This window comes from Leptodactylus fuscus, chromosome 5, assembly GCF_031893055.1.
Source record: "Leptodactylus fuscus isolate aLepFus1 chromosome 5, aLepFus1.hap2, whole genome shotgun sequence".
In the NCBI taxonomy this organism is placed as follows: Eukaryota; Metazoa; Chordata; class Amphibia; order Anura; family Leptodactylidae; genus Leptodactylus; species Leptodactylus fuscus.
In genome coordinates, this window is record NC_134269.1 from 188287315 (window position 1) to 188393682 (window position 106368).

The following is a 106368-nucleotide window of genomic DNA, read 5'->3' on the forward strand; positions in this document are numbered from 1 at the left end:
AAAATAAAGTGTTTTGTGCATTTATTCCAAAGTCATTATTTACCGTAGTTTGGGTGGTTTTAGGTAGGAGTGAGGGACATCCCATATCCAAAGTCATGTACAGCCTATTACAACACTGCAATAGTTTCTCCCCCTTACAGTTTTATTCAACATGCAATAAACCGAAAAATAGGAGTTTTTTTGGAAACAACTTTCAGTTCTTGACAGAAGCTTTAAGGTTGGTGCTTACATTTATTGGAGGAAGCTTTAAGCTTGATGCTTACATTTCTTAGTAGAGGCTTTAAGCTTGGTGCTTACATTTCTTAGTAGAGGCTTAAGCTTGGTGCTTACATTTCTTAGTAGAGGCTTTAAGCTTGGTGGTTACATTTCTTAGTAGAGGCTTTAAGCTTGGTGGTTACATTTCTTGGAGGAAGCTTTATGCTTGATGCTTACATTTGTTAGTAGAGGGTTTAAGCTTGGTGGTTACAAGCACTCATTCCCAATAATCATCCAGCATAGTAGTTTCTTAATGGTCATGGTTGCCTTCCCAATTGTTTTATATCTATATCCTAAGGGTATGATTACAATAAAAAGTGGACATTGTGACCTACAGCAGGTGTCCTGGGGCCCACACCTAGTGATGCTATTGCACTCAATTACTATAAAATTTTCTTGCACAAATTTTTAAAACATAATTTTGATCAAATGTATTCTTCGGCAAAAAAGGGAAAAAAATTGTGCAAACAATATTTGGGACACGATAGATAAGTCTTGTTTAAGCAGCTGTAAAGCTGGAGAATTGAGCCGTACCATTGAATATCTCATATTTCATATCTCTGACTCTGTCCTTTTCTCCTTGGCACCGGCTTATACAGTAATTGTCATTATATCACCTGCTGTTTGGTTTCTCCTCGCTTTCTCTGTAGATGCCACTAGGAATATAACCTAATCCATGTTCTCCCAAAATACAATTGTTTTCTGCATTTGCTTCATGCTGTTTGAGTGAGTGCAGATGAAGTCACCTTGTGACCTGTTACACCCCGCTCCTGATCTGCTATTATTCAGTGCCAAAGTACGGCCATACTGTAACCTCTTCACTACTGGTCGCTAAAACAACAATATTATGTGTAGCAAAGAGTAGATTGTATACCATATATTGTGCGGTTGTGTTTGCCCATTGTAGTTGTATCAAATGTTTTTAGCAATTTTATCAAAATTGTATTTAAAAAAAAAAATGTGGCAAAAACACACATTATATCACAATATGTGTGCAAAGTTTATTACTTTAAAGAGGTATTTCAACTGTTTCATTCCATTTCTGGCAGTCCCATAGAGATTGACTGAAACTATACTACCCCCCCCCCAACCTGTGAGTAAAGGGTAATTTATACTGGTTATTATAATAACCAATATAACTCATTTAAGCCCTGTTATAGCTGATATGTGTAACTACCAAACTGAGTATTGCTGCGAATATGTGTAACCTCCAAGCCTAGCTCTTCTGCCAAGAATTTTAACCACCAAGCTTAAAGGGGTTGTCCCATCACAAGGATCCTATCTATACTGCTTGTTAATGTGGATTTAAGACTTTTCCTAAATACACTGCTTCATCAAAACTGCTTTGTTTGTCCATTATCTTACTTTATTCAATTCATTGTTGACACAGCCCTGACTTAGCTGCTCAAAAGTCAAGTGATGTATCTGCTGCTCTCAGGAAGGGAGGAGGGAGGAGGGGCTAAATGCAGGGAGCGAGCCTGTGTATCTAGCTATTCCTGTGTCTACACCACATGACCTAGCTTCTGTTTTCTCAGTTATCAGGCTAGCTAATTCAATTGTGTTCATTATGGCAGAGACAGTCAGTCTCTGTATGTAACACAGAATGGAGTTGCTCCTGCCTGTACTTCATAGTCCAATATTGTGCATATAGTGTTGTTTGAGGACCTTTGATGACATCACAGGCCCTTCAGCCGCCCCATAGGCAGAGCTACACGCTAATTTGGGGGCAGAGCTAAACGGCAGGTTGCATGTGAAATCCCGCCCACTGCTGATGCAAGAAACCAGGAAGAAAGAAGATTTTACAGCAGTGAAGACTGGTGAGTATGCGATGTGGGAATACCCCTTTAAAGACTCTTGGAAAAAGTGTAACCACCAAGCTTAGTATCTCTGCCAAGAACTGTAGCCACCTGTCATGACCTGGTTGTTTGTGTATTTTGTTTCGGTTGGGGATTTGATCTGGGCTCCTATTTTCTGCTGGTGGTTGCTTTGCCACTGGACCATCTGGTTTGGTATTGGGGTCAGTCCTCTTAGCATACTTGAGGTTCCAGGAATCAAACCTCAGGTGTTTAATATTGCCATCATCCTATGGGAGGATTCTGGGGCCTTTTTAAGGAAGAGGGCTGGCCCCACATGTTGCTGGTTTTTGTGGTTTACACCTTAGGATTCGTGGAGGAGGATTGTTTTTGGTGAAAGTTCCAACTGATTAGGAAGTGGTGTGAGAGTTGCCTGTTGTGTGTATCTGGTTTGTTCCCTCACACTTCATCTCCACCCTGTCCTTCTGCTCTGTTTGCCTGGCACTTTCTTGTGGTTTGGTTTGAGAGGTTTTGGGTTCCTGTGTTTTCCCCAGTCCTGTGTTTACCCTTTCCTCACCTCTCCACTGTCCCTCTCCTCATTTTCTTGTTTTGTTTTTTGTTGTGCTGCGGGTCCGTTGTCCAGCACCTCCCAGCCCGTTTGTCTGTCTGCAGCTGCACCTGGATTTCTGTAGGGGTCACCACTTTAGAAACCCCAGTTTGGCCCTAAATTTATCACACCGTTCAAGGGCCAATAATCCTAAAATAAAACACCAAAATGCTTAGGGTGACAGCGCCGATCAGATGAGTTATGTCATTGGGCTTTTCAGATTTGGTCGCAGGTCCTCTCTTAGTGTTCCCATGTTCCCAGTATTTGTATAATCCAGGATATTCTACAGACAGATTGGGCCCAGATTTGGAAGGAGGCCCAAACACAGTGTTTTCCCTTAACAGTCTACACCCCAAATGGTAAGGTGCCACCAGTGGCGTAACTACCGCCATAGCAGCAGAGGCAGCTGCCACAGGCCCCGGGACATTAGGGGCCCGGTGACAGCCGCTACCGCTGCTATCATTATACTCGGGGGTCTTTTCGGACCCCCGAGTATAATGATTGGCAGACCAGGAGAAGAAGAAACATAAAAAACACTGTTACTTACCTCTCCACGATCCTGCCAGGCCTCCTTCCTAGTTGACTGGCGTCTCTGACGTCACATGAACCCGGCCTGCGTCCCGAGTCATGTGACGTTCGACGTCATTGAAGAAGGACGCCAGCGGAGAAGACAGCATAGGAGCCGGGGACAGGTAAGAAACAGTAGTTTTTTATGTTTTTATTCCCCCGGGTCTCCGATTATTATATTGTGTGCAGGGGCCACTGTTGGGGATAATACTGTGTGCAGAGGCCACTGTTGGGGATAATACTGTGTGCAGGGGCCACTATTGGGGATAATACTGTGTGCAGGGGCCACTATGGGGGATAATACTGTGTGCAGGGGCCACTATGGGGGATAATACTGTGTGAAGGGGCCACTATGGGGTATAATACTGTGTGTAGGGGTCACTAAGGTACATAATACTGTGTGCAGGGGCCACTATGGGTTATAATACTGTATGCAGGGGCTACTATGGGCTATCATACTTTGTGCAGGGGCCACTATGGGGCATAATACTGTGTGCAGGAGCCACTATGGGGGATAATACTGTGTGCAGGGGCCACTATGGGTTATAATACTGTGTGCAGGGGCCACTATGGGTTATAATACTGTGTGCAGGGGCCACTATGGGTTATAATACTGTATGCAGGGGCTACTATGGGCTATAATACTTTGTGCAGGGGCCACTATGGGGGATAATACTGTGTGCAGGGTCCACTATGGGGGATAATACTGTGTCCAGGGGCCACTGTGGGGGATAATACTGTGTGCAGCAGCCACTATGGGGGATAATAGAATGCGCAGGAATGCATAGGAGGGGATCGGTTGAGGTCTTCAGTGTTGGTTGGGGGGGGGGGGGGGGGATTTCAAAAGTTCATGCTAGAAAGTGTAAGACACCATGCCAACCTTATATGAAACCAGGTAAAATAGTGTGGAAGGTTACTCTATACATAACATAGAGAAATATAAGGCAACATATATAATGCACAAGAGGAACAAATAGTGGAGTTGAGTCAAACAACAGATCCAAGACTCTGAGGCAGGAGCTGTTAAGGAGGGCGCACATACATCTCAAGGTGTTTCCGTGTACATGTATTCTGGCATATAAAGTGCTGGCGGAGTATGTATATAATGAGGACTGAGTATTGATCAATTAAATAGTCTATTTCTATGGCTGCAGATGTTAGGACAGCTGGTGTATATGCCACAGGGTCAATTGGTTCATGTAAATAATTTCTATATTTCACATTTTATGTAAATATTAAGGGGATAAATAACCGGTTCTCATTATCACACCTTGGGGCTTCCAAACAGAACAGAAGGAAAGAATATTCCAGGTGTAAATCTTGTCTGTACATTTATCCTTTCGGAATATTTACATCGGGGTAAATTGTGAGAGTCTACAGATAGTGAAGGAAAATCAATCCAAATAATCGGCAACTGAGGGCAAGGTTAGAGGATGACCAAATGATGGACTCATTCAATGAAGATTTTTCTGCAATAATTTTCCTCCCCACAATACTATATGGAAACCGTTCCTCTATAGGTAGACCACCCCAACACTTTTTGAGTATTTTTTTTTAGTGGTAATGCCTTTGAAAAGACCACATTTTGGACTCATGTGTTCTGCCAGACAAGTTTGTTCTCCATCACTTCACTACTGGAGTGAAGAGGAGCAGAAGACTCTAGAAAAGACATCACAAACATGACAACCTGTCAGAACTGGGTTATGTCATTGGACACAAATTACCAGCCTCACCAGTGTCATAGGAAGAGATGGAGGGGCTGTTAGGAAATGGAGGAGGGTGCTGCCATGATCATGCTGAACAGCCACTGGGGCATATATGGCAAAAGATCTGTGAAATGGGTCTAAAAAGGGGCATGTTTTATGTAACCCTAACCCCAAAATGTGCATTCCAGGGGACAGGGATTAGAGGCGCATGTCCTAGTTTGTCCAATACAATGTCATTAACTATTATCATGGAAGGGTAAAAGAAGTGTGGAGCCATGTTCAGGTCTTGGAAAGAATGGGGGACCTATGTTTAGGACAATGAATGAAAGGGGAATCCATGCCGAGGACCAAGATTTAGTGGGGTGCCATGCTGGAGACCAAGAATGATGGGGCTAACTTGACCTAGTTAATAGCTGGTTCACTATGGGGATTATTAAAGTAAGGGGGCCACCTATGTTCAGTATTTTGGGCTCTTTCATAATTTTTTGTGTTTGCAGTACATGCTGACTCTATTAGATACTTTAACCTGAATTCTGTATGCTTTTTCTTTAAAACTAAAGCCGCTGGCCAAAGAATTTGGACTTGCAGGACTTTTTAGCTAGGTGATTTTGGACACACACTGCAATGGAAACTCCAACGCAGATGTGAACGTAGCCTGAAAGGGGTTTTCGAGCCCCTGGTTAGTTTTTTATACTGATGACCTATCTGACACCCAGACCCCACACCAATCAGCTAGTGCAGCTGTCTCCCAGTGTCAGAAGCTTCTGCACTTTTCTTTGCTCCTTTCTTAACTAATAGACACATAGCTGCAGTATCCGGTAAACTGCAGCCCCGGCTCCACCAGTATACACCAGTGTCTGTGCCTATGACTTGAATAGGAGCAGAGCTGCTTCTGGCCGTGTCTAGTGCAGTAACTCCTGACACCAGATCAGCTGATCAATGTGGGGTCCTAGTGTTAGACCCCAACGATCAGATACTGATGATTTATTCTCTGAATCTAAAAAACTTTAACACAATATGCAATGAGTTTCCTCTAGTGGTGACTTCAGGCAGCCAGAATGTAATGTTTTAATCTATTTCTAACCAACAGTTTAGAACTCAAAAAAATCAAACTGTAGCAATGTAATAAAAATGTACTAGGATTGTCTCATTGCCAAGACCTCATCAGCATAGGTAGATGTAGAAGCCATGTATGCTCTCCTATAAATTCTGGGAAAGGCTATTTGTTTTCCTAGTTGGTAAACTATGCCTCTTGCGCCACCAATTGAAAGGTAGCTCCCTATAAATCAAAGCATGCCATCCAAAGAAGCCTTGTGATATGACTTGGGATCTAAGTCAAACCAGAAAATCTCTTCCAAAAGGAAAAGACGCCCTTCTGAGGACAGCTGTTTTGGGGTATTTGCCCCTCATCAGTGCAGAGCAGGGTACTGGTTACCTAGGAGAAGGGGCTTTTGATGTGGGTCAGGATGGGTACTTTGTCATAAGTACAGGCACTCTCCCAAATATCCAATATAGTAAAGCGATGGATATGCAATGATCATGAATCAAACTGCTGAAAAGCAAATTAAAAAAAAGTTGAGAGCAAACATCTTTTTGGGCGTCCGATGTGTTCTAGTCCCTATGCCGCGCACACTGTGATCTTATACGTCTCCACACTTTCTATATTGTTGCTGATTTATAGCCTGACAGCTCATTGTTCCGCCAGTCTAACCTTGAGCTTTGCAAACTCCATACAGTGTAATGTACTAACTGTACCAATGTGAACGATGCTCTGCCGCGAGGACTGCTAACATAAACTTGTCTCTCCGGTGGCAGGTGGTAAGGACAAACTAATCCCTCTACCCCAATACCACCCCCACCAAATCTCCTACAGCCCCTCCGATATACTAAGCATGGAGCTGAGCCAAGTAAATACAAGAAAGAATTAACTATGTCACAACATGCTGAGCTCAGGAATAGGAAAAAAACATCTCTGTCTTAAGCCAAAAAAAGCTACATTTTTCCATATGTGTTATTAGACGAAAGGGCCGAATCTACAATAATAGATCAATGGATATAGCTGTCTATCAGGATATATAGGAATCAATCTCTGACTGGAATGTATATTAAAAAGTCAAGGCCGACCCATCTACTCTGCTGGGATCTCATAGAGGGGCCCTTCTGTGCCTTTGTTCAGAGTAGCTTGGCCCAGAGACGAAACTTGAAGCTACTGGGCTCCAATGCAGAATCTCTAATGGGGCACCTACCTTTTACCATTACAATAGTGGTATATTTTACATGGCAGAGGGATATTTGGAGCTCCCTCACGGTCCAGAGCTTGGTCCTATAAATACGCCTCTATTTTTGCCCATAATAAATAGTTACCTCCTATTCACAGGACAGGCAGTGATCGCCCTCTAGTGGCAGGTGTAGGCAAACATAACTTTGATTAAGGGTGCATGCACACTACGTAACGCCGGGCGTGTATGAGAGCCGTACACGCCGGCGTTACAGCAGGGCTGCCGAACACTTCCCATTCACTTCAATGGGAGCGCTCGTAACAGCGGCGTTTACGAGCGCTCCCATTGAAGTGAATGGGAAGTGTTCGGCATCCCTGCTGTAACGCCGGCGTGTACGGCTCTCATACACGCCCGGCGTTACGTAGTGTGCATGCACCCTAAAGGAGTTTTCCGGCTCCATATTGACTTTTAATACTGATGACCTATCCACAGGATAAGACATTGGTATGTGATCTGTGGGGTCCTACACCTGGACCACACACAGATCAGCTGTTGCAGCAGGTTCCGGATGCCAGGAATTGATAGTGGATGGGTGGCGTGTGCAATTCAAGTTATAGGAGTAGTACTGAAGAAGAGCAGTACTGCGTGTTCTCCTGCACGTCTCCACCTGTTTAACAGCTGATTTGTGCAGGGTCTGGGTGTCGGACCCCAGCAGATCACATATTGATGACCTAACCTGTGGATACAATACAGGATAGGGCATCAGTAGGTGATCTTAGGTTACAAGAAACATTGTCAAAATGGGTATATACCAGAATGGGGAGTCTTTCCTGTGCACTAAAACACCCCCTGGGACTGTGAACTAAATTTTCTTCAGTCATCCACTGCCATGGGAAATTTGGACAGGCCTCTCTTTCCATTGATTCTCCCTTAGACAAATAATGCCAGAGACATTTGGCAGGCGCCCATCTCCGTGCACTGTATTGTAGCAACATGTATGTTTATAAGAGCCAAATACGTCTCGATGGGGAAGTTAGGGCAGATTACTGTCAACCCGGTGACGGCTACCCCCCACAGTGATCCCGTGTCTATGGCTGTCTGAGGTTGTAATATCCTTGCATTGGTTTATTTCTGATTTCTGCAGTTCTATGCCTGTGATCGCCGTATAATTACTATACAGTCCTATTTACAGATTCCTGGCCTATTAGATGTATATACTACCACGACTGGCATCATGAGAGACGTATATTGTAACCGTATATAAGACGCCAGTATTATAACTGGAGCTCTGTTACTGTAGGCGACATGAATGGGACTGAGCTGCAGCACTAGGATAGCTGTCCCTATGGACAAGCCAATGTATTTCAAAGTAATGAATAGGGCACAGATTTTCTGCAGTACTGAAGGTCCTTCATTCTGCTTATCATGAAGGGTCCCAGAGGTAAAACCATTCAAACCCCCAATGATCAAAATTGATGGCCTATCTATCATAAGGAAAGGCCTTAATGGTCGGGTCAGGAAACCCTCTTTAAAGGGTTCCAAAACTCTTGTTCTCCCACTCAGTATTGTGCAAGTACATACCTCCCAACCGTCCCGATTCCTGCGGGACAGTCACGATTTTGGTGACGTGTCCTGCGGTCCCGGTTGGAGTGAGCTATGTCCCTATTTCAACTCAGATCTGCGTCTGGAGGACGTTGAATACATATGCGACTAAAGCAAGGAGCTGTCACAGCTCAGCTCTTGCTTTGCCGCTGCACTCCAGTTAGTGTCTGTGTAGGCGCGATATGATGACGTCACATCGCACCTACAACTGTGTGCGAGAGAGAGAGAGAGAGAGAGTGGCGGGGGAGCGAGGAGAAGGTGATTTTAAGTGGTTTTTGTGTGTAGACATTGAGGTGGAACATGAATCTGGGGGCAGATGAAGGAGTGGACGGCATGACACTGGGGGCAGAGATGGGGGGACATGAATCTGGGGGCAGAGATGGAGGGAACATGAATCTGGGGGCAGATGAAGGGTGTATATGAAACTGGAGGAGAGATAGAGGGGGGGCATATAATTTACGGGTGACTGTAGGAGGATTATACAGTGTGGGGGCACATGAAAAATGAATGAGAATGGGCGGAGTCAACATAAAAGTGGGTGGAGCTAAATTTGCTGCGACGCACATTTTGTCACTATTTCAGTTCTTCAAAAGTTGGGAGGTATGCAAGTACCCATTTAATTAGAATTACACCATACTTGCTAACCCTCCCGAAATGTCTGTGTGACCTTCCAGTGTTCCCGAAAAAATCTGCTCTCAGGTTTAAGCTCTATGCTAAACCTATTACAACCTAGTGCGTTCACAACCCCTCTGGTGAGCTGTCACACTTTTTATACCTTGATGGTCCATTATGTTGCAGTGTCCGGAAAAAATCAGAAATGTTGGAAAATATATCGGTTCATATGGGGCTCCATAATAGATGTTGCATTTGGGCCAAGGAGGTTTAAAGGGAATCTGTCATCAGAACCCAACAAATCAACCCAGCACCACAGATAGGTAGGTTAAGGTCACCTGAATGGCATTTCCCCTTATAAACCGATGTCTCCATTGCTGATATCGCTGTTTATGTCAATATGCACATGAGCTCTTTGGAGTAATAAGAGGATTTGCCATTTACCGTTTTGGAGCCATTCCATCATTGCTGCAAAGACCTCTTTTGCGTATTGACATAAACAGCGATATCTCGGCAATGGAGGCAGTGATTCACAAGGGGAAAACATTGTATGATTCAGATGACCCTAACCTATCTATCTGCGGGGCTGGGCTGATATGCTGGTTCTGTCATCATTATGAGTTAGCCATTAAAAAAGGTATCACCTACTGAAGACTTGCAAAGTTTTTTTTGTTTTTTATATGCTGGTTCTGGTAACACTAACCTATCTATCTGCGGGACTGGGCTGATATGCTGGTTTTGGTGACAGACTCCTTTTAAAGTAGACTTCTGTGTTGCAAAATTAATGCAGTAAATTCCTAGCTTATCGTTTTAAAAAGAATAATAAAAATGTTTTTTAAATATCTGGGTGGTAGGCACATGGTGTGGAGTTGTCCAATTATACAAAGCTTCTGGAGGGGGTGGTGGACCTCTTGGCGGACGTCCTGGATCGTCCTGTCCCATTTTGTCCCGAAGTCTGCCTGTTTGGCGTACTGGAGGAGGAGGTGTGGCAGCATCATACCCGAATTTTTCTCTGGGAATGTTTATTGCCCTACAGTCTCCATCGGTATCTCAATAGCAGAAGCTGGTTAATTCGATCCTACCATTTAACCAAATTATATATAAAGGGAGGAGTTATCCCCAGAAATTCACTAAGGTATGGGGAGCGTGGTGTGATTCCCCCACAACCCAATACTCTACCCCCTCAATGTGTTCAGCGCTGGACACCTTTACGCCTTGAGAAGGGATGTCTGCCGGGTAGATCCATGGCGCCCTGTACTAATATGACATGTGATTGCTGACGCCGTGACCAGTGGCATAACTAGGAACGGCGAACTTTTGACATGGGCCCCCCCCCGACCGACACCGACGCCAAAGACCTTGACTGACCCCCCTCCTATGCATTCCTGCGCGTTCTATTATGCCACATAGTGGCCCCTGCACGCAGTATTATCCCCCATAGTGGCCCCTGCACATAGTATTATCCCCCATAGTGGCCCCTGCACACAGTATTATGCCCCAATAGTGTCCCCTGCACACAGTATTGTACCCCAATAGTGGCCCCTGCACACAGTATTGTACACCAATAGTGGCCCCTGCACACAGTATTTATGCCCCATAGTGGCCCCTGCACACAGTATTATATCCCATATCGGAGACCCAGGGAAATAAAAACATAAAAAAACCACTGTTACTTACCTGTCCCCTGGCTCCTACGCTGTCATCTCTGCTGCCGTCCTTCTGCTATGACATCGGACGTCACACGACCCGGGACGCAGGCCGGGTTCATGTGACGTCAGAGACGTCAGAAAGGACGTCAGGAAGGAGGCCTGGCAGGATCGTGGAGAGCTAAGTAACATGTTTTTTATGTTTCTTACCTCTCCCGGTCCTCCGATCATTATACTTGGGGGTCCGAAAAGACCCCCAAGTATAATGATAGCAGTGGTAGCAGCTGTCACCGGGCCCCTAATGTCCCGGGCCCTGTGGCAGCTGCCTCCGCTGCTATGGTGGTAGTTACGCCACTGGCCGTGACACTTTGTCCACCTTTGCACTTTTCTGATGGAGGGTGGGTTTCGGCCAAGATGAGATGGCGATGTGGCATTTCTGTTTGTTTGCGATTTCTCCTGTATTTTTCTTTGTGCTCTTTGGCGCTTGTACTTTTCCTGATTGCATTATTTGCTTTATGTAATTTTCAATAAAACGAGTTTAAAAAAAAAAATATGTGGGTGGTACATGAAAGCCAAAAGCAACGTTATATGTGGCATCTGTGTCATGATTCGTTAGATAGAGAATATATATCCCTAGCCGATATACAGAAAATATCATGTGATATTATAAAATCTTCTGCTGGATTTGATAATCGCCTTGCAAAATAATTTTTATGCAAAATATCAGAGATCTTGTATATGCCCATAAGCAGCAGATTCATGACAATGACCACTCCAAGTCATCCCTGCCTCAGGCGTGCGTCCTATATTCGCAGCCACGTGGGGGTGACTTACAGATCAGTATACACGGCCCTGTGTCCGCAGAGGTGTATTTTTAGTCTCTGCACGCTACCGAAGAGAAGATTATGTTAGAGATTCTGTAGCTCCCTCTCCTGTACTCTTGCTTACAGCACAAATCCCATTGAAGACAAGGCCTTGGCATCCAGAGCAGCAACAAAGCCCCGAAGACTACATTATTGTAATCCAGTAATCTGGCAGATCAGAGCGACTGCCGCGGAATACTCTGTACATCGGACAGGGATCTGGAAGAGTCAGAAACTGGCATTAATTGTCAGCAGCGGGTATTGTCTGCGCAATGCCGGGCATCATTACAAGGCAACTTCCCCGACTAGGATCTGCCTTAACACCTTTATCCGAGATGCGGCATAATACTTGGCTCTGACCTTTTGTCCACGCTGGAGCAATAAATAGATCGTAAAATTGTCCATTTTACATTAGTGGATGATACAGAGAGAGTAAACCAACCATAAAAGAACAACTCTATCCAAAATCTAATGTCTACTTTTAAATTCGCATAATGCAAATCTGTTAAAACACTAATACGTATTTAAAGGGAACCTGTGCCCAAATTTTCCTGTTGTAAAGCCATACGTGCCCGCACTAAAAATCAAAGAGCTGTATACTCACCTGCCGCTGTACCAGGCATCACATAATTCTACAGTGTGCTGAATTCAGAACACTGCCAGCTTTCCCGGTATGCACCCCAATGCTGGACCTCCTTGCACTGTCTAGCGCTCTCTCTTGGTCTCCTTGGTGACATCATACACCCGGGGTCACCAATGAGACCTGTGATTGGAGCTCAGCAGTGACATGGCCACGCTGAACATCATGATGTCATGACAATAGACGTGCCTATGTAACAGCCTCAACGTGCCAATCACAGGCCTCAATGGTGACCAAGAGCATATGACGTCACCAAGAGACTGCCAATCCTGGACAATGCCTAGAGATGGGCGAACCTCTCAACATTAGTTTTGTTCAGGTTTGGGTACCCTGGCTGCATCCAGTGCTCCTGAGGGGTCCTCTTCCAGCCTCCAGGGTGACTGTTGAGGCCTATGATTGTCTCGGGGATAACATGGAACGTGCTTAGTCATGAGGCTTTAATGTGACTGTCATGACATCAGCGTGCCCCATGTGACTGCTGAGGCCCATGTGTCACATCGCCCAGGAATCCATAAGAGGACTCCAAAGAAGTACCCGAGGCTGCCAGGACGTCCTGGAGAAGTGAGGGAAGTCTAGGTATTTATGTTTGTGTACCTCCCATATGCCTACACTTTTTATACTCTGGGGTCTGACCCCACAGTAAAATAGGGGTTCGTGATTGACAAATTCAAAAGTTTTGGGCTCAGGTCACGTCTGAAACTTTCGGAATATTTTGGTTAAATCTGGTTTGATCCAAACCAGGTTATTTCTAGTAATGACCTAGAAAGTTGGCCAACTAAGGGAATTTTCTGGAAGGGGGCACCTACCACTTTACTCTAGGTTCATAACTGTACACTTGGGGACCCAAAACACAGAAACCCAAAAAGTGGTTACCCGCGGACCCCATGAACTATAATTGGATCCACCGGATCCTTGCATGACTTTTCTCTTCACATTTTTCAAGCAGATTCCCCCAAAAGAAACCAGGCACTGGTGTGAACCCAATCTTACAGATATACAGAGCCATCCGTTGCCCATAGACTTTACTTATTTACATTTTAGGGCAGGTTCACACCTGCGCCCGGTCTCCGCCTTGTGGGTTACCGTATTCTGCTCGAGAAACTGGACAGGAGACAATAACCCGGCAGTCAGTGTCCACCCGTGAGCGTCTTCTGGTCTCCGTGGCAAAACCGTTTTTTTTTTAACTGGACACAAAATCCTGCATGTCCGACTTTGTGTCCAGTTAAAAAAAGTGGTTTCACCGCAGAGAGGCAGAAGACGCTCACGGGCGGTCACTTTGCAAACCCATTCAAGTGAGTGGGTTTGAAAACTGACTGCCAGTTTCCGTCTCCTGTCCAGTTTCTTGGGCAGAAGATGGAAACCTGCAAAGTGGAGACTGGGCGCAGGTGTGAACTCGCCCTTACTTTTTTTTGCTGGATGCCTCTATAGAATATTGCAATATGTGCATTACCCCATAATGGCAGAAAACCTGTCATACCAACATATACCAGACCCAAAGGTCTTCGGGCTCCGCCATGTGAATGTGGGCCTTACGATACATTTGATGTACTGTACACACTTTCAGCTGTTCCGTGATCTAGAGACATCTTTCTGTAAAGAACACATGAAAAAAAGTTAATGTACTAAAACTTTCCCACCAGCTACCGGGCCTCAAGCTGACACGGGGAGGCACTAGTCAACAAGCGTCTGACTAATATTGTGAGTGAATGATTAATTACATGCTTGCTCATATCTAGAACATTCCGTCGCCATCGCAAGACTTTAATTTATGCCGTTGAGAAAATGTCATTGTAACGTTCTACTTCAATTATCTGTATCAATGTCTTTCAAGTAGTAGAAGTGCTGAATCCGGAGTCCTGGATGTGCGCGCTGCCCCCGTACATACTAATTACTACTTGTGTATTAAGAGACACGCCACAGGAACCGAGGAGAAAAGAGTGCCCCCCTCCTCCGCAGTACCGATACACGACTGTCATTCCATCCCTCACCTCGTATAAGCCGTCAGCATCGCGGACACAGATTGTTACTGATCATTCTGACATGGGGCCCATTATTCATGATGGTGTCCTGCTGTACATAAGCTTGCCAGCACGAGAGCTGCACGTGGATGTGCTTTGCCACCAGTGAAGACCACAGAGAGAACGAAAATTTCACCATGATGCATATCCAATATGGACGGCCAATAGGAAGTTACTGAACAGAAATCATTGACATAGTGAAAAAGCTCCTTTAAAGGAGAGGTTGGGCCCTGAAAACTTGTCTGATCATTTATGGTTGGCTTTGAAATAAAACCACCACTGGTATGGCCATACAATTTAGATAGCTGTCACTTAGATAACAGCTATTCCTCCCACTACCTTTATATGCACACATGCTCAGATCAGCTAAGGGTGCAGGTGTTATTACTAGGGCAAAAGGATTAACTGTCAGACACCTATTAAGCCGCATTCACATCTGCGTTAGGTTGTCCGTTTTTCTGATCCATTCCAGGACCAGAATTATGGAAAATGGTCTGTCCAATGATGGACACAAATGGATCCGAAGGGTACCATTGACTATAATGGGGTCTGCCAGGTATCCATTGTGTTTACTGGAAATCACCGGACATAAAAATCTGGCTCACAAAAATTGTTGGTCTGGGATTCCTGTCCGATATGTGCCAGATGGAGGGGGCAGTATAGATGTGAATGTACCCTAACTTCACCTGAGAATAATGGGATGAGACATGTTCAAAATCTGTCATCAGGGAGAAGCCCCCAAACACATTTACTCAGATTTATGGAGGTGCAACCCCTCACAGTTCAGTTGTTCTACTAGCAATACAGGGGATGAAGCCCGAAGCAGAAGGCTCTGTCCACTGTACACAGGTCATGCCAGAGAACTCAGCTCTTCTCATTCTGTACTGCTATACAGTGTACAGAGTCTTCTGCTTCTGGCTACATTCCCAGGTATGGGTATAGGAGGCAGCCAAAGCTGCTGAGCAGTGCGGAGTCCTGGTCTGGGACCCCCAGTCTGACACTAGGTGAATGGATGGCAAAGGGAACGGAGACCGATCTGAAGACCTATTCTGAGAATCAAAAGGACCACCTGCGGTTATCTTCAATTTGTATTAGGATCAACCAAATGGTATCTACATACTCCATACTAGTCAACAGGCAAAATAGCACATTAATTATGTAGTAATGACACCTGATGGCCACAGGTGGTATTGCAGTCATACTGTAATGGTTCATTAGTCTGTAAGGCGTTGGCTATAAGACAATGCATCAATAAGAATACGCACATGGGGGGTAGAGAAATTAAGGCTGGCATATCTGATGCCATCTTCATCTCGTCTGTGCTGGAGTGATGCATCTAATTTATTAAGAGGCACATGTGACTTCTGGCTGTTTCTGGCATAAAAGGGTTAATTAAAGGGTTTGTCTGGAACTATGATATTAGAGCTTCAGTTCTTCTTCTCAGGCCAGTGACATCACATCCACTGGTCACATCCCCAGGCTGCAGTTCAGTCCCATTCAAATGAATGGGGCTGAACTGCAATACCAATCACAACCATTATACAATGTATGGTGCTGTGTTTGGTAACTAGTAATGCAATGCATTTACTTCTATGCAATGACTACCCATTAAGCTTAGTTAGTCTTCTGCTTATATAGCAGCAAAAAGAAAGAAGCAGTGCTGCAGTGTAAAGCATGTGTGAGGTATGCAGTAGGAGAATGAGCCACTGATGAGATCTGGGGGAAGATTTCAACCATACAAGGCCTCATACACACCACAGAGCAGTAAGTAATATAAAGCAGATGTGAAAACTAGCCATGTGCCCAGCATAAAAGCATCAGCCTTAAAGGGAATATGAAAAATCTTTATCCTCTATCCATATCCAATTGCTGATTGGTGGGGATCTGACCGCAGAGACCCCCGCCGATCCTGAGAACACCCACAGCAAACTTAGCGGCAGTGGATGCAGACACATAGCCGTGTGCTGTACTTGGACTCTGGCACTACTATTGGAATGACTAAAGCGGGGATGCGCCTGTGGTTACATTCACAGGATCTCAGGATTGATAGGGATCTCAGTGGTCAGACCGCCACTGATCAGCAGTTTATACAAACTATTCCATATTGACTCTAGACCATTATATCCCACTACCAAATTCTTTAATATGAAAACAATATTTAATTTTAACATATGAATTTTCAGGGGTGTGTAAATTCGACCCCCTCCCCAGTCCATAGCACTCCATGGAGCGGCGGCTTCACAAGCTGTGGGTGATGGTGCGGTTTTTCAACTGCTGCACATAGTCCTTGGCCTGCTGGAATCCGTCAATAGGTTTTTCTTTTGGTGGTGGTGGTCCTTCAACCAACTTGACAAAATAATGGCAGTGTACCTTATCCATGATACCAAATCTGCCCCGGCCGTGATAACGGATCCGCTTCAGGTACGTGCCTTTATTGGAAAAGGAGTCGGCTGCAGGTGAACAGAAAGAGGCTTGTGTGAACAATGTTATTTTCAACTATTACATATGTTTACAGAACCTGATACCCAAGTTGGAAACACGACCATATGGAAATATTTCTATCACCTTACCATGTAATGCCGCTGCCTTTATAGGAGTGGCCCTACCAGCACAACAGCTGTCCAAAAACGAATAAAGACGGAAGCAGGAAGTTACATATGGCAACCAACAATAGGCTTCTTGTATGTAGCCTCCAGGTAAAAGAGGGTGTACTACAGGCACATTGTTTACACCTGCTATGACCCGTGGGAAAGCACCGTTCTTGCCACGACCCCTGGGAAAGGGGCAATCCTGCCAGGACCCCTGGGAAAGGGGCAATCCTGCCACGGCCCCTGGGAAAGGGGCAATCCTGCCCCGGCCCCTGGGAAAGGGGCAATCCTGCCCCGGCCCCTGGGAAAGGGGCAATCCTGCCACGGCCCCTGGGAAAGGGGCAATCCTGCCACGGCCCCTGGGAAAGGGGCAATCCTGCCACGGCCCCTGGGAAAGGGGCAATCCTGCCACGGCCCCTGGGAAAGGGGCAATCCTGCCACGGCCCCTGGGAAAGGAGCAATCCTGCCACAACCCCTGGGAAAGGGGCAATCCTGCCACGACCCCTGGGAAAGGGGAAATTCTGCCACGACCACTGGGAAGAGGGCAATCCTGCAATGACCAATGGAAAGGGGGAAATCCTGCTACGACTACTGTCTCCTATATCTGGCATAGATTTGTCCTGGTTACTGCCAAAATTCAATTTGGTGGGCGTCATATTCTTAACACTGTGACTGCTTTTTTCCTAGGATCTTTGGTGGCATTGTAGATTGGACTGCCACCAATGATAAAACGATTGGATATCCTATTACCTTAGAAGATAATGTGATGCTGCTGTATACATATTTACTGCTAACAGTCCAATTCTGCAATACTGTGTAAAGGGTATTATATTAGGCACAGACCAGACCCTTAGGTTACATTGCTTATTGCTGCCATGAAGCCAGGTAATTCCGGAGCTCCTTAAATGTTACGGTTCTTAATGGCTGAGCCCCTTCCTGTACTTGAAGGTTATATATTAAGTCTCTATAGACCACACATCACTCCTGTGAAGTCCTTACCTACGTGAAGGTTAGATTTATATTCCACATGGTGATTTCTCACTGCCATTTCCTGAGCTTCTAACAAGACCTAAAACATAACATGTGAAATAAATTGTCAAACATTGTCATTCAAAAGGTAAAAAAGAATATGGCACAAGTCATACCAGGAACATGTGCTTCTATGTTTGCCGCTTATTAGAAAGAACCTGTAGCAAAGAGAGGTTTCCCAGCTCCCTCTAGTGGCAGACTATACTTTTTGCAAGCGTGCACTTGATATGAGACAGATGAACTGTATATATGACAGAGGAGAGAAGCTGAGCTCTGTGATATATAGGGTTATATGATAGAGGGAGAGAAGCTGAGCTCTGTGATATATAGGGTTATATGATGGAGGAGAGAAGCTGAGCTCTGTGATATATAGGGTTATATGATAGAGGGAGAGAAGCTAAGCGCTGTGATATATAGGGTTATATGATAGAGGGAGAGAAGCTGAGCTCTGTGATATATAGGGTTATATGATAGATGAGAGAAGCTGAGCTCTGTGATATATAGGGTTATATGATAGAGGAGAGAAGCTGAGCTCCGTGATATATAGGATTATATGATAGAGGAGAGAAGCTGAGCTCTGTGATATATAGGGTTATATAACAGAGGAGAGAAGCTGAGCTCTGTGATATATAGGGTTATATGGTAGAGGAGAGAAGCTGAGCTCTGTGATATATAGGGTTATATGATAGAGGAGAGAAGCTGAGCTCTGTGATATATAGGGTTATATGATAGAGGAGAGAAGCTGAGCTCTGTGATATATAGGGTTATATGATAGAGGAGAGAAGCTGAGCTCTGTGATATATAGGATTATATGATAGAGGAGAGAAGCTGAGCTCTGTGATATATAGGGTTATATGATAGAGGAGAGAAGCTGAGCTCTGTGATATATATATAGGGTTATAGGATAGATGAGAGAAGCTGAGCTCTGTGATATATAGGGTTATATAACAGAGGAGAGAAGCTGAGCTCTGTGATATATAGGGATATATGATGGAGGAGAGAAGCTGAGCTCTGTGATATATAGGGTTATATAACAGAGGAGAGAAGCTGAGCTCTGTGATATATAGGGTTATATGGTAGAGGAGAGAAGCTGAGCTCTGTGATATATAGGGTTATATGATAGAGGAGAGAAGCTGAGCTCTGTGATATATAGGGTTATATGATAGAGGAGAGAAGCTGAGCTCTGTGATATATAGGGTTATATGATAGAGGAGAGAAGCTGAGCTCTGTGATATATAGGATTATATGATAGAGGAGAGAAGCTGAGCTCTGTGATATATAGGGTTATATGATAGAGGAGAGAAGCTGAGCTCTGTGATATATATATAGGGTTATAGGATAGATGAGAGAAGCTGAGCTCTGTGATATATAGGGTTATATAACAGAGGAGAGAAGCTGAGCTCTGTGATATATAGGGATATATGATGGAGGAGAGAAGCTGAGCTCTGTGATATATAGGGCTATATCATAGAGGAGAGAGGCTGAGGTCTGTGATAGATAGGGTTATATGATAGAGGAGAGAAGCTGAGCTCTGTGATATATAGGGTTATATGATAGAGGAGAGAAGCTGAGTTCTGTGATATATAGGTATATAAGATAGAGGGAGAGGAGCTGAACTCTGTGATATATAGGGTTATATGATAGAGGGAGAAAAGCTGAGCTCTGTGATATATAGGGTTATATGATAGAGGAGAGAAGCTGAGCTCTGTTATATATAGGGTTATATGATAGAGGAGAGAAGCTGAGCTCTGTGATATATAAGGTTATATGGTAGAGGAGAGTAGCTGAGCTCTGTGATATATAGGGTTATATAACAGAGGAGAGAAGCTGAGCTCTGTGATATATAGGGTTATGATAGAGGTAGAGAAGCTGAACTCTGTGATATGTAGAGTTATATGATAGAGGAGAATCCCCCTCCCCCCCCCCCAAAAAAAAAAAAAAGGACATAAAATATTTTGAGCACATTATTATTTAAAAATAAATACACGCATGTAGTACACTTAAGTAACTCTGGGATATTTCCTTCTCACTTTCTAGCAGCTGTAGTTTCCACTTTTCTATCTGTTGACTAAATTTTTAGTAAATTCTCTAGTCACTAAAAAAGCTTGTCTTTATGAACACACTAATGAACGACACAAAGGAGACAGAGAGAAGAGGGGGATGATGCTGCAGTCTCTCAACAGCTTGCTTTAGGCTGTGAGAGGGAAGGGGGAGCAGCTCCTTGTTCTAAGCACACAACACTGCTCACCAGAAAGAGCCTGCCCACTCAACACAGTTATAGAGAAACACTAGATTAAAGATCCAAGTTATGAAGGGGTTAAGTCTAACTATAAACAGTGTAAGGCTTATGATACAACTTATTATTAATAATACATGCTCTTTATCTGTCTAGTGTTTCCTTGTCTTACCTCTTTAATTATTTTTGCTCCTTTCTTGTCACTGAATTCCATCTGCGCAATCGCCTGGTCTATAGACATCCCCTTGATCTAGAAGAAGAGACAAACGGTTAAACCTTTAGGATCATGTGACTGATGGGTTATTATTCCGCTACTAAGCAGGCCCCTAAGGGCTGTGACGCTCACTGGATGAAAGCCGTTCTATGGAAACTGGGAATCATTTACATATCTCCCTCCACGATCTAGATGAATTAATAAGTCCGCTCATTTTTTACTTTGATGACCAAGAAACTCATTTTCTAAAAGTCTGTTTGTGGTTACAGTCAAAGTTCTGGATTTAGGAAATTAATCACGAGGAACCGGCGGGGATTCAATTTGCGAAATGGGATTTAAAGGCTTCTCAAGCAAGACCGACTGCTAGGGAGCTGTGATCATTTATTTACAGGGTGCTGGTAATGTCACTTACATGCTATCTCCCACCCAGGTCTGTAAAGTTTTGGCTGCATTAGAGCGCCAAGACATTTTTGGACCATCAGTCCCTGCTCCTAGCGGGGCTCATAATCTGAATTTCCTCTTGTCATGCCTACCTTATTACATAGGAATCCATCAAACATGGATTGCAACTGAGAACCCAAGTCCTGCCAGCAGCAGCTGTTTATTTCCCCAACAGCACTCCCGCAGGAAAGATGAAGCATTACACAGCACACCTTCAAACCAATGATCTGTATAGTTGCTCTCCTCACAGGCTAATAAATAGGTCCACAATAGGGTATGAAAATGAGTTTTCTTACCAGGTCCCTTTACTACCCTTGGCTCTCCCAATAGATCTCACAGGGCATATATTGTGTTGTGAAAAGATAAACTATGCCCATTGTGCAGAAATCTGCCATGTGTTTATCAGACATCCACCATTTTGTACCACTATGAGAACTGCTCTCTTAAAATTGTCAAGTTGCTGGCACTCCTTCTCTGTAAGGCTAGATCCTATGGCATGGCTAAGGCGTCTGGGGGAGAAGAGTCCTGTCACTGATCTGTGTTCCTGTCCAGAATAAAGTTAAGTTTACATGCCGCTACCACTAGGTGGGGCTCACTGCATACAGATTTATAGAGAGCAACTCTAGAGGCTTACTATACGTTCCAATTAATGAGGGAGGACCAAAGAAGATATAAGAAGTAAAAAAAGCATATAACCATTCTGCTACAATACACCATTTTTTCTCACCATTCTTTGCTTCCAGGTGGTCGGGGCCCACATTGAGTTTTGCTGTCGGGCCCTGTGATTTCTGTGTCCCTGCATATTGCAGATCAAGAGGTTTGCGAATGATCTCTACTCTTTGCAATCCTTATATTAGTCCTTATCAATTCCCATCTGATAAATTACAGGCTATAAATTCGGCTACTGTACTGTACTCTACACCTATAGTATAGCTACAGGGCTTGTGGGTTTTTTATGGCATATAATTAGGTTAGGCCATTAATATCTGATTGGTGGTGGCCCGGTACTATACACTGTACAGATACAGAGGCAGATGTATAGTGGCCATGGGGTATTACTGCAGCTCTGCCCTCATTGAAGTGACTGGGGCAGCGGTCACACCTGCACACTACAGCACCATTCATAGAGGACTCTTGGACTCCCATTCTTGTGATCACTGGAGTTCCTGGTAGTTAGACTTCCAGTGCTCAGACACTTAACCCATTAAAGTACTGTTCATGTGATAATCCCTTTAAGTAGGTCCTTGTGTCTCTTCATGTAATAATCCCAGACAGACTGGATGATGTTGAGATCAGGGTAGCCATATCATCACCTCCATAGGGTGCTCACACCAAATACATATATCCATATATCTCTATTATGATGCTGCGGATTATAACCACACACCACAGCTAGTAACCTGTACTTACCAGTGTGGCTAAATACCACATCTTGTCTTTGCTGTACTTGATTTCTCTCCGACAATGATGAACTTCCTGTGCAAATAAAGGAAGAAATTACATGAGTGAAGACCTGCTAATATCGTATATGCAATCGCAAATCAGGAATTTGTGGCAGCAAAAACCTTCTACATGTGACTCAGTGTTGGTGAGCCCTACATTATAGGCAGCCTGGTATAACAGCCAGTCCAGAGCCTGCTCTGTGTTAAGACAATAATTAGCTTCCCATCCCGTGGATAGGCCATATAAAAAATTAGGCTCAGACAACCCCTTTCATATTCCCCCCTATTGCCCCCCACACACTGTATATTAGCCCCTACAGTATGGTAGACCAGTGAAGGGGCCACTATATGGGGGGGACCAGCGGAGTGGCCATAAAAAAATTAGGTCTAACCCTGTTAAAAAGGTTGTCCATAAACTGGAGTGACCCCTGTGGTGGCTAGGGAAAAACTGAAAAAAAACAAAACATACTCACCTGTCCCCAGCAGCTCACTGTCCCCCACCATTGCGTGCTTGGTCTGATTGTGGTGCCTCATTTCTAGAAATCCTGTACCTAATTGGTGTCAGCAGTCCCATGAGGTGTAGTGCTCGAAACAAGACAGCATTGGCACGGGACTAATTGGACACTGGTGCCGGACAACGGAGCACAGGGAGCGGGTGAGTATCCTTCTTTGTTTGTTTTTAATTTTACATCACCCCACCCACCAAATAGGTTACTCCAATTCCTGGGGTTTATCCATCTTTCTAATATTGACTGCCTTTCCCTAGGAGAGACCGTCAATATTACATCTGCGGGTTCAACAGCTAGGACCTCTACAAATTTTTGAGGACAATGTGGCTACAAGTAATGGTAACAATTCCAGGAGCTACGCTGCTCACTTGCCATACAGGATGTAGCGGTGGGTTTAGGTACTGCAGTGGTGCACATCGTATGGTGGGAGAGCAGCATGGCTCCTGACCTGAGAAAAACAAAGAGTCTTCTGTACCCCCAAAATACAAGGTCTCGTAAAGCTACATTGAAAAAAAATTTAAAAAGTTATGAACGCAGAGAGGGATAAAATGTTACCGGTTGTGTTAGATCACTAAAGGGTTAAAATGCTAATAAGGCATCAAAGTTATGTGAGAACTACATGAGACATAAATTCAAAATAAAATAAAAATTTTGGGAGGATTTCTGCAATTTTAATGTGACTGTTAGAGGGTTAATCTATGGTCAAGATGTATTACAGTAATACCAAATGTCTATTTTTTTTTTTTTTGCTACGTTTTCAGAATAGGAAAGAAATAGTGTCTGTCACTGTCTCACCTTCACAGAGGGCCACATCAAGATGTGGTTGCCTTCAAATGGCCATGTTTGGTTTCAAAATGCCGATGTATATTGTTGGAAACCATTGGCACTATATGTATATAACCATAGCTCTTACGTGTACATAACCCCAGGTCCTACGTGTATGTGGCCATTGGCACTATGTCTACGTAACTGTCAGCCCTAGGTGTATGTAACCGCTGGGCTCTTTCTACATCAGCAAAGGATGCAAGACATTAAAATAGACTCACTGCGGGTCGCCGTGGCTCATCAGGAAGCTGAGGGGGGTAGACCACTCTGTTCTTCATCTCCCAGTTGTGTCTCTGCAGTGCGGCGGAGGTGTGGAGCCCGCTTTGCAATAAGCCAGCGCTGGTGGCTGTCAGGCTGTAATACAGCAAACATACTGTCATGAGAGCGGTGCACACTACTAGGTCACCTTACCATTAAATTCTACCGATCTACAAACTCTGATAGCCAAAGAATCTCAACAAAGGAGCAGATTTCCCTCAACCTTGTATGCAAGGGTTACATTGAGACTGTGATGCACACTGCAATGTCATGCTGCCTTTACTGCAAGTCGTGACAGCCTTTGTAACTTGCAAATAAGATAAGACAGTTGCAAGAAATCCATCAGGCCTGGATTGCTCATGGCTGCAGTAAATTCAGTCTGATTTATTTCATTACCTGCTACAATGAGATCTTTGGCCATACATTGTGCAGTTACAGGCACTTGGAGGAGTTTACTATTTCATCAATGCCAGAAAGCTGATTCACATTGGTGTAGATTTGAGGCCTGCGCCATGTTGTCATTTTCCCAACTCTTGTCAAAAATGGACAGGCTAGGGCAGGAACACCTAAACCCATCCAATTTACTAAAACTCATGCCAGAAAACTGATGTGAAATATAACTGGAAATCTAAGTCTGCCCCTGACTAGTACAGATTTATTTTCTGGTATATGGGACCTCCGAAGTCTCTAATAATTGTGGTGTCACTATAGATGGAGCACAAAATAAGACTGGCAAATTAGGCACCCATCTTAATAAACTCTACCCCCCTATTGTGTAGCCTTAGCATTAAAGTGGGGATATGGCATCACTTAATAGGCGGGCATTTGAGCTCTATGACCCACCTAGAATGAAGCGGCCACAGAGCTGATTTCGCATTGCCACCTTCTAGGTTTTCTCAGCACCGCCAACTGGCTGTACAAGGAATTACAGCAAGCCCCATTCACTTGGAAAGGGCCGTGTTGCAAGTCCTTGCACAACCATGAAACCCTGCTGATTTATGATGGAGTCCATGAGGTTTCTGTTGTATTAGACTACAAAAGTAGCAGTGCAAGGAAAAAAAGATGTGAACATAGCCAAAGTGACCGATGCTTTATTTCCCAGTGATCTGAAGCGTCTTGCCCTTTGTTGCCAGAGTTTCTGGTGCCTAAATCGCAGTGAGTGGCCACAAAATGATGAGTGTGCCAACCTGTGGCAGAAACAGCGTACCAACTGAGCTCCATGGCAAAAATATCAGAATTCTCTGCCCTGTGAACAGATCCTTACTACACTGTCTACCAATAAGTATTTGGACACCCATGCAAATGAAGATATCTGCGGTGTCATGTCTTCCGCCGTTAAATATTGTGTAGGAAAAGCATTCGTATTAGTCGCATGCAAGATGCCACGAAGTGCAGAGATGTCCAATTTCGAGAAAGGCTAATTGTGGGGTACCACAGAAATGGTCGATCCTTAAGGGACATACAGGTAACAAGCGAACTGAATTACCAAAAATCGACAGTGGCCTATGTGATTACAAAACGGAAGGTGAACGGTGAATGTGAGAATGTGCCCAGAGTCAGCAGACCCCCGAAACTGGGAGATAGAGATCGGCGAGTGCTGGACAGAGAAACTGCACCCAACCGATGGCTCACATACAGCAGGAGTTTCACCAGGCATCCGGGAGTATTGTGTCCATCAATACCATCCATAAGGAAGCATCTGCTGACTCTACCAACTATTGGATAGGAATAAATATTGTTTTTCTATTCTACCGCAGGTGTCCAAATACTTATTGGTAGACGGTGTAGCAGGAGAAAAGGCGGCAGAATAACAGGACAGCTCGGAATTCCCACCCACTACCTGACACATATGTAGGCTCTGTACTCACCCCCGCTGGATCCGGAATAGTGACCCCCATAGAGCTGCAAGAAAAACAGAAGATTCTAACATACCGACAAGAAAATAATAGTCACTGTGGGGGAAAGAATTTTTCTGGACGACTAGATTTATTAGCATCTATTGCCACCTGTTCTGCGTCATCGGGGGGAAAATGAATCAGTCCTAGTGATCATTATAACCAGTCAACACATCCCACCCAGTTATTCTCCGGGATAAGCGGCACTAGAAGGCTCTGATGGCCGCTTATTCTCCCCCACCTAATGGTTACCACTCCTGACATGTCTGTTTTAGTAAATACTTGGATGCCCCATGAAACAACTATGCTGAGGCATCATTTCTTATATCTCTTTGATGCTCCTCTGTTATTCCTCCAGGAAATATATGAATATACTAAAGGAGATGTCCAGGTTTTATAGTTGTTGACCTACCCTTAGATTAGTTAGAATAGTTCATAAATTAAAGGGGTTGTCCAGGCTGAAGCTATTTATGGCCCATCAGTAGGATATGCCATAAATATCTGATCAGTAGGGGGCCCAAGAGCCACCCTGCACCTATCAGCTGTATAGCGCCTCTTTCGCTACCCGTCCTATGCATTATACAGGGCAGGAAGCTCCCGGGCGATGTCACTGCAGCTCATAACTCATTGAAGTATGTTGTGTATGGGATGAGTGCCAGAAGCAGCTCCGAACAGCAAATCTCCCTGCACCCCAATGTGTAAATAGGCCATACACACCTTAAGCCCAGGCAACCCTATTAAAGATTGGGTGGGGTGACACTCAGGCCCCTGGCTGATCAGCTGTTTAAAGGGACTGAAGTGTTCAGGTAAGCCTCTTCTCTACTAACCATGCACAGTGTTGTACATTTGTATAGTAGCTATGCTTGGTTTTGTAGCTCAGCTCTATTCCCTTGAATGAGACTGAGATCCGATCAGGTCATGTGACATCAGATGGCCTGTGGCACTGAAGCAGTACTCAGAGAGCTGATCGACGGGGTGCTGGGTGTCAGATCCTAAGGATAGGTCATCAAATTAAAAATTCCCAGGAAACCCCTATAATAATAACAACTGGGTGTTACCATTGCCCTTGACAGTACGTCCTACAAGTCAGAGATTGTGAGCACTGACTGGGCAGCATCAGAAGGTGCAGGGACACCCTGGACTGGTAACTCTCAGATGTACTGATATATTTCCAGGAGGAATAACAGAGGAATGGAAAGTGCTAAGAGATGATCCAGAATACAAGTATTTAGTGCAAGAGCCATCCCAGGAGGTGACAGCTCCTCTGTACTGCTCGGCCCCTACACACTGCATGTTTAGTGATGTCAGGGCATGCTGGGACTTGTAGTTCCACTGACCCCTGAATACTATTTATTTATTAGCGGGCCAGTTTCTGTATGTCATGGCTACCCTGCAGGGTCCTGTCACCTCCTCCATGCCGCCCTCATGATGGACATGGCGGCCGCTCAGTACTTCTCATATATCGGTATATCTCCACGTTGTCAGCTCCTGCTCCCCCGTCACACACAGCCGCCCTCACACCCCCTCTCCCGGCTCTGACTTCCTCGCCCTCTCCGCTACTCACCCGCAGATATGGACGCAGCCATCTTGGACAGTCTCTCGCTTTACGACACGCTGGCTGTCAGTGCTCACATGGGAACCGGTTCTTTACGACAGTGGGATCGTGAACTGCTGCAGCGTGCTAGGGGGAAGACTGAGCTGGAGCAGGTAAGAGGGAATTACATGATGTGTGAGGGGTATATACTGTATATATCACCTGTATAAAGGATATAGTATCTACATACTGGGTATAACATCTATGCACTGGATATAACACCTACACGCTGTATATAATATCTACACACTGCATATTATATGCACATACTGTATACAACACCTACACACTATATATGATATCAACATACTGTATATAAAACCTACATACTGTATATAACATCTGTACACTGTAGTTAAGATCTACACACTGTATATGTATATCAGCATGCTGCATATAACAGCTACTCATTGTATATTATATGTATACACGGTATATAACATCTATACATTGTATATAAGACTTATATACAGTATATATCAACATAGTGTATATAGTACCTGCACACTGTACATTATAACAGTCACACATTGTATATTATATGTACACGCTGTGTATAACATCTATACACAGTATATAACTTCTACACTGTATATTATATGTACACGCTGTATATAGCATCTGTACACTGTATATTATATCTACATACTGTATATAACAATTGTATATTGTATGTACACATTCTATATAACATCTACATTGTATATACGACCTACACACTGTATGCTATACATACAATCTGTATATAACATCTATACACTTTGTATAACATCTGAACAGTGTATGAGCATACTGTATATAACAATTGTATATGATTTAAATGTACTAGATATGACACCTACACATTGTATATAATATCAGTACATTGTATGTAACACCTGCACACTGTATATAAGACATACATACCATATGTGATATGTACACTCTGTATATAACATCTATAGATTGTATATAATAATTTCACATTGTGTATAACATCTCTATAATAGCTATACACTGTATTTCAACTAGTCAACTTCTATAACATAGCTACACTGTGTATAATAGCTGAATTTAGAAGCTACACACTGTATATAACACCCATGCCCTATGTATAACACCTATACCCTCTGTGTAATACATATACATTACCTTGTATATAATATGTCCATACTGTATATAATACCTTACCACTGGTGTATACGGGGTATAGCTGTTCAGTCAGGTGTATAGATGAGGAGACCATCATGTTATAGCAGTTATTTCGGCAGGCTGGTAAATGTGCCCCTTTGAGTTAAGGGTTCCTGTCTCCTCACAACAGTGCCCAGACTCCTGGTGAGGCCCCTGCCACCCTTTACTTGATGGTTTGGTAGGCGAGGTCATTGCTCACTGATGGTTCCTCTTACTGGCTAATGGGAGATCTAGATACACTGGAGCGCTCACCTTAGTTGACTTATTCCCTAGAAGTCCCCATTACATGTACCTGACACTTATTATATTCTATGTTCTGACTCCATAGGTGACACAAGGATGGGTGACCCAGACCGGATGCTCAGTGCATCCCCTAACTGGTACTGCAGTCGTTCCAGTGATGCAGCGGGGGGGCTTTTTGGCTTTGCTGCTCGTAATTCAGTCTACCTGCTACGTATCAGCCCCCAGGAGCCGGGATTCTACGGTAAGTATCTGTACAGCACAGGGGAGATACTATGAATGTTTAGCTGGGGTGAACCTATGAGAAGATATTGGGGATTTCTTAAAGGGAGTCTGTCACCCACCAGAACTCAATATATGAACCTAGCCCTGCAGATAGATAGGTTAGTGTCATCTGAATCCTGTGATGTTTTCCACTTGTGAATCATTGTCTCTATCTCTGAGATGTCAATATGTACATAAGCTCTTTGGAGCCGTGAAGGCATTGCCGCTTACTCTTTGGAGCAATGGCAATGCTCTTGTTGCGCCAAAGAGCTCATGTGCATATTGACCTCTCAGAGATAGAGACAATGATTTACAAGCGGAAAACATCACAGGTTTAGGTGACCCTAACCTATCTATCTGCAGGGCTGGGTTCATATGCTGTGTTCTGGTGACCCTAACCTATATAGCTGCATATTGTTATACACAGCGATTTTGCAACAACAGGGTAAGTGATTCACAAAGGGAAAACACCATTTGATTCAGGTGTCCCTAACACAGGCCTAACTCTAGGTTTGTGCGGGCCCTTGGGCAAAAGAGCCTCTGTGGGCCTCTTTTGGAGCAACTCATGCGCACTGCAGCAAAAAATAAAACAAACGACTGAACTTGAGTGTTTCTTGCTGAGACAGACCTACTGGAGTGGATTGTAATACAGGCTATTCCATATAAGTAGAACCTGTTCAGATATCGAAAAATAAAGAGGAATTTGAGGCGGATATCTGTCTCAGACACCTCTTTACATTCTTCCCCTGGCTCATGGTGCAGAGCATCTGTATTCTTTTGCGGCTTTCCACTGCTGGTTAGGACCGAATGAATGAGTCTAACCAGTGGGAAGTCTCATGCTGCGGCCTTCGAATTAGCGGCAGAATCTACGGCAAGATCCAGCAGGGCCCTTTTTTTTTCTTCTGTTGTTCAGCAACGTGATATGAGGTACACGGGGCCCCTTGAGGGTTGAAGGGGAAGCGAGGACAGCCATGGGCAGGAGCGGGGATCAGTAAATAAATAGGGTTCGTTACCTGCTGCGATTACTTTAATTTGAAAAAAACAAATCCACAGTCAGCTAATGTCAGCCCTGCCCTGAAATCAATGGGAGCCAGTCAGTCCTTTTTTCCCAGGAGCCGTTTGTTCCGACTCCCGGAAAAAAGAACGGACATACTCATTCCTCAGGCGGAGTCGCCTTCCGAATCCGCCTGAAGACACTCCCGAGTAGGCCCATTCATTTGGGCCTAATCCGGAGCAGAGTATGCGACTAGATGCCGGTGCACTGCATTGGCATCCAGTCGCAGCTACCGTATTTTGGACCAAAAACCCCCATGTGAACCCGGCCTTAACTAGTAATTCCCTAATGTAGTTATTATTCCTTTAAAGGGGATCTCTATATTCTTGATTTTTTATTTATTTTTTTTGCCAAAATCATTGAATGGTATAAAATACTTAGACATTGCCATTCTGGAGCCGACTTATATGATACATATATTGCATATGATGAGTGATACATATATTTAGGTTTTTCTATTTCTCTTCCAGGGGAGCTGGTTGGACATACAGAAAGGGTGTCTGGTTTTGCCTTCTCGCACTGCTCTGGTCAGTCTCACCTCTGTGCCAGCAGCTCTGACGATGGCTCTGTAAAAGTATGGGACACCCAGACGAAGAGTCTAGTCACAGAACACAAGCTTCATCGCGTAAGATCACTAGTCTGTACAAGTGTCTATATAGAGGATGCAGATCAATGATAGAATGAAAGATGAATGTATAAAAATGGCTGATCACAAAACATCACAATGGAAAGAGGGTATCAGATTGGATAAAGTGGGAGGATAGGACACAGAGGAAAGTGGAGGATGGTTGATAGGGGTCCTTTAATAATGGCCAAATATATGTATAAGTGTATATAGAAAGTAATGATCCAGATTGGATGTTTCAAGGGGTTCAAGCATGTAAGAAATAACCATGGGTGTCTCATAACCATGTTAGGACCACACAATGTCCCTGTATTAAGGGGAGATCCCAACCTTGAACATTCATGGCATAGCCACAAGTTCTAGACTGTTTTGAAATCCCATTGAAGCGAATAGAGAGAGCCATGTACAACCCCCTATTCATTCATTCTTCATTTGTGCCATGGATGTTGCAGTGGTCCTTGTAACCATGTAGGTCAGGGATGCCTTTCTCGACAAGGAAAGGGCTCATCTCTGGGAGACAGTTATGGTATATCCTGTAGATATGCTATAAATGTCTAAGATGGAAATGTCCCTTTAAATGAGTAGTTTTAGTATGGGCTAATAGCATTTCGTAGGAGTATGCCATTGTTGCCCATACAAGTCGATCTCATTTCTTCTGATTATACCAGTTTAGAATTGACTGTACCACTACACAGTACCCATACAATAGTCATATAGCTGTGCCATATAAATGTACCCCTAAAAAATTACACACTTCTCTCCTGCATTTTCCTACCCAGCTCTGTACTCCTCCCACTGCAAGTTACATGTGAGTGGCCAATCACAAACCAGGATGTTTCTTACACTAGGTTCACACCTCTGTTCGGGTTTCCATTCGGAGAGTTTACTTGAGGACCTCTTGAACAGAAACCTAATCTGATTTAAAAGGACTCCATAGACTATGACGAGATCCGTCGGATTTCAATCTGAAATTTGCAGAAATTGCAGAGAGAAAAGCTCTGCTTGCAGGACTTTTGTCTCCGCATTTTTAAAGCAGAATGGGTTACGGAATTCCCCAGTGGAGAGCGGGCACAGGTGTGAACGTAGTCTTACTGCGACAGTCTCTGAGGAAAGACTAAGAAGGTGAAATAATGTGTAATGTGTTGCAATATTGCATGGAACTCATGTCCTGGGCATATGCTTGGGTAAGCAAGAAATGAGCATGCGGCTCCTGAGCCATATTTGGCCACCCTGGATATGAAAGGTGATATATTCTCTAAAGATGTTTGTCTATATTCTGTACATCTTTTCCTACAGAACACTATTTCTGCCCTACACTGGTCTCCCCTGGTAAAGGATCTGCTGGTAACTGGAGATGAGAAGGGCATAGTGGTTTGCTTTTGGTGTAACCGAAATGATGGGCAGCAGTTTTTCCCAGAGCCGAGGACCATCCTCTGTCTGTCCTGTGCACCGCACCAAGAAGATCTAGTGGCCATAGGGTAGGTAGCAGGTTTTTAATTAAGAAGAAACCATTAAAGGGGTTTTCTGAGACCCACAAGTAATGGATACTAATGATCATTGGTAACTGATCAATGGGGTTTAGCACCCAGACCCTGCACTGATCAGTTGTTTTGACTGCCAGGAGTTGTATGCAAGGTTTACTGCCAGAAGCAGCTCTTTGCTTATTCAGGTGAATGGAAGCAAAGCTGCAGTTCCTAGCGATCACCACTATAGTGTACGGAGCAGGAAGCTGTATACATTGTACAGGCATACATTGTAGCAATGGTCTGTTCTGAACTGTATAGGACCTTTCCTTCCAGACATACATTTATTTAGGATGTCTGGCAGCCAAATCTGTTGATCTGCGTGGGGTCCAGATGTTAGATATCCACCAATCCGATTACCTATGGATATGTTGTCACTATCCATTTACTTTTGGGTCTCAACCCCTTTAAGATTGCAGTAGACTAGATAATGCCTGGTAGTTAAAGGGGACCTGTCACCAGGCTGGGGGCCCCTATACCAGCAGCATGTTCTTATGCTCCTGAGATTTATAAACCAAAACCTGGTGACCGTATTCTCGTAGATGGTGTTTTAGAGTTTTTAAGCTTTAATGCCAGAGATATGTCTTCGAGTCTTCTCTGGCCATGTGTGGTGCACCTCTGAAACCAAGATGAAGTGAGGTGTACACTCCTCTGCTATAGAGGTGCACTGTCCATGCACCAGGAGCTGACAGAGAGTCCGGGACCTCCAGGCCAGAAGTTATTCTCTTATTCCACTTCATTATCAGACATTTGTCTCCTCTTTCCTAGATACAAGGACGGTATGATTGTCATCATAGATATCAGCCGTAGAGGAGAAGTCACCCACCGTTTGCGGGGACATGATGAGGAGGTCCATTGCTTGGCATGGTGCCCACATCCCCGAGAGGAAGATCTTTATCAGAAGCTGGAAGAAACACAAGGTATATGAATGACCTCCCATACAAAAAGTATTTATACTGCTATATAGAGGGCGCTATGTAAGCACAATGAAGCTTATCAGGGAAGATGAGGTTTACCGCCTCCTCCTATTCAGAACACGTGCATATTTGATCAGACCTAGCATGCATGTGTATGGGGTCAGGAGGAACAGCTGTTCAGCCAACAGCTATTGATGGTGTGTAGGCTCCTTTAATATTCATTATCCAACAGTACAAGTCTCTGCAGAGATTAGGAAAAATTGGGCTGTGCCTAGTATTGCAGCTTAGTTTTATTGTGATGCCTGTTGTTTGTGTGTGTCCTAGGTGTTAGACCTTCATGTATGATCACAGAGTATGTGGTATAAATGTTAATATGAAGTGGGCGCTACTTTCCTGCGATCTATGAAGTCTCCCTTCATGGCCATACATGAATATTTCAAGCTCACAGTCCAGTGATCCTTTTAAATCTGTTAGTCTCTTTGTTATCAATGCTAAAAAAGAATGGATGATATAGCGATGCATTAGTAATCCAGAAAACTGCACGCTCCTCGCCTCCGCCGTCTCCCAGACCTGTGGGCTTGTTTTGATATGGTTTCTTTGTTGCTTTTCATCAGGAGGAGAACTGAACGCAACCAATGGCGATCTCCTGCCGGAGTCTGAGAATAAGGGCTGTTACCTGGCCTCAGGCAGCAAAGATCAAACCATCCGGATCTGGAGTTCCTCCACAGGCAAAGGTAGGAGCCCTCCAGCTTTATCCTGTATTGTGCCCTTATTATGGGGGTGAGTACATGCAGCACTTCACTCTATTAATATTGATGCGTAAAAGTTATTTGCAGTTGCACTTCTTTATATCCGGGTATATTTTAGCCTTCGGTGCTGCTGGAAAGGATATTGGGGAGAATATGATAAATATTGGTTCCTCTTAGCTTGTTTTGCACATCATAGTTAAAGGGCTTTTACTAATGACACTTATCTCCTATTCACAACTGTGGTCGGACCTCAGAGATCACCAGGGGTCCCCAAGTGATAAGAATGGAGCGGTGGTGCACAAGCTCGGCCTCTATCCTGTAGGAAAATGCCTTTAAAGGGGTTTCCTGGGAGATTGATATTAATGGCCTATCCTTAGGATAAGTCGTCAATTTTAGAGCAACGGGGGTCCAATACTCAGCACCCCACCCATCAGTTGTTTGAAAAGCCCACTTCCTCTTCACAGGCCAGTGATGTCACATTCATTGGTCACTTGGCCTGTTTGCAGCTTAGTCCCATTCAAGTGAATTCTCTTGCGGCCTTTTCAAGCAGCTGATCGAGGGGGGGTGTGGCGGTTCCGTTGCCTCTGCTAAACAGGTATTGATGACCTATCCTAAGGCTGCCTTCACAGAAGGATTTGGTCCATGTGAAATGGATCAGATGTCGGCCACATTTCCCAGACTGAACAGGGATTCCTATGATCATAGATGACTATATTGGTAGGTGTTTGTGTCCGGGTTCAGTGTTTGGTTTGGGCAAAATGTCCAACATCCATTCCCTATCTCAGGGAATGAGTCCAGCCTTAGTATCTGTCATTATTATGAAAGTGTTAGACAACCCCCTTTATTTTGTAACTTTTTTTGTTTAGGTATTATGACCCTGAAGTTGCCATATCTGAAGAGGCGGGGAGGAGGAACGGATCCTATGGTAAAGGAGCGCTTATGGTTGACCGTCCATTGGCCGCATGGGCACCCTACCCAGATACTCTCCAGCTGCTTTGGGTTAGTAATTAAAAAAGCCTTCTACATAACCACTGTCAGAACATGATGTTGCACAGTATAGGTGATAAGTATCTGATCATTGCTAGTCTGACCACTGGGACCCTCTGCAGTCACTAGATTACTGTTTCCATGTGCCCTATTTCAGTGGCACAGTAGTCCACATGTGTCCTGCCACTACAGTCAGAGTCTATAGGAGTGCTAGAGATAGTCCAGCACTGTTTTTTGGGATCTCCTTCAGTAAATGGAGGGGATGGTCACATGTTTAATAACGACTCAATTCCCACAAAGGACTCGTGAGTTTGGAGAGCCTTGTGATCATAGATTGATCACTTATCCTGTGCATAGGTGATAAACATTGTTTATGGCAAAATCGCTTTAAACTTAAAGGGTATGTGGAAGAATTAGCAGACCCCCTACTTTTAAGGATCTGGCTTATCTCTTCTAACAGTACAAGCTTTTTGTGAGCCCAATTTGTGGTGACTTCGGCTTGGTCCAGATGACTTATGATCGTATGTAATATATGTACAAGATAACTCCTGCGCTGTTCCAGCTCTGTCGCCTACACAGGCGATATGTCATGCTTATTGGCCTCAGTGCTGGGGCCCCAGCAATGCTCATGTATGACACGTCAGCACATGTAAACAAAACGTATACCTATAACCGAGATGTTTGTAGTGAAGGAACTACAGGGACCGTAATTGATATGAAGATATTTTTTGTGAACCATGTAACACTATCTTATATTGTCTTTGCAGGGGTGAGCTGCTTCTTTGGGAACTAACTCGGAGTGGAAAGCAGAAATGGACCCTTTTGGGCTCCTCAGAGCAGAACCATTCCCGTATTGTGTTTAACCTTTGTTCCCTAGTCACAGAGGAAGGGAAGGAGCTCCTGCTGTCTACATCTATGGATCGGGATGTGAGTACTGTTCTTACGGAGATGAAGGGGTTATTCCCATCTTGTAAATTGATGTATATTTCTAGAATAAGTGGGTGATTCAGAGAATGAATAAATGTAGAGCTGCATGTTGATGTGCACGGATACTGGTGTATACTACATCTATAGCTGGGGTTAGCAAGTAGTATGTCATACGTGTGCTAAGACTGGCACACTAGTCATAACATCCCTGCACAGAAGCTTATGTCCTCTTCCTGTGCCCTATACAAAGTTTAATGCTCCTTAGTGCCCCTATATGCAGTATTATGCCACAGTATGATGCCCTATTTGTAGCTCCCTACCCCCACAGATTATGACGCCTATTAGTGCCCTTCACATACTTTATTGCCCGGTTACCGCTCTGCTCCCATTCTCTCAGCCTTCAGCATCTGTATGTACTGATCTCATCTATAACTTGGCAGAGGTAGAGGTCCATGTGACTGCACTCCCATTCCTCTGTAGTAGCACCCTGCTCTGCAGACTAATGGAGGAGGCTGAGTGACATGTACAGTCACATGGTCTTCCACCATCAGTTAAGGTCCGACTAGATTGGTACAATCAGATGCCGCAGGGTAACAGAATGGAGGAGGAAAGGTAAATGGTAATAAAACAGACGTGGCTTCTGTATGGGGCACGTCACTCACCCTCCTAGAGTAGTAGCACACCTCTACAAACTAGTGGAGGAGGCAAGTGATGTGTACAGTCACATAGTCCTCAAACCATTGCCAATTTATGGATGAGTTCAGTATGTGCAGACGCCGGAGGCTGATATAATAGAGCTGGACCGATCATCGGTAATGCACATGACCAAGAGGTGGAAAATATTGTGTGGGACATTAAACTATGTGGGGGCCACTAATAGGCTTTATACTTTGTGGGGGCACAAATTGGGTATCATACTTTGTGGAGAACTTATTTTGGAGCATTATACTGTGTATAGGGCACAATAAGGAGCATAATACTGTATATAGAAGTCCTGACGTTATAGTTCTCTGTTGAGTTAGAATTTTTTTTTTTTTTTACCTGTGTTGGAAGCGTCTATCCATCTAATGCACATATGAACACAGATTGGGCTAGGTTCACACACATATAATACTGACGGAATCTACTCTCTGTAATACAGCTGCAAGTCCTGTTATATCAACTTTTATGTGGGGTTGGATGACATAAGGTATTGTGCGGCACACTGAGTACTTTGTCTTTGATTTTTATTATCTAAATCAACTTGCCGTAGAAAAAATATTGCCCACTCCTGGTCTATAGGGTGTCTATACTGTTACGTTGATGCTGACTTCTGTGTGTAGGTGAAATGTTGGGACTTGGGCTCCCTCTCTTGCTGTTGGTCATTGAGCTCTCTCGGAGGCTTTGTCTACAGCCTGGCCTTTTCACCGGTGGCATCCGGATGTCTGGCCGTCGGAGTGGGTGACAGCATGATTCGTGTGTGGAACTCTATATCTGTAGTAAATGCGTACGACGTGAAGACACTGTGGCAAGGCATCAGATCTAAAGTGACCGCAGTAAGTACATTCAGATCTCCAGGATAATGGGTGGGTACACCTTAGGAAAGATCATATGCCTCTTGAAATCCACCTGTTTGCATACTTATCTCTGCCAAGTACTTGATCTCAGTCTTTACTGAGAACTAGGCCTTTAACCCCTTCCCGACATGTGCCGTAATAGTACGGCGCATGTCGGGTCTGTAACTATGGCGACCGCCCGGGAGCCGGGCGGCCGCCATAGCCGCCGGGTGTCTACTGCTTTAAGCAGTAGACAACCGGCTCTAATGCCTCCGATCGGTCCCTGGACCCAGTTCCCTGGCCGGCGCATGGGCGCCGCCATTTTGCCCAGGATCGCCGGCTCCTGGAGCATGCTCCAGGGCCGACCCCCCGTTGCCATGACAGCCGGGAGCCTGAACAAGGCTCCCAGGCTTGTCTGCAAATCCTCTCTTTTGCAGGCTGGTGTATGCAGCCTGCAAAAGAAAGGATGATTTTTTGCAATGTATTACAATGCATTAGCATTGTAATGCATTGCATTAGTGATTAGACCCCCTGGGGTTCAACACCCCTAGGGGGTCTAATAAATGCAAAAAAATAAAAATAAAAAAAAAAGTAAAAAAAATATATAAAAAGTATTAAAAGTTCAAATCACCCCCCTTTCCCTAGAACACATATAAAAGTAGTTAAAAACTGTGAAACATATACATGTTAGGTATCCCCGCGTCCGAAATCGCCCGCTGTACAAATCTATAAAAATATTTTTCCTGTTCGGTAAACGCCGTAGCGGGAAAAATAGTCGAAAGTGCCAAACCGCCGTTTTTTCACTGTTTTGATTCTGATAAAAATTTGAATAAAAAGTGATCAAAGCAATAATATTTCCCGAAAATCGCAGAACTAAAAAGTACACCCGGCCCCGCAAAAAAAGACGCCCTATGCATCCCCGTACACTTACGTATAAAAAAGTTACGGCCGTCGGAATATGGCGACTTTTAGAAAAAAAATTTTTTAACACAGTTTTGGAATTTTTTTTAGGGGTCAAAATGTAAATAAAACCATATAAATTTGGTATCCCTGGAACCGTACCGAAACACAGAATATAGGGGACATGTCATTTTGGCTGCACAGTGAACGCCGTAAAACCAAAGCCCGTAAGAAAGTCGCAGAAATGCATTTTTTCTTCAAATCCACCCCATTCTGAATTTTTTTCTTGCTTCCCAGTACATTATATAGAATAATTAATGGTAGCATCATGAAGAAAAATTTGTCCCGCAAAAATTAAGACCTCATATGACTCTGGGAGCGGAGAAATAAAAAAGTTATGGGGTTTAGAAGGAGGGGAGTCAAAAACGAAAATCAAAAAATGCCATCGGCGGGAAGGGGTTAATTCAGAGCATTGGTGAGCTGTCTTATCCACCAACAATATGGAAACTGGAGGATAGGGTCGTGCTAACTGAGCAGAACTATAGTCCTTACACAGGGAGGTTCTCCCATTTCTTTTGATGCCCCATGGATTTTGCTTCTTTCTCACTTTTGCTCTTCGCAGCTCTCTTGGCATCCGACTAAGGAGGGAAGTTTGGCCTTTGGTACAGATGATGGAAAAGTTGGGATTTATGATGTCTTTTCTTCCAAGTAAGTCACATGAATAATTCTGTATTCTAATTGTGGTGTATCTTGTGTGTATACAGGTGTAGCAGAGTTAACTCCAACGTCTACAATTGGTTAAACTGCTGCAGTGTGATACCTTATCATAGAATACAAAAAAAAATAAAAAAAATTCCTTTTATTACTGAATTTTTCTGTAGTGAGATATTAACCTTCAACAAGTCAGTGCTACAAGGACTTCAGCTCGTGATATTTTTTTTTTCTGTTTGTTTTGCAGACCTCCTCAGATTTCTAGTACTTACCACAAAAAGACTGTATATTCTATGTCCTGGGGTCCTCCATTACCCCCATTCTCTTTTGGTAAGGTTCTGGTTTTATAAATTGTATTACAGAGTATAGTCTGTAGGCATTATGGTGTGTGTATAGAGAGAGAGATATATAGAGAGGAATATAGCTATAGGAGAGAGAGTGAGTGAGTTAGATATAGAGAGTAATATAGATGGATATAGAGAAATACAGAAAATATAAAAAAGTAAAATAGAGAGAGAGAAAAATATTTATGTATGTTTACACACAGTATATAAAATATAGAATCATGCATTGCTGGGAAACAATACTAGTGAACAGACTGCGAATAACACAAACTATATAAATAGTAGATTTCTATCTGTCATAATGGTACTTTTCTCTGCATTTCCACCAGGTGCTGAAGGGGACCGGCCTCCATTCACACTGTATAGTTGTGGTGGAGAGGGGCTTATTTTTCAGCACAACCCTTGGAAGCTGAGCATGGAGGCCCAAGATATTAACAAGCTTATCCGTGATACAAATGACATTAAAGTACGTGAGTCTCTCTATGCCCCATTGAGACCTTCAGATAGGATCCAGTGTGCAATAGATGTGAACATCACATACAACTTAAAGTGACCGTACATTTTACAGTAAAGAGGATCTGTCGCCTCTCCTGACATGTGTGTTTAGTAAATAATTGTATCCCCCATGAAATAAAACCACAGAATACAATATAAAATGATCACACTCACCCACAAATCCATCCATAGTGCTGCACCTCCCTACAGCTCATCACTGTCTGCCACCCTAACCATTCTCTCCGTTCTGACAATGACATTAGACTTGCATCCTCTGTTATCTGAACATCCCACTGCGGACTCCAAGACTTCTTGAGCTGCACCGGTGCTCTAGAATGCTTTACCCCAAACAATTAGATTAATACTGAACTACAGCAGGTTCTAAACTGCCCTAAAGTCACATCAGTTTAGGCAGGCTTACCACATGACCTCACCACATTGTTCTCCACATACTACACTTGCATGTCTTATCACAAGAATTGGGAATTGAAAATGAAAATGGTTGTGAACTTGCGGAATTCTCATGTTGTTTTATTAAAAGGGTATTTCTGGGTTATGTAGAGGCAGAACGAAAGCAAAAAAATGGCGGTCTAATGTCTATAGCCAATGTCTATGGTTCTCCCTGTAGAGTGACATGGTAGGCCAGGTGCTGCATGTAACATTCATATTGGATACTTATAGCAGGGTTTGCGTCTAGGTCTTGTATACAGGGATTTGAGCTACTTTGTGAATTAATTGTTAATGAATGTTTTTTTCAGCACAAGTTACCCACACATACAGAGCTGAGCTGGAAACCAGACTGCCAACATTTAGCTATTGGTAATGAAGATGGGTATGTAATCTCTTCTGTAATATATCTTGGCTGCTATATAGATGTGATAGTAAAGGGCTATTTTAGCCTCGTATCACTCGGATATGCCATCACATTACGATCTTGGGGGACCGATCCTGAGACTGATGGCGGCCCTATGGCCCATTCACTTCTTTCCCCTGCACATTGGTGCTATCTAGCTGGGCACTCTGTACAGGAAAAGAAATTCACACGCTGCTGTACAGAATCTGCACAACAAGCCCCTTCAATCTCAGGATTGATGGGGGGAGGGTCCCAGAGATCAGAGCCCTCTCACCATGGCATATCCTAGAAATATGAGATAGGAATAACCCTTTAATAACAAAAATAATTGCTGCAGCACCTCTGGAGTCATAACAGTGTGAACTACATCAATGGATGTCCTTATATTGTCACAGGAGTATTGAAATCTTCCGCGCCCCTCATCTTGAGCTGATCTGCACTATCCAACAACATCATAAAATTGTCAATGCTCTTCGCTGGCACCATGATCACTGTGAGGATCCCGACCTGAGCTTCCTCCTTGCATCCGGATCCAATAACGCTGTTATCTATGTACATAACCTCAAGGGGGCGCTAGGTGAGGTTCGACTTATTAAGGGGGCGTTCACACTTACGCCCCTGTCTGCTCTTTGGGTTTCCATCCCGATCCCTGGAAAAACTGCATAAGGGACGGCTTACCAGCAGTCAGTTTAAAAACCCTTTCATTTGAATGGGTTTTAAAGCAAATTGCCAGTGTCCATATGCAGCCTCTCCACGGTGAAACCGGTTTTGTTTTTTTTTTCCACAAGTCCTGCATGTCCAACTTTGTGTCCATGCAAAAAAAAAACGTTCAAAGTAATGGGTTTTTAAACTGACCGCCGGCAAGCTGTCTCCTATGCCGTCCAGGGATTGGGATGGAAACCCAAAGGCCAGACAGCAGACGCTAGTGTGAACGCCACATTACAATGTTATGTTGCCATGCATATGTTTTCCTGAATTTGCAGCTGTGTTTTCTTTTGTCACTACAGAGAACTCTGCCGAAGTCCCGGTCACCATAACAGATCCGTTCCGTACCTTGTCTGGGCACACTGCTAAGATTACGAGTCTGTCTTGGAGTCCTCATCATGATGCTAGGCTGGTATCTGCCAGTTATGATGGCACCTCTCAAGTAAGATGAATATGATGGAGGATCATTGTTGATATTCCTGTTGGTGTTTTTGCGGGTACCCCACTGGCCCTCTGTGTGCAGGAACATGATGACCATTTTGACGACACATCTCCTGACTGCAGCAAGAAATTGCGCGAGCAGTGGTGACGGCACTATAGGCGCCAAATAAGGTGGCCACTGTGACCACGTGACATGTCATAAACAACAAAGCCCCCTTTTTTTCTCCTCACCTTATGCCTGGGTGTATCCTATAGTCCAAAAATATGGTAATTGTTAAACTCATTGCACAGGTTTGCATGTGACGATATAGTCCTGTAAGGTTAGCTAACTAGACCTTCTGTAAACAGACCCCGTTCTGACACATCAGATACATCAGTAAGTAACAGGTTCTTAACACGCCTCAAATAATTCCTGGGCTCTGTATTTATCTGATGTAGCCTTAAAGGGGCTCTATCAGCAAAATCATGCTGCTAGAGCCCCACATATGCGTGCATAGCCTTTAAAAAGGCTATTCAGGCACCGTAAAAGTTAAATTAAACTACCCCCCCGTTTTAAAATAATAACTTAGAAAAGAATCTTCTCTACTTACGGAACGTGCACCCTGGGCGGGCCCTGGGCGGGCATTCAGGGTGCGCCGTCTTCTTCTTCCCCGCCTCTTCTTCCTCTGTCGTCTTCGGTCCCGTCCTCCTCCGGCGCTTGCTCGCGGACACTGATAAAAAAAAAAACAGCCCGGGCGCATGCGCAGTAGCACGCGGCTTCTACTACGGCTACTGCGCATGCGCCCGGGCTATTTTTTTTTTATCAGTGTCCGCGAGCAATATTGCTCATGATTTTTTTTTTGTTCTGTTCTTCTCTTTTAAGATGACTGGTACAATATTATATCAATTTCTGAGTTTTTCACTTTCACAATTTTCATGAATCTGCTGGATGCTGTAAGTGCTAGAAATCAATGGCTATTGGAAGTCCTCAGGTAGTAAACCGCTTCTTGTGCGGTTATTGTTTGCACCAACAATGTCATACCAGGGACAATAGCTGATGCACAGCTCATCTACTCCCCCTTCCTGCACAGTGATCTCTATGGAGGCCACAGAGCTTTCCCACAACACTCTACCATAGTAAAATTATATATATCTGGTTTAAATATGAATAAAAATTAGGTGATATGTTAAAGGTTTTTACAGGCTAAAATTATTGTTAACCTGTCCTACAGATCAGTGAGGGTCTGGCACCTGGGACCCTTACTGATCAGTTGTTCTTAGCAGCTCATATACAGAGAATGGAGCAGACAGCACTGTTCTTTGTGAAGTGAACAGGCCCGGTACTGCAGTTCAGTTTCCACTCACTTCAATGGGAGATAAGCTGTAGTGACTTGGTTACTTTGTGTAGAAATACAGTACATGGCATATAGTCATGGCCATCTTACTAGAGATGAGCGAATAGATTTTAAAACTCTAGTTTCGAATACCTCGCTCCATAGGAATGGAAGCAGCCAGCGCGCGGCCGTTGCTTAACCCCTTGGTGTTCGGCCGCTTCCATTCATTCCTATGGAAGCGAGGTAATCGAAACTATAGTTTCGAATACTATTCGCTCAAATCTACATCTTTAGAGTTATCCATGCTATTTTTTTTTTTTCTTACCAGGTTTGGGACGTACTACAAGAAGAACCAATCAGTAACTATCGGGGACACAAGGGGCGATTGCTCTGCGTCCAGTGGTCTCCTGTAGAGGCTGACCAGGTATGGACAGGGGCAGATGACTTCTGTTTACACAACTGGTCCATATCAAAGCAGGAGCACAGTCGACCTCCCAAAGGTCAGTTTAATTATTTTAGGCTCATATTAAAGAGTCATTTTTAAGCAGAACTCATGTAACACCTTCCCTCCCCCCATCCCCCCCCCCCCACACACACACACACTCATACACACACTACATTTTCTTTGTTCCAGGAAAAAAGTCTGTTGACCTGGAGAAGAAACGTTCTTTGCAAGTCAAAAATAAGGCCAAGAAAAAGAAGAAGATAGACAACATCACTCAGGAACTTGGAGGAGAAGTGGTGAGCAGGGAGCAAGAAAGCCCTCTTACCCCGACACATAATGGAACATCTGATCAAGAAGAGGATCAGGCCTCGTCTGAGATCATTCCTGAGAAGACAGTGCTGCAGGAAGGTATTCTATGTCTATGTAAATTTTGGGTCTAGTCATTGGGCCATCAGTGTCAGTGCAGTCAAAAAGTTTAGTGGTTTCCAATGGCACTTTTTAAGGGGTATCCCAGCTAGAAAAATGTATCAACTATCCACCAGAAATGTGATATTGGTTTGTGTCCAGCTTCTGGGAGCAGCAGTGTGAGTATAATAGAGTCAGTGTGGAGGATAAAAGCCCAAGGTTCCCTGTTTTCAAGATCAGTGGGGGTCCCTACAGTCACATCATTCATGATCTCCTATCTAAATATGTGCTAACCTGAAAAATCTATAATCTAGATTGTGGTGGGCAATGCATGCACATCCATTGTTGTTGGTAACATGTTGTATTACACAGTGACCACTCAATTTAGTGCACTCACAAAGAGTCAGTGAGTAAACTCGTGACTTATCCGCTCCTATGGTACATATAGGCAAAGACATGCGAGACCCAAGAAAAATCTGTGCTTGCTGTTAGGGAATGGAAACATCTGTATTTCCATCAACATATGGTGTATATATATAATCTTGTATAAGCTAAACAGTCTGTACTTTAGACTTCTCTTTATAACATCGTAGCAAACCCTCAAACGTATTAGATCTGTAGTTCGCCTCAGGCGGCGAAAGGGGCAGGTTCGCCCCTGCTTACACATAGACCATGTTTCTGGGGAGGAATATGGTTGTGTGTGTGAAGTCTTAGTGACTTGTCCTGGGTATATAGGTCATCACTAACTGGACAGTCCCAAACACTTGGCCATTTATTCATACATTTCTAGGAGAAATAACAGAGGAACGACACAACACTTATATATAAAGATGCTCCAGACTTATTACTTCATGGATCGTGTACTTGTACTATAAAAGACATGTCAAGGGAGATAACCCCCTTTATATTAGAAAACTGGCCATTGTCGCTCATAGTAACCAATCAGAGCTCAGCTTCTATTTTTTCATTCTGCTGTGGAAAAAGAAAGCTACAGTGTGATTGGTTGCTATGGGCAATGAGGCCTAAAGTGTATTAGAAAGTTGAACAAACTTTATTGAAATGTGGACAATCCCAATATAGAGAAATCCTGAGAATTCTAACCAGCCTGTGTAGCCGAGAACAAGTCTTAAGAATACGATTTTATCTCCTTTTAACATTTCTTACACTTCTGCTGCCATATAAATAATTTAGGGAATGAAGAAATAAAGTTTGTATAGTCTGTGAGCTGTCAATGTACGGCCAAGACCTCTGCAATGATTCCTGCTCCATAAATGATGCATACGTATGAATAATTCATCTCCGTACCAGAGGTTCCCCCGACCCCCTGACCCCCCACTTGTTACTGCAGGCACGTCTCCAGTGTGAGGGTTACATCGGGTCTTCCCTCCATCTTGTCTTATTATCGAGGGACCTGTGTATATGATGTTACGTGAAACTTTTTAGACTTTTAGTTGCTTTGGGCGTCAAAATAATTAACACAATACGCTGCATTATTTATAGCCAACCAATTAGCTCCTTGGTTTACTGCAGTAAGACTGCTGCAAAACTACAACTCTCAACATGTCCTGACAGTCTGCTGGGAGTTGTAGGGCTGTAAATCTATTGTATACCTATGCTCTCTATCTAAAAGTATGTGAACTTACAGTCTTATGGGCTCAGTGACTTATAATGTGCCATATTCAGTAACCCCCTACTATATCATACATTGCATATATTCTCTCTGTATAATTCTAGCTGTGACAGAATCTCCACCTGTGTCCGATGCTTCACCTCTGCCGAGTATAGAGAAACGCAGTCCAAGCCCATTATTTAAGAGAGCTGCACCCAGGAAGGAGCAATCGAAGGAGAAAGGAGGTTTGTAGTGAATCAATGGTTAAAGGGGTTGTGCCGTTATGGACATTTATTCCTTATCCATAGGACAGGGGATAAGTGCCTGTTCTCTGGGGCCTGAAACAATGGAATGCCAGTGCGATTGTATGACGGGAGCCCCATTCATTACTAGGATAAGGGTCCTGGGATTGGACCCTTATCCTCTATCCTGTGGATCATAGGAGGCTCTCAAATCACACTCAGATGACAGTCTGCTGATCACATGAGCTGATCACAAAAGTTTGTTCATTCGGGTGAATGAGCGCATCATTCACTTTACATTACTATGCCCTGTACTACAGGGCTTAGACATAATAAATTTCTCTGGTGCAGGGCTCTATAGAAAAGCTTTTTAAGATGACTTCCATTATATTTCAATTGAATACGCATTTCCATATCATATCTCCTCTAGATCCCCACAGCCGAAAGAAGAAATCCCGTTCTATACTTCCGATAAGCACCAACAAAGACCATCGCTCTAAAGAAGAGCAACATCGGGATTGTATGAAGCTGGCAGCCATCCTGTGCACCAATGAAGGTGAGGATATCACTCAACGTACCCCCAATAATGACCATGGAAAAGTCAGATGTCTTTTTTCTTTCTTCCTATTAGACTTTTCTCCATTATTTTTGAGTTGACACAGTTTGCATACTTTACAAGAATTTTTGACTAGATACAATAAATTAAAATCGTATTGTTAGTTTATTAGAAATTCACATATAAATGCCATTTATGTGTATGTCCGCCTAATAAGCAGCCACAAACAGAATTGTGAAACCAGCTATTGAGGGAAATATTCTGTAATGCAGGTTGTAGAATTTATATGATGCAAATCGTGTCATAGACCTTGTCCATCTCCTGAGCTCTCATTGTTACTGGTTATTCCACAACCTGGCAGCCATATTGTAGCAGAATACTGACTATCTCCTCCTTTCTTAACAGAATCGGCAGTAGGGATGAGTTCCCTGAATGACCTTTCATCGCATCTTGGCCTCTACAGTGACCGAGCAGTTCTGCATCGTCTCATGGAGGAAGAAGGTGAGCAATGGCTATTTTCTTGACTGTGAGCAATGAAAAGTAAGAAGGGACTAAGGTTAAGTCATAAACATCAAATTATTGGAAAACCCCTTTAAATGAGATTTCCCATCTGGGACATTTACAGCATATTCACAGTATATGCCATAAGTGCCCTACAGCTTTAGGTCTGACCTCTTGGAACTGCATTTTCCTTGAGAATGGAGGTCTCTGACCCTGTGTCTCATGGTTGCAGTGAGAAGAGAGTGAATGCAAAGAGATGGAAATGCACGGTGCACTTTTCACTCATTGCAGCTTTGATTCAGGAACCCGTCACTCTCAAGATAAGTGTGGTTCATAGAGGTGGAACATTTATGGAATATTCTGTGGCTGTCATGAGTGTCCCATTTCGGAAAACCTCTTGCAATATGAATGAGATAGATGCAGTTCACGTCATACAGGCACTAAAGGGCTCAAGTGCTTTAATGAAGTGATCACTGATGCAGGCTATAGGTCATGGGGCAAAAGAGGTGGATCCAAGGACAATTAAAGGTATTTTCTGCAGTCATGAGTCTGTAATGAGATAAATACATTGTATTTAATGAATTCACTTTATGGGTTATTTATTTGACGTCTTACCTGTTTTTACATCAGGAAAAGGTCACCTGGAGAGTGGACACTCAGAGCTCCAACACCAGGTCATGTTATGGAAAGGTGACCTGCAGGGGGCGATACAGCTTGCTGCAGAGCGGGGAGAGCTTACAGACCAGCTTCTTGCTCTTGCACCAATGGGTAAGTATGGCAGATGTATATAGAGTCAGAACTCTCAAACTACAACAATATGGTCATCACTAGGGTGAATTCACTTTTTTTTTTCTTATTTCATTGGGGAAAACGGTCCTGCATTTTTGTTTGACTTTCTGAATAATGGAACTGAAGGCATTGCCTCCTGGTTACACCCCTGCATGAATATCATTCTGTCTTCCTCTTATTTAGCTGGATACAAGGTCTGGGTTTGGGCTGTTGAAGCCTATGTGAAGCAGCTGTGCTTCCAGGAGCAGTATGTAAAGGCCGCCACTCACCTCCTGTCCATTCATAAAGTCTATGAGGCAGTGGAGCTCTTGAAAGGAAACCACTTACACAGGTAAGTGGGTCTTTCTCATATACATCTGTAAGGAAGGCACAAGTCTTCTGAGCTGAAACGTGGCTCATCATGTATTTGGTTTATCTTCCAGAGAAGCCATTGCTGTGGCCAAGTCTCGTCTACAGCCAGATGATCCTGTACTTAGAGATCTATATACCAGCTGGGCCACGATTTTGGAGCAAGATGGTCACTATTCTATGGCAGCTAAGTGGTAAGGCTATGCTAGATGGCACTAGTAAGCAGGTAAAGCACCAGGTGCATCCTGGGTACTGTTAGGGTGACCTGGTCAGATTTTCAGTGATGCAAAATGACCAAATGTAACCAATTATTTACTGCAACATATTGTGCCACCAAGGTATAAAACGTTGTGTGCCCATTCCCTTTCCCTAGAGGGGTTTTTCTGTAACTTATATTTTGGTGACCTTTCCTGCTGATCATCTGTGTGAAGATGCTGTACTGGGATGATATCACATACAATGGTCACATGGTACAGCAGAAACTCTTATAGAAGCACTGATCCCTTTAGCACCGCTCAGAGATTTCTGTTACTGGAAATATGACAGAGCATACTAGATAAAGTGTAATTGATGTGAATGGATTCCTAATAAGAGACATCTCCGAGCAGTGACCAAGTGGTTGATTTCTTATAGAGAACTTTTGTTTCAGTGGCGGTTGAAGTTCCAATGATCAATCTATTGACTAATTCTGCTTCACCTTTTTCAGTTACTTAGGGGCTTCATCCCCATATGATGCAGCTAAAGTCCTGGCCAAAAAGGGGGATCTGTTATCTCTCAGCACCGCAGCTGACCTTGCACTACTCTCAGGAGAGAAGACTTTAGCAGCCTCCTTTGCTCTGCGCTGTGCACAAGAACACATCACTACCAAGAACTGGGTTGGGGCCCAGGCATCTCTGAAGCAGCACCCAACTCTGCTGGTGAGCCACTCACAGACCATTTACATTCTATCATTACTGTCAGTGTAATAAAGGAGACAGAAATAAGATGGTGGCCATGTATAATGCTCCCTTCTCAAAAGCTCCATTTATACAGGGTCCATGAATTACACTACTTGGGCAGGAGGCTGGGGAAGATGAGAAAAATGTCATACTCAGCTGTCCCCGGCGCTCTAGTGTCCCCTGTCACTGTCCGGTCAGTTCCCACTGGTACTTGTGGCAGCGGAAGTATCGACCACACATATGCACCCACCTCTGGGTGTCCACTTTGTCTTTGAAAACCCCTTTAAATCCTTTGTAGTTTTAAGATATGTTGTGATAATAGTAACCTTGTCCTTAACTGGTCTCACTAGCAACAAAGGTTTAGGAGAAATATTGGTAATGTATAGAAATTACCATAGTAACCGGTCCGGTTGCACACTAGATTCTTATTGGCCGTTATGGACACTTTTTTTTTTTTTTTTTTTTAGCTTTTAAGGCCGTAAAGAACTAAACTGAACAATTGTGAATTTGTCTCAAACAAACTAAAACGGCCATCACGACGTGTATTGTTATAAATTATTATACTCCAAGGTGTCTTCAGACCCTGGAGTATAATAGGTGGAGGCCCAAAATATTGATACTCTCCTTCCCTCACCTCTTTGCGGAATCCGGCTCTCTCCTGGTGTTGTCATGTGCCCGAAGTCACCACTGAGGCCTTTGATCGATGGAGTGTCGGATTCCGCAAGGAGTCCCTTGGGCCTTCACCTATTATACTCTTGGGTCTGAGGAGGTCCCCGAGTATAATACAAAAACACTTTTGGTTCTATCCAAACTTGTTTGGCTTGAAACAAATCAGGAACCTGAACAACCCAAATCTAATAAATCTTGGAAGGTTTGCCCATCTCTAGAAAGAACATGGGAATTCTGCTTATGTATATTTGGGTCATTTGCAGGGACACCGGCTGGTTTTCTGTACCAGTGAACTGCTATTTAACCACCTTGAAGACAAGACCCCGGTGGATTGGAAGACACAGGCCACCCCATGTCTTCATAATTGGGTGGGACATGGCAGCGAAGAGCCATTTATAAATAAACTGACCGGCCTCTGGCAGATGGAGTATGGCCTGTCCTCGGAGGAGCAGTACACCGAGGCGTATCAGCAGCTGTCTACATCTGACATGCCACCAACCACAGCCAACACCAACCCCAAGCAGGTAATGGAGCCATTTATGTCTCTTATTCACATTGGTACATTCCTTGCTGTCTGTCTGCGCATTGTCATTTATTAACACTTTCATTGTCCATGGCTGTTTCTTTAACTTATCCTGGTTGGTTTCAATCAAACAGCTTCTTCTCCACGTCGCTCAAGAGGTGGCGCTGTCTGCTCTGAGCTATCTTTCAAAGAACTGGGATAAGATGGTGTCAGCGTTACTCCATGCCATCTCCCGCTGTCATCAGGCAGGGCAGTTCACATTAATGCAAGAAATTTCCCAGCTGCTGCTTCCTAAAGGTAAGTCCTAGAGTATATCCGATCCAGTAAAGAGGTTCTGCAGGGAGGGTTTTCGTATTCGCTTCCTCTGCTTCTATGGCAGATGTACGATGAGTTTTCAGGCTGGCTCAATCCCTGTGGTCAGAACTAAGACCCAGCCCTTGAGTCGCTCTGCCTCCTTCGTCCTCTCCTGTGTACTAGGCAGTTACCTGTAATGTTGAGCTGACTTTACTATTATAATGCTGTATACAGCCAGCCCCTATAGTACAGGTTACTAGTAGTGAACACAGAAGAGGAGGGAGAACTCAGGTCCCGGGTGCTCATTTGGATCACATAACGAAACCTGTGATTCATCCACAATAGAACCTGGGAAAGTGGTTAGATGAATTCTCATTGGATAACTCCTTTAATTAATTCTGGGGGTCGCAAGAACTGGTCCATTCACTTCATCTCTGTCGGGACAGATGGAAATCACCATCCCAAAGAAGTCAATGGAGAGGTGGCAGAGTTCCCTCAGTACCACTCTAGTGACATGGGGCCCAAGTAGTCAGACCTCTAGATCAGATACTTATTCCCTATCCAGTGCCATTAGTGGGAAATTTAACTCTGCAATTGTCACCTGAGCCCCCACAATGCACTGCTCTCTAGCATCAGGAAATTTCTGAAGTTAGCTTCAGACATGAATAAAGAAGAAAACCTAACGTATTAGAAAATGACCAGCAAAATCTATGCAGACTTTCTCTACACTATGTAGCTTTTAACTGTCTGTTCAGTTGTGAACTGTTCCTTTAAAAGAATATCGCATTTGTATTACCTGCGATTGTTACTGCAGCACAGCATGATACAAGATGGCATGAAATATTATATGTCCATATCTGCAGGTTGTGATGAGCTAAGACAAAACCTCAGCCCAGACAACAAACAAAGCTTAGTGGCGTGTGACAGTGTGCAGGCGTTCCTGGCCTATATCCACTTGTATGACATGTGGTGGACCCCGTCAGATGTGAAGATGGAGATCTCGTCTGGAGAAGATGTAGTTGCCTCTGTCCCAGGGGACAAGGATACATCAGAGATTGTTTGTGATTTTGGGGTGTTGCTGTCAGACCTCCATGCCGGTTTCCAGAATGCCCAGCGAGAGATTGCGGATGTTCAGCAGGCTCTTCGGGAGATGATTCAGCAGCATCAGAGGAACCGGCAGATCCAAGACAGCTCTCTAGAGCTAGACCAGGACTCCGACTCCAACCCAACATCCTCACCCGAGAAAGGTCCTGACAGCAAGATGTGAGTAGACTATGAGACGTCCATTATCATTGCTCCTTCTATAAGGTCTTGTGTTTATTGTCATTCTGCTTTCCTAGTCCAAATCCGGTGTCCCTGACAGAACTGATGAAGAAGCTTTCTACAGCGAATCATAAACTGGCTGAATATCCTGAATACTTAAAGGTAAGTGCCACAGCACCAGGACCACTCTACGGGTTCAGTCTTAATAAATAGGATTTAAAGGGGTTTTACAGGACTTGCATATAGATTATTAGGATAGTTCATCAGTGTGTAATCAGTGGAGGTCTGGCACCCAGGACCCCCACAGATCAGATGGTAGAGGAGGCTATAGCGCTATACGTTGAATAGTCACTGTCCTTGGCCAGCCCTGCCAATCTATGCCAGGGATAGGCCAGCAATATATATTCCTGGACCACCCCAAAAAGGGGGTTGCATTAGGACACATCTTACATTATTGGTAGGGGTCCATGCTTCCTTACTTGTGGCTGTGCCTGGTACTGCAGTTTGTGACTGGGCTGGGGAGTGTCATTGATCGCACATTGAATAATTACTCACACTTTATAATATACTAGCAGTTACCCGTGACTTTGTCTGTGGGTTGGCGGTGGCGCTGAACCGCTTATATTTCTTGTCCTCCCATGTCTGCCCCCAGTTTCTTGGCCCCCCCCATCTCTGCCTCCAGTTTCTTTGCCCCCCATCTCAGCCCCCAGTTTCTTGTCCCCCATCTATGCCCCCAGTTTCTTGCCCCCCCCCTTCATCTGCCCCAGTTTCTTGTCCCCCCCCATCTCTGCCCCCAGTTTCTTTTCTCCCCATCTCTGCCCCCAGTTTCTTGTCATCCCCCTCTCTGCCCCCAGTTTCTTGTGTCCCCCCCTTCATCTGCCCCCAGTTTCTTGTCCCCCCATCTCTGCCCCCAGTTTCTTTTCCCCCCATCTCTGCCCCCAGTTTCTTTTCCCCCCATCTCTGCCCCAAGTTTCTTATTCCCCCCATCTCTACCCCCTGTTTCTTGCTCCCTTCATCTGCCCCCAGTTTCTTGTCCCCCCTTTCATTGGCCTCCAGTTTCTTCTCCCTCCCCATCTCCGTCCCCAGTTTCTTGTCCCCCCATGTATGCCCCCAGTTTCTTGTCCCCTCGTCATCTGCCCCGTTTCTTGTCCCCCATCTTCCTCAGTTTCTTGTCCCCTCGTCATCTGCCCCGTTTCTTGTCCCCCATCTTCCTCAGTTTCTTGTCCCCCCATCTCTGCCCCCAGTTTTTTGGCCCTGCATCTCTGCCCCCAGTTTCTTGTCCCCCCTTCATCTGCCCCCAGTTTCTTATTCCCCCCATCTCTGCCCCCAGTTTATTGTCCCCCCTTTCATTGGCCCCCAGTTACTTGTCCCCCCATCTCCGTCCCCAGTTTCTTGTCCCCCATCTCTGCCGCCAGTTTCTAGTCCCCTCATCATCTGCCCCGTTTCTTGTCCCCCATCTCTGCCCCCAGTTTCTTGTCCCCTCGTCATCTGCCCCGTTTCTTGTCCCTCCCTTCATTGGCCCCCAGTTTCTTATTCCCCCCCATCTCTGCCCCCAATTTCTTGTCCCCCGTCATCTGCCCCCAGTTTCTTGTCCCCCCATCTCTGCCCCCAGTTTCTTGTCCCCCATCTCTGCCCCCAGTTTCTTGTCCTCCCCCTTCATCTGCCCCCAGTTTCTTGTCCCCCCATCTCTGCCCCCAGTTTCTTGTCCCCCCATCTCTGCTCCCAGTTTCTTGTCCCCCCCTTTCATTGGCCCACAGTTTCTTGTCCCCCCTTTCATTGGCCCCCAGTTTCTTGTCCCCCCATCTCCGTCCCTAATTTCTTGTCCCTCATCTCTGCCCCCAGTTTCTTGTCCCCTCGTCATCTGCCCCGTTTCTTGTCCCTCCATCTCTGCCCCCAGTTTCTTGCCCCCCCCCATCTCTGCCCCCAGTTACTTGTCCCCCCATCTCTGCCCCCAGTTTCTTGTCCCCCATCTCTGCCCCCAGTTTCTTGTCCCCCCATCTCTGCCCTCAGTTTCTTGTCCCCCCAATGTCTACCTCCAGTTTCTTGTCCCCCATCTCTGCCCCCAGTTTCTTGCCCCTCCATCTCTGCCCCCAGTTTCTTGTCCCCCCATCTCTGCCCCCAGTTTCTTGTCCCCCCATCTCTGCCCCCAGTTTCTAGTCCCCCCTTTCATTGGCCCCCAGTTTCTTGTCCCTCCATCTCTGCCCCCAGTTTCTTTCCCCCCCTTCATCTGCCTTCAGTTTCTTGTCCCCCCTTTCATTGGCCCCCAGTTTCCTGTCCCCCCTTTCATTGGCCCCCAGTTTCTTGTCCCCCCATCTCCGTCCCCAGTTTCTTGTCCCCCCCATCTCTGCCTCCAGTTTCTTGTCCCCCCATCTCTGCCCCCAGTTTCTTGTCCCTCCATCTCTGCCCCCAGTTTATTGTCCCCCCTTTCATTGTCCCCCAGTTACTTGTCCCCCCCATCTCCGTCCCCAGTTTCTTGTCCCCCCATCTCTGCCCCCAGTTTCTAGTCCCCCCGTCATCTGCCCCCAGTTTCTTGTCCCCCATCTCTGCCTCCAGTTTCTTGTCCCCCCATCTCTGCCCCAGTTTCTTGTCCCCCATCTCTGCCCCAGTTTCTTATTCCCCCCATCTCTGCCCCCAGTTTCTTGTCCCCCCTTTCATTGGCCCCCAGTTTCTTGTCCCCCCATCTCTGCCCCAGTTTCTTGTCCCCCCATCTCTGCCCCCAGTTTCTTGTCCCCCCATCTCTGCCCCCAGTTTCTTGTCCCCCCATCTCTGCCCTCAGTTTCTTGTCCCCCCATCTCTGCCCCCAGTTTCTTGTCCCCCCATCTCTTCTCTCAGTTTCTTGTCCCCCCCCCATGTCTGCCTCCAGTTTCTTGTCCCCCATCTCTGCCCCCAGTTTCTTGCCCCTCCATCTCTGCCCCCAGTTTCTTGTCCCTCCATCTCTGCCCCCAGTTTCTTGTCCCTCCATCTCTGCCCCCAGTTTCTTGTCCCCTCATCTCTGCCCCCACTTTATTGTCCCCTTGTCATCTGCCCCGTTTCTTTTCCCTCCATCTCTGCCCCCAGTTTCTTGCCCCCCATCTCTGCCCCCAGTTTCTTATTCCCCCCATCTCTGCCCCCAGTTTCTTGTCCCCCCTTTCATTGGCCCCCAGTTTCTTATCCCCCCCATCTCTGCCCCCAGTTTCTTGCCTCCCCTTCATCTGCCCCCAGTTTCTTGTCCCCCCATCTCTGCCCCCAGTTCATTGGCCCCCAGTTTCTTGTCCCCCATCTCTGCCCCTAGTTTCTTGTCCCCCCCCTTCATCTGCCCCCAGTTTCTTATTCCCCCCATCTCTGCCCCCAGTTTCTTGTCCCCCCTTTCATTGGCCCCCAGTTTCTTGTCCCCCCATCTCTGCCCCCAGTTTCTTGTCCCCCCTTTCATTGGCCCCCAGTTTCTTGTCTGCCCCCAGTTTCTTGTCCCCCATCTCTGCCCCTAGTTTCTTGTCACCCCCTTTCATCTGCCCCCGGTTTCTTGTTCCCCCCCCATCTTCGTCCCCAGTTTCTTGTCCCCCCAACTCTGCCCCCAGTTTCTTGTCCCCTCGTCATCTGCCCCGTTTCTTGTCCCTCCATCTCTGCCCCCAGTTTCTTGCCCCCCCATCTCTGCCCCCAGTTTCTTGTCCCCCCTTTCATTGGCCCCCAGTTTCTTGTCCCCCCATCTCTGCCCCCAGTTTTTTGTAACCCCCCATCTCTGCCCCAGTTTCTTGTCCCCCCCTTTCATCTGCCCCCAGTTTCTTGTCCCCCCCCTTTCATCTGCCCCCAGTTTCTTGTCCCCCCCCTTTCATCTGCCCCCAGTTTCTTGTCCCCCCCCTTCATCTGCCCCCAGTTTCTTGTCCCTGCATCTCTGCCCCCAGTTTCTTGTCCCCCCTTCATCTGCCTCCAGTTTCTTATTCCCCCCATCTCTGCCCCCAGTTTCTTGTCCCCCCATCTCAGCCCCAGTTTCTTGTCCCCCCATCTCTGCCCCAGTTTCTTGTCCCCCCATGTCTGCCCCCAGTTTTTTGTCCCCACATCTCTGCTCCTAGTTTCTTGTGCCCTCGTCATCTGCCCCGTTTCTTGTCCCTCCATCTCTGCCCCCAGTTTTTTGCCTCCCCATCTCTGCCCCCAGTTTCTTGTCCCATCTCTGCCCCCAGTTTCTTGTCCCCCCATCTCTGCCCCCAGTTTCTTGTCCCTCCATCTCTGCCCCCAGTTTCTTGTCCCCCATCTCTACCCCCAGTTTCTTGTCCCCCCATCTCTGCCCCCAGTTTCTTGCCCCCCCCTTCATCTGCCCCCAGTTTCTTGTCCCCCCATCTCTGCCCCCAGTTTCTTGGCCCCCATTTCATTGGCCCCCAGTTTCTTGTCCCCCACATCTCCGTCCCCAGTTTCTTGACCCCCCATCTCTGCCCCCAGTTTCTTGTCCCCCCATCTCTGCCCCCAGTTTTTTGTCCCCCCATCTCTTCCCCCAGTTTCTTGTCCCCCCCCCGATCTCTGCCCCCAGTTTCTTGTCCCCTCGTCATCTGCCCCGTTTCTTGTCCCTCCATCTCTGCCCCCAGTTTCTTGCCCCCCCATCTTTGCCCCCAGTTACTTGTCCCCCCATATCTGCCCCCAGTTTCTTGTCCCCCCATCTCTTCCCCCAGTTTCTTGTCCCCCCATCTCTGCCCTCAGTTTCTTGTCCCCCCCATGTCTACCTCCAGTTTCTTGTCCCCCATCTCTGCCCCCAGTTTCTTGCCCCTCCATCTCTGCCCCCAGTTTCTTGTCCCCCCATCTCTGCCCCCAGTTTCTTTCCCCCCCTTCATCTGTCTTCAGTTTCTTGTCCCCCCTTTCATTGGCCCCCAGTTTCCTGTCCCCCCTTTCATTGTCCCCCAGTTACTTGTCCCCCCCATCTCCGTCCCCAGTTTCTTGTCCCCCATCTCTGCCCCCAGTTTCTAGTCCCCCCGTCATCTGCCCCGTTTCTTGTCCCTCCATCTCTGCCCCCAGTTTCTTGCCCCCCCCCATCTCTGCCCTCAGTTTCTTGTCCCCCCCCATCTCTGCCCTCAGTTTCTTGTCCCCCCCATGTCTACCTCCAGTTTCTTGTCCCCCATCTCTGCCCCCAGTTTCTTGCCCCTCCATCTCTGCCCCCAGTTTCTTGTCCCCCCATCTCTGCCCCCAGTTTCTTTCCCCCCCTTCATCTGCCTTCAGTTTCTTGTCCCCCCTTTCATTGGCCCCCAGTTTCCTGTCCCCCCTTTCATTGGCCCCCAGTTTCTTGTCCCCCCATCTCCGTCCCCAGTTTCTTGTCCCCCCATCTCTGCCCCCAGTTTCTTGTCCCTCCATCTCTGCCCCCAGTTTCTTGTCCCTCCATCTCTGCCCCCAGTTTCTTGTCCCCCCATCTCTGCCCCCAGTTTCTTTCCCCCCCTTCATCTGTCTTCAGTTTCTTGTCCCCCCTTTCATTGGCCCCCAGTTTCCTGTCCCCCCTTTCATTGGCCCCCAGTTACTTGTCCCCCCCATCTCCGTCCCCAGTTTCTTGTCCCCCATCTCTGCCCCCAGTTTCTAGTCCCCCCGTCATCTGCCCCGTTTCTTGTCCCTCCATCTCTGCCCCCAGTTTCTTGCCCCCCCCCCATCTCTGCCCTCAGTTTCTTGTCCCCCCCATGTCTGCCTCCAGTTTCTTGTCCCCCCATCTCTGCCCCCAGTTTCTTGTCCCTCCATCTCTGCCCCCAGTTTCTTGCCCCCCCCATGTCTGCCTCCAGTTTCTTGTCCCCCCATCTCTGCCCCGAGTTTCTTGTCCCCCCATCTCTACCCCCAGTTTCTTGCCCCCCCCTTCATCTGCCTTCAGTTTCTTGTCCCCCCTTTCATTGGCCCCCAGTTTCTTGCCCCCCCCCCTTCATCTGCCCCAAGTTTCTTGTCCCCCCATCTCTGCCCCCAGTTTCTTGTCCCCCATTTCATTGGCCCCCAGTTTCTTGTCCCCCCCATCTCCGTCCCCAGTTTCTTGTCCCCCCCATCTCCGTCCCCAGTTTCTTGTCCCCCATCTCTGCCCCCAGTTTCTTGTCCCCCCCCCCATGTATGCCTCCAGTTTCTTGTCCCCTCATCTCTGCCCCCACTTTATTGTCCCCTTGTCATCTGCCCTGTTTCTTTTCCCTCCATCTCTGCCCCCAGTTTCTTGCCTCCCCATCTCTGCCCCCAGTTTCTTGTCCCCCCATCTATGCCCCCAGTTTCTTGCCCCCCCCCCATTTCTGCCTCCAGTTTCTTGTTCCCCCATCTCTGCCCCCAGTTTCTTGTCTCCCCATCTCTGCCCCCAGTTTCTTGTCCCCCCCATGTCTGCCCCCAGTTTCTTGTCCCCCCATCTCTGCCCCCAGTTTCTTGTCCCCCCTTCATCTGCCCCAGTTTCTTGTCCCTGCATCTCTACCCCCAGTTTCTTTTCCCTCCCTTCATTGGCCCCCAGTTTCTTATTCCCCCCATCTCTGCCCCCAGTTTCTTGTCCCCCCCGTCATCTGCCCCCAGTTTCTTGTCCCCCCGTCATCTGCCCCCAGTTTCTTGTCCCTCCATCTCTGCCCCCAGTTTCTTGTCCCCCCCCATGTATGCCTCCAGTTTCTTGTCCCCTCATCTCTGCCCCCACTTTATTGTCCCCTTGTCATCTGCCCTGTTTCTTTTCCCTCCATCTCTGCCCCCAGTTTCTTGCCTCCCCATCTCTGCCCCCAGTTTCTTGTCCCCCCATCTATGCCCCCAGTTTCTTGCCCCCCCCATTTCTGCCTCCAGTTTCTTGTTCCCCCATCTCTGCCCCCAGTTTCTTGTCTCCCCATCTCTGCCCCCAGTTTCTTGTCCCCCCCATGTCTGCCCCCAGTTTCTTGTCCCCCCATCTCTGCCCCCAGTTTCTTGTCCCCCCTTCATCTGCCCCAGTTTCTTGTCCCTGCATCTCTACCCCCAGTTTCTTTTCCCTCCCTTCATTGGCCCCCAGTTTCTTATTCCCCCCATCTCTGCCCCCAGTTTCTTGTCCCCCCCGTCATCTGCCCCCAGTTTCTTGTCCCCCCGTCATCTGCCCCCAGTTTCTTGTCCCTCCATCTCTGCCCCCAGTTTCTTGCCCCCCCATGTCTGCCTCCAGTTTCTTGTCCCCCCATCTCTGCCCCGAGTTTCTTTTCCCCCATCTCTGCCCGCAGTTTCTTGTCCCCCCATCTCTTCCCCCAGTTTCTTGTCCCCCCCATGTCTGCCCCCAGTTTCTTGTCCCCCCCATGTCTGCCCCCAGTTTCTTGTCCCCCCCATGTCTGCCCCCAGTTTCTTGTCCCCCCCATGTCTGCCCCCAGTTTCTTGTCCCCCCCATGTCTGCCCCCAGTTTCTTGTCCCCTCATCTCTGCTCCCAGCTTCATGTCGTCGTCCCCCAGTTGGACTCACCTTGCCACGCTCCGCCGCCGCTCGCTCCCTGCACATAGGTGTCGGCTAGCTGGCTGCGTGTGGCGTATATGAGGCAGAGCGAGGGCTGGCGTCAGGTTGCTATGACAGCCAGAGCCTCGCGCTGCCTCCCTGGCCTGTTAGGCGTGCCTGCCATACACAGCCAGCCGCCCGACACCTATGTGCAGCAGCCTCCTCCTTAGCTTAGAGCTGTGTAGGTGGCCTGGGATAGCTGCGGCGCCAGGACCATGTGGGCTGCCGCCATCTTCCTCACTGTTTCCCTGCTGAATCGGCACGCCCACATTCAGCCCCCAACCTATGGTGCCGCAGCCCTGGCTCCAGAGCCCGCCCACAGCCTGCCATGCACCAATAGGAGGTGCGTGGACAGACCAGTGCTGGCGGAATGCTACAGCCCTTGCCGGAGGATTCTTTGGAGGGTCACGGTGGCGATTTGGGGGTGAGTGACCCACATGTAAAGTAGCCTATTACCTCTTCCTGGGAAATGTGTGTGAAATTTCCCCAAAATCTATTCAGCTGTTTGGCTGTGATTGAGGAACAAGCATCCAAACACACAAACTTTCACCTTTATAATATCAATAGGATTGAACTTAAGTGGTTTGTGCACTACTGACTACTACTACTGACTACTTACTACTGACTACTTACTACTACTATTGACTACTTACTACTACTACTATTGACTACTACTACTACTGATCACTACTACTGACTACGACTACTACTGACTACGACTACTATTGACTACTACTATTACTACTGACTACTACTACTGACTACTTACTACTACTGACTTCTTACTACTACTACTATTGACTACTACTACTACTGATCACTACTACTGACTACGACTACTACTGACCACTTACTACTACTGACTACGACTACTACTGACTACGACTACTACTGACTGCTACTACTACTGACTACGACTACTACTGACTGCTACTACTACTGACTACTACTACTATTGACTACTACTACTACTTACTGCTACTACTGTCACTACTCATAGCTTGTTGGTTGTAGTAGTCAAAATAACTTAACAATTATGAAACTCTGCATTGTGTTGTCAATATCAGATTGGTGGGAGTCCAACATCGGACTTCCCTACTGATCAGCCGTCCTCTGCAACTAATACACAGAGAATAGATTAAGAATCAGACAGCGCTGTTCTCTGCGTAGTGGTCAGACCAGGTACTGCATATTAACTCTTATTCATTTGAATGGGACCTAAACTGCAGTAACTCGGTACAGCGCTATCTGCTTCTTGCTCTGTTCTCTGTGTATCAGCTTCTAAGAGCAGACATATGCTTGGTGAGATGTTGGGTGGAGTCATCTTGCTGACTCTTGAGATTTGGCCGTAGCTGTGTCTTGTTCCTTTCACACTTTTCATTATATTTCCTCAGGTGCTGCCATTCCCTGATGTTCTGGAGAGCTGCCTGGTCATTCTTCACCTCCCATCTTCTAAGCTGACCTCTGATGTACATGGACAGGCCATAAGTCTTCTGCAGAGCCATGGTGCTGGGTTACCGGACCACCATAAAGTGACCAGCAAGCTGTTGTCAACACTATAAGGGCAGAAGCCTAGAGACTTAGTGTAGGATTTGGCATATTATTGCTTCCAGATCTGCAATAACCACTGCACTAGTGCCGGCATCCATCAGCTGCCTTTGCTTCTCTTCGAAGCTGTATACTATAGTCATCCACGCTGTGTATATTGCTGCTGGGCTATGGACTATGTGTGCAGCACTGGAATGAAACCGCAATGGTCTAATTGAGGCCTTAGGATGCATGAAATATGCTGAACTATAGCTTTAAGAGGCACTTTACAGTCGCTCCATGCCAGGATGAGGCTGGTCAATGCCAAGGATTCCATCTTCTTTGTTTTCTATATTCTGTTTATGTACCGCCATCGCAGCAGTGATGGAAAGTGCACTGCTAATAAAGGTGAAGGCTTTCTGGTGGTGAGCGTAAAAGAAGGTCACCTTTACAGTATTTTTTTTTTTCATTGTTCCAATGCAAATGAGGCAATTTTTTGTGTTCTTGGCATAAAAAAAACCTACCGTTTTGTGTCTACAGCTCTTATGAAGACCAATGTGTTTCCATAGTTATGAGCTACAACTCTCGTCTGATCTGGATTCTGCAGATTTCGTGTAACAAGGGGTTAATGTGGGTAGCACTGCAGAATCCGACTACACAGGGTTTGTCGTCTGTTACCATAGAGGCAGGTCTACATAGGAGTTTATACACAATATTACTTTGACACTTTCAATCATTTACCAACTTTCTCCATTCTTTTAGTTGTGTATTGGAACAATAACATAAAATAGGCACAAGGATGAGTCTATACGAGATTAGAGAAGATTTTTCTATTTTCTTCCTTCTTGAAACACCATTATTCTTGCTGATATTACAGCTCATCACTTAAAGGGGTAATCCAGTTCCTCCTATTGATGGCTTATCCTTTACTACCGTAGTTTATATGCCGATGGCTGTGTTGCTCACTTGCGGTACGATGTGTAGTGTCAGGTGTGGGTACTGCAGTGCTGTCCCATAGACTTGAATGGAGCAATGCTTATATGGCAGTGCGGCTCTCTGCATGTAAACAATACCAGGAACCCCACTATCATGGTACAGCTGATCTGCAAGGGTCCTGGGTGTGGGACACAGAAATAATATTGATGACTTATCCTAAAGCTTCGCCATCAATAGTAGACACTGGAGAATCCCTTTAAATGAGGACTTCTATATTTGTGAAGTTTTTGAGATAATTTCTGCAGTTTCTTCCATCTTTCGGTGTATTGTTTATTAGACTGTATGTATACATTGTTATCTACTTAGGATTGTCTGGAAGAGTAAGAACAGGTCTCCTGGAGGGAGGAGGTAAGATGAGACTTGCTAAGGCCATGCCTGGCCCACTGCAGCAAAAACCCACTCTGATTCCTCGGCCAGACAAAATAATTGACGATTCCCCTGTGTCAATGGAGCTCTAATGTGTATGTATAAATCTACTCAGCTATCTATATCAGTTCCTTAACGAGGACCTTTCATCAGATTGGGCACAGGCAGTTCTATATACCACTGGAAAGCCGACAGTGCGCTGAGTTCAGCGCACTGTCGGCTTTCCCGATCTGTGCCCGGTGTAAAGAGCTTACGGTGCCGGTACCGTAGTGCTCTATGGTCAGAAGGGCGTTTCTGACCATTAGCCAGAGACGTCCTTCTGCCTCGCGGCGCCAATCGCGCTGTACAGTGTGAGCAGGGAGGAACGCCCCCTCCCTCTGCTCGCAGTACTCGTCCATAGACGAGCATTACCAGGAGCGGGAGGGGGGAGTTCCTCCCCGCTCCACAGCACAGCGCGATTGGCGCCGCGAGGCAGAAGGACGTCTCTGGCTAATGGTCAGAAACGCCCTTCTGACCATAGAGCACTACGGTACCGGCACCGTAAGCTCTTTACAGCGGGCACAGATCGGGAAAGCCGACAGTGCGCTGAACTCAGCGCACTGTCGGCTTTCTGGCAGTATATGACACTGCATGTGCCCAAAAGTGGTGAAAGGTCCTCTTTAAACAATCTTTTGGGGGACTCCTATATCGATGAGCACTCCATAAGATTATGTGATCAGTGGGAATCTGACGTCCAGGGAACCCCATAGATGAGATGGTTTAAGATGTATTCAGTATGTAGGAGAACACTGTGGGCTCTTGGCTGAATATCAAGCACAATGCTGTAGAGGCCGTGCTTGGTATTGCTGCTCAGACCCATTCACTTAAAAGGGACTGAGCTGCTGCTGTACCATGTCATTGGTGCAGGAAAGAAGTCACAATGCTAGGAGTCCTGAGTTTCAGATCCCATTGATAATTTATCCTAAGTATAGGTCATCAGTATACAAGTCCTAGACCACCCCTTTAAGATCATGATGAGGCCACCATATTACATGTAATGGGTTTCTATCATTAAAAAAAAAAAAAAAAAAATTAAACTAAAGGCGCATAAGCACGTTCATCTCTATCCTTTAGCTTGAATTTTTCTTCTTTATACTAATTGTGCTCAGAAAGTACAGGGGGCGTCCTCCCCCAGGGATCTGAGCACAGCCTGGTCATTCATCCAGCGCTGCCTTTCTTATACTCCGTCGGCCATTGTCCTCCTCTTCTTACAGGAGACCACCACAAAATAGCCGATGGACATGCGACAATGACAAGGCTGTGCTTAGAGCCCTGGGGACGCCCCCTGCGCTTTCTGAGCACAATTAGTATAAAGACATTCAAAAACGGCAGCTCGGACCTTCACGATAAAAGTTAGAGAGGAATACCCTTTATGAAGAACATTCCTACCTGCCTTTAGTTTAAAACAGGTTTGTTTTTTTTTTTTGTTTTTTTAATGACAGAATCCCTTTAAGTGCACTTTCCATTCCTAATGTTTCAAAGCATGACGGTCATTCATGGCAGCCATTACTGGAGGAGGTTGTCCTGGTGGACAGAGTATTATGGTCATTTACAGCAGTCATGTCCCCTTTCCTTGTATGTACGGGAGTATGGCGGCTGAGATGCATTCATGGAATTGACACTGTGAACCTCATTGTTGTTTGTACACACTTACTGTCATGCCAAGGAAGACTTGCTTTTCTTTTTTTTTTTTCCAAATAAAGTTTAAGATACTGGAATTTGTCTTAAATTATTCAAATGAGGTGACCTGCATCCCCATGGCCATGTATAGAAGGGGCGGCGCCTGTTATTTGTTTGGTGGCCTTAAAGAGGACCTTTCACCGATTTGGGCACAGGCAGTTGTATATACTGCTGGGAAGCTGACTGGCTGAATTCAGCGCACTGTCGGCTTTCCCGAACTGTGCCCCGGGTAAAGAGCTATTGGTCCCACTACTGTTGCACTTTATAGTCAGAAGGGCGATCCTAACAGTCAGTCAGGAACGCCCTTCTTCCCAGCAGTGCCTATCGCACTGTACACGACAGGAACGGCCCCTGCCTCTACTTACAGTGCTCGTTCATTGTCTAGTATTATCAGGAGGGGGTGTTCCTCCCCGCTCACACTGTACAGCGCTATAGGCGCTGCTGGGAAGAAGGGCGTACCTGACTGACTGTAAAGAGCTACGGTACCGGGACCAATAGTGCTTTACCTGGGGCACAGAAAAGCCGACAGTGCGCTGAATTCAGCTTTCAGCAATATATAGAACTGCCTGTGCCCAAATCGGTGAAAGGTCCTCTTTAAGGCTGAGGGCTCCACAATGCAGAATTTTTTTTTTTTTTTTCTTGCAGATTCTACTGTGGGGTTTTTTGAGCCTTCTGCTCAAGCCATTCCTGACTTTGTCTTTAAAAAAAAAAAAACAAAGCAAAATCTTTTCCACAACATAGGGCCTCAGCCTAAAGGGAGCAAAGGAGAATAAGGGATCCTCAGTGATCAGAATGGCAGATGGAGTTGTGGTGCACATGTGAGGCCACCGCTCTATTCATTGCTATCCCGTACCCAATGTAAAGATCCATCAGACAATGACCACGATGACATTCATTCTTGCATGTACGCGTCCTAGAATGGCCCTACTGGCCAGTGTACCGGACAGCGAATTAAGGGATGTTGTGATGTCATGAGCTGCTATGGAACCGCAACGCCAGATCCTGCCTCCATACTTTCCCCGTAGTCTGTACTTAACCCCTTTTTGCTGGTGGCCAATTTTCAATTTTTGTTTTTGACTACCCCGCCTTTCATTTTTCCCATTTGTGGGACAAATTTTTCTTCATAATGGTACCATTTATTATTCCCATGTACTGGGAAGCTGGAAAAAAAAAGTTCAGAAAACTTTCTTCCAGGCTTAATTAAAAAAAAAAAATTTTTTTTTTGTTTTTGCTGTTCACAGCCAGAATGACAACCTGCACCCTATATTTTACTTTTATTAACATATTATTCTCCTTACAAAACCCCCCCAAAATTTTTTTTTAAAGTTGGCATATTCTGACACCCAGAACTTTTTTTTTTTTTTACACAAAAAATATTTTTAGAACTTTATAGATAGTGGGGGACAGTGTATTAAATTTATAGGACAACACCCATAGACATCCTTCCCTGTGATCACCAGCACTTGTCTCAGCCCCTTGCCTTTGGGGAAAATAACTTGAGACCGCACTATCTATCGCTTCAGATATGGCAACTCCCCAAAATTTTTTTTGAAGTTTAAATTTTTTTTTTTCACTTAAAAAAAAATATATAAAAATTTCGCATTGCCATTACTGTGTCAGCCCACAGAATACCGCCCCTTCATCTTCCCACAACACTGTAAGGAATACTAAAAGGTACCCTTGCCCTTGGTTCACATCTGCATTTAGTAATCTCTTCAGGGAGTCTGCATGGAGACTACTGAACGCATTTCCAAGCGGTGTGCAGCGAAAGCACACGGACCCCATAGACTATAATAGGGTCCATGTGCTTGCCACGAGATCTCCGCACGAATCATGCGGGCAGGAAAGTAGATTTTGAAGTACTTTCCTGTCTGCATGTTCCCTCAGGATATCTTGCGGCAAGCACACGGACCCCATTATAGTCTATGGGGTCCGTGTGCTTTCACTGCACACCACTTGGAAATGCGTTTGGTAGTCCGCTTGGGGGGGCTCCCATGACTCCTCCAAGACTCCTCCAAACGGATTTCCGACGAGGATGTGAATCAGGCCTTACATAACACAACTTGTCCCACAAAAATTAAGCCACTCATACAACTCTGTGAATCTAAGGAAAAAATAAAGAAAATTAATAAATAGTATGGTATTAGAAGGCTAGGGGTATGACATGAATAGGGAGGGGTGAAAGTCAATATGGCTGCACTTCCTGTCATCACTCTTCACTGCTGCAATAAACTGGAAAATTACCAATATGGCTGTAAGTAAATAAGACAGAAGAACCAACCTGAGTGCGGCAGATATAGGACAGCTTCAGACAGTTGCATTATGGAGGGGGGAGATTTTGTTGCATGAGTATGAGGATAAGTTCACACAGGGATTTTTGGTCAGGATTTGAGGCCTCAAAATCCTGACCAAAAAGACGGCTCCCATTGAAATCAATGGGAGCTGCTCAGGTCTTTTTTCCAGGAGCCGTTTCTTCCAGCTCCTGGAAAAAAAAAAAAAAAAAAAAGCGAGATGTTCAATCTTCAGGCCGAGTCTCCTCAGCCTGAAGACACTCCCTCCTCCGAACTAGGCCCATTCATTGGCCCTAATCTGGAGCGGAGTGCACGACTGGATGCTGGTGCAGTGCACCGGCTTTGTCGTGGCTACCCGGTTTTTGGTCCAGAACCTGAGGCTCCGGACCAAAAAATCCCGTATGAACTTACCCTTACAGATTAGTGCCCCGGTCCAACCAGGCGACTACTGACCTGAATTCACACTATCACGGGGATTGGGTTGGGTCTGGTTAAAACACTGAAATGTGGCGTACCTCCTCCCCCACCTTATCTGAAGCTGGCCGTGGAGACACCTGTATCTTCTGCCTCCATTTCCAACCCATCCAGGCTACACATAAATATCTTCACTAAAAAGCAAAAAAAAAACAAAATGAAACATCTTTATTTTACAAATTTAAAAACATAAATAATATTTACACGCGTCTTAAACTCCAGCTTAACAACAATTGAGACAGATTACAAAAACCTGCTGGGGTAAAACCGCAAGCCTTCCAGGAAACATTGTGTGTTTTCATCCCAAAGCTTTTTGGTTAGAATTTATTATTCCAGATTCTTATTTTACAGGGACAGAAGGGCAGTGTTTGTTCTCATGTCAGGACTCCACAGACATACATAAAAAAATAGAGGATATGTTCCACATTAAAAGGTTGGAAATAGAGATGAGCGAACACTAATCGAAACAGACGTTTCCAATAGCACGCTCCTATAGAAATGAATGGAAGAGTGCTATTCGTAACGGCTGCTTTGAATAGTGTTCGCTCATCTTTAGTTGGAAACCCTTTTCTTACTTATTATTTATTTATTTATTGGGATAGTTCTCCCCTGACAGAATAGGGGGGGGGGGGGGGGGGGGATAAGGGTCTGATCGGTAGGGGTCTTACTGCTGGGATCGCCACCAATCATGAGACTGGGTGTTCAGTGTCGCCTGTATGGTCAGGCTCTCGCTAGCACAGGAAAATTCAGAACCTTTGTAAATTGGAAGAGTCAATGCAACTGGATCCCCGCTGATCAGACACAGGTATAACATTACTCCAATGTGGGACTACTAAAGGATTATCTATAAGTGCCACAACACTGTTAAAGGGATTTTCCAGATTTTTTTTCTTTCCTCTAAAAAATAGCACCACACCTGTCCAAGGATTGTGGCTGGTATGGCAGCTCAGTTCTATTGAAGTGAATGAAACTGAGCTGCAATACCTGACACAATCCATGGATAGTTGTGGCGCTGTTTTTGGAGAAAAGGACAATTTTCCTTAAGGGGTATACAGTGGCATTAATAAAGATAAAACATCTGTCCCGGGTATCCGAGCCGCACAGTAGAGATTATTACAATTTTACAAGTTAGTTTAAATTTGGGGAAAAAAAATATATTATGTTCAGCAAGTCAATTGTTTTTTTGCTTTTTTTATTGGAGGTTATAAATGTGGTTTTTCATACAATGAGGCTGAATGCAATCATAACATGGCGGCCATGCGCGTACTGACAGATCTGATGTGCCCCATGTACAAATGATACCAACAACGTATGGGAAAGATCATGAACACAGGCTTGACCTCAGATGGCCATTTTTTATTTTTTTTTTTTAGTCAACAGCTTCACATTAAAGGGCAGGTTTCTAAGGTTCTTAAAGGGATGGCCCACCTTCACAATTATTTTTCGTACTGTTCCAGCTAAAAATGACAAACGCATTAAAGGCCATTTCCATAGGTACAATCGACAAGCTGCGATTTCAGAAACTGGAAATCACAGACATTTTCTGCAATGTAACTTTAAAACGTTGCGGATTTTGTTGCGACATTTATGCCATGTGGGGTTTTTCCAGGCTAAAAATATTGCCGACTTACCCCAAGAATACGTTGTCACTAGTTTTAGTCTAGAAAACCACATTAAGCAACTGTTCAAATTGTCTTATTATTCTTCTATGTTGAGAGTCTGCAGCTCCTATGCAGGCTTATGTATCTCTATGGTAACAGACTACAAACCAATCCTGAGTAGCCGGATCCTGCAGGCTTTATAGCATAAAACTGCAAGAGAGTTTAAATCAATACATTTTGCAGTATTTTTTTTTTTTTACATTTTTAGAACCACCGGAACAATTTTTTTTTTTTTTTAATAGTTGTGAAGGTGAAGCTTACCTGTAAGGTCAAGTCTCTAGTTCATCGGCAAAATAAACGCGTATGCTCTTGTCCACATTTATACATCAGTTACGTGTCCATAAATGCCCAAATCGAAGTCAAGTATTTAAGGGGGAGGGGAAATAACTTCTTACCAGCAACTCTACCAGACATATGAATATTAATAATCTATGAGCAAAGTGGAAGATAGTGGGCAGAACAGTATCATATTTACCTTCTAAGGCCCAGCTCTGTGCTTGGACATCCTCGCTGGCGCCATAGTTGCTGTGGTAAAAAGATATTGATGGGGTTCTAGTTTGCAGCAATTGGGTCATCCCATAACCTGGATAGAGCATATCCTAGAGACTAAGATCTCCTGTATAGGACTGCACATCCAATGAAGGCCCAATGGCTACCTTAGTAGAGAACCTCCTTAAAGTGCTTTGATTTGCAAGAGTGGATGCGATGAGGACAAACACTGACCTGGTCATAGTGACTCTCACAACGTTGCGGTTAAAGAGCCCACACTGAAAGCAAAGAAAATGTCTGCAATTGCAAGAGCATGATCAAAGGGTTAAGCCACAGCCCACAAAAATTGGTCACGTGTGGAGAAGTGGTCATTTTTGACAATAACTACGTTTGCAATTTTTTTTTTTTTTCGTAAGATGTTGACGTCTTGAGTAAAAGTTTTAAAACAATGAAAATGTGACGCATCTGGCACAATATCTGTAAATGACAGTCATCTCGGCAGCCGGCTCTGAAGATTGCCTTGTGGAAGCTATGAGACAGGCAGATCTCTGCAAGATGTGGTGGATATAGGAAGAAGATGTAATTCATTGTCAGGAGGCCAAGGGAACGGCATCTCATTGCTGTCCATTGTTGATCAGAGCCAGGAGGCTCAGTTTCTCATCGGCTTCCTCGCTCGTCTTGGGGGCCACTCCAGTTCCCAGCCCATATAGGCGGCCACAGTACTTGGCATCATCAATATGGTCCTCAAAAAATAGCTGAAACATACAAATGCCATAGGTTTGGTACAGATTATACTATAACATGTGTAACCTTGACTGCCTTTAACCCCTTATATATAAGTGACTTATAAGGAATGATCGCCATAACACAAGGAATAATAGGGTTTGTATGAGGGACAGAGAGAAAAGCCCTTGGCCATGACAAAATAATACGGCTTTAGACAGGGACAGAACAATAATAGTAACACTGACAGCCAATACAGCTTTGAAATAACATTTATATAAGTGATCAAGCAACTGAGGTGACAAGTCCAATATGGCAACCTTCAAATAAATCTAACCTATGCATAAGTCTATAGTTTAATGTGTACATGAGAAGTCACACTGCTATGATGTATTCCATACTCTGCACACAGAAAGTAGAGGGGAATCTGCTCCATAACTTTATCAGAAGCAGCAGTATATAAGACATCGTACGAGAGAATAAAGCAGATCGGGCCTGCTCTGCAATATTTCTATTGCCACTTATTACCATCTGTGACATGATTTGCCCAGATTGGGGATAACCCTTTGTGGGTTAAAACAGGCAGCTGCTTAAGGGGTTAATTTTCTGTAAACTGGTAAAAATTCTCACTGCGAGTTACAGGAAATCTGCCCACCTCTTTCATACGGAAGAACGCCATCCCGGTTAGAAGAGAGTCAGAACCTGCTTGATGTTGTCGACCAATCCTCTGCAGATCTAGCTGATCGGCCACCTCCTGCAGACCGCCCTGTACAAGAAGAGAATGTAATAAACCATACTATACTATAATAAGGTTCTTAATCCCCTCTCATGATGCTACAATCGCCATGGAGCCAGGTTCACACCTTACATTAACAGCGGTTTTATAACTCACCTTTAGATTTTTGCAGCTCTTCATTAAATATTTGACATCATAGATGGATGGGAAGAAAAGGTTCAGTATATGGAAGAACTCGTGTTCCTCCTCTGGAAGCCGAGAGTCTGTCAGAAGTTTCACCATATAGCCAAAGTCATAGCCGCTGCAAAGGGCAACAAAACAAAAAAACAACTAAAGCTTAGTGGGGCAGACCTACATTGATGGACGACCATTTTAGCCCTATAGAGACACAGCTCAAAAGTGACTTAAGGACCAGGCCTCTTTTTTCAAAACTGACATGTGTCACTTTAAATGGCAATAACTTTGAGACGCTTTAACTTACACAAGCGATTCTGAGATTGTTTTTTTGTAACACATTGTACTTCATGTCAGTAGTAAATTTTCGTCGATATGTTTTGTCTTTAATTAGGAAAAAATAGGAAATTTGGTGAAAATTTAGAAAAAAAATGCAGTTTTCAAACTTTGAAATTGCAAGCCTTTCAAATAGAAAGTCATACTACCCAAATTTTTTCATAAATATAATTAAACATGTCTCTGATTTATGTAGCAATCAAATTTTAATCACCCTTTCATTTTTTTCAGATATTATAAGGCTTACAAGTCAAGCAGTAATTTTCCAAATTTTCAAGAAAATTTCCAAAACCCATTTTTCAAGGGACCAGTTCAGTTCTGAAGGGAACTTGAAAGGCCTCTCTAATAAAACCCCCGAAAGTCACCCCATTCTAAAAACTGCACTCCTGAAAGAATCCAAAACAGCAGTTAGAAAGTTTCTTAACCCTTTCAGCATTTCACAGCAATTACAACAAAATGGAGGTCAAATTTACATTTTTCAATTTCTGTCACTAATATATTCATTTAGCCCTAGAATTTACACATTTACTAAGGGTTAAAGGAGAAACTGCACCCCACATTTTGTTACACAGTTTCTCCCGAACACGATAATACCCCATATGTGCTGGTACCCTAATGTACGGGCACACGGTCGCTCTCAGAGCGGATGGAGCGCTAATTAGATTTTGTAGGCCAGATTTTGCTACAATACTTTTCAGGCACCATGTCCCATTTGCAGAGCCCCCAAGGTGCCAAAACAGTGGAAACCCCCAAAATGTCACCCCATTTTGGAAACTAGACCCCTCAAGGAATTTATCAAGAGGTATAGTGAGCTCTTGGACCCTACAGGTGTTTCACAGATTTTTTTACCGTTGAGATGTGAAAATGAAAAATTACTTTTTTTTATAATAAAATGTCATTGTAGCCCCAAATTTTTCATCTTCACAAGGGGTTAAAGGAAAAATTGCTCCCCAAATTTTGTTACACAGTTTCTACCAAACACGACAATACCCCATATGTGCTGGTACCCTAATGTACGGGCACACGGTCGCTCTCAGAGCGTATGGAGAGCTAATTGGATTTTGTAGGCCAGATTTTTCTACAATACTTTTCAGGCACCATGTCCCGTTTGCAGAGCCCCCAAGGTGCCAAAACAGTGGAAACCCCCAAAATGTCACCCCATTTTGGAAACTATACCCCTAAAGGAATTTACCAAGGGGTATAGTGAGCCCTTTGACCCTACAGGAGTGTAACAGAATTGGCCCAACAAAAGGAAAAGTGACATTTTTTGCTATAAAATGTTGCTTTAACCCCAAATTTTGCATTTCCACAAGGGGATAAAAGAGAAAATGCACCCCAAAAAATTGTCAAGCATTTTCTCCCAACTACAGAAATGCCTCATATGTGGATGTAAAGTGATGTATGGGCACACTGTAAGGTCCAGAGCTGAAGGATCGCTATTGGGATTTTGGAGGGCAAATTTAGCTGGAATCTGTTTCAGGCACCATGTTGCATTTGGAGAGCCCCTGAAGTGCTAGAACAGTGGAAACCCCCCTCCCCAAATGACCCCATTTTGAAAACTAGACCCCTCAAGGAATTTATCAAGGGGTTTAGTGAGCACTTGGACCCTACAGGTGTTTCACAGATTTTTTTACCATTGAGATGTGAAAACGAAAAATTACTTTTTTCCAATAAATCGTCCATTTAGCGCCATATTTTTAATTTTTGCAAGTAGTTAGAGAATTAAAAGCCCCCCCAGTTTGTTACACAATTTCTCTTGAACATGGCAATACCCCATATGTGGCCATAATCTGCTGTATTGGTACATGGCGGGGCTCAGAATGGAAAGAGGGCTATTTGGCTTTTGAGGCAGTTTTCTGGTGCCATTTGCTGAGCCCCTAAAGTACCAATACAATAGAAACCCCTCAAAAGTGACCCCATTTTAGAAACTACACCCGTCAAGGAATGAATAAAGGGGTATTATCATTTTGAGCCTAAAAATGCTTCCCAAAAATTAATGTACAAAATGAAAATTTTAATTTTTAAAGAAATATGTCATTTCGGTGCCCAATACCTTGCACCCACTTTGTATTGTCAGAGACCTGCACTCCTAAAACTATTAAGTGGGCGATCCCGAGGAGCAAAAAATTATATATGTGGGTGTAAACTGCTGCTTGGGCACACAGCAGGGCTCAGAAGGGAAGGAGCACTGCGCTTTTTAGCTTTTGGGGTACAGATTTAGAGGGACTTTCTGGGTGCCATGTTTTTGCAGAGCCCTGGAGGTGCCAGTGAACTGGAATTCCCCAAGAAGTGACCCCATTTTGTAGGGGAAATTTTAGGGTCTCTGCAAAAGTGTCATGGCATCCAAAACAAACCCCCAAACCGTCTAAGTCTGTGCTACAAAAACCAAATAACCCTTCTTCCCTTCTGTGTCCAGCTGTGCCCTAATATCAGTTTATAACCACATATGACATTACGTGCATTATCCGGGGTACACCAGTGTCATACATGTGTCATACATGTGGCATAAAATGCAGTTTGGGCACACAGCAGGGCGCAGAAGGGAAGGAGCGCTATGTGGCTTTTGGAGCGCAGATTCAGATGTTTGGTATCTGGACGCGATGTCATGTTTGTAGAGCCTGTAAGGTACCAGAAAAGTGGATTCCCCAAAGGAGTGACCCCATTTTGAAAACTGCACCCCTCAAAGAATTTATCAGGGGGTGTAGTGAGTATTAGTATCCCAGACGTGACTGCACAGCGGATGGCGAAGAGGGAATATATTAGCTGTGCGGAGGACATTGCAAACACCAAATTCCCTACTATGTCCCAGTAGCTCCTATGATTGGTGGAGTCACTCTGGGAGTCACTACTGGTGTCTTTTCGCTCATAAGCTGTAAATCTGGGGTGTCCCCTGATATTCGCTCGCACAGCTTATATATTCCCTTCCTGCCGCAGCCAGTTGAGTTCTAATAATTTGGCGATTTTTGCGGGGTTTTGTTCTCGCATTACTAGATGCTATATTTTCTTTATTTTTCTGGTGACATGGCCATATAAGGGCTTGTTGTTTGCGGGATGAGATGCATTTTGTAATGACACCATCTTGGGGTGCCTACAACTTACTGAATACATTTTATTAACTCTTTTTTTGCTGGATTTAAAAAAAAAAAAAAAAAAAAAAAAATCAATTCCGGTATTGTGTTTTACCTTTTAAATTTTTCGCCATGCAGCGTACAGTATAAGTAACATATCTTTATTCTGCGGGTCAGTACGGTTACGGCGATACCTCATTTATAATTTTTTTTTATGCAATACTAATTCTGCAGAATAAAAACACATTTGGGGACATAAATCAATGTTTTTTGCATCGCCATCTTCTGAGAGGCGTAACATTTTTATTTTTTGGTTGACAGTGTTGGTTGGGGGCTTATTTTTTGCGGGACAATGTGTGCTTTTTATTGGTACTGTTGTGAGGTGCATTTGACTTTTTGATCACTTTTTATAGCACATTCTGTAAGGTGAGATGGCGAAAAATCACTACTTCTGGCGGGTTTTTTCCGTTTTTTTTTTTTTCCATCATTCACCGTGTACATTAAATATTGTTTCAGTTTTATTGTACAGATCGTTACGGACGCGGTGATACCAAATATGTATTGTTTTTATTAATTTTTAGGGTTTTTATTATATAATTCATTTTCTATAGAAAAAAAGGGTTTTTGGGGCTTTATAACTTTATTAATTGTTTGCAAACACTATTTCTTTTTCTACTTTTTTTTTTTTTTTTTTTACTTTTTCATGTGTCTCTATGGGACACTTGAATGAGTGATGATTGCATCACTGATCCTCTAGTATAGAGTGAGACACAGGCTGCAGTGACAGCCTGCACGTTATCACTCTATAAACAGGAAGTGAGTCGTACGGACGGGACAGACTCACTACAGAAGATCCCGGCCAGGATAAAAAGGTAAGTGGGACTCAGGGCTGGCTGGGGTCACTAAACAGACCCCTGGCCACATAGTAGGGATACCAGCACCCCCCGATCTCGCAGCGGGGGGTGCAGGGAACCCCCACAAGATCGGGCAACCCCTTGTTTGCCGTGATCATGTTTGATCACGGCAATCAACGGGTTAAAACCCCAAATCGGCACTCATGTCCGATGGAGGGTGATGGAGCAGGGTGTTAGGTGTCAGATACAACTAACACCCGCTCCAAGAACGCCCGCACTGCGCTGCGGGGATTGTTTACATCCATGAGGTACTATTACCTCATTGGTCCTTAAGCACCAGACATCCATGAGGTAATAGTACCTCAAGGGTCGCCAAGGGGTTAAGCATTAAAGGGATAATACCACAAGGTAAGAACGGGACATACTTTCCCCCCCCCCCCCCCCTGTGCATTCAGCCTGATCGCAGCCAAGCTGGATATGGGGGTGACTGGTGGAGGACAGAACTCCCATTCACTTCAATGAAAGCACCAGAGATGAAAAAGTGCTGTACATGAATAGGAGCACCATGCACCACCAAACACTCCTACATTCAGCCTGATGAGCAGCGCTGGGAGAGAATACGCCATTCTTGGGATCGGTGGAAGTCTCAGCAGTCACAATACTTCAGGTGCCATAACCACTTTAAGACAAAAACACTCATAAGACAGCTGTTGTCCAAAGGGTTGAGTATATGCCATCCAACCGGAAGAGGGAAACCAGACACTGCCAGATACCTCTGGAAGTCATTTATCTCCCAGGAAAACAAAAGTCCAGGGTAATTGAGAACTAATATGGCTGATCTTTCTTTTGCCCAACTCCAACAGGTTTTGGACAAATTTATGGCCACAGTATCTCCACTCAACAGCGTGGCCTTGTGGCATGGATCCACTGAGTATAGGTCATCAATTAAAGATCAGTGGGTTCCAACACTCGGCCCCCTGTTGAATGGCTGTTTGAACAGGCTTCAACATTGAGGTGGGAAACTCAGTCTTTACTCAACAGAACACCTTTGTATAGCGGTTGTGCTTGGTATTGTAGTTCAGCCCATTCACTTGAGTGGGGCTGAGCTGTGATCAGTCCAAGTGACTGATGAATACAACGCCACATTGCCCGAAGACAAATCGGCACTCTGTAAGTGCTACTGATACTTTAGGACGTTGATCTGCACCTGAAGCCCTTCCTAAGGATAGGTCATCAATAAGTAAGTCCTGGCAAAGCCCTTTAAGGCTCATCGATGGTGTAAAAACCTTACCTGTGGAATGAGAGCCACTTCACATTATCACACAGAACTACTCCGGAGGTCATGAGTAACTCTGCAAACGTCAGAGTGTCGATTCCTTCTTCTTCGTGCTTCTGAAACTGAAGTCCGGAATTTGCAAGAAGATCAATAGAGTCTTGAGAATACATATCCTCCCTGCAAGATCAGAAATATAACAGTCCATACACAGCTGGAAGCTGTAGATCACAGGACACAGACAGACTGGGAATGGGCACATGTCTAATCCTATAAAACACTGAGTCACACAGACTGCATCGTGGAGATTTTAGTTACTTCATTCTAGCAAATATATGTAGATGTCGGAGGGGCTAGTAGTGGGCGGGATCACTAGGCTAGGAAGACGGAGAGAGGAGGAGGGACGAATAGTGGGCGGGATAGTTTAGTGAGACAGGGGGAGTGTAACAAAGTGAGAGAGAACTAGTGTAGAAGCTACACAGAAAGCTGCACAGCAGGAAGGTAGCACCAAGTAAACAAATGCAAAGGATGTAGCAGTAACCAGAGACACCCAAAAATCACTCCAAAAGCTGCTAAAGGTATATGGGTGTATTTATTAACCCCTTACTAGCACTAACAGACCATTCTATAAATTAAAAAAAAAAAAAAAAAAATTGAGCTCAGAAAGCCCCTTTAAAGCTAAGGCCCTATGTTGCGGAAAAGAAATGCAGTTTTTTTTGTTGTAGATTTTGTTGCGAGCCAAGAAAGGATTGAGCAGAGGGGATAAGTATAAGAGCTTCCTATAGATTTCACTTTCCTTTTGTAGCCATTCTTGGCTTTGGATCAAAAAATCCGCAACAAAATAAGCTCCATTTCTGCAACCTGGGGCCTCAGCCTTAGGCTCTTTGTACAAAGTATTTTCAGCCCTGCACCTTACTGATCTGCCATTTATGAGAATGAAATTATCCAGAGCATTTATCCACGCCCTGACTTACGTTAGGTTGAACTTGAAGTTGAATTGCCAGGTGTTGGTGCCAGGTGGGTACTCGCCCTTTTCATTCATGAAGGTGAGCCCTAGCTGTATAATCTTTAGTAGATCTACATTGCAGCGCAGGAGCTGGTACTGATAATCGATGGTGCTTCGAAACTCCCCTATCGGCCTCACGACCACACCAGGAAACTCTGTGTCCTATAGACAGCAAAGGAATGAAACCAATTATAAAAACTGACTGTAGAAGCCCAGAACCTGGATATACCACACAGCGAACAGCTAGTAATGGGTAAAGTAATGGGTATTTATCAAGCCATCGTATCTGCGTAACTTTTTGCTTCTTCTACATACAGAGTTTAAAAGTGCTGTCCAGGACCCAGACGTTTTCTATTTATTGCACCAACTAAATAAATATTCAAGCCAACGGGAAGCAAATTTGTAGATTACCACCAAAACGCCCCCCCCCCCCCCCCCCCGGTCCTGATAAATTCATGTGGTTACCGACACTGGTTCCTGTGACGTCATGTATACCATATATCGTGCACTTCACTGTCCTGGCATCAGTGTTCCCTGCTGTGGGCTGACCTAGCCCTGTCTTTGCCCGCCACTCTCTCATGGGCGCCTCTTCACAGTGCCAGTGTCTAGTGCACCCGATCTCTACTATCCGTGTACATTTACTTCCAATAGCAGGAATTTCACATTGGTGCAGTAAATATAAAATGTTTGGGTCCTGGACGACTCCTTTAGACAGAGTGGCTGGACAGGAAAGGTCCTCCAGAAAGAGAGATGTTCACTGCAGCCAAGGGACCCTCCTTACTTCTCTATTAATGCAGTTTTCCCATGAACCATCGTCCCCAATCCCAGCTATCACAATTGGGATCCCTGAGACCCCTGTGTAACTGAGCAGAAGCATGCATGACCACCACTCCATTCACTTCTATAATACTGATGGAGAAATGTACTCCACTGCTAAGGGTTTGACATACAGTAAATAGAGTAGGGGTCATGCTTGTCTGCTACTGCTCCATTCACAAACTTGTGATCGCTGAAAGTCTCAGTGGTTAGACCGCCAGACTACTCCATCTACAAGAAAAATGCTGTTATGGATATAGGTTTCTATGCAGATTAAAAAAGTATTTTTTCCATCCTCTAATGAATACGTCAATGACTTATCCACAGGATAGGTCATCAGTATCTTATCTGTGGGGGTCCAGCACTCAAACCCTATCCAGATCAGCTGTCCCAGCAGCCCCCAGAGACATAAGAGTGTGCAGACTGCTCCTATTCCCTGGTGCCTCGGCTATAGAGTGGACAGGACTGCAACCCTGCTCCTATTATTGAATAAAAGAGCTTGCACAAGCGCCATCCTTGACCACTGTAGCAGCTTGTGACGTATGGAGGCTGCCAGAACAGCTTATCTGTGTGCGGTCTGTGTGGTGGAACCCAACAGATCAGATCCTGATGGCCTGTCCTGTGGATAAGTCATCAGTATGAAATACCTTTTCAAGCTTAGATGCTTAGTAACAGTTGATACTTCCATAAAAGACAATTACTGACACAAAGCTGTTCCCAAAACGGGGTAAAGACCTTACAGAATTCATGATCCAGGAGGATCCCTTCAAGGTAACGAATATCAGATAATCCATGTAAACGTTAATTGTAACAGGCAGATAAGAGTGACGGCACTCACCATTGCAATGTATCCATAGGTGCGGACAAGCTCTCTGATCTTGCGCATCTCCTCCTCCAGGTTCACCGCCCAAACCTCACATATAACCTGACTGTTGTCAACGACGGCAGCTGGCATTATGATGGGACGCGTGGTAACTGCGGGGTAAGGACTCCGTAAGAAAGAGGAGTGGAGCTGCTCGTCCTGGACAGAGGGAGGGTTTACACCTGTCAGAGTAACAGGAAAGTATTATTAGGGTTCTTAAGGTTGTCCAACTCACTGCACACGTAGAGGAAACCATGGCACACACAAGAGATTACTTGCTCAGCAGTGCAGGTATGGAGATAGAAAAGAGACAACCGATTACACTTTAGACATAAATAACCTTTTTCAGATCAAAACAGCCAGAGCAGTGTATGGCGAGAAGAATCTAGGCAGGGTGACACTTGAAAACAATCTCTTCAGTGTTCCTCAAGAAGACAAATACATGCCAACAACGGACAACAGACGCAAACAAGGTAACCCCACCGTGGATGTCCGCTTATAAGCCAGAGAATAAAGCAGAGTCATCTCTGAAGTCTGATGTGTTTCTAAAGTAAAAGATGTCCACTGTATACATGGTGGCCTTGTCACAGGTGGTGATGGAGGCGGGAAGAGGGGGGCGAGGATAGTATTGGGCAGTGGATAGGGAGAAGAGATGGAGTAGAAGTATAAAGGGGAGGTTAAGGGAGAGAAACCATGTTTTGTTTTGTTTTTTTGTTAAAGAAGTTTTCCAGCCCCAAATGATTATTCATACTGATGACCAAGGACACCATGTGATCTATCGGGGTCCAACACACAGATCAGCTGTACCAGCAGCCTCCGGGTGTTGGTAACAATTAGAGGACAAGCATTGTGTGCAGCACTGCTCCTACTCATGTAAGGAGATGTACAGCAGGCCTGTCCTCTACATAGTGATGGTTTATTGGGGGAATTACAGTACCGACCCTATTACTTGTACAGAAGAGGTGCTGCAAATGCTCTCTGTCCACTAGCAGCTTGCGGCACCAGGAGGTTGCTAGAACAGATAATCCGTGCAGGGTCTGGGTGTCAGACCCTGACCAATTACATCTTGTGGACAGGTCACACAGTATGAAAAATCAGTTTGAGGCCAAAAAGTCCCTTTAAGGAACCTAACAAAAGTTCAGTGAGGAGTCAGATGTACTTGATGCAGGACTCCATCTTCTACCACCTATTGACTTCAGTGAAGAAACTGTTGAGCGTAGCTTGTAGTGGGGGGTTAAGACTGCGAGGGATAGATCACACTCCAGGGCAGGGCTGGAGCAGCAATTTCATTATTCTTATAGATATCAGACTCCTGGTTATCAAACTATCATGGCATGGCCTTAGTTACAACCATAGTACATACATTGTCCATATATGATAGATCAGGCATGTATAACAAGACGCAGGCTATGGAACATGTGAAGTGACGCTGCTAAATGGAAAAAAGTGAATGTACGAGGGCAAACACAGGACCAAGCCCGTCTAATGCAGTGCCTGACATTACTGTTATATACACCTACTCAAGAGCCCTTGTACAATATGTCTGTTGGCTGTCCAGGCTTTAGTGAACGCTCTTATCACCAGGTCGGACACTTCTGCAACTGAGTATGAGCAGCCAGACATCTGATTTTGTGAGGAGCGCAGGTATAACTTACGGAGCAGAGGCTTGAGGCTTTCCCCAAGTCACGGCAGAGATAAAACTGTTTAGTCATCTCTGTAGCTTTTAAATTGGATTTAAAGACATTGTCCAGACCTCCGATACTGTTTGCTGTTACCTCTTCACTGCATGCCAACTACAATGCTGTACACTGTATAGCGACTGGGACTGAGCTACAAACAGGTCATGTGATCAATGAATATGATGTCATTTGCCTGAGAAAAGGAAGTAGGAAGTGAAACCCCTTTAATATATAATTACTGTTGAAGTATACCTAAGATGGACCCCCCTTCCCCATCTGTTACTAAAGACCTAACACCCAGCACAGCCACCAATGGGTCGGGGAGTTGTAATTAAAGGGGCTCTATCACTGGGAAAAGTCATTTTTAGCTAATCACATCCTTGTATAGGCTTTAGAAAGTCTATTCCACACCTACCTATAGTATGTAAATTGCCTCAGTGGTTTCTGAATAAGTCTGTATTTATTCATATGCTAATGAGCTTCCAGCCAGCACAGGAGGTTCCCAGCAGCCTCCTCTCTGCTATTATCTCCTATGTGTGTGAGGCAAACAGGAAGCCATCAGCAGCAGCAGTCTCCCATAGAAAACAATAGGAGTCTAATTAGCAACAGTCAACAGTCTAACAGACAGACAACAGTCTAATTAGCATATGAATTAAAACTGACTTATTCAGAAACCACTGAGGCAATCTACATACTATAGGTAGGTGTGGAATAGACTTTCTAAAGGCTATGCAAGGATGGGATTAGTTAAAAATGACTTTTCCTAGTGATAGAGCCCCTTTAAGTTACATAGTAAGGAGTGGACACTGCTTCCAGTCACATGACCCAGAGGTCGTGGACATGGCCACAACCCCCAAGTCCACCAACAATCGCCAGACTAGTTGAGTAAATTACAACTCCATGGACAACCCCTTAGGGAGGGTTCACACGATGCAACGTGCCGCATGATGTGGCACGTAGACGCCGCGTGATCTTTTGCGGGCCGTACACACTCCCACAATGGGAGCGTGTACGGCCCGCAAAAGGTCACGCGGCGTCTACGTGCCACACCACGCGGCACATTATACCGTGTGAACCCTCCCTTAAAGAGGTTTCAGCAGTTTGCCTAGCATTCAGTGAGGCAGCATTGTTCATCCAAGCACCACAGCTTCCATGAACATCTAATCATAAGGGGGAGCCTGGCATCAGAACCCACCAATATGATAATGGTGACCTATGTTATGGACAAGTCATTGGTAACACAACCCCAGAAAGATTTATTGGCCCACTAATAATTGCTTTAACATCCGAATTTACTTCTACATGGTCAATTTTATATCATGTAATTGAAAGGAAGGCTCTAAACATATGTCCTGAATAAGAAGGAAAGAGATATTACCAGACACCTCTGATGATGGACTGACTACCTGCTGCTGAAGAAGAAAAGGATCCAGTATGTTAAAAAATGAACATGCCCGACATCAGTCTCTGGGGAGAGACAGAAGGACCCCAACACATCAGACTGTCACAAAAAAGCCTGCTGGAAAGTAAGAATACTCTCACTAATAGAAGGGTTAATAGTTTATCATCGTCATTAAGAAAATTAAGTGAATGAAATAAAATCTAAATTTAATCAATATTTGGTGTGACCTTTGCCTTCCATCAGTTCTTCTCGGAACTTGTAGACATATTTTTAGCAGAACCTCAGATGTTCCCGCCATCTTGGAGAACTAAGCCCAGATCTTCTGTGGATGTAGACTTGCTCCAATCCTTCTGTCCCTTCGTGTAATCCCAGACAGACTGGATGATTTTGAGATCAGAGCTCTGTGGGGGCCATAGACCAGGACCCCTCCTCCAAAGGACAAAGGTCACACCAAATATTGATGGGTTTTACATTTTTCTTTTGTTCACTCACTTTATTTTATGTGGCAATAATAAATTATTAAAGGGATCCTACCAAACTATTTTTTCTCATTAACACATCGGAATAGCCTTAAGAAAGGCTATTCTTCTCCTACCTATCGTTGTCTTCTCGGCGCCCCCAATGCTGCGAGAGAGCTCTCTCCAGCGCTGCCTCCGTCTTCTTCAACATCATCCTCTTCACCCGATGCAGGCTTCAGACTTCTAGGCCTCGGGCAAAGCCAACTGCGCATAGCCCAACGGCCACAAGAAAATGGCCGCTTACACAGTATTGTAAGCGGCCATCTTTTTGTGACCGGCAGGCATGCGCAGTCAGCTGCCCGAGGCCTAGAAGTTTGAAGCCACCACCGGATGAAAACCCGTTCCTGCAGAAGATGGAGGCGGCGCTAGAGAGTTCTCTTGCAGCATTGGGGACACCCCCAGTGCCGTTTGAGCGCCGGGGTCCGCGGGTGCTGCGAGAGAACTCATTTGCATACCAGCAAAAACCAGATTATATACAGAACAGCGGCCCGGAGAAGACATCTAAAGGTAGGAGAAGAATAGTCTATCTTAAGGCTATTCCTACGTGATAGGTAGAAAAAAAATGGAGTTTAAATGATAGGATCCCTTTAAGGCTCATCCACATGACACCCCCAACAGAAACTTGACTTGAGCCTCCATTTTCTACCATGGTTTAAAAATGCTCCATACTCCACTGTGTGAACATACCCCAAGGATGCAAGTTAAAACTACATTGGAGGGAAAAATAACTGTATTGATGCTGTTTCCTCATTTTACAAGGTAACATTGTAGATTTACTATTTATCACCTGCAATATTAAGAAACTGCACAAAAGACACACCAAAACTGCACTGTGTGAATGCTTCCTAAAAAGGCTTTCCCACCATAAGCATTGATGGCATATCTATGAAACTGGTGACTACTGGGTCTCTGACTGCCACCCTACAAAGCCGCTGCCACTATGGTGGGATCATCGTGAGGCCAGGGGAACACTGTATATGGCAGTATATACATACATACGTGCAAACCCTACACAGCCATAAACCACAACTATACTTCACATGGCTGGCCACGACTGCTGTAGCGTCCATGTCTCCAAACATCTGCTGGGCACACACAGGCCTTGTACCCGACTCACCTCCCGAGCTCTGTCCTCAAGCGCCGGCACCAGACCGCACAAACAGACGTCTATCCAGAAGCGGCACCTACGTAACGACCTCTCTATGGTACCGTCCGCTGCTAACCGTCCAGCTACTCCAGCCTGTCGTCTCTATGGTGCAGGAGGAAAAGCAGAGAGGCGCATACCGTACAGCGAGACACAGGGCTGTGATCTGTACTGCGTGCGCATGCGTACAGCGGAGATCACGTCGCGATAAACGAGATGGCGCAGATGCACGTTGGGCTCGAATATACTGCGCATGCGTATCGTGCAGATACAGTTTTGTGTGTATTTTTGTTTATATTTTAGTTGCAAAACTTGCAACTTTTATTAACCTCATAGACCTGGGCTGTGTAGGGATTCTGTACATCTACAGTGACTGCCCAAATAGGACCCAAGGCAGTACCTGAGTTATACTGACACCTAGTGGTCAAATTATGCTGCAACACAGTCTTCAAGAAGTCTAACCATACATTCCCACTCCAGAGTACCATCTTGTATACCTCTCAGCTCTCAGAGGACAGCAAGAGGGAAAGAATGTGGCGTCACGACGTGGCGAATGTCACTCTACCCATTCCCATCCATTTATGCCCCCACACAATATAACCCCTAGAGTCACCTTAACATGGTATGCCCCCACATTATAATGTCCCCCTCTTGCAGTTGCCCCCACATTATAATGTCCCCCTCTTGCAGTTGCCCCCACATTATAATGTCACCCTCTTGCAGTTGCCCCCACATTATGTCACCCTCTTGCAGTTGCCCCCACATTATAATGTCCCCTCCTGCAGTTGCCCCCACATTATAAGGTCCCCCTCTTGCAGTTGCCCCCACATTATAATGTCCCCTCCTGCAGTTGCCCCCACATTATAAGGTCCCCCTCTTGCAGTTGCCCCCACATTATAATGTTCCCCCTCCTGCAGTTGCCCCCACATTATAATGTCCCCCCTCCTGCAGTTGCCCCCACATTATAATGTCCCCTCCTGCAGTTGCCCCCACATTATAATGTCCCCTTTTGCAGTTGCTCCCACATTATAATGTACCCTCTCCTGCAGTTGCCCCCACATTATAATGTCCCCCCTCCTGAAGTTGCCCCCACATTATAATGTCCCCTCTTCTGCAGTTGCCCCCACATTATAATGTCCCCTCCTGCAGTTGCACCCACATTATAATGTCCCCTCTTGCAGTTGCCCCACATTATAATGTCCCCCCTCCTGCAGTTGCCCCACATTATAATGTCCCCTCCTGCAGTCGCCCCACATTATAATGCCCCCCCTCCTGCAGTTGCCCCCACATTATAATGTCCCCCTCCTGCAGTTGCCCTCACATTATAATGCCCCCCTCCTGCAGTTGCCCCCACATTATAATGTCCCACCTCCTGGCCATTGCTGAGGTAAGTAGCCTGGAGAGTAGATGTCGAGGAATCAGAGGTTCATACAAGGACAGGAAATTTTGGTCTGATGCTTGTGATGTCATCAAAAGGCTTTTCTTCTATTTCACCCATTGACCGGTTTCTGTAGAAGGTCTCTCTCACAATTCTGCCAAGAGAAATAAGATGTTGGTAAGAAAAATTCTCATATGTAACAAGGGCACATACAGTGGGGCTCTCTTACTGGTAAAACACCTTTAGATTTTCTCTTTAGATCCATCAGCAGACGATAGATAACAGTCACTGAATGGATTTCACACTACACTGTACCGACAGACAAGGGAGATAACCTTAAAATCCACTGCCCCCCCCCCTTCCCCCCAGTTACTTTGACTCATCTGTTATTTTGTTTTACAGGTTCTTGTTTTGGCTTTATGACCTGCCATCTATCATTGGCAAATATGAATCCACAGAAGAGTTTTTGATGTGCTTCAACCATTGGTGGTTTATTGGCTTCGCTGAAGGAGTCTGTGGAGAGAAGATACGAGGACCAAAGTTTAAGTACAAGCAACAGAAAGAACTGTATTACTAGCACCATCATCTCTGCATCAGATACTTACTCTTTGTAGTTACAAAAGTGGATGAGCTCTAGCTCCCTCTATGTCAGTCCAGTTGACGTACCCTGAAGAACGGATGTTCCCTGATGTTATTTGCAGCTTCCTGCCGACTCACTGGTGACTTGTTTAACAGTTGTAAAAATACATTAAAGGGGCTCTATCACTGGGAAAAGTCATTTTTATCTAATCACATCCTTGTATAGCCTTTAGAAATGCTACTTCACACCTACCTTTAGTATGTAGATTGCCTCAGTGGTTTCTGAATAAGTCCGTTTTTTTATTCATATGCTAATGAGCTTCCAGTCAGCACAGGAAGTTCCCAGCAGCCTCCTCTCTTCTATTATCTTCTATGTGTGTGAGTGAAACAGGAAGCTGAGTCATCATCATCATCAGTAGCCTGTGCATAGGAAACAACAGGGAGAGGAGTGCACGATGTATCGTGCACCAGTCTAATTAGCACATGAATTTTGAATTAAAAAAAATAATTAGCACATGAATAAAAACGGACTTATTCAGAAACCACTGAGGCAATCTACATACTAAAGGTAGCTGTGGAATAGACTTTCTAAAAGCTATAAGGTGTGATTAGTTAAAAATGACTTAGTCTCCTTATATGATGATGTTTACCATGGTGGTCTAAATCAATGCCTGGCCAACTCTGCCACCAACATGGTGTCATAAAGGATAAGTGAATATATATTAACCCAGTCTATCATGTCTCTGGCCTGCAGGTCCAGTCCTTTAGGGTAGAGGGGATCATCCTCGATCAGTGACAATATGCCGTTTTCAAGAAATATTCCCTCAAAGAATGGATATCTAGCAGTAGCCATTACATAGAACATCACACCAGCCGAAAACCAGTCCACTGCCATGTTGTAGGGGTTCTGTAGAAGAATCTGTGGAAACATCCGGGAGACAATAAACGTTAGAACATTGTTCTGATCAGCAGAAATCTTAGAGATGTCCAGACCTGTACACAGTGATAATTCGGTAACATGTAAATGATTCCTGATCTTAGGGGTCATATATCTAAGAGTACCGGTACCTTCTGAGACTTTACTATCCCAAAGATATTCATCACGGCAATGCCGAAATCGGCGATCTTCAAATGACCAGCGCCGTCCAGTAAGATGATGGCTGGCTTTATGTCTCTGTTAGAAGAAAGAGTTTGTAAAACATCATATTTATCACATAGGTTGTACTGATAGGACTCCTAATAGTATCTACAAACATAATGGATAAAGCGAATGGGGTTACCAGATGGTATACATACCAGGTCTACACAGAAGAAGACTTGCTCCACTTAGCTGTGTATGATTCCTCTGGTGTGGAGAAACTGCAGATAATCTCAGCTGCAGAAAATCTGGTAAAAAGATAGAGAAAACATCACCATCAAAAATGTCATCCACCAAACTATGAGACTTAGGGTTGGTTCACACTAGCATTTGTATTCTGGAGTCCGCATGGACACCCCCCGGACGGAATACAATCGCAATTGTAAGTGGTGTGCTAGCAAAGCGCACGGACCCCATAGACTATAATGGGCTCCGTGTACTTGCCGTGCACTGCACGCACGAATCATTCTAATTCTGCAGAAGACAAACACATTTGGGGACATAAATCAATGATTTTTGCATCGCCATCTTCTGAGATGCCTAACATTTTTATTTTTCAGTTGACAGAGCCGTCTCTGCTAGAATTACAAGCCGGATTACAATTGGCGCCTCTCTATGGCTGTATGTCAGACAGCTGGGGATCTCACAGTATTTGTGAATCCCAATGGTCTAGCACTTCTCCTGACTCCGTCTGTCATTATTTTACTTTTGTGATTTTAATAAAGCTGTAGCCATTTTGACACCCAAAATAAAGTGTTTTGTGCATTTATCCCAAAGCCAATATTTACCGTAACAAAAATCCAAAGAAGAAAAATCAGCTCACCGTATCTTCATATGAACAAAGAAACCTCAAGGGAGCCCGGCTTGCAGGTGACTCTCAACCCGCCGTCCACAAGAAATATCCAACACGAAAAAAATGCCAGCTACATCCAAGAGGTAATCCACAAAATTCCGCGATAGTAATAAAATATAACTTTTATTGCATCTTCATCTTTAAAAAAGTTACATAGTAACTGTAAAAGGGTACATCATTAACGCAAGGCAACGCGTTTCGGGAATCGCTGTTCCCTTTTTCTCAGCTCAACTCCTATACCCTCACTAACTCCTTATAAACAATTAGTTTACGAGACCCCTCCTTTTCCTGTTACACCTCCATACACCTTGTCTAATCAAACCCTCAATAAAAAAGTATATGCATATAACATTTACATTTTGTAACACACCATATAAACCTATAGATATTAACAATATCCATTCATTCAAGAAGGTCATATGAAGTACATGATATACATATCTCAAAAAAACATTCTTATTTAAATAAGTACTACCGCACTAAAACCGCACACACAATCGCGATTGTGTATAATCATTAATTCACATAGATGACACATACTACCGTATAAACACTGTAGCTATAGTATATAAACAACATCCTACCTTGTATGGAACGCCTATAAATCCATAAAATAAACTATGTTGAAGATACTGAAATAAAATGGGCTCCCCGAGTAAGATGCTTCCCATGTTGCTACCTACGCGCATGCGCATAGACTAGCAATTCAACGCATGCGCCATAAATCAAATCACTCCCATATAGAACTCGACCAAGAATATTAACATAGTGAGTCAGGCCGATAAAAATTTACGCGCATGCGTAATAGATGACATGCGCATGCGCAGTCAGTACTCAGCTCCTATGATAGACGTAAACTCCCCAAGCATACATATATAATAAGTTATGTCCCACAAAATATTGCTCCATTCTCATCTGATCTAATCATACACCTGACATAACTAAGTAAATATCAATACAGATGTATGTCATTTCCCAATTAATGATGTTCACTGTAATTCAATAAATATAGGATACATCTGTTCTAATATTGAGTCCCAATGGTTGACAAGTTTTTAATCTCATTATCCAATAAGCTTCTCTCAAGAGAAGCTTTTTTCGCCAGTCACCTCCCCTTGGAGGTCAGGAAACATGTTCAATAGCATAGTATCGTAGGCTTGTCATATCTCCTTGATGAACTTCCGAGAAATGCCGTGAGACTCCTGATGTATTCTCTCTACCCTGATTAGACTGAGTAATATGCTCGGAGATCCTCATCTTAACCTGTCTAATAGTACAACCTACATGCATAAGTCTACATACAGTACACTCCATAATGTAGATTACGTGGTCTGAGCAACAATTCATGAAAGAAGATATGGAAAAATTCTCTTTGTAATCCGCACTCTGAAATGAACTGGTTCTATACACGTACCGGCACATGTTACACCTACTCTGACCGCATTTAAAAAATCCTTTTAAGTTGAGCCACGTAGAGGAACTTTCTTTTTGTTTAATGTACATACTCGGAGAGATCATATTTCCTAATGTACATCCCCGTTTAGCAACTATTTCCACCCCATCTTGTAGGATGTCTCTAGTTATACTATCCTGTAATAAAATAGGCATATTACGGAAAAAAATGTTCCTAATATCTGAAAATTGCCTATTAAAAGATGTTGAAAAAACTAACTTTTTCTTAGTGATTCCTTTCTTTTGTTTATTATCTTCCAACAAAGAGTCTCTACTTCTTTCACTTACAATTTTTTCCGCTCTGGCTAAACTCCAGTTAGGGTATCCCCTCCTTCTGAGTCTATCTAAGGTAAGTTTCTTTTGGATTTGATAAGTCTGCTCATCTGAACAAGCCCTACATGTTCTTATCAGCTCTCCTACTGGTATGGGTTTCAACATATGCCCCGGATGCTGATGTGTTCAATATTTACCGTAGTTTGGGTGGTTTTAGGAAGGATTGAGGGACATCCCATATCCAAAAGTCATGGGAAACATGGTCTCATTCTACATGAGGTTTTTCTTACATTAAAAACTGCATCAAAACTGTATTCAGATTTTGGTTTTAAGTGTTGTCCAACCCTGGATCAAGTGATTGGAACCAGCACTTGGCCTCCAGCTTGCTCCGGATATTCTCCCATATTTACAGGAGCTATGGTGCTGGCAGACTATAGTAAAGCACCCCATTGCACCAATAACTAGTGATGGATATTGTGGTGGAGGAAGGAGATGGAGTGACACAGGGGCCAAGTGTCGGTTCTGATCATGTAACCAAAGTTAAGAACCAGCTTGGGAACCACAGGAACACACAAAAAGGGGAAATTAAGTGTAAAAAAAATTCCAAGAGAACCCCTCTAAAGCTTCTGGGTCTGTAAAAATCACTGACAGCACACGGATGACGCACAATAAGAAAGTATAGAAAATGCTAGAAAAATAGTTTTTCACGGATGTGAAAAAACAGATCAGCCGCAGACAGCATGTGACCTGAAAATAAGCAGAAGTTCTATCCATGGTTATCACAGGCAGATGTGAATGAAATCTAACGTTTTATTCACACAATTGTAATGTGCACTCAGCCAGGTATACTCCTGAGGGTAACCAGTTCCCACAGACCCCTCAAATATCGAGAACACCCTTTTATACATATATCAGGTTCCAGTGGTGTAACTAGGAATGGCGGGGCCCCGTGGCGAACTTTTGACATGCCCCCCCCCGACCGACACCGAAGACCTCGACCGACCCCCTCCTCCGCATTTCTGCAAGCTCTATTATGCCCCTAGTGGCCCCTGCACACAGTATTATGTCCCTCAGTGGCCCCTGCACACAGTATTATGTCCCTCAGTGGCCCCTGCACACAGTATTATGTCCCTTAGTGGGCCCTGCACACATTATTATGTCCCTTAGTGGGCCCTACACACAGTATTATCCCCCATAGTGGCCCCTGCACACAGTATTATCCCCCATAGTGGTCCCTGCACACAGTATTATCCCCCATAGTGGCCCCTGCACACAGTATTATCCCCCATAGTGGTCCATGCACACAGTATTATCCCCCATAGTGGCCCCTGCACACAGTATTATATCCCTCAGTGGCCCCTGCACACATTATTATGTCCCTTAGTGGGCCCTACACACAGTATTATCCCCCATAGTGGCCCCTGCACACAGTATTATCCCCCATAGTGGCCCCTGCACACAGTATTATCCCCCATAGTGGTCCCTGCACACAGTATTATCCCCCATAGTGGTCCCTGCACACAGTATTATCCCCCATAGTGGCCCCTGCACACAGTATTATGTCCCATAGTGGTCCCTGCACACAGTATTATCCCCCATAGTGGCCCCTGCACACAGTATTATGTCCCATAGTGGTCCCTGCACACAGTATTATCCCCCATAGTGGCCCCTGCACACAGTATTATCCCCCATAGTGGCCCCTGCACACAGTATTATCCCCCATAGTGGTCCCTGCACACAGTATTATCCCCCATAGTGGTCCCTGCACACAGTATTATCCCCCATAGTGGCCCCTGCACACAGTATTATGTCCCATAGTGGTCCCTGCACACAGTATTATCCCCCATAGTGGCCCCTGCACACAGTATTATGTCCCTCAGTGGCCCCTGCACACAGTATTATCCCCCATAGTGGCCCCTGCACACAGTATCATGTCCCATAGTGTCCCCTGCACTGAGTATTATGCTCCACTGTGGACACCCATAAACAATTATTATACTCTGGGCTCAGACCCCAGAGTATAATAATCAGAGACCCAGGGGGAATAAAAACATTAAAAAAAACACTGTTATTTACCTGTCCCCTGTCTCCGCTGCAGTCAGGGCCGCCGATAGGCCAGTACTACTGCTACTGGCGTCAGGGGCCCGGCCAAATTTAAAAATGGGGGGGGCCCGGTTTTGGCCTGCCACCTTGTGCCGGCCCCCTGGCGCCGGCAGCAATCATTGTATGTCCTGTTTCAACTCAGATCTGCGTCCAGAGGACGCAGATCTGAGTTGAACACATACGCGGCTGAAGCGAGGAGCTGACCTGTGTCAGCTCCTCGCTTCGCCGCTGCCGCCTCTCTCGCTGACACATATGCGGCTGAAGCGAGGAGCTGACCTGTGTCAGCTCCTCGCTTCGCCGCTGCCGCCTCTCTCGGTGACACATATGCGGCTGAGCTGGAGGGGACATGAATCTGGGGGCAGAGATGGGGGACATTAATCTGGGGGCAGAGATGTGGGGACATGAATCTGGGGGCAGAGATGTGAGGACATGAATCTGTGGGCAGAAATGGAGGGGACATGGATCTGGGGGCAGAGATGGAGAGGACATGAATCTGGGGACAGAGATGGAGGGGACATGAATCTGGGGGCAGAGATGGGGGGACATGAATCTGGGGGCAGAGATGGAGGGGACATTAATCTGGGGGCAGAGATGGGGGACATGAATCTGGGGGCAGCGATGGAGGGACATGAATCTGGGGGCAGAGATGGGGGACATGAATCTGTGGGCAGAAATGGAGGGGACATGAATCTGGGGGCAGAGATGGAGGGACATGAATCTGGGGGCAGAGATGGAGGGGACATGAATCTGGGGGCAGAGATGGAGGGACATGAATCTGGGGGCAGAGATGGAGGGGGGACATGAATCTGGGGGCAGAAATGGGGGACATGAATCTGGGGGCAGAGATGGAGGGGACATGAATCTGGGGGCAGAGATGGAGGGGACATGAATCTCAGGGCAGATGAAGGGTGTATATGAAGCTGGGGGAGAGACGGAGGGGGGACATATAATTTATGGGTGACTGTAGGAGGATTATACAGTTTTCGGGCAAATGGAAAATTAATGAGTGGGCGGAGTCAACATAACAGTGGGTGGGGCTAAATTTCCCGCGCCGCACATTTTGTCCCTCTTTTGGTTCTTCAAAAGTTGAGAGGTATGGGTACAGGGGGCAATGGAAAGATGTTAGAAGGTGGACGGGGGGATTGTTGGGGCATCGGGTGTGCAGCACTGCGGAGAGGGAACTGGGGCAATAATATATAATATATAAGTTTTTAGCTGGAGAATAATAATGATGCAGGCCGCTATGTTACTAGCATAGCAGCCTGTTTGGGGGTGGGACTTTCACTTTAAAGGAGTGTTCACATTGCGTTTTTGACCTCCCTTCCCGGGATCCGTTGGTAACCAGTCACAATCAGCTACCCACTTATCCCTGCACGGAGAACTGCAGGCCCCCCTTTTTTTTTAATGGCCAGTTCTTCGTGCATGGATAAGTTGACAGCTGATTCTGACTGGTTACCAACGGATCCCGGCAAGGGAGGCCAAAAACGCAATGTGAAAAAGCCCTGAGGATTTATTAGGAGGCTCTTATAGATGGTGTTGGCTCTCTATAGGCGCTGTCACACGTAGCAGATTTTACCTGCAAATAGAATCTGATTAAGCCTTGTAATGCTGCTAAATAAAGGGAAATGTAATACATAATTGGTATGACGCAAAATAAGGTAGTTTTAAAATGGCGGGGGAGGGGGGGCCCAGACACTTAGGCTGTATGGGGCCCCAAAATTACTGATGGCGGCCCTGGCTGCAGTCCTCCGCTGTTGTCCTTCTTCAATGACGTCAGACGTCACATGACCCGGGACGCAGGCCGGGTTCATGTGACGTCAGACAAATAGGCCTGAAGCCTGCCCAGATCGTGGAGAAATAAGTAACAGTGTTTTTTATGTTTCTTACCTCTCTCTGGCCTCCGATCATTATACTCGGGGGTCTGCAAAGACCCCCAAGTATAGTGATAGTCTTTGTGGGGCCCGCGGTGTCACTTACCGATCCCAGCCAGGACAGGTAAGTAAATAGGGCCCGTTACCGGCTGGAGTAACAACCTATTAATAAAAAAGAAAAAAACGAAGCGGTAGCGGCTGTCGCCGGGCCCCTAATGTCCCGGGCCCTGTGGCAGCCGCTACCATTGCTACCCCGGTAGTTACACCCTTGTCGTGTTCTGTTATTAAAACAATGTTCGTGTAAATAGATCCTGTAATTATAATGGGGCCATCTGCTGGCTGTTAATAAAAAGGCATGCCCAAGGCAATGAATCCCTGTCATGTGAATAAACCCTTAGGCAAACCTCCCAACTGTGCTACAGTATTCATCATATTGTAGGGGAAAGTATACTGTGCAGACAATTGGAGTGGGAGCTGTATACTGTACTGGTGGGGGGCTGTATACTGTGGGGGCAAGTACCATACCTCCCAACTTTTGAATATCAGAAAGAGGGACAATATGTGCGGCGAGCGTAGCACTCCTCGGCAAATTTAGCTCCGCCCAGTTTTGTGTTGACTCTGCCCATTTTCATTCATTTTTTTTCATGTGCCCCCACACAGTATAATCCTCCTACAGTCACCCGTACATTATATGTCCCCACATTATAATGTTCCTTTCCAACTGCCCCACAGTATTAGGTCCCTCTCCTGGTGCCCCAGTTTAAACTGGTGGAAACTAGAGGGGACATTAAACTCGGGCAGCTACAAGCAGACATTAACCATAGGGGTAGCTGAAGGGGGACATTCAACTGGGGGCAACTAGAGGCAGACAGGTCCCCCTCCAGTTGACCCTTAGTTGGACACAGTCCGGATAGAAAACTGTGTAAGGCTCATGGGCTGATGAGCCTGTAGTTCCTCTACATGTTTGGCTGATGTGATTGCCAAAAGAAAAGACACCTTTAGGGGCATAAATTTCAAGTCCACTTCTTGCATTGGTTCAAATGGAGGATTGCAAAGACCTACTAAAACAGTGGCAAGGTCCCATTGAGGAACTGGAGATCTTATAGAAAGTCTTAACCTGGTTGCCCCCTTGAGGAACTGGGAAATAAAGGTATTCTGGGTCAGGTGCCTGTTTAGACAGGCGGATAAGGAGGCCACATGGACTTTAAGTGTGGCTGGTGTAAGACCCTTATCCAGTCCATCCTGCAGGAATTCCAACAGAGATTGTACGGAAGAGTTATCCTGAGATACCTGTTTCTCCCTGGACCAGGTCTTGAAGATATTGAAAATTCTGATATAAGCCTGGCTAGTGGCCGGAGCTTTAGCGTGAGCTATAGTATTTTGGATGGCTGAAGGTAACACCTCTAATCCAGGTATGGACCGGTCAACTTCCAGGCTGTCAAGTTGAACCTGTTGAGATCCTGGCATACTCTGGCACCCTGAGTGACCAGATCGTGCTGTGTGGGGAGCCTCCAGTATGTTCCTCTGCTCATCTGAATGAGCTGGGTGAATCATGCCCTCTTTGGCCAGAATGGGTTGATCGCAAACACTGATGCCTGCTCCTGTCTGACTTTCATCAATACACTCGGTATCATGGAAAGCGGAGGGAAGATGTATGCCAGCCTGAACCTCCATGGTATTGACAGGGCATCTACTGCCAAAGGCTCGTCCTTCAGATAGAGAGCCACTTTGGCATTGTACTTGGTGGCCATCAGGTCCACCTCTGGAATTCCCCACATCCTGGTTATCTGATGAAAGATCTCTCTGTTCAGGAACCACTCGCCTGACACAGTCAGACCCCGACTCAATTGGTCCGCTATCACATTCAAGGATCCCTTGATGTGGACCACCATGAGATGCATGAGATTCTTCTCCGCCCAAGAGAAAATATGATCTGTTTCTCTCAGAAGGGTAGGAGACCGGGTACCTCCCTGCTTGTTCAGATAGAGGACTGCGGTTAAGATTGTCTGAACGTACTTTTACTGCCCTGCCCCGAATGGAGGGGGCAAAATTTAGAAGAGCAAGATCTAATGGCTCTGATTTCGCGCCAATTGGAAGACCTTGTCTTCTCCAAACGATCCCAAGTTCCTTTTGCGTACATCTCTTCTAGATGGGCTCCCCAACTGGTAAGAGATGCATCCGTCATCAACAGGGTCCAGACCGGCTGGACCGTGGACCTTCTGTCTTTTAGATGGAGCCACCATCTGAGCGACAGATGGGTATTGAGGGATAGATGGATAAGTGAATCCAGACTCCGAGGGCTGCGGTTCCATACTTTGAGGACCTCACTCTGGAGAGGGCGCATGTGTCAGATTGCCCACGGAACTGCTTCCGCTGAGGCAGACATAAGACCCAGGACCCTCATGGCTGTTCGGATCAACACTTGGCATCTCTGATAGAGATGTTTGGCAGCTGCCCTGAGTTTTTCCTTCCTCTGATAAGGAAGAGACGCTGTCATCTGGATGGAATCCAGAACGAACCCCAGGAAGGTTTTCCTTGTGGAGGGTTCCACATCTGACTTGCCCCAATTGATTATCCAACCAAGGTCTTGAAGAAGGGCGGTGGTGACTTGCAGATGATCTCTTAACACCTCCTCTGAGGGGGCTTTCAGCAGCCAATTGTCCAAGTATGGGACTATAAACAGTCATTGCAGCCTGAGGCAGCTGGCAATGGGCACTATGACCTTTGTGAAGACGTATGGAGACGTGGTGATGCCGAATGGCAGAGCCGCAAACTGAAAATGACATAGCTTACCGTGCATTGATACGGCTATTCGCAGATACTTCCGGTGAGGAGGAAAAATCGGAATTTGTAGGTAGGCATCTTTTAGATCCAATGTAGCGAGAACATCGCCCGGTTGGAGAAAGGCGACCACTGACTTTATTGTTTCCATACGGAAATGTAGTTAGCGAATAAAGCGGTTTAGGAACCTGAGGTCGATTATCATCCTCCAGCCCCCTGATGCATTTTGGCACCAGGAAGACTGGAGAATACACGCCTGCACCTCTCTCGCCCATCGGGACTGGTTCCAGGGCCTCCTTGTCCAGATACTCCTGAACCATTTCTTCCAGACTTGCTTGTTTTTGCCTTGAAAAAGAGCGGGTTGCGATATATCTAGCGTGAGGAGGAGACACAAAATCTATGTGATATCCGCGTTGAATTAGTTGTAGGACCCAAGGGTCCTGAATGTTTTTGCGCCAAGCTGGAAGGAATTTTTGCAGGTGTCCTCCAACCGTAGAGTTCTTGCTGAGATGGACACAGTAGTTGTCAAAAGGAGGGCTTCTTTGGTTCCTCCTTGGAGAAACGGCGACCAGAGGCCCTGGACTGAAACCCTGACCTTCTGAATTGTGGTCTAGATGACGATAATCAGTAGCCAGGGTCAGAGATGAAAAAGATTTCATGAGGTCGTCTCAAGGTACTCCATCATCAATATCTCTCCGCAAATTTTATAGATTAATTTGCAGCTGGTTGCAGACTTCGGAAGCGGCTATACCAATGGAGGCCTGAGAGGCCGCAGCAGTGTGAATACGCCTCTGTCAGGATATGGAGTTGCCGCGGTCTCCTTGCTGCGCGGCGTCTCCCTGGGAGACGTGTTAGGAGTTCTATTGGGTGTGCTGAGGTCATTAAGGGTTAATCTTTTCTTTGCTCTCAGTCTCCATGCCATTAGCCATCAGGTGTGTTCTCTGCTGCTATTTAATCCCCACCCAGGCATGGATCCTTGCCAGCCATTCACTTTGTGTTTCCTGGTCCCCCTGCTCAGTCTTATTCCCTGTCTGTTTGTATTCCATATGTTTCTTGGTTTTTAGACCCGGCTTGTATTTTTGACTATCCCTTGTCTTTTGATTTGGTACCTTTTATTATATCTCCTGGCTTGACCTCTTGCTCGTCTGACCTCGCCTTCTCTTCTGTGTCTTGCTGGGACTTGTGGTCCTCCCTGGTTCCATGCTGTTTAGTCTTTTGTTTTGCATTGCATTTACACTGTGCTTTCTGTTTAGGTGTGACCCCGTGACTCCAGTCCCTAGGACTTTCAGGGCCTCCTCTCCCCTTATCCTAGCCACCGGATAGAAGGTTAGGAGCCGTGGTAGGCGCACTTCAATTAGGAAGTGCATTGGTCTGCCTCATCTCAGATATTACAGCATAGTTATAGCTGCAGGGCCTGCGACCCCTTTTGTCATTAGTTGCACAGTGTTGCTTTCCCAGCTGTGTCACTTTGCACTGCCTGACCCTGACTCCAATCCTTACAGCCTCAACATGCATTCAACGCACCTGTCCATTGTGTCTGGCAAATTAAATCCATCCTCAGAAGGAACTACTGTGCGACACGAGAGTTTGGCTACGGCAAAATCAACCTTGGGTGGCGACATCCAGCTGGCATGTGCTCTTTCCTCTACAGGAAATATTAACTTAAACTTTTTGGATTGAAAAAGCGGCTTGTCAGGACGTTCCCATTCAGTTCTCATTGCTTTGGCCAGGGCCGGATCCACTTGGAAGGTCCTGGACCTTCTATGGGTGGAATCTGAGGCTTCCCCCTCGTCAACATCGCGCCCGCCTGGGTGGATGGATGGATTTGAGGAGTTTCGACATTTTCTCTACTGGAAATGAATTTTTAGGAGCATCAGAATCTTCATCCGAAGAAATCTCCACTATATTAGAACCTTCTTCAGAAGGGCATCTTAAAGGCCGTGGTTCTCTGCGAGGTCTCTTGGCAGAACTGATAAGGGCCACTTTCATCTCCAGCATGGAATCAGAAACCAACTCTTTCACCCATGCAACCATATCGCGGAGGGCAGGTTCTTCAGGTGGGGGGGGGCTCGACAATGGCGGCATCTATTATGTTCATAGTTCATACCCATCAGGGAGTGGAATGTCGCAACCTCTACAAGCAAGATGTTTGCTCTTGGATGACCCCTTACGCCTGGGAGGCTCGTCCCCTTGGGGAGAGGAAGACATCTGCAAGAAAGAAAAACACACTAAGTATTTTAGAAATAGAGGACCATAGCCTGTCTAGGGTTAAACACTACCATGATAATAGCAATAGGAGCTTTAAACACGATAACAATACAAAAAACGCCACAGGAGCAGAAGAGCTTGGTCCGAATAGCAGAGCAAGCACCTAAGGTCTGGCATGGCTGGGCTTATATAGGACAGGGAGGAAGAGGAAGGGCTTTTGACTCCTCCCCAGTCAGAAAAAATTTAACTGACGTTGCATAAATTCATTATCATGGGGGACCCGGATCAATGCCAGGGACCCCAATCCATATGTCCTCTTATAATCATTATAATTAATATAATCTATTATAACCATTAACCAACATCCCCCACCAGGGGGAAAACAGGAGAGCAAAGCAGAGCAGCGCAGCGTGGCACCCTCCCACACTAAGGGGGAGGGGCCGAAATCCCGAGTGGCCGCACAGCCGGAACCCGGACGTCTGCGCATGCGTGGAGCGCATCACTGTAGTCCGGCAGAGCCGGCCAGGAAAGAAGCCGGAGGAGAGACACAGGAGCCCGGAGAGCAGCCCAACCGCAGCCAGGAGTGAGGAGACAGATAAGAAAACGCTCCCTGCCCCCCCAAAAATGGAGAAAACCAAGGCGGTAAGAGAAACCTCCTGCCACCTGTCCTGCACACAGGACAGAATAAAACACAAGGGGAGGAGGTTCCTCTTACCTTCTTATAGGGGGGGGGGGAGTCAGTGTCAATTAATTGTTTAATTAAAATTCCACCTGTCCTAAACCACGCACAGGGGTAAGAATACCCCATCTATTGTGCCGTGGTTTGGATGTGGGGGAAAGGCTATTCGTCTCCTACTCTCCTACCTTTAGAAGTCTTGTCCGGCCCGCCATTTGGTTAAAAACCCGTTTTTTGTCGGTATGCAAATGAGTTCTCTCGCAGTACTGGGGGTGGGCCTCAGCACTCAAACAGCACTGGGGGCGTCCCCAATGCTGCGAGAGAACTCTCTCCAGCGATGCCTCCATCTTCTTCAGCAATTGCCTCTTCACTCGTCTTCTTCCGGCTGGGGTCATACTTCAACGCCTGCGCAGTCGGCGGTGCCATCGGCCCGTAGGCAGAGCCGAGTGCACAGGCCGGCAGCCATTTTTTGGAGGCCACTTACGCAAGCATGCGCAGTACGCACCTGTAGTTCTATGGAGTACAGAGCGTACTGTGCATGTGTGCATAAACGGCCTCCAAAAAATGGCCAGTAAGGGACATAATACTGTGTGCAGGGGTCACTACGGGGGATAATACTGTGTGCAGGGGCCACTATGAGGGATAATACTGTTTGCAGGGGCCACTATGGGGGATAATACTGTGTGCAGGGGCCACTATGGGAGATAATACTGTGTGCAGGGGCCACTATGGGGGATAATACTGTGTGCAGGGCCACTATGGGGGATAATACTGTGTGCAGGGGTCACTACGGGGGATAATACTGTGTGCAGAGGCCACTATGGGGGATAATACTGTGTGCAGGGGTCACTACGGGGGATAATACTGTGTGCAGGGGCCACTATGGGGGATAATACTGTGTGAAGGGGCCACTATGGGGCATAATAATAGAACGCGCAGGAATGCTTTGGAGGGGGTTGGTCAAGGTCTTCGGCGTCAGTGTTGGTGGGAGGGGGGGGGGCCCATGTCAGAAGTTCGCCACGGGACCCTGCCATACCTAGTTACGCCACTGGAGCTTTATATATTAAGAGGTGTTATTTATACAAGAGCTATTAGGGGCATTATTATTACAAGGGGGTTATCTATATAAGGGCTATTAAAGGCATTATTAATACAAGGGACCATTAGATATTTAAGGGTGTGGTTAATTATATAAAGATTCATTAGGAGACATTAGAAGGTGAATAGCATAGAAGGGGGCATCATTTATATAAAGGGGCATTAGGATAGCAATAATATAAGGAGGCAATTAATTAAAGGGGTTTGTCCAGGATAATCACTTTTTTAATATGACACTGGGAAAGGTGAAAGAACTATATAAATTTATATGACTGTAATCTTCTCAATCCAAGTTATTCAAGCCACACGATGAATGCCACATAATTTATAGCATTGAAGCAATGGTGGAATTGTGTGAGCATTTTTTACTGTTCCTCCCAGAAAGAGTTAAAGTAAAAGTTAAAGGGATTGGCCACCTTCAGACCAATATTGACAAACAAATGTACAATAAAAAGATATACAATTTTCCAATATACTTTCTGTATCAATTCCTCTCGGTTTTCTAGATCTCTGCTTGCTGTCATTCATTCTGTTACTTCTAGAGGATAAAACTCTGACCATGGTCATGTGATTTACGGTCCATGGTCATGTGATTTACCAATCTCTTTAATGAAGAAGATGTTTGTAGCCCAAAATGGTGACATTAAAAACTATAACTTGTCCTACGAGTAGGATACAGTGTATTTACCAACATATTACTTTAACTTCCAAGGACTCTTGGCAGCTGACAAGAGGTTTCTAAGTATATCATGTGCGATACTGGGAAGGCAGGATACAAAGATTCCAAGATGTCATTATCGGATCTATGACAACATGTTTACTACTCCTAGTTAGCTGAACATTATCTTACAGAAGAGAAAAAACTATCTTGTAAGGTGCAACAGACTTAGACTTCATGTACACGACCATAGACAGACACGTATGGCATCTGTGTCCTTTTCCGTGATTTCCACTAACCCTATCAATAGCACAGACGGACTAAGCCACAAAAAGTAGTAAGTAAAAAGCAATAAATATAGATCATCAATGCCCAGAGAACCACTTTAAAGGGATTGGCCACCTTATCATGATTTTCACAAAAGTGCTGTAAACTGCACTAAAAATCATTTACCCATATAATGTTATCAGTACTTATCAGTTCTGATTCACTTAATCGTCTGTTTTTCTCCTTCTAAACTAACATTCAATCTTACATCACTGCTGAATCTGTCCAGCTAGAACAAGACGGACTGAAGCTGACAGTATCAAATTATTTAATTAAGTCTGTGGAAGGGAATATGCCACTGGTGCTGATATTAAGTTTCTAGCTTAAATCAAGTGCTTTATTCACATCAGTACTAAAGATGAGTGAGTAGTATTCGATCAAGTAGATATTCGATCAAATACTATGTTTATTCGATCGAATACTACGGTATTCGAAATACTCGTACTCGGTCAAGTACCATGCGGTAAACGTAAAGGAGTTTTCCACTTGGTATTTGACCGAGTATGAGTATTTCGAATACCATAGTATTCGATCGAATAAACATAGTATTTGATCGAATATCTACTTGATCGAATACTACTCACTCATCTCTAATCAGTACAAGCAAGTACTTCTCTCTGATGTTCCACGTGATGCTTCTGAGTTATAGAGGCTAGATGAGAAGATTCTCCTCTACTATCTGTGTGCAATGCATGCTGCTCATCAGAGTCCGTATAATGGAGGGTGGACGCTCTTCTGTGATGTCATAAATTCGGGGTCTCGACTGTGGCCTGTGATTGGGCGTCATCATGCTTGGCGTGCCCAGGTCACCGTTGATGCACAATCACAGGCTTCAGAGCAGAGCACGAGCTGATGACATCACAGAGCAACCCCAGACGCCGCAAGGAGGCCCAAGAGAGGTAATGGAAAATGAGTATGAATGTTTTGTTTTTCACCTCCCCTGGGCATCCACCTATTATGCTCTGGAGTCTTTAATCCATTGTAATGGGGCAATTGGAAGGAGGCAATACATACTGAAGGGGACCAGAAACTGGGGGCAACTGGTGGGGAATATTATAATATAATGTCTGGGGGCCACTTGGGGGAGCAGGTTAATGTCTAGTGGGCCAAGGGTGGAACAGGTTAAGGTCTGAGGAGCCACAGGGGGTGTACAGGTTAATGTTTGAGGGGCCACTTGGTGGGGGACAGGTTAATATGTGAGGGCCTTTTATATTCTATAGGGTCACTGCAGGGGCATTTGGCTGTGTAATGGGCCACTGAGGGACATTTTATGGGGCCAATAAAGAGGCATTATACTATATGGTGGCCACTGAGAGGGCATGATAATTTGAGCAAGTCAGATAAGTGATTGTGATGGGGGTGGGGGGGGGGCCACGATTCCTTTGCACTGACCCACCAATTTGTTAAAACTGCCCTGTCTGCAATTGGAGTGTTGCTATGCCCCATACACATTATGTTTTTTGCTGAACATTTCCAAATCGTCAGTTTTGTCCTGTACACATCCAATGTATATGGCCTGATGACATTATATTCTGGAGACGTTATATTCCTCATTTCTTCTGTCCCTGCTCTCTCGAGGTGGATGTCTGTTTTTAATGTCCTGCCATGTATTGGCCATGACTAGCTCACGTCTATGTGCGGTCACTGAAGCATTGGTGCCATGAATTATTAATAGGAGCTGAATGATGTTTTGTGTGTTATCGTATTGTGTCATGAATTGATCCCTGGCAGGACTTTATCTCTGGCAGATAGCTGATCCTGCACTTATTATCTGTCCTGTACAGTACTGTGAAATATCCCTGACCTTGTTTCACAACGACCAAATTTTACTTCAGAAAATATTTTCCGTCCCTCTTCGTTGGACTTTCATCTATTCTGAGATTTCACTTAGTGAAAGTTCAGTGGAAATATCGTCAATTCTTTTTAACACTTTCAGGACCAACCAATTTTTTGGCTTTAGGACCATGCAAAAAAATTGTCATTTTTAGTTGTTTGCAGGTAAAGTTTTAGTTTCTACTTTGTTTGTTATGGTGGTGAGTATATCTAATATGTGGGGGTTATACTGTTGTATATAGCTTTATTAAAACTAGTTTTGTGAATTTTTTTTATTGTTACTTAAAGGGAGTTTGTCAGCAGACCCCATCATATCAACCCAGCCTGCAGATAAATAGGTTAGGGTCACCTGAATCATATAGTGTTTTTCCCTTGTGAATCGCTGCCTCCATTGTTGAGATATCGCTGTTTCTGTTCATATGCAAATTGACTCTTTGTAGCAAGGTGGGCGCCGCCATTGCTCAAGAGAGTTCATTTGCATATTGACAAATACAGTGATATCTCGGCAATGGAGACAGCAATTCACAAGGGGAAAACACTGTATGATTCAGGGCTCGTTCACATCTGCGCCCGGTCTTCGTTCTGCAGGTTTCCGTTTCCTGCACAAAACAGAGGCAAGAGACGGAAACCTGCAGGACTCTTTTATGCCCATTCATTTGAATGGGTTTGAAAGATGTCCGGCCATGAGCGGCGTTTTATGCTCTCCGCCACGAAACCGGTTTTTTAAAATCGGACACAGAGTCGGACATGCAGTACTCTGTGTCCGGTTTTTTTAAAAAAAAAACGGTTTCGCAGCGGAGAGCATAAAACGCTCACTGCCGCTCACGGCCGGACCCGCTCTGACAGCTTTCCGTCTTCTGCCGGCAGAAGACAGAAAGCTGAGAACGGAGACCCGAACGCTAGTGTGAACCTAGCGTCACGTGACCTAACCTATCTATCTTAGGTTCCGTTCACACAATGTAACGCAAAAGCAACAATTCTGACACGTAAACGTGTGTCAGAGTCAGCGCTGCAAAACAGAATCCCATTGACTTCAATGGGTTCCGTTTAACATGTGTAACACATTGAAATCAATGGGAGGCTTTTTAACCCATTGATTTCAATGTGTTACACGCGCTAAACGGAACCCATTGAAGTCAATGGGATTCTGTATTGCAGCGCTGACTCTGACACGAGTTTACGTATCAGAATCAATGGCGTGTTACATCGTGTGAACGGACCCTTAGGGGCTGGATTGGTATGTCAGGTTGTAGTGAGAGACTCCTTTTAAGAGTACATTCACACCTGCATCATGTTGGACTAATTCTTCTGAGCCGTAGTAGGAACAGAAGAATATACTAAATATTAAAAGTGTTCCATCTTATGACAACAGATTCCAAGACTATAATGCTGGACAATAAAGTTGTGCTCTCAGGATTTTTTTGGTCCATTATTTTAGACAAATTTGAGCTTTTCATAAAAATATTGACATGTCATTGTGATGTTTTGGAAATTTTGACTGGCTCAAAAGGGGTGTATGGGTTGCACACAACTCTGTTCATTTGCTTCTGCCCCTTCTTCTGGATGATCCGTGAAAGTTTCAGCACCTGGACCCAACAAATTGAAAATTACGGCACTTACTATGACATGTCAAAGGTTTTGGGAAACAAGTGGTACACGCAATTTTATATGTAATTATTCCATGTCTTGGCTACATGCCATGGGCCATTTTACGTGGATTGTATTACTGTGCTAGTATGGACAGCATAAATTACATGGATACATTTAGGGGTGTCTGTAGGAAAGATTAAAGTGTGTGAAGTATTGGAGTTACCACCAGAGTGTACCTCTGCAGCCAGTGACGTAACTAAAGTCTTGTGGCCCCGATGCAATCTTTTGTCTGGGGCCCCCTACCTCATCCCTACAGCGAATTCTTGATAGTGATGGTTACGGGAGCTAAAGAGTTTAATCCACCTTAGTGTGGTTAGGGTAATCTGTGGGTCTCCTTGGTTTATGGGCCAGATGGAAGCTGCAATACTGATGCCAGTGCTTATGGGCCCTCTAAGGCTCCTGGGCCCTGCAGTGAATGCACCCTCTGCACCCCCTCAAGTTACGCCCATGATTGCAGCATACTTGCTAATTCTCCCAGAACATCCAGGAGGCTTCTACAAAAAGAGATGACCTCCCGGCGTCCTAGAAGAATGGGTGAACCCAGTAGACTAGTCCTACATCTAAAGAGCGGGCCCCACATTTATTCCACAGCACAATGTCCACAAAAGATGGAGATCAAGAGGTGTCCCCTGATGGGTTAGGGTAACCCTTTTAGGCTTTGTATCAGGCCTAAGGGTTTCAAAGCAGAAATCTGAAGCAACTGATGAGAGTTATTGTTCCACTCAAGGCCTCATGCACACTACCGAGTATGAAGACTGAGTCGTATCCTATGGAGGTTCCGATTCTCCGTTCTATCCCGATGATTATAAAGATTTATCCTGCTCTGTGACATAAGAAAAGAACCCGCCATTGAAGACAGTGGGGAGGGGAATGGTGACAGAGATCTCTCATGTGCCACTCATATGCCAACAAAGTAACATTTGAGTGTATTCTGCTATGAAATTGTCCCCCTTCCCCCTTGGCGTGCAAACTTGATCGTAAGCATGTAGCCACATCCCCCATATTAGTAAGGGCCCTAGACATAAAGTGTCTTCCCTGCTAAGACCCCCGTCATCAGACTTCTCAACCATGGTCTATGAGAATGGACTCTCTAAACCAGACAGCCCCTTCGATGACATGAATGGAGTCTCTGTGTTATTCTGCCTTCATGGCAGTTTCACATTTAATCCCTAGTTTTGCTTTGTGCTTCTAGTCTGGAGTTACATTCACTGACCTTTTCCCTGCATTCATTGTGTTCTGGGGGCAACTTGTGCTTGGAAGGATTATCATGGGGGCTTGGCATTTGGCACAGGCAGTGGATGTCAACACAGGGGTTACATTCTAATAAAAGAGACACACCCCTAAATACGAGAGTGTCTGTTAGAAGGAAAACAACACCGATCCCCAGTTTGGGATTTCTGATACTCTGATTTATTCAAATTAAGGTTCCCTAATCCTAAGGCCGGCCAAACACAGATAGCTGGTAGCCAATTGGGCTATCTCTCCCTACCCCCTGCTGTAGACACACTTGGGCAAGTATGCATGAGTTCTCTTTAAGGGAGTAAACCACTATTAGACATGTCTGGCAGTAGCTTATCTTCAAGAACCAAAGGATAGGCTATAAAACCCAACTACTCAATTCTTATCTCCTTCCTTATCTGTTATTTTTTTTTGTTACAGTTCGCCGTCACCACCTTGGCGTGATACCATGCCCCAGAAAAGATTGGAAAGCCGCTCCCACATGCCCGCTGTCCTCCCACAGTGGCCTTCGTGTAGAAGAGGAAGGAGAACAGGGAGAAGATCTGGTCTGAGATAAAGCAGATGTGTACTAGGGGCATGGAACGAGTTCTAGTTAAATTTTGTTTGGTTACGGTTACATTGTTAAAGAAAGATCAATAAAGCTGTGGCCTACCCACTTAATCTACAATAAAGGTGTGAGTGTGGTTATTTTAGGGACGGTGATGGGAAAGAAGTAGGTCCAGTAAGTCGGTATTCATGGCACATGGTTGTGGGTCCAGCCATATAATTTAGGAGGCACTGACAGTACCAAATGCCAAACTCCCTAAAAAGGGTATGGGGCACAATTTCCATCTGCTGTCCTAGGCAAGATTCTC

At 45.2% G+C, this 106368-nt stretch overlaps 3 protein-coding genes across 5 annotated transcripts; 1 reads left to right on the top strand and 2 right to left on the bottom strand.

The window, feature by feature from the left end:
- Positions 1-16633: 16633 nt before the first annotated feature.
- On the bottom strand, positions 16634-27591 carry MRPL22 (mitochondrial ribosomal protein L22). Its single transcript, XM_075274808.1, has 7 exons — positions 27530-27591; positions 25939-25972; positions 24034-24166; positions 22447-22512; positions 20554-20631; positions 18116-18185; positions 16634-16978 (listed from the first exon to the last, which is right to left on the bottom strand). The coding sequence occupies exons 1-7, from the start codon at positions 27549-27551 to the stop codon at positions 16767-16769; spliced, it is 615 nt and encodes a 204-aa protein (XP_075130909.1). The 5' UTR covers positions 27552-27591; the 3' UTR covers positions 16634-16766.
- A 14-nt stretch (positions 27592-27605) lies between these two features.
- Positions 27606-61391, top strand: GEMIN5 (gem nuclear organelle associated protein 5). Of its 2 annotated transcripts, none has more exons than XM_075274806.1 (29): positions 27606-27672; positions 29058-29213; positions 30758-30912; positions 32209-32390; positions 33204-33355; positions 33967-34086; positions 34968-35100; positions 35856-36015; positions 37338-37550; positions 39073-39158; positions 39409-39491; positions 39835-39971; positions 40759-40832; positions 41249-41430; positions 41861-42000; positions 43641-43812; positions 43947-44165; positions 45897-46016; positions 46444-46569; positions 46975-47070; positions 47701-47838; positions 48043-48190; positions 48282-48401; positions 48914-49124; positions 50078-50338; positions 50472-50634; positions 51495-51894; positions 51972-52056; positions 60678-61391. In XM_075274806.1, the coding sequence occupies exons 2-29, from the start codon at positions 29069-29071 to the stop codon at positions 60843-60845; spliced, it is 4389 nt and encodes a 1462-aa protein (XP_075130907.1). In that variant the 5' UTR covers positions 27606-27672; positions 29058-29068; the 3' UTR covers positions 60846-61391. The 2 variants fall into 2 exon arrangements, with proteins under 2 accessions (XP_075130907.1, XP_075130908.1); XM_075274807.1 differs by having other exon boundaries at positions 33970-34086.
- A 5414-nt stretch (positions 61392-66805) lies between these two features.
- On the bottom strand, positions 66806-83559 carry CNOT8 (CCR4-NOT transcription complex subunit 8). Of its 2 annotated transcripts, XM_075274916.1 has the most exons (7): positions 83371-83559; positions 78631-78836; positions 76945-77138; positions 75989-76150; positions 70422-70566; positions 70185-70295; positions 66806-69561 (listed from the first exon to the last, which is right to left on the bottom strand). In XM_075274916.1, the coding sequence occupies exons 2-7, from the start codon at positions 78745-78747 to the stop codon at positions 69421-69423; spliced, it is 870 nt and encodes a 289-aa protein (XP_075131017.1). In that variant the 5' UTR covers positions 78748-78836; positions 83371-83559; the 3' UTR covers positions 66806-69420. The 2 variants fall into 2 exon arrangements, with proteins under 2 accessions (XP_075131017.1, XP_075131018.1); XM_075274917.1 differs by lacking the exons at positions 78631-78836; positions 83371-83559 and having other exon boundaries at positions 75989-76146; positions 76941-77068.
- Between the last annotated feature and the right edge of the window lie 22809 nt (positions 83560-106368).

Excerpts from the sequence above, each read along its gene's own strand:
- MRPL22 (XM_075274808.1), bottom strand. The coding sequence starts at position 27,551 with ATGGCTGCGTCCATATCTGCGG. Across the intron at positions 20,632-22,446 it reads TGTGGTATTTAGCCACACTG|ATCAAGGGGATGTCTATAGA; the intron begins GTAAGTACAGGT and ends CTCTTCTTCTAG. Across the intron at positions 16,979-18,115 it reads TAAATCTAACCTTCACGTAG|CCGACTCCTTTTCCAATAAA; the intron begins GTAAGGACTTCA and ends GTTCACCTGCAG.
- CNOT8 (XM_075274916.1), bottom strand. The coding sequence starts at position 78,747 with ATGCCAGCTGCCGTCGTTGACAACAGTCAGGTTATATGTGAGGTTTGG. Across the intron at positions 77,139-78,630 it reads CCTATGGATACATTGCAATG|GACACAGAGTTTCCTGGTGT; the intron begins GTGAGTGCCGTC and ends TGCTGTCTATAG. Across the intron at positions 70,567-75,988 it reads AAGTGGCTCTCATTCCACAG|CGGCTATGACTTTGGCTATA; the intron begins GTAAGGTTTTTA and ends TGCCCTTTGCAG.
- GEMIN5 (XM_075274806.1), top strand. The coding sequence starts at position 29,069 with ATGGGTGACCCAGACCGGATGCTCAGTGCATCCCCTAACTGGTACTGC. Across the intron at positions 48,402-48,913 it reads TATTCTATGGCAGCTAAGTG|TTACTTAGGGGCTTCATCCC; the intron begins GTAAGGCTATGC and ends CACCTTTTTCAG. Across the intron at positions 50,635-51,494 it reads CCAGCTGCTGCTTCCTAAAG|GTTGTGATGAGCTAAGACAA; the intron begins GTAAGTCCTAGA and ends CCATATCTGCAG.